The following is a 144,179-nucleotide window of genomic DNA, read 5'->3' as shown; positions in this document are numbered from 1 at the left end:
GAAACTCTGTGATATCATCTATAACACTATAATGGTTGAGATAATCGTCTGTATAACACTGTCACTGCAGGCCAGTTATACAGAGGGTTAAAAACACACAGTAGCGCTCGCTCTTTTAGAGGCAGGAATTCGTAAATTGCAATAAAGAGCTATAGAAACAGTTCAACACTTTCAGAAGGAAATATTTATTACTAAAAGGTCAAACGGGTGCAATAAAAATATTTACAGAAAAAAAAAGATGTAACCAATATATATATAAATATACAGAGAACAGCACAGCAAAGAGATAACAGAGAGAAGTTAGAGGGTTAAAGTACTTGCCAAAGTCCTGGGTTAGCAGATCAAGTTTCAGAGCAAAGGGTGCGGGTCTGCCCAGATGGTTCTGATGTTAAACTGGAGAATTCTTCAACTTAACTTTCTTAGGCCTGACAGCTCATTTTGTAGTTCCCCAGCAAGGGGTGTCTCTGAAGTCAAGGACCAATACCCCATTTAGGGTGGGAAGGTCTGGGCGTAGACCTAAACTAGAGCCAAAATCTCTTCTAGTTTATTATAGTCTAGTTTTTTAAAGGAAAGAAGTGGAATGTTATGAAATGGCCAAGTCAATCACCTGACCTGAATCCGATTGAGCATGAATTTCACTTGCTGAAGACAAAACTGAAGTGAAAATGCCCCAAAAACAAGCAGGAACTGAAGACAGTTGCAGTAGAGGCCTGGCAGAGCATCACCAGGGATGAAACCCAGCGTCTGGTGATGTCTATGCATTCCAGACTTCAGGCTGTAATTGACTGCAAAGGATTTGCATCCAAGTATTAAAAAGTGAACGTTTGATTTATGATTATTATTCTGTCCCATTACTTTTGGTCCCTTAACAAGTGGGAGGCACATATGCAAACTGCTGTAATTCCTACACCATTCACCTGATTTGGATGTAAATACCCTCAAATTAAATCTGACAGTCTGCAGTTAAAGCACATCTTGTTAGTTTCATTTCAAATCCATTGTGGTGGTGTATAGAGCCAAAAATGTTAGAATTGTGTCAATGTCCCAATATTTATGGACCTGACTGTATATATAAAAACACACACATGTACATACATACATACACAGTATATTTTATTATATTTTTTAATATATTTTTTCTTGTGCATTGACTTAGAGCTTTCTTTTTACAGCATAATGCCACCTGCAAATTTTAATACAGAAAGGTAAAATAATACACACAGTACAAATGATCTTATTCCATTATGTTTCTGAGCGCATTTGTAATACCCGCTGTGTCTAGTCAGAGAAATATTCTTATTTTGCTTGTTGCCATATGTGAACAAAAATATATATACCAAATACTCTGCACTAGATTCATTCTGCATTCTGCCTAAGCTGCTGCCTTATATCATACATGATAGAATACATTAAAAATGTGCAAAACACAAAACTATCTATAATAAGCAATTCTCCACCCTAAAAATGTGCCAGAAAATCCTTAAAAATACCACTTAAACAAATGTGTAAAAAACATTTACATCATACAGTATACTAACATCAGTAGCACACCAGTAAATATTACATCTTCCAAAGACAATGAGTGCAAAAAAAATTGTAATATAAACGTGATTCAAAATAACCTTTAGCCTCCTTAGCGGTCTGATCATGTCAATATTTCTGTGCTCAAAGCGGTACACTTTTTTGCATGGAAATATGTTGTTTTTTTATTGTAGGCATGTAATTCTTAGGAATAACTCACTGAAATCTGTCCAAACTTGAGTCTAGTAAACATCACAGGTATGATTAAATTTGAAACATGAAATCATACATTATAATATAATAAGTCATAAAAATAATAATAATACATTTAATTAAATAATATAATCAAACCAAAAACACTGACATTTTAAATAGTTCGCACATCACTGAGCTTAGTCGCAAAATCATTTTCAGTGTCTGATGACGAATTTCCCCACGAATCATTATCTAGAAGGACACTTTTTGGACGCCATGGACGTTTCTCAGTTTCCAGGCAGAAAGAACAGTAAAAATGCAGGCAGGGCACAGGACAAAGCACTAGGGACAAAATGTATGTGAAATGCTTTGATACAGTAATGTTATACTATGTTATTTTAGTGTATTTAGTGAATATCACTTTTTAACATTTTTTTTGAATTTCACGCCATTCTGTCCCCGTACGTCCCGCACCCTCGCAGGGAACGGAACCCGGAAGACGGATGCCGGCATTGGGTGGAGGAGATGGCCACGGACACTGCAAGGGGGACATCGCGGGAGCGAAGGACAAGGTAAGTGCAAGAGGGAATTCCTGCAGACCTATCAGTATATCTGCTTGCCATACAGCCACTAAGACTGTCGGGACTTGTAGTTCATTCAAAAGAAATTCTGAAGGACCCTCTGCACACTGGTATATACCCTTTCCAGCAGATTTTGTAATAAAGAATAGGGATATTTGGTTCACACATATTGCAATATATGTTTAAGCTGGCCAACTGCGGCAAAGTAATCCCTCCATGGTCAGTCCTACTCTGCTCTGCCTACTCAGAGGCTGCAGCATTGGGAACATGTTACATGTTCCACCCTAAAAACAGGTGGAACATGTATGTAACATCTTCTCAATGGTGAGCTTAGCATTTAATTATTGTAAAGTGCATAATGTCCATCCATAGTCACTGAAAGCAATAGGGTTGAAAGAATCCTCTGTTCCTCCTTCTTCCAGATCACAGCACTCTACAATGTTCCGCACAGGGGCGTACTGACAACTCATGGGGTCTCCGGGCAATAGGGGAACATGGCGCCCCTGTGTCCTTGCCCAAACTCAAAAAAGCCTATGAAAAAGGTACCAGGGGCATCTCATGGGGCCCCCTACTGACCCCGGACCCTCGGGCAGTGCCCGAGTTTCCAAATGGTCAGTCCACCCCTGGAAACTTCTGCAGTGACTATCATCCATGTGCGCAATGTGTGCAGTGCACATGGGGGCCCAAGAGATGTGGGACCCACTGTGCCCTCACACATTGAACAACAATTGTGAATTGTGGAGAAACAATATTCTGTTCCCTTCTTCTGTGTCTCCACTGCAGCTGTATTTGTCACTGGAGGAAACATGGTTTATGCAGGGCAGGGGGCGGGTACTAAAGGATGGCATGGGGAGTAGGGGGGGCGGGGCTATGATTGGCTGTGATTGCTAGTTCAATCATAGCACCCCCATTCCCTGAGTCAACATTTAGTATCTGCTCCCGTCCCGGCATAAACATACATCATAGCCAATTATAGCCTCGCCCCCTCTCCCCATGCAGGCTTTTAACCAGTTGCCTTCTGCTATATAGCAGAAGTACTACTACAGGGCGGCACGGCTTTTCAAAATCATATATATATATATATATATATATATATATATATATATATATATATATATATATATATATATATATATATATATACAGTCATGGCCGAAATTGTTGGCACCCTTGATATTTCTCCAGGAAATCATGTATTTCTCACGAAACGTATTGCATTAACACATGTTTTGCTATACACATGTTTATTCCCTTTGTGTGTATTGGGACAAAACAAAAAAAGGGAGGAAAGAAAGCAAATTCGACATAATGTCACACAAACCTCCAAAAATGGGCTGGACAAAAGTATTGGCACCCTTTCACAACTGCGGATAAATAAGAATGTTACAAGCATGTGATGCTCCTGTAAACTCACCTGGGGCAAGTAACAGGTGTGGGCAATATAGAAATCACACCTGAAAGCAGATAAAAAGGAGAGACGTTCACTTAACCTTTGCATTGTGTGTCTGTCTGTGCCACACTAAGCATGGACAACAGAAAGAGGAGACGAGAACTGTCTGAGGACCTGAGAACCAAAATTGTGGCAAAATATCAACAATCTCAAGGTTACAAGTCCATCTCCAGAGAACTAGATTTGCCTTTGTCCACAGTGCGCAACATTATCAAGAAGTTTGCAACCCATGGCACTGTAGCTAATCTCCCTGGTCGTGGACGGATGAGGAAAATTGATGAAAGATTGCAACGCAGAATAGTCCGGATGGTGGATAAGCAGCCCCAAACATGTTCCAAAGACATTCAAGCTGTCCTGCAGGCTCAGGGAGCATCAGTGTCAGCGCGAACTATCCGTCGACATTTAAATGAAATGAAACGCTATGGCAGGAGACCCAGGAGGACCCCACTGCTGACACAGAGACATAAAAAAGCAAGACTACAGTTTGCCAAAATGTACTTGAGTAAGCCAAAAGCCTTCTGGGAAAACGTCTTGTGGACAGATGAGACCAAGATAGAGCTTTTCGGTAAAGCACATCATTCTACTGTTTACCGAAAACGGAATGAGGCCTACAAAGAACAAAACACAGTACCTACGGTAAAATATGGTGGAGGTTCAATGATGTTTTGGGGTTGTTTTGCTGCCTCTGGCACTGGGTGCCTTGACTGTGTGCAAGGCATCATGAAATCTGAGGATTACCAAAGGATTTTGGGTCGCACTGTAGGGCCCAGTGTCAGAAAGCTGGGTTTGCGTCCAAGATCCTGGGTCTTCCAGCAGGACAATGACCCCAAACATACATCAAAAAGCACTCAGAAATGGATGGCAAAGAAGCGCTGGAGAGTTCTGAAGTGGCCAGCAATGAGCCCAGATCTAAATCCCATTGAACACCTGTGGAGAGATCTTAAAATTGCTGTTGGGAAAAGGTGTCCTTCCAATAAGAGAGACCTGGAGCTGTTTGCAAAGGAAGAGTGGTCCAAAATTCCGGGTGAGAGGTGTCAGAAGCTTATTGATGGTTATAGGAAGCGACTGATTTCAGTTATGTTTTCCAAAGGGTGTGCAACCAAATATTAAGTTAAGGGTGCCAATACTTTTGTCCAGCCCATTTTTGGGGTTTTGTGTGACATTATGTCATATTTGCTTTTCTGCCTCTGTTTTATATTTGTTCCAATACATACAAAGGGAATAAACATGTGTATAGCAAAACATGTGTTAATGCAATACCTTTTTTGTGTGAAATACTTGATTTTCAGGAAAAATATCAAGGGTGCCAACAATTTCGGCCATGACTGTATATATATATATAAGTGATTTGCCTTTCCGGGATCATCAGTGCCACCCAGCAGTGCCACTCACCAGTGCCCAGCAGTGCCACCCAGTGCTGCCCAGCGGTGCCACCCAGCAGTGCCACCTATCAGTGCCCATTATTGCTGCATATCAATCAGTGCCTCCTCATCAATGCCCACCAGTGCCACCTAATCAGTGCAGCCTATCAGTGCTGCCTATCCGTGCCACCTCATTAGTGCTGCCTATTAGTGCAGCCTCATCAGTGAAGGAGAAAAATTACCTGTTTGAAAATGTTTATATAAGAAACAAAAACTTTTTTTCACATTTTTTGCTCTTTTTTTGTTTATAGTGCAAAAAATAAAAACCCCAGTGGCGATTAAATACCACCAAAAGAACTATTTGTGTGAAAAAAGAATGATAAAAATGTGGGTACAATGTTGTCATTCAATGTGCAACAGCACTGAAAGCTGAAAATTGGCCTAGGCAGGAAGGGAGTAAAAGTGCCCGGTAGGCAAGTGGCTAAGCTATGCCCAATATTCAGTGCAATTAGAAACATGCCCGGTCTTGCAGCGGCGCACTGCACAAGCCACATTTCTTTCATTGCTGCCCAGTGGGCCCAACTTATATTCTTGCACGCAGGTCCACTGCTTTCAAAAAAATCCCCTGGATTCAAGTATTAGCACAAATGTTTTATAGTTTAAAACAAGCTTGCCTGTAAAATAATTTTATCAACATGTAGCTGACAGCACAGATCACCAGCACATACCTCAGCAGAATGGATTTGTGCAATTTTTTTTCTGTATTAAAAATTTTGTTTACTTTTATACGACTGCATGTGGCTCTATTTGACCCAAGTAATCGCCGAACATTCTTAACACAAAACATTTCCAAATAAATTCTACTATTGTTTGGCAAGTGGAATATTGTCTTATTGAAGGAAGCAAACCCACGCTTATTTTAGAAAGTAGCTATGCTCTAGGTCAGGGGTGCTCAACCTCTTGAAAAGCAAGGGCCACTTAAGTGATTTGGTAATAAAAGAAATTGAAAATAAAGTGGTTCAGAAATTCCAATTTTTTATTTTGAATAGCATAATGAACATTTTCCTCCTGCAGAGGAAGGGAGCAGAGGAGAAGCCGGCTTTCTGCGATTTCAGGAGGAAAATTAAGTATATATGTATATGCCACCCCTGCTGCCACTTCCGTCCAAGTGTAAAACAGAAAGTGACAGGGAGGCCACAGGGGCCTCCTGGAGCATGTGTCGGGTTTGCCATTGCACCAGTTGTTGGGTGGGTGTGGTAAAAACACCATTCAGCTATAAGGTTTTACAGCGCCACAAACCGCAAATGTAAACAAGTTCCTCCTGTCCTGAACCCCCTATAAGTTTGCTTTCATACCGATGCACTGCAGTTTACCTGCACTGTGGGTGCAGTGCAGTGCAGCTCCCATTTTCCTGCATGTTAGCTGTGCTTTGCCGTAGACCTGTATGATACCTTGTGGGTGTGGTGCACTTTCTGAAAGAGCACCAAAACTCCTACATTCAGTTTGAGGGCCACATTAGAGGGCTTTGAGGGGCACATATGGCCCAGGTGCCATGGGTTGAGCACACCTGTTCTAGGTAAACTGCATTTGCATATGCAACAGTACCTATGTACTTACATCTTACGTCACCTACTGCTGATGCTCTTTTGAAAACTTGGGATCCATTTATAAAAACTGGTGAAAGAAATGAGAAGAATGGAGTGACAAATCAAAAAATTCTCATCTCTTTTCCCAAGAATATAATAAATGTATCTGCTCACTATAAATAACAAATATTGTTTTGTTCCCATTTTTCTTTTTCCAGGTTGTATAAATGGGCCCCTTTCTTCCACCCACCCCTCCCACCTACCCCTTCCTTTCACTCACCCCTCCTTCCCACCAACCCCTCCCTTCCTCCCACCCACCCACCCACCCCTCCTTTCCATCCACCCCTTCCTCCCATCCACCCCTTCTTCCCTTCCATCCACCCCTTCCTTCATTCCTTCCTTCCAACCCTCCCTTCCTTATTTCCACCCACCCCTCACTCTCTTCCTTCCACCCCTCTCTTCTTTTCTTCCTTCCACCCACACTTCCTTCCACCAACCACTCCCTTTCTTCCATCCACCTACCCTTCCTTCCACTTACCCCTTCCTTCCTTCCTTCCACTCACCGCTCCCTTCCTTCCACCCACCCCTTCATTCCTTCCACCTACCCTTCTTTTCACCCCTCCCTTCCTTCCTTCCTTCCTTCCTTCAAGGGAGAGAAGTTGGATGGGGGAGCTGTAAAAATGCAGCTCAGCTGCGAGCTGAACTCTCCCCCCCCCCCCCCACCCAGAAAAAAAAAATTCTACAGCCCTGCCTTTCCCTTAAGTTCACTGAAGTAAAATTGTTAAATCATTTCAAACACTAGAAAAGTTTTCAAATAACTTTCCCATGATTCACACATTACATTTCAATGTAATCAAATTAGAAAAATGTATGAATCCTGGGTGATGATTGTAAATCTTTTGTGAACACATTTTATAGATAGATTTCTTGTGCAGTGCATCATCCCCAATGTGGAACACAAGCATGCATATCAAATTTGCTAATATTAGTGCTCATTTGATACTTCAGGCTTTTTATGCCACAATTCAAATTACGTCACCAGAATATTTTATGAGTAAAACGGCTGTCACCTTTGCTTTGCATAACAGTCATCAAATGCTACATTTGCATGATTCACATATCTTCATGGTGTTGATTTCTTAGAATTTGCCATTTAAAATGCTGTATGTGATTTCTGTGGAAACAGTAAATAGCTCTGACCTTTGTTCTCTGAAAAGGTTGTCATAATGTCTGTTGACTTTAACTATTTTAATAATGCAGTTAAGCAGATTTAAAGAATGATAACATGGAAACAAAAGGGAATGCTTATATTTGACAAGCAACATCCTTTTAATAGAGTACTTTATAATTTTTTAATTTTTCAAACCAAGTTTAAATATACTAAAGGAAGTCAAAAGGAAACATTTCTCTTCTACGCATAGATCTTCTAATATGTAAACACTAGGTTCCATTCACACTTGCAACTTGTCATATGATTTTGGACACTAAAGTCGCATGACAAGTTGCACCCCATGTTTTGCTCAAATATGTGCAACTAAGTTGTAGTGACTTTAAAAAGGTTCCTGCACTACTACTGCAATATAAACATGAAATGTCACATTCACCACTTTCTTGCCTTCCTATAGCAGAAATACTGCTACAGGGCAGCAGGGCTGTGCAAAATCACATATATATATATATATATATACACACACACACACACACACACACACACACACACACACACACACACACACACACACACATATACATACATACATACACACACACATGATTTTGTATTTCCGGGTAAGGGGCCACTCGTGCCCTACACTTGCTGCCATTGGTGGCAGTTGATCACTGGGTCCCGGCTGGTGATTCCCCGTTGGCACCCGGCGATCGCTGAGTATCACTGATGGGGGAGAGACCTGCACATTGCTTTGTATTGCTCTGCATAGCAGAGCAATACAAAGCAATGTGCAGACACAGTGAAAGACACACATAGCACACAGTAAAACAGCACACATTAACCCTTTGATCGCCGCAGATGTTAACCCCTTCCTGCCCAGTGTCATTAGTACAGTGTCAGTGCTTTTTATTAGCACTGATCACTGTATTAGTGTCACTGAGGATGTCAGTGACAGTTAGTCAGCTTCCTCCCAGTGTCAGAATGCCTGTCACAGTCCTGCAATAAGTCGCCGATTGCTGCCATTACTAGTATTAAAAACAAATTCCAGTATATAGATCGCCATTTGTAGACGCTATAACTTTCATGTAAACCAATTAATTTACACGTATTGGGATTTTTTTTCAACAAAGGCATGTAGCAGAATACATTTTGGCCTAAATTTATGCTGAAATTTGATTTTTAACATTTTTTTGCTGGACATGTTTAATGGCAAAAAGTCAAAAATATTGTTATTTCTCAAAATTGTCAGTCTTTTTTTTTTTATAGCGCAAAAAAAAATTAAAACCGCATAGCCGATTAAATACCACTGAAAAAAGCTCCATTTGTGGGAAAAAAGGCGATAAATTTTCATTTGGGTGCAATGTTGCATGACTGTGCAATTGTCAGTTAAAGTAACACAGTGCCGTATTGCAAAAAATAGCCTGGTCAGAAAGGGGGGTAAATCCTCTGGAGGACAAGTGGTTAAAGTCGCATCCTAACGTTATCAATTCAACAGCTGTGCAGCAGTCAAAGCCAAAGTCGCATCTAGGTCGCCCCCATCCAATGTTGCATCAAAGTTGCAATGGAAATCACACGGCTTTGGAGTTGCACAAGTGTGAATGGAACCTAAAGAGCAATGTGTACTGCAAGCATTTACAAAACTTTTAACAAGCTATGATTATCTTTTGGAAGCCCATTACTCCTTCCTGTTCACCATCTGTATATGAACATTCCCCAGCCTGATGCCCAGCGGGGGAGATACATTTATAAATGTTCACCTTTTTTAGAGTCATCAGCTGATACACAGTGTAGCTGGTGGCTCTAATGCTCCATGCACACTGGGCATTTTAAGAACACTGGTAACATTAGCTGTGTAAAGTCACGTTAAAAACATGAAATTTTCCATGTTTTTTAGCGTTTTTGCATTAGCTTTTAGCCACTTTTTTATGTTTGCGGTTTTTAGCATTTTTTAAACCAATAAAACATTTTTTTGCTAAAAAAAAGTCCAAAAACGCTGGTTTGCAACGATTTACCACGGTTTGCTATGTTTTTCAGTGTTGAAGCGTTTTTACAAATACAAAACTCCTCTAGAAACCCACTAGTTTTGGGTTTTTTCCCAGCCAAAAAATGCCCCTGCCAAAAAATGCTGATTACAGTCTATGTGTGCATGGACACATAGGATAACATGCTGGGGAGTTTACTGGCTGTAGAAAAAAACATCAAAAGCCAAAAACAGCAGCTGTAAAAACGTCCAGTGTGCATGAGGACTTAAAGTGGTTGTAAACCCTTACATATGCTCAGTGAAGTGACTGGCCTCAGGTGATACACAGAGATGAAACATTTAATTCTACATAACTTGTATCTGTCTATCTGCAGTCTTCTCTTCTCTACATCCAAAGTACTGAACTCTAAAAGTTTGCCTGAGAACTCACAAAAAAGGGGGCAGAGAGCTGAGGTTACACTCTGCAGAGCTTAGTGAAGGGAGCTCTGAAAGCTGATTGGAGGGAAGAGAGAGACATCCACCCCCCTCAACACAGCACACAGGAAATCTGCTGAAGGTTCCTTCCCTGTCACCATTTTTCTCTTGATGTCAGGAATACTTGTCATACCTCTATCATCTTAGATTGTAAGCTCCAAGGAGCAGGGCCCTCCTATCCCTCTTATATTGAACTGTATTGTTATGGTATTGTCTCCCGTTATATTTTAAAGTGCTGAGCAAACTGTTGGTGCTATATAAATCCTGTATAATAATAATAATAATACTTGATTCATGCTAATAGCAGAGAAACTAAGCAGCAGACAAAAATGACACTTAGTACTCTTAATTGAGACAAGTACGCACTTTAGAGGGATATGCTTTGTTCATATTTCATATCTTAGGTTTACAACCACTTAAACTCTAGCTGTAATGGACAGCTCAGGTCTCCAGTCATCTGATCACTATGCCAGCTATGATATAGTGATTGTATACAGGCCGTAGACTTCACTGATAAAAATGGAAGCCTTCAAACTGAAGATAGATACAGCTACCTACAAGATGTAGTGTTCATCTAGAGTGCTGTATGTTTAACCCTTTTGACGTACGACTATCTCTGAAATGTTTATACTATTCAAATGTCTTACTGCGGCCGAGCGTCTCATCAGTAGATATCTGTGGATTTTATGCCTTCGCGCACAAGAAACTTCATCACCACACACTGTTCCATGCATTTACGCTGTTGTCTGCCATCTTGGAGTAACGGTCTCTGGACTGGACATGTGTGCCTCCTATCATTAGTAGGACACACTTGGCAGTTACTACCACCACGCTAGCATCCCTTTTTATACCTGTAAAATTAAAAGTACCAGTTTGACTTGAATGTTCCTCGTGTTTACCACTAAATGAAAGCCCAATTTTTCAAGAAAAAATAGCACATATTTTTCAAATGTGAACAGCTCTGCCTGCTGTCCATATTTCCCATTGCAGGCTGCTTTACTAGGCAGTTCAAGTAGCAGAAAAAAATGGACCTCAAAACACCTGTTTCTAATGCCAGTGCAAACAGGTCCTAAGAAATTCTTTCTGCAAGAAATTCAAAGTGATTTTTTACATCAAGAAATGGAATTTATATAGCAATGTGTGCTTGCTTTTATAGTTTGTTGTTTTCCATATATATTATCTATACATACCGTATGTTTTGTATTTTCTTAACTTATTATTATTATTATACAGGATTTATATAGCGCCAACAGTTTGCGCAGCGCTTTACAACATGAAGGTAGACATTACAGTTACAATACAATTTGGCACAAGAGGAAACAGAGGGCCCTGCTCGTTAGAGCTTACAATCTAGGAGGAAGGGTTGAGTGATCCAAAAAGGTGATAGCTGTGGGGGGGTTGACCTGATGGAGGAAATAAACGGTGGTGGTTTACTAGGTAGAAGCAGGATAGGCTTCTTTAAAGAGAAAGGCTTTCAGGGATCGTCTAAAAGTGGATAGATTAGGAGACAGCTGGAGAGATTGGGGTAGGGAGTTCCATAGGATGGGAGGAGCTCAGGAGAAGTCTTGGAGGCGAGCATGGGAGGAGGTGACACGGGAACTACAGAGCAGAAGGTCTTGGGAAGATCAAAGAGAGTGGTTTGGTTGATATTCTGAGACCAGGTTGGTGGTGTAGCTGGGGGCAGAGTTGTGGATGGCTTTGTAAGTTGTTGTTAGTATTTTGAATTTTATTCGTTGAGCAAGTGGAAGCCAGTGGAGAGATTGGCAGAGAGGGGTAGCAGACACTGAACGGTTGGTAAGGTGGATGAGCCTGGCAGCAGTATTCATGATGGACTTCAGGGGGGATAGCCTATGTAAAGGTAAGCCAATGAGGAGGGAGTTACAGTAATCAAGTCGAGAGCTTACCAGGGAGTGAGTTAGGAGCTTTGTGGTATCATTGGTTAAAAAGGGGCGTATTCTGGAGATCTTCCGCAGGTTGAGGCGGCATGATTTGGACAAGGATTGGATGTGGACCTGAAAGGATAGGTCAGAATCCAGGGTTACACCTAGCACCCTGACATGCAGGGATGGGTTGATAGTGGTGCTATTGATCCTGACTGAGAAATCAGGGAAAGAGGCACATGGGGGAGGAAATATTATGAGCTCAGTTTTGGATAGATTGAGTTTTAGGAAGTGGAGTGACATCCAGTCTGATATGTCTGTTACTAAATCGGTGATACATGTGGAAATGGATGGGGTGAGCTGAAGAGTAGAGCGATATATTTGTGTGTCATCAGCATAGAAATGGTATTGAAAACCATGAGAAGCTATCAGCTGACCCAACGAAGAAGTGTAGATCGAGAATAGGAGAGGTCCAAGGACTTATTTTCGGTTGTTCCAAAGAGCATATATAAAGAACTGCACAAATATAACAAATACAAAACGAGAAGGACAATGATGAAACATGATTTTTTTTTCATATGCAATGCTTTATGTAAATGAGAAACAAAAAAGATATTCAAACTAAGTTGTCCACGTCAAAACACATCAATTGCTTTCAAATAAAAAGAACAATTTTTATTACACTTTGAATCCACAAAGGGCTTAAAGTGCCTGGGGCCATTTCAGCATTTTGTAAATTAATTATTTCTATGATTTTATTTAATAATGATAGGTTTTCATCTAATATAGATCTTAGAGGAAGACTGCTATAAAGCCAAATATACAAAGGATAAAGGAAACTCATCTGCAGTAGTTTCTGATATTCAAGCCAAGGCTTTGAAGTTCTCCATAAATATGTAACTGTATGTATTTTATGTATTAACAGTGAAACACCACAATAATGGCAATGTTTCTGTAGCTATCTAGACTATTCTGGATTTCTCATGTCTGTTTTGAGACACTGTAGCCAGTGTATAGACCAAATTCCACCTTTGAAAATGTTTTCAGCATCAGATGCAGAATAATTATTTCCAGCTACATATAGTAAATGCTGTAATTTCCTTCCTTCTCTCGACATTACAAAGCTTATCTTTGTCAATGGTAACACGCACATTTGAAAATTTAAAAGACAAGAGACCTAACGTGTCAACGTACCAACTGTGTGCCAAACTGAAAACTCCCTTAAAGCTCACTGGTTTATTATCCATGCTTATGGACTAATAATTACAGCAATGTAGCTGCCTACCACTCCTCTTATATCCTCAGATGGATAAAGATGACAAAAATTACAAACGTTTTAGTGTGATGCTACTAAATAGTGCTACAAAACACCTTCCTTCCTTATGTGCGCAAAACGTACATGTTATGTGTGCTTCCTCCTCAAATAAATACAATAACATGATATTAAAAATGCCAAAATTTTTTTGGTGAACTACAATACACCTCCCTCCACAGAAATACGCTTCTGTGTGGATTTATGCAACAGTGGTTATTGGTGACATCCTCAAATACAATATACAAAAAATACAAACAAGTGCTCTGATACTGCAAGCTGTGTACTGCCTACTACAAGACACCCCCCCTCACTGAAACACTGAATGTGTTCCTGCGTAGAGTCTGAACAATGTCAAAGATTTGTGACATACACAATATGCAATTCCTCCCACAAAGTGCTTTAGTGCAGTCCACTCATGCTCCCCACCCCCGTTGGGTCTGCACTCCCCAAAAATTTAGACTCCCTTTTTACAGGTGAGTCATATGTGTTTGGAATAGCTTCCACCTTCAATTTCTCTGCACCTCCTCTTATTGAACCTCTTGTATCTCCGAATTTCCTTCTCCTCCACTCCACCAATGACTGACAGAGAACCAAAAAGCAGAATTCCAATAGTGTAATACTGTTTATTACACGTCATCAGGAGCGGTTCTGAGCTTACAGCGCTCCTGATGACATCACGCTGACGAAACCGGTTGGGCGGAGCCTTTTGCGGCACTTCCAGTTGCCTACTTCCGGTCCGTGTGACTGTTGGAACACTGAATATCTAGACCTCTGCTTTGTGCTTGAGAACCGTGGTCTGACTCTCTTATGTGCTGGCACCACAGGATATTTTATCTCTTGCTGCAGTGTTAAAAAAAAAAAATAAAAATGGTCCAATATTTACTTTTTATTACTGCATATGTGACCAGGTTGTATGTAATAGTGAGGATTCAAATGGAATTTAAAAAAAGAAGAAAAAAATGCAAAATGCTAAAGACTGTTATTCATAGCCAAAAAGGCAGAGACAAGTGCAGTACCCATCACTATAAAAGAAAAGAGGGCTTTCATATGGTGTACAAATACCACACTGCATGCTTAGATATACTGTACATTTAACATAATTCTTCAAACGTATCCGCTAAATCAATATATAACAATCTCTGTGATATGCATGTATACAAATATACCTTCTTCAAAACATTCCAAGGACACCTGAAGTTATAGAAAAACTTGTGATGTTGACTCATATTCATATAAAGATCTTTCTTTTAACAAATACCACATAATGTAAAAAGTTTTAAAAAAATCTAGTAGTGTAACATCAACAAATCAGTTGGTTTCCTAGTGTATGTTTGGTTTGCTCTCTCCTAATAATCATCAAATGTCTTTACATTATACATAGTTACATGTCTTAATCCAAGATAAAAAAAAAACTGTCATATAAACAGTTTTTGCTGTCAAACATGAAATGTTCAGCATTGGCAGCTCCACATATAAAGAAAAGAAGAAATATTCTGACATGCTTCATGGACAATGTTTGTTTCATCAGAAGAGTTTATGTTTTCTGTACATCATAACGCGGTAACAGCACCATTTTAAAAAGACAAGGTTTCTTACTAGCCCATCCAAGGCCCACTTATATTGACCTTGCGTGCACTCCATGGGAGTGGCTATATAAAAACTCAGTGATTCTAGGTATATGGGAACATGTGGCCTTTCACAAGTTGCAGTACTTGGGCCTAGCGAATCATCCCCAGACCATCCCCAGTAAGGTTTGACACACAGCTTACATGGGATTTGGACAGTAGAGAAATGTGGTACAGGCCCCCTGAATGGGCAAAACAACAAAGTCTATTTTAAACGCTCCATAAAATAAACTTGTGCCAAGATAAATGCCTATTCCAAGAACACCCAGGCCCTGTTCACAGCTCTGCATTTTAGACGAGTTAAAAAAAGCCCCAACTGCAGCATCTTTGACGTGTTTTCATCAAAACACATATTATATAGGGTTCACTGTCATCGCCCCCCCCAAAACACATGTAAAGTGCACCTAACACACAACATACCTAAAATGCTCTGCACAGAAGTGAACTGGAACCAAGGTTGCAAAAATGTTAACTCATTGGATGTCATGCCAACCTTCTAACTTTTTATACTTTAAACTATTTAAGTGGAATAAGCATATAGATGAGAGGTTCTGACGACACTTGCTGCATAAATGTTCAAGGAAAGTAGTTCAGACAATATTTAAACCATTGGATCTACACGGCAGTCAAACAAATAGTATTGTAAGATGGAGATCAACAATGACATATTCGTATTTTTCTCACCATAGGTTTCCTTTAACTGCTCAGGAAATATATGAGCGGGTCACCCACTTGACATATCATAGTTTCAATCACTTTGAAGGTTGCAAAAACTAATATATATATATATATATATATATATATATATAAATAAAAAGACTATACTAAAAAAAAAAAAAACATTTTTAGAAATCAGGGAATCATTAAATTGGTTATATTTTTATATGAAAAGGCATATTGGTGGTTAGACAGATATTTCAAGTATGGGATCCTTCTGAGAAGCAGCAAAAACTATATCAGTCCAAACTAACAACCACATGGAGCTTCACTGATTGGTAATCATAGACAGAATAAATCAAATAATCATGTCTTATTGAATTCCCATTAAAACATTTGTGACAACATAGCTCTCAAAACTCAGCATAAAAAAATATAGAAAATGTACATGTGTTAAACCAGCATGCTATAACTATTTTTGCAGTGAGATTTTCTCAGGAAGTCGGCACTTTCTGCATTGCCATAACTGGCAAGCCAAGGCTTTAGTCTGAGGACTCTACTGTGAGAGCAGCTAGAAGGCAGTTCTGCATCGGTTGTTTTAGTAATTTAAAGAACCTTTTGCCACCATCATTTAAAACAAACCATTTCACCATGGTAAACAAATTGCACTGTAATCAATAAAACAATACTGCTATCAAGATAAGTAGAATTAATTCATTGTTAATTTTCACGGAGCTCTTCATTGGTATTCACCCTGATGCCTGGCTCAGTCTGTTCCACGGCTTACACTTGTTCAGTAATGATTCTATTATTTTTCTCAGAAAAGCTGGTCTTGAGCTGTGACTTGTTATTAAACATACTGAACAAAAAAAATAAAACTTGGTACTTCACTCCTGTGTATACAACCTTGATTAACATTCTTGGGTGAACCTGCCAGGCCAGCCGTTACTTCACAGGGCCAAGATATGGTTTTGTTTTGATGCAAGTACATTAGTATGCTGGATTCTACACCGGTCTACTCTGCCCCAGGACTAGCACTGCAGAAATTGGTTTGAAAAGAAACAAAATCTGAGGGTACAGGATTATAGACTTTGTTCTACGAGACAGAAGTACACAACTATTTCATATATTTCACAGACAAGTGTAAGCACAAGTTCACTAGTACTCCAAAAAGGGGCAATATCCTGTTTCTCCTACTAGAGAGCAGTCCACAAATATTGTACAGATTTCATAGATGAGTGAACGAACAAGATCATAAGTGCTCATCTCTAAAAATCCTGCTTTTTCTACTAGAGAGAGGTACACAGATATTATACATATTTCATACATGAGTGAAAGAACAATATCACTAGTGCTGCTCTCTAACAAGATGGGCAATAACCAAATCAAAAGGAGATATAGGAAATCAAGAGGACATCAATCTTTGTGGCAATCCAAAATTAAGTGATTTGTGGATCTGTGTAGCCTTCTTCAGAACGGATTAATGAACCATAGATTGTATAAGTTGCAAGAAAAAAATATTACCCATGGCCCATAATACAGTAAGTGCTTTAACCACTTCCGCGCCGCTCTATAGCAGAAATACTGCTACAGGGTAGCACAGGTGTGCAAAATCACGTATATATTGTCTGAGCTGATTTCCTTGAACATTTATGCAAAAATAAAAAATAAAAAAGTACAAATCCCGCCAAAAATTTAAAATTTTAAAAAACAAAAATAGTTATAGTTTTATTGTTGCTGTCATTGTTGTTACTGTTCTACTGTTACAATTTTGCTGTTTTATTGTTACTGTTTTATTGTTAACCATTGCCGTTTTCTGCCATTCAGCAGCAGCACCGACCTGTTTATTCTGACAGCAACAGGAACTCACTCTCAGAATATACATAAGTCTGTGTGGGCAGTGCTGTTGGATGAGATTTTTCATCCACAGTTTAAAAAAAAAAAAAAAAAAGAGCATATATGATGAAGCATGGGGACCTGGGGTAGCCAGTGGGTGGATGGCCCCTAAGCTTCGACATATATATTTTATAATATTTTGTGTGTGGATGTAGGGTGGTATATTCTAATGGTGGGCATACCACATACTTTTTCTGGCAGACATTTTTCGTTCAGCCCACAGGCTACATTAAAAAAAAAAAAACCCCAAAACATAGCATATACCATATTTTTTGCTCCATAAGACACACCTGACCATAAAAGACGCACCTAGGTTTTAGAGGAGAAAAACAAGAAAAAAAATATTCTGAACCAATGGACTGCAGACACACAGTACAGGAGATGACCAGAGACTGCGGACACAGTACAGGAGATGACCAGAGACTGCGGACACAGTACAGGAGATGACCAGAGACTGCGGACACATTACAGGAGATGACCAGAGACTGCGGACATAGTACAGGGGATGAACAGAGACTGCGGACACAGGACAGGGGATGACCAGAGACTGCGGACACAGGACAGGGGATGACCAGAGACTGCGGACACAGTACAGGAGATGACCAGAGACTGCGGACACAGGACAGGAGATGACCAGAGACTGCGGACACAGGACAGGAGATGACCAGAGACTGCGGACACAGGACAGGAGATGACCAGAGACTGCGGACACAGTACAGGAGATGACCAGAGACTGTGGACACAGTACAGGAGATGACCAGAGACTGTGGACACAGTACAGGAGATGACCAGAGACTGCGGACATAGGACAGGAGATGACCAGAGACTGCGGACATAGGACAGGAGATGACCAGAGACTGTGGACACAGGACAGGAGATGACCAGAGACTGTGGACACAGTACAGGAGATGACCAGAGACTGTGGACACAGTACAGGGGATGGCCAGAGACTGTGGACACAGTACAGGGGATGGCCAGAGACTGTGGACACAGTACAGGAGATGACCAGAGACTGTGGACACAGTACAGGAGATGACCAGAGACTGCGGACATAGGACAGGAGATGACCAGAGACTGCGGACATAGGACAGGAGATGACCAGAGACTGTGGACACAGTACAGGAGATGACCAGAGACTGTGGACACAGTACAGGGGATGACCAGAGACTGCGGACACGGTACAGGGGATGACCAGAGACTACGGACACGGTACAGGGGATGGCCAGAGACTACGGACACGGTACAGGGGATGGCCAGAGACTGTGGACACGGTACAGGAGATGGCCAGAGACTGCGGACACGGTACAGGAGATGGCCAGAGACTGCGGACACGGTACAGGAGATGGCCAGAGACTGCGGACACAGTACAGGGAATGACCAGAGACTGTGGACACGGTACAGGAGATGACTAGAGACTGCGGACACAGTACAGAAGACCAGAGACTGCAGACAGTGCAGGGGATGACCAGAGACTGCAGACAGTACAGGAAATGACCATAGATTGCAGACAGTAAAGGAGATTACCAGAGACTGCGGACCTTTGGGGAGGGAGGGGGAGCGGGTACCTGAATTTGACAGGTACCTGCTCCCACTTCCGCGGAGTTGTCCTTCCTTCTTCCCACGGCGGCTTCTATGTCAGCCGGGTGCCCACTGCGCATGCGCGAGTAGCGCTGCGCTTTGTGAATGGCCCAAAGCCTTCTGGGACCTGTCATGTGTCCCAGAAAACGCCGGACCATTCACAAAGCGCGGCGCTTCTCGCGCATGCGCAGTGGGCACCCGGCTGTCACAGAAGCCGCTGTGGGAAGACTGCAGCGCTGGAGCGAGGAATAGGTAAGGTCCTGCAGGAGAGAAGAGCTAAGCGGCCGGCCCGATATTCTGACATGGTGGCGGCAGAAATACCGGACCGGCCGCTTTACATTCGCTCCATAAGACGCACTGACATTTTCCCCCCTTTTTTTGGGGGGAAAAAAGTGCGTCTTATGGAGAGAAAAATACGGTATACCCAACAAGGACCAGCGACGTACTGGTACATCACTGGACTTTGAGTGGTTATACAGCTACAGGCATCTTCCTGGTATAAAATTTTTTCAGTTGGCGATCGGCTTTCATGTAAAAGCAATCATAGTGGCTAACTAGCTGCAGGATTGCTTTTACAAGCAGCGGGAGAAGATGACCCTCCTACCCCGCTGCCTTCCACGGCCTTCTTGGGCAGTCCCGTGCCATTGGGGGAACCTGAAAATGCAGCTGGTGTTTCTGCCAGCTGACAATAGAGCTGATTGGAGACTGGAATGGTGCCAACCATCTCTATAGTCTAAGAAATCGGAGGCTACGAGCATTTCATCACTTCAGTTTCGCAGGATATAAACAGCGCCATTTGTAAATTGGGAAAGCATCTGATCACACCGATCTTGGTGAAATTAGATAATGTAAGGGCAGAGGAGATATCTAGAGTCTGATAGATCACAGATTTCTCAAAAAAGAATATGCCCATTGAAGTTATAGGGGATATTTGCATTCCCTGTGATAGCATTAAAAGTGATTAAAAAAAAAAAATAAGGGACATTGTAAAAATAATTTAAAAAATCAAATAAACGTACAAAAAAAAAAAAAAGCACCCTCGCCCCCCCTGCATTCGCGAGCGTTGACCCCGTGCCAGTATGCTAACAGCGATTGCACAATGCATGTGAGGTATCTCCACGAACGTCAGATCAAGGGCAGTAATTTTAGCACTAAACCTTTGCTATAAATCTAAAATGGTAGCTTGTAGAGGCTTTTAAAGTGTTGCCTATGGATATTAAAAATGTATGCAGTTTGTCGATATTGCACGGGGCACATGCAGTTTTAAAGCATGTCATGTTTGATATCTATTTACACGGCATACCATCATCTTTTATATTTTACCAAATAATTGGCCAACATATTGTGTTTTTGTGCATGAAAAGTAAAAAAAAGTTTATTTTTATTTTCAAAATAATTGCGTTTGAAAAATCGCTGCGCGAGTACTAAGTGACATAAAAAATTGCAGCACCCACCATTTTATTCACTAGGGTGTCTACTTTAAAAAAAATATATAATGTTTTGGGGTTCAAAGTAATTTCCTAGCAAAAAATACAGATTTCTTTTTCATGTGAACAAAGTGTCAGAAAAGGCTTGGTCTTCAGGTGGTTAGAAGAGTGAGTGATGTGTGGCATAAACTTCTAATGCTGGGCATAAAATGCCCCCACCTCCCAAAATGACCTCTTTGTGGTAAGTAGACACCCCAAACTATTTGCTGAGAGGCATGTTGAGTCAATATAGAGAATTAATTTTTTTACCGTATTTTTTCGTTTGGGTACAGCATTGTATGAATGCGCAACTACCAGTTGAAATAGTGCAGTGCCGAATAGCAAAAAAAAGGCCTGGTCAGGAAGGGGGAAATCCTCAGGAGGGCAAGTGGTTAAAGGATAAGTTCACGTTTCATAACAACATGCTACACCCAAATTCAGGGTATAACATTAACATATTATGATCAGACTTGCCCCTGCTCCGACAGCTAGTGGAGGATCTTCTCCCCCCCCCCCCCCCGCTAGATGTCAAATTTTAAAAACCGTGGCTGTGCATGGCTCCGCCCACCTGACCGCATCACTCATTCACTGTGTTCTCTGAATGAGAAACGATAAGTTCCTACAGCCTTAGCAGCTGTTGGCTTGTAGTTCCCAACAAACTACCAAGGCACTGTGGAGTGCTGTGGTAGTTCATTGACTCTTCCTGTCAGTATATCGGCTTGCTCATACATCCTGTATGGGCAAGCAGATATACTGACATGTCTGCATAGCACCAGCGATCTGCTGATCACTGGTGCAATGCTTTACAGTCTCCTGCAACAAAAATAATACCTGCAAGAAAATGTGTATTTATTATTTTTTGTATAACGGTGAATGTTTCCTTTAATGTTTCCCCCAACCCATCTCAGTAAAGCCCAAATAGTTTAATGCTTACCTTACATCCCAGGGATGTTTACTTTGTGGCCCTGTCTGGTGGCAATCAGCTTGTACAACAAAGACCTGCATCTGTGTCCAGCTCCTGTTGCACAGAAGTGCCACTGTGCATTCAATCCTATGGCAAGTCTGTCATATTGGTGGCTCCTAGCCATGCCCTAGCCATCCAAAGGTGTATGTACTGAACCATAGGAATGAATGGGACAAATGTTGCACATGCCCAGTAAGAGCTGGACACAGCAGAGGATTTTATTGTAATGGCTGTGTGGTGCCAAACTGGACAGCACCCTAAAAAATTTCAGGACTGGGGATGAAGGCAAGGTATTTAACTAAGTTTGCTTCACTGAGAAGGTAGGGGGAGACTTTAAAGGATAAGTTCACCTTTTAACAAAAAATAATAAATGCACAATTTGTTTGCAGGGAAAAAAATGTGCTTTTATTATTTGTCCTTTGTGGAACTACTAAAGCATTGCACCAGCAATCAGCAGATTGCTGGTACCATGCAGGTCTCCCCCTGACCTGTCCGTATATCTACTTTCTTGTACATCTTGTACGAGCAAGCAGATACTACTGACAGGAAGGCTCAATGAACTACCACGTTGCTGTGGAGCGCCGTGATGGTTCACTTGAAACTACAAGACGCCAGCCGCAAAGGCTGCCGGGACATGTATTCCATTAATTCACAGAATACTGAATGAATCAAGCAGCTGCGGTATTGTTTAAAAAATGACTAGCATGGGGAACTTCTCCCCTTACTGCTATCATACGGTGGGGTGGGGGGGTAATAGGGTGGCTGCAGGATCGGGAACATGTTACATGTTCTACCCTAAAAACAGTTGTTTTCCCATTCACAGGATACTGTGAATGAGTGATACGGCCACGTAGGTGGAGTCCCGCTCCGCCGCGTCTTTTTTTAATTTGACAGCTAGTGAGGGGGGAGAAGATTCCCCAATAGCTGTCACAGCAGGGATCGGGGAGGGGTGGGAGCTAGTCTGATCGTAACATGTTACACCCTAAATATGGGTGTAACATGTAACAAAAGGTGAACTTATCCTTTAAAGAACACTTCGCTAGTAAGTTGTCAACAGAACAAATCTACCCAATGGAAAGTTTCCCCTGTTTATTTTTTATTTTTGCTCTGGTGAAAACTTACAATTCTGCATTTCATTCACTTTCTGTTCTGAAGATGATGGTCACCAGAACAAACAGAGTGAGGATATCTCTGGGGGCACAAATAGCAATAAAAAAAAAAAAAAAAAAAAACTCCCTTTATGCCTTCCCAGCTCTATCCACTCCACCAAATAAAAAATACTTCAGATGCACTTTAATACACAAACGAATAAACCAACCTTTATACAATGCTAGAGTATTCAATAGCATATTTTACTAGCAAATGCTCAATGGAAATCAAATTGTTTTTTCGAACTAAACAAAAACAGAATGAGTGAATTTGCCTGGCTTTAAAAGGATAAGTTCACCTCATTTTTTTGCAAGTAAAAAAATTTTTAATTTATAATTTATTATTTTTTGTAGTAGCAGCCTGTAAAGCATTGCACCAGCGATCAACAGATTGCTGGTGCCATACAGGCCTCCTTCACACTGTCAGTGTATCCGCTTGCTCGTATATCCCATACGGGCAAACCGATACTTCTGACAAGAAGACTTAAAACTACCATAGTGCGTACAGCATTGTGGTAGTCCATTGAGAAATACAAGCCGACAGCCACTAAGGCTGCTGGGACTTGTAGTCCATTCATTCACAAAATACTGAATGAATGATGCAGCTGTGTGGGCGGAGCCTCGCATGGCCACGCTGTTTTAAAAAAATGGCAGCTAGTACGGGGAACTTCTCCCCTTACTGCTGTCACAAGGTGGGGAAATCAAGCGGTGGCTGCAGGATCGAGAACATGTTACATGTTTCACCCTAAAAACAGGTGGAACATGTAACATGTTCCCACAGGTGAATTTATTCTTTAAATTTGCAGGGGTTTAGGGAATCCTGTTTGAAATTCTGTGAACCCAAAACTTAGCAGTGGGTCCTATAAAACCTGTTAGTAAATGATGGTCATTTTTAGGGCTGAAAATGTGTACAATGGCAACACCTATTCAGTGTGAAATTGATTCTTTCTTCTTTTACAATTAGCTTGGCTTATACACAACAGCAGCCCCCCCCCACCTGATTAATTTCGGTTTAAAAAAGTTTTTTTTCTCAGGTAGTTTTAGCAGCCACACACGCTTTCTTTAACGTGTTAAATGTTTTAGTGATGTTTATATAGTTAGTTGGGACCAAGCTATCCAAACAAGCTAATTACTTCAGAGGCAGCAGCTGTGTGCACTGTATAAACTGTATGTAGTCTCAGCTACAAACAGTTATGTGTTCTGGCAGTGCAATGGGAACAGAATCCCACATTTTATGGACAATTCCACTTCTTTGGCAGGAATGTCAAAGAATATTAATTTCTTCAACAAAATATAATTATATACAAAATAATATTCATAATTGAAAATAATACGCCAAACATCAATACATTATAGGGCTCTTGCATCATGGCATATATTGAAGTTTTCAATCAAAAACTGTAAGACCTGTGCCTTTCCAGCCAAGTGGGTAAATATAGTAGAAGGGGGACCCTAGGAGTTACCAGTGTGGGCATATAGGAACACTTACAGAGGTTAAAGAGCAAGCTTACCTAGAAGTCAATAGAAAAGGTTTGCAGAGGAATTTTTTAATATTTTCCTTGATTGGGAAGTTTTTGCAAAGTGAATTTCCACCACATTGACTAAGCTAAGGGAAAATCCCCTTGCAAAATGAACAGCTTTTTTTGCCTTTAGTAATTCAACCCCATAAAGAACAAGTGCTTTGCTCAGAAATTGGGAGATCCCAGATGACACAGCAGTATAAAATTGGCCAACAGCAGGCCAGCTTTAAATAGCAAGCCCAGGTCCACATTTACTAGAGACAAACAGCACAGACTAGGGCAACAGCAGTGTAAAATTAACAGCAGGACAGGTTTAATAGGGCTAAGACAGCCCATAGAGGAGTCCTTTTTTTTTTTTTCTTCCAACCAGCTAATTGAATAAAAAAACTGAATTCTCCCAACCACATCATATGCTCCCCACTGAGCTATTGTTTTTTTTACAGCATGGAGACATCCCCGCTGTTAGAATACATTGATCAGCATTGTAGACTATAGCCTGCAGAGTTGATCGAGCAGGGAAAATTAGACAAGGAGGTTTTACAGAAGCAGATTGGTAGATTGACTTCTGTACAACCTTCCTGCTAATACATGGATTGAAAGTTGGTTGTCCTGATGAGCTAGCTGAATTTTGATCAATGCATGGCCAGCTTAATCAGTGCATGCCTAGTTTTTATTTTATTAATGGGGATGGGGGGGGGGGAGAATGCAGTGTAATGTAATGTGAGGTGGTTTGGATATGCATGGTTGACAAAAAGCAGCCTTAAAAACAGATGGCCAGTAACAAGTGAATGCTACACTCCAAACTATAAAAAAAAGACTCTTTAAACATGCAAGATAAAAATGAAAATCACAAAAGACTGAAAAAGCTGTAAAAGGTCAGTCATAATAGGTTGATTTCTAATTATACCAGTATGTGTCACTTATAAAAGACATGCATCAATTATTTTGATATGCAAGTTTTCAAAGCAACAGAAGGCAAGTATTAAGGTTTCTAAAGGGGAAACAGCTAATGCCCAAATTGCATCTTTAAAAAAATACAAGAAAATGTTTTAATGTTTCAAAAGGGTACATTTAAAAATGATAGCAAGCAAAACAAAATGCATCAGAAAATAGGAATAGAGGACAGGTAACAAATGCCACAAGAGGATAGCCTCTACAGGACCAAATCAGCCCCTTTATGGCCTGACCTCAACAAAAGCTGAATTTCAGGAGCTCCACAAAGCTAGGATTTATGGCAGGGATTCTCTTTGGAAATTCAAGATCAAACCACAAACAAAATTTGATGCAATGATCATAATATCACAAGTAATATGATCTGATGGCTTATCTTTTACCCTATTTCCTACATCTAGCTTGATTTGCTTTTAGAGAAAGCCAAGGTATGCCTTAAAAAAAATATTGCAGACAATTAGAAAAACTGGTGGAGGATCCATAGTGGTATGGGCGGTCATCTTATGTGAGTCAATAGGACCATTGATTGCTTTGTATGATTATATAGCAGCCAAGAAATATGATACTATCTCACAATACTAGATATGCCATTGGTGAAAACAGTCTCTGGTAATATTCTCCTACACAAGATAATACTAAAGTTAGTGTGTGTTTACCTGAACATTGGGATGAAGGCACAATATTCTAAATTCTCCCCCGTCAATTTATATCTGTTTAGCCATTCCTATAAAAGCCAAAAAAAAGAAAAATCTATTTTTCAAATTAAAGAATGACACAAGATTCATAGAAGATTTTGGGCTTCCTAAAGAGGAATCCGTTTGCCTTTAGTCACTCTGGAAGGGATTCAAGAAGGCATTTCTAGTCGTAAGCTTTATGCAAAATTCATGAAACCTATGCAACATTTTCCTTGTTAGTACCAACATATGCAACAAAATCAAGTAGTTCTTATTTGGCACACTTTTACAGTCAGCCACTATTGCTCTGACAAATTCATAAAGAAATAGTATTGCAAGGTAATGAGGAAAGTTGCAGTAAATAAGGTCTCTTTCACATTGGGAGGAAATTGTGTCATACATGTAAGTACCGTGTAGCATCATTGAGACAATTTTGTAACAGATTCATATGTACCTTGCAGGAACATGAAATCTATTGAAAGTTGTGCTATTTGTTGCATTACTGCGAGACAGATTTCTAATGAGTGAATATTGACAACATTTTTTATTTCTCCAATTGAAATGTCCTATTGCTCATTAGTCATCTGACTTGTTTATCTCAGTATAAGTTGGAACTTGAGCTACTGAGCTCTGTAAACAATAGACTTGTTTTCAGAAAACCAAAGTTCCTGTCAAGGTCCTACCTTTTTTCAGAGCTTGTGCATCTCCATGTGCTGGCATCCATCTTGGATTTCTGCAAAGCATGGTGGGAACCTTTATGCCTTCAGGCTTCTGCGGCTCCTCCTCAGAAGGGTGTGGTTGAGCACATTTAAACCTGCTGTCTGCAAGTGCGCTCTGCATTCGTGTCCTGTATGTTTCCTTGTCGCAAGCTCTTGTGTTGTTCCCGTTGCTCCCCTGGTAACCAACTCGGCTTGGACAAGACTATTCTCTGCTTTAACCCTTTACCTGAACTCCCTTTGCTGAACCCGGCCCAAGACCTGAGAATTCTTTGCCTACCGTCTAGTACTGTTTGCTCCGTTGTTATTGACCCGGCCTGTCTGACTACTCTACACGTGTTCCCATCTAGCTTCCACCAGCTGTACGCCATTGGTGGCAGTCGTTACCGCAGCTGGGGTCACTCGGGGGCCGCGACCTGGTCTCAGGCTGCGTCAAGTCCATCCCCACCATCAGGGGCCCTGGTGAAGGGTAGCCTGGGGCTTAGACTCCGCGCCCTGAGGGACTCTGGTCTGTGGGTAGTGGCTGTCGTCAGTCGCGGCGTGACCGTACCATAGGCCTGCCTGCCCATTCCAGCGTTCCTGCCCTGACAGTTCCTTCTGCTGTTCTAAAGTACTATATATTCTAATCATTTAAAATATTTCAAAAACTGTTTTAGTGCATACCTTAATAAACACTGAATGAAAGCAAACGGGACCACTGCAAACCATTAAATATTTATGAAAGGTAATAGAACTGGAGGCATCATACCTGTACAAACAGTTGATGACTTGTATGACAGCATTCCAAGAATGACTGAAGCTGCTCTGAATGCCAAAAGGTACCCTCTCACCTTATTAGTTCAATAATATAATTTATGCATTTGCATGATTTTGGCCATCTATTTACATACTGCTTATACTGTATTTCAATGCGTGCACAAGGATAAACTTAACAACTAAATATAAAACAAACTGAAATAAAGTAACAGCGAGCTGAGCTTGTGAACTTAAAATAATAAATGCAATGCATCCGCTCTGTTTCTCAGTAACAATAAGTTGAATGCCTTTATTGGGAAGAAGGAATTTGCGAATGTTTTACTGCTGAGCTGCCAAGTTTTGTCAAGCTTGGCATTTAAACAATTTTTAAATCTGCAAATGCTTTTAAAGGCACTTTAAAATAAACAGTATGTACCCAATTAGATTACAACAAAAGCTGTGCTTGACAGATATAGCAGAATAACTTAACTGCGACATGATTACCTCCCATATTGTGAGACCACGCAATAATATAATTAATATTTGTATTGGAAGTAACTGTGACAGATATCAGTATGAACTACACAGGTTTTACTGGAAATTTGTGATTAAATTTGATAAGGCTTTTTTTAAACATAGTAGTTAATGCTGTATAAGCTGTATTATGTTACCTTACACAGTGAAGTACTAGAATAAAGAAAACCTCATAAAAGGAAGTTTGTAAGGTAATTTTTTCCCCTCTATCTCTGGCTCACAATTCACTAGCATATCTCCGTTCCCTTTGATCCTATTCTTAGCAAGAGGGGACTGGAAAGGGGTAGTAAATCCATAAAGACATTGTAGTTATGAATAAAACCTCAGGTTGATGGATATACTTCCTTATTGCACAGATTCATGGTCCCCTTACACATTAAGAAAGCTAATTCACTGATGACATTGTGTCATAGACACTGAATAAAGTGAAACTCCTCTTTTAGAGACAAAAATATTAAACAATCAAGGTTAGTTAATGGTTGCTTTCAATCAAGAGATGTGCAAAAAAAAATCTTGTCAAAAAGCTGAGCCTTAGCTATCAGGATTCCTTAACATATCCTCAGAAAGAATAAGGCCTGGAGCTAGACGGGCAGCATAGGCAGAAGGCCTGAAATGACTAGGTTTGCAGGACAGGCCAGAGCAACATAGGGTTAATAAAGGAGATTTTGTTTAAGATGGGAAAAAGTGTATTAGCTGATTGGAGGAAGTTTGGGTGTGGCTTAAGAGGGTCTGGGTGGCTTGTGTGGAGCAAGTTGGGTGGTGCCAAAGTGGTCGGAGTCAGTCAGAGCTGATACAGCATAGAACAAGCGTCTTCTCCCTTGCTGTCCTGCTGACGAGGCCCGTAATGGGTGACCTGGAGAGTATGACCTCGCAAATTTGTGCAGCTGCGGTGGCTAATAGCCCCCAATGATTGCAGGCTCAGCTTTCTGGTCTGCTGCAGGGGTCCGGGCAGGCACCTGCCTCGCTTGCCCCTGAGCGCCCATGTGCTAGGAGGTCTAGGCCTCCTGAGTGCCTTAGCCCTGATTCGGCCCCTAAGGTTTGCTGCTGCTCTGGGAGCCCCTCAAGGGACCCTTCAGCTCCAGCAGCAAAGAGGAAGCCTCCCTCTTCAGCTGTGAGTGTCGGGAGGAATTCCCATTGGAGGTGGGAGATTTTCAATTGCCTCCTGCTCCCATGTCCATCCTTCATCCCCTCCAAACCCCCCCACTGTAAATACGGCCCAGCGAGGGAATAATGCAGCTACTGGTGCTTGCCAGCAGTTTGGGATGGCTGGGACTACCCAGAGGACAAGCTGAGGTGCCAATGTGAACCCCGCCGTGCTTACCTTTCTATAGGACCAGCAGTCAGCGGCTGCTGCCGTATCCCCATGGTAGTGCGCTCTGCAGGATCAGAGGAAGGGGACTGTCAGAGGCTCCGGACCAGCTCCCAGTGGTGATGTGATCAGGCGGTGCCTGCTGGTCACAGCTCCGGTGGCAGGAGCTGCTTCTCCCCTCGTGCATGGCGCCAGAGATCTAGAGGAGGACCGCTCTGAGGGGGAACTGTCAGGCACAGAAGAGGGCAAAGTAACTCCTGAGGTGGCTCCAACGACAGTGGTATCCGGTGGCACGGCTGAGTGGAGTGAGCCCCCTGGCCAGCCTGGTAAGAATTGTCCTGTCATTTCTGTCGCTTTACCTTCTCCTGTCTGTGTGGGGTCTGTCCCTTCTCCTTTACTTTCTGGGGTTGTTTCTGGTGGGTCACATGCGGTTTACGTTGGTGTGGCTGTACCCGGTGGGGTGGAGGGTGCCAGGGAGGGGACTCAATGCGCACTAGTGGCTCTGCCTTCAGGTCAGGAGGGGTTGGTGTCGGTGATACAGACGTTGTCTGGTTTTAGAGAAGCATCACACTGTGAGCCTGGGGGTGTTGTGGCTGCTCTGGTGGGGTACCCAATGACTGTGTGTTCAGTTGTGCCGATTTAACCTGTTCCTGTGGTCCCTGCGTGGATTTCCAGTCCTGCCTCTGTTCAGTCTGAGACCTTGGGGAGCTCCCCTCTGTCCTCATTGGTGCCTCCAGCTGGGGACAGTGTAGTTCCTGATGCTGCTGCTGCGGCCATGACAATGGCTGTTTTAGTGGGTTTGCCACCGTCAGGGTCTGATGGCAAAACAGCAGACACGGATAAGGTGGGCATGCGGTTGTCTGATGCCGCAAAATGTGAGATTTAGGGCTGCTTTGAGGGTCCTCTTGGTGTGCACTTAAAACCTGATCTCAGAGAAAAAATATGGAGAGGTATGTGGAGATTTTCTTGTTATTGCCGTTAGAGAAGTTCAACGTCGATAGGGTTAAACCGGACGAGAGCAAGAGGGAGGAAGAAGAAAAGCGATGCTATTGGTTGATCCCTAGAACCTTCTCTAATTGGCTACAGGCTTTCAGCATCTTAGCCAGTGTGATTGAGGAAAAAAAAAACTCCATTAGCGAAGCCCAGCGGATATACAGAGGTTAGGCATGGCTGTGCTATGACAAACAATTCCGACAGTGCAAGGCGGTCAGACCTTCCCTGAGATGGGACCACAAGGATATTAGCCTGTGGATGAAATTTATGATTCAGGCGAAGGGTGCTAGTTCTTACTTTCAGGGTGGGTCCGGGGCACGTCCACCTCAACACCTTCAGCCACAAAATGAAAGGGGTACTGCTAGCAGTTTAACAAGGGGGCCTGTAGATTTGGATGATCCTGACACTTTTGGCATGAATGCTTGGGTTGTGGCAGAGCACACCCATTGTTCAGGTGTTTCAAACAGGGTAGGGGAAGCGGTGCGGACACTGGAAAAAGGGAAGATGCCGGTGACAGTGGAAAAATTGGCCCCGTTCCTAAGTTGGTATCCAAACTGTGAGGCTGCTAGGCTCTTGTTACTAGGTTTTTCCAAGGTTTTCCTGATTCCTTTTACCTTAACTGTCATCCCTCCTGTGGCTGATAATTTGCAGTTGGCCAAATCTCATCAGAGCGTGGTTTTGGCTAAATTGCTCAAGGAAGTTTAGTTGGGTAGGATGGCGGGCCCCTTTCCTTCTCCCCCTTGGCTTATTTAGTCGTGCCCCTTTAGTGGTGGTTCCAAAGATGGAACCCAATCAGTTTTGTCTTATACACCATCTTTCCTGCTGCTGGCTCAGTCAATGATGCCATTGACCCTGCATTGTGCGCTGTGTCATATGCTTCTTTCCATCAGGCAGGGGTCTGGGTGCACAGGTTTGGAAAGGGAGCCCTGATGGCTAAGACAGACATTAAGTCAGATTTTCATTTGCTGCTGGTGCCCCCGACGAGTCTCCGTTTGCTTGGCTGCCGATGGTGGGGTGAACACTTTGTGGACTGTTGCTTACCCATGGGTTGCACAATCTCTTGTTCATTGTTTTGAAACTTTTAGTTCTTTTCTGGAATGCGTGGTGAAGGATGTTTCAGGTTTGACCTCCATTCTACATTATCTGGATGATTTTTTGATGATCGGCCCACCTGTTGATCTGCACGATGTTGTTGGCTACGTTACAGCATGTTTTTTCCCATTTTGGGATCCCCCTGGCTCATAACAAAATGGAGGGCCCTTGCACTGAATTGCATTTTTTGGGCATTGTCATTGATACTGTGGCAATGGAATGTCATTTGGAAGTGGACAAGCTGGAGGATTTGCGTGCGACGGTGGCTGCGGCCATGCATTGAAAAAAACTCCCATGGGGAGGGTTTTTTGCCGCTGTTTGGCTGCTGCCACGACTGGCTATAAAGCTTCTCATCATTACATCAGGATGTCCAGGGCACATTTGACAGTGTGGAAGATGTTTCTGGCATCTTACAATGGACGCCCTTTGCGATTGGAAGCCCCAGTGTCTAATTTTGATTTGGAATTGTTTATGGACACGGCTAGTTCCACGGGTTATGCGGCATATTTTTGTGGGAAGTGGAGCGCTGGTAGTTTGCCGGATTCCTGGAGAGAGTCTGCTTTGCTGAGTAATCTGGTGTTGCTGTAATTATTCCCCATTGTGTTGTTCCTGATTGTGGGATCAGGAATTTAGGAGTAAGTGGGTTAGATTTAATTGTGACAATATGGGAGTGGTGCAGGCCATCAACAGCATCTCTGCTTCTTCCCCTCCAGTTATTAGATTGCTTCGGCATCTGGTGTTACGATGTTTGTAACTGAATTCTTTTTTCTATGCTGTTCACGTGCGGGGTTACTAACACTGTGGCTGACATTTTGTCTCGATTCCAGTGGGACAGGTTCCGTTGGCTGGCACGGGAAGCAGAGCAGCATGGGATTCCCTGCCCTGGGCATTTGCGGACCATCGCCTTGCCACCGTAGTTGGATTGATACACCAATTTGTGCGTTCTTCCACGTGGACTGCTTATGAAAACGTCTGGCGTAACTGGTATGGGTTGGTAGGGGGATGTTTTTGGGATGAAGACAGGTTGCGCATTTTGCTCTATTTTATAGGGAGGAACTTTGAGGAAGGGGGGGTCTGTCTCTTCAATGAATCGCCAGATGACGGGTTTGGCATTTTTGTTTCAGTTGTCTGGTTTTTATGATGTTACTAAACATTTCCTAGTTAAAAAGGCTATGCAGGGTTTCCGGAAGGGTTGACTGATTCCAGGTACCCGGTCTTGTTCGAGATGCTTAGGCGTATTTTGGAAAAATCGCCTGTAGTCTGTTCCTCCTCTTATGAGGTGGTGCTTTTTAAAATGGCGTTTATTTTGTCTTTCTTTGGTACTCTGCGAATAGGTGAGCTGGGTAGGGCCTCCAGGTGTGGTGTGGGGGGTTTGTCATTTCATGACTTGATGGTGTTGGGCGATAAGATTCGCTTGAGGATCCGGACATCCAAGACCGATCAGTTGGGGCATTGTTTTTTTTTTTATTGGGTGTGGTACTGTCATGTGGATCTGTATTTTTTCCTATTGTTCCCTGTCATTTTTGTGTTTGTTACTGGTTGTTGTAGTTTGGGGCAATCTCAGTTCTTTGGCAAGCTTTACTCCTTTTCTCTTGCAGGTACGTCAGAATGTTTGGTTTGGATCCTTGGCCACTCGTATGTCTTTTGGGGTGCCAAGAGAGCAGCTGTGAGGACTGAGGGCCAGCAGTCGGGTTTTAGGCATCAGGAGGTCAGAGTTCACTGGGTGGGGATCCTGGGCATGTTATGGTCTAGAGTGCTACCTGAGGTGCACTGGTATGCCAGGCTAGATAGACCCCCTGATATTTTATGGTTACACATTGGGGGGATAATGACTTGGGGCTGCACTCCATGCGTGAATTGATCAGGGATATAAAAAAGAGCAACTTTTTGAGACTGAGGTCGTTTTTTCCTGACACTGTTATAATGTGGTCGGACATTGTGGCCAGGACCTGTTGGCACCTAGCTTGTTCAGTGGTTGGCCTGAATAAGGCTAGGATAATGGTCAACAAGGAGGTGGCCATGTGACTTGCGGTTCGCCATTTGGAGCTGGAGAAGGACACTGCTTTGTATTTGCACAGTGATGGAGTTCACCTTAGTGCGGTCGGTATAGATATGTGGTTCTTGGGTCTGCAGAAGGGCATACAGCGAGCACTTAGGGTTTGAAGGGCCACCCAAGCAGTAGGTTTCATGCTTGGGCGCTCATGGCAGGGGTCTCAGGGTCTTGGAAGGCAGTGACGATTTAAATTTTGGAGAATTGTGGGTTGGGCCCATCACAGGTATGGGTGTACCTACCCTGGTAAATTTCTGGCAGTAATGGTTCAAGAGTAAGTTGGCTGTATCAAGGATATTTTTCAGTAAATCGTCCCTTGAAGTCTATGTTGGTGGTAGATACAGCTGGTTGGTCAATATACAAGTTGCCTTCTAAGACTCTTCAACTCCAAAGCAGGCCAGTGTCCTCTGTCGTTTGGGAAGGTCACAAGAGTAGGTTGCGGTTTAATAAGGAGAAGAGCAGCCGTAATATCTGCAATACCTTAGTCAAGGCACACTTGTCTTGTGGATCAACCTTCCATGACTCTCAGCTAAAAAGTCATCATCAGCTCCACACAGTCAGATTCAGCCAGATTCCGCTCACCCACAGCTGTCTTAATGTCCTTTCAACTTTATTTTTCAAGGAAAACGTATAAAATACAACACTGGTGGAGTAAATGAAGCAGAAAAATGCTTCTAGTGCATTAATTTTATAAAAACTAGAAATCTCAAAAAACATCTAAAATTTGTACGTCCTCTGTTAAAATCTGAAAGAAGAAACCAACCAAGCATACTTTTTAAATTACTGTGTAAATTAATAATTGTGTATTCATTACTTTATAGATTTTTCTTTTGTTAGACCTAATGTTTTACAGGAGAAGAAACAGCTCCAGAAATGAATAATAGAGTATGCACCACAAAAGAACCCCCCGCGCGCCAACAATTGTCGTACTAAATAAAATATATTAGGTGAATGTGTTGCCACTAGCAACTGTCATGTGTAAACCACATCAGAATGTGGGACAAGGTTTGGAGTAAGCAGTAGCAGCGAGAGGTGGTGGCGGTGAAACGCACGGGTGTTTTTAAGCTGAAGCATGCATGGTAAACACGCATGTTGATATTTATAATTATTTGAAGCAGGTTATGGAAGAAGATTTGTTTCAAGAGTGGGGCAGTTATTTATTAAGGAGTTTATATTAACTTTTATTTGAGTGGGTCACTTTTTTATTATTTATTTTCTTATTCCTTTTTATTCAATTATTATTGTCTGTATAATTATAACTACATATTTTGAACTACTTGTTTTTAGACACATTTATATTTCATTTTTGCACATTGACATACATTCATTTAATCTTGTTGCACAACACTGTTTTATATGTGAAATATTAGTGTAAGAGCAGCGCAAAAAAAAAAAAAAAAAAAAAAAAAAAAAAAAAAGCGGTCCATCGAGCCTGCTCCTTTTTTTAATTTCCTGAGATGTTTTTGTTTTTCAAACTTTTTGGCATAGTATAGAAATTATGTTTGTATTCACTAATTGTTCATATTGAAAATGCTGCCCCCCTGAACCTTATTCACACCTTAATGCATTTAAAAGGTTCAGTCATGCCCCCCCCTCCCTTTTCTCAAGGTTGTACTTAATAAATTCATGCAGTTTCTCCTGATATGTTTTATCCTCAGACCTTTCACCATTTCTGCTGTCCATCTCTGGACTTATTCTTTCTTATTAATAACTTTTTGTATCTCCAGACCTGGACACCATATTCTAAATGAGGTCTAACTAAAGATCTATATAGCTGATCAGAACCTCCAGCTGGTGACCCCTCTAGTGGTGCACTCCAGAATTCTAATTGTTTTTCCCATGTCCTGGCCACACTGTTTGCACTCATCTGAAATAAGCAACCCAGATCTTTTTACCCCTGTACTTCTGGTCAACACTATACAACCAAATATTATACTTTATCTGAGAAAATAAGAGAGGGGTGCCAGACTAAGTGCAGTATTAAAAGGTAATTTAATTGCACAAAATAACTGGGTAACTCACTAGATAGTAGTGGATAAAGGCATGCGTCTCAGAGTAGACGTTGTCCTGGTAGAGATCCCGGCTGATGGAGAGGATGGATGGACATCTAGGGGAGCCAGGTCTGCAGATTCACATTATTCACGTCCAGTGGCTGTGGTAGAAACCAAGCTGGAACGCAGATGGCTGCCTGGCGGATATGATGTCGCCACGTGAGCGTAGTGCCGCTATGACCCTCAATGATCAGGAAAAACTTACTTAAAGAGATTTGTGCTATTACAAAATCTTAGGGTGCCATAGCTGACCTCTTCTTGAAAATTCTAGTTGCAATAATTATTTCTGCTGTAATATCCTAGATCTGGACTATGCAGATCAATAAAGTCAGAACACCTTATCTCGGGCTGTAAGCCCTGGTTCACACTGATGCGGTGCGGAATTTACAGCGTTTTCAGTGCGAATTCCGCACCGCATCAGAATCGCACCCCGTTCATGTGAACCGTTGCGGGTGTGTATATTAACAACATCCCGAAAGCGGTCCGCAAAACGCAGTGCGATGTGAAGAATTGGATCGCATAAGTGTGAATACCTATGCGATCCGCTTCTAGTGCGGACCTAAAAAAGGGTCCTGTGCATTTTCGGTGCAGGTGCGGTGCGAATAGAGCCATACAAAATGTATGGCTCCAATCGCACCGCACACAAATAGCATGTGATTTGCACAGGAATGCAGTGTGGTTCCTGTGAATCACATGCGATATACCGAGCTGCATGTATGTGAACCCAGGCTAACAGTACAGAAGCTATTATTATATCAGACAGGGAACTAGCATTTTCAAAAGGAGAGGTCAGCAAAAGCATTTCACTTCCCTCTTGGTAGGATTCAGTATTTCAGATGGCAAGCTAAGATACTCTAGCTCTAAATAATGTATTTATCATTCTAAAATTCTATTATCTTACAATTGGTCAGCAACAAGTCTCAAACTAGGGCATTGCTTGCTCTGCTCACAGTAATTTGAAGGGAATAGATAAAATCCAAGTCTTCATAAAGTCAGCAACATTAAACTCTAATATTTCATTTATTTATCTAAAGATACTGAAAAGTTAAGAATGCTATTTAATGCAAGTACAGGTGACTAGTAATAGAATAATGCCCCAGGTGGAAACGTTTAATGAATTTAGAATTCATATCCTTTTATATTCAGATTTAATAAGAAGCAAAAGATAATTCCAAATACTTGATGTTATGTGATTAAATTGCACACTGCGTGATAGTGAAAGAACAGGGCCATCCATCGCTCATTAAATTAACACAAAGCAAAGAAAGTGGGCAATCACATAAAATTGTAGTTTAGTGCCTAAAGATGGCCCATATAGTCTTAACCCAAGTGTATTAAATGCATTTTTCATAACATGAAACTAACTGCAGTTCATTTCTTACCTTTCTGATGGATTGTGTGTGATGTTTCCAGCATAGTTTGTGTTCAGCAGCGAGACACAGGTGTGATGTAATGAATGTCAGGTGCTCACAGAATCTCAGGTGTTTCATAATTTAGAATTAATGGATTACTTCTCTGAAATGTTTGAGGGCCATATAACACTAATAATTCTGGCAACAAATCACTCATATGGCATCACTCCCTTGCTGGACCAGCAGGATAGAAATCTGCAGCTTTATGGCCACCAAGAGAATAATGTCCATTTGGTAAAGCGAAGTTGAAATTTTTCAATACTGCCACTGGTGAGCTGTCACAAGCAGCAGAAACACCAATGTGACATCAGTTTAAAGAACACTTTCCTTTTTAGGGAAAGTGCCATATACCTCTCCCCTAGCACACCTAGAGTATAAATTATAGCTATATATTAGCCATGGATTTATGTTACTTGGTGTGCTTCCTGATCTCTGCTGGCTGTGCATGTGCAGTAGTCCTCCATAGATTTGAATAGGACTACCTCCTGAGAGTGAAGATGTTCAGGAGACAGTGCCATTTTACTCCTTGGTGGACTACTACATCTATGAGACCAGTGGGATAAAGACAGGTTGTGTGTGCTCAGGAAATCTGGGAGGGGGATTGTTTACTTATCTTGTATGTTGTTTGACTATATTGTAAAAATACAGTATTAGTGATGAGTGAACAATCTACAAACAGCGAGCATACCACCTGAACCCTATTAACATCCTTGAGAGCCAAATCTTGTAATTTTTTTTCAGGCATTTTTCAAAGCTCATTTTCAAGCTTTTGATAAAAAAAGAGCATGGGTCTTTGGGCGCTACCATAGGAAACATGTTCCAAAGCATAAAAAAAATTAAAAAACATCATCCAGCAGCCAGAGGGTCTTTTAATGTGGCATAAAGGAGAACATTAAAAATACACAATTTAACCCCTTCCTGACGCTGCCTCCCAAACCTTTAACAGAATCTAAAGGCAGGAAAGTGGAGGCAGGCATTTCGATCATGTGACTGCTGTGATTAACAGCTAGTATGCATTGGGAGCTTTCCATTACCCGCTTGTTACTGTGCTGGGAGCATCAGGGAGTGCAGTCTCAGGACAGAAAAGTGTTTGCATATATACGACCAGTAGACATTAAAGCCCACCTGCTGAGAGGCCATATAAATGCGCCAGGTCGGCAGGAAGTGGTTAAATAACATATTTGGGAGATGGCTTTAACCTACACCTGAATTGATGAACTACAGCAAAATAGCAATATGAAAAAATAAATATATAAATGTATACTAAATTCCTTCCCTGATGGCTGTACAAGCAGATTCTGCATGGTTAAAGGATACGTTCACCTTTTGGGATAAAATAATAAATGTACATATTTTTGGAGGAAAAAAATGTGCATTTATTATTTTTTCCCTAAGGAGCCTGGAATACATTGCACCTGTGATCAGAAGATCAGGAGAGCAATGTCAGGCTCCTGCAGACAAGCTCCACAGTTTTCAGCCCATACTTCTGACACAGGCTGGATGTTTACAAGCTGTAGGGCTTGTGAATGAACTATGAGAGCGCTCATCAGCGACCCATTCAGAAATACAGGCTGTGAGTCACAAAGGCTGATGGCAGTTGTAGCTAATCCATTCACAGAAATCTGTGAATTAACATTTCAGTCATGTGGGTGGAGCCCTGCATGGCTGCGTTGTTTTTGAACTGTGACATCTGGTGCAGGGAGAAGGTCTCTTACCTGCTGTTACAATGAGAGGGGCAAACAGCGATAGGAGTTGTTACATGTTCCATCCTAAATACAGGTGGAATATGTGACATGTTCCAAAAGGTGAACTTTTCATTTACCAGTCCTCCCTATTCCCTCTCGTACTCAACTGAAGTGGGAGAGGCTTGGGAAAGCAACATAACGCCTCCCAGCTACCTGTCAAACACCTTCTGAAAAGCGGTCAACACTAATATAAATACGCTCTAAAGGAAACTTGTGCTAAGAGAATTCCAGGCACTGACTTATGCAGGCGATACATGAACTGAATTCTGAATACATTTTCATTAGGAAATCAGAAATTTTGAGCGTACTGTAATATGATGGTGCCACCATTAATTTAGAAATTTGACCAGCCAAGCCTTCAATTTTACCTCATGTTGCTACAGAAAAGAATTTTCGTGCCTGGGGATCTTCTTTTCTTTCCAGGTCATAGCTCATGCTCTTTTTTTTTATCATATTTCTTGCACGATTCTCCCATTATTGATTAGAAATTAATTTGTTTTTCAAAAATTGCCAACATGCTGATCACTTGAATTTGATGGCAGTATGAAAATCGGCCAAACCTGAAGCCCACTAATGGTACAAAATTTGAACTGAAATTCTTAGTTACGATTTTTGAAAGAAAATTCTTTTAGAATGTGTCCCATGTATGGCCTGCATTAGCTTACCTCTTCTGCAAATGCTGGTTCTCTGGCTGTCATGTTGATCCAATGGCTTCAAAAGTAACTGACCTGCAACAAGTATGAAGATCAGGAATTCTGCCATACTTGTTCTGGGTCAGTAAGCTAGAAAGCATTGTGGCTTTTGCGTCAACTTGCCTAAATTGTAAACTGCATTATCAAGAACAGACTCCATATTTCTATAGAACAAGTTTCCTTTATTATTTATCTAATAAATGTCTACAACTATCAACATATGTTTAAATTCAACCATAAGATTCTCTGTTTAAATCCATTTTTTTCAGTACCAGTCGATATTACCAGTTGATATTTGTTCTGTGTACAGTTGCGCTTTGACCAGATATTACTGGAATTTGCAATTAAATCCAGTGGTCTCAGATTGGACAAATAGAAAGGAAAGACGGTGAATTTGTATAAAAAATTAGAAATTGTATGTATACATGTTAATTGCTTTAAAAATGATTATAAACACAAAGTCAGTAAGAAACAACAGGTAGAAATAAAACAACACCAAGGGCTCTACTTGTAAAGCAGTACTATTACCTTACAGTGGCCAAAAAAAAGAAGCAAAACACAAACAGGACATTTATAAGGAGGAGAGCCCAATTACATGACCTGGGAACAGACATGCTTGGACAGAGAAGGGCCCATTGTGACATAAAGAATGTAGTAACAGCAGAGCAACCAATTGGCACAGAACCTAAAAGACAGTGGCAATCACTGTAATACCAGTGACTACTACCCTGGAAGAATGGCATATGCATGTTTTAATTGATTCACTCCAGACTAATACAGGCTGGAATTCAGCTTTAGGGCTCTCTCACCTTGATGTCATGGATTGCTTTTCAAAGGGCCGTATATCAGTTTATGGAAGGTGTTCAGAAGGAGATCCTGCTGCCTCCTGAATATCTGTTTTATTAAATTATTCTCAAGGGTGATTTTGATTTAAAATAACGCACTGAACATGTGAGCCAAGTGTTTAGCTCGCGGTTGCAGTGCTCCCATTGACCTCAATGAGTTTGCCAGGCAGTGCCATCTGTCAAACAGGCCAAATTAAATTTGCTGTGGCCACAAAGCAAAGCATGGAGGCCAGGCATGTGTACAACCTTATCTGACTGTAATGTAAGGATTTAGCTGAGCAGCTGAAGGAGGGGGCTAGGGTGTAAAAGTGCAGCTCTTTTGACTGGTTTTACTGTTCCCAGGTCACTCATGTGAAGGAGCCCTAAAAGCTTGTTGGAGGTCTATATTCAAGAATCCTGTAGCAGGCATGGCTGTGGTGGCATGCTGGAATTAGGTATATAGGTACTGTTTTATCTTAAGTGATGCAATGGAGCAATATGTAATTATCTACCAAGTTGTTAATGTATGGCAATATTTCATTTTTTTCAAAATTTCAAATACTTTATAAACCTAAACAATTCTCTGAAATGTGTTTCCAGTAGTGGTGATAAAATGTTAGAAGCTACATGACGCTTGCTGAGAAAGTCATGGCTTTTTCACATTTTCTGTTTTTGCAGTGAAGGCCACGTCAATTGTCATTTATCTCAGCCTGTGGAGAGAATGAAAAAAAGGTTTAGGGAAAGGCTGCCCTGTGCTGCACTTTGTCCAAGCATGTCTGACATATCCATCTAGCCTTTACACAAAGATTACACATCACGTGCCTTCCTGTTTTACAGACTGCACTCAATGCCAGCCTATACTTAGGAGATAACTTTTATCACATAGCACAAAGTGCGTCTGAAATATGCTTATTATGAATCATTTTTAAATTTTAATTTTATTTGGCCTATGGGAAGAAAGAAGGATTTTTTTTCAAATATATACAATGATATCATAAAGTATTTGCAGTTTCCTGATTGTTTATTGCATATCTATCACACCTAAATGATTGAGATCATCAAACAAATTTTAATATTACACAAAGATAACCCAAGTAAATACAACATGCAGTTTTTAAATGATTTCATTTATTAAGGGAAAAAAGCTGTCCAAACCTGCCTGGCCCTATGTGAAAAAGTAATTGCCTCCTAAACCCCCACTGCATAACCCAAGTGCACTTGAGCTTGATGTCACGAACTGATGGCCTGACATTCTTCTTCAGAATTTTCTGGTAGAGCGCAGAATTCATGGTTCCATCAATTATGGCAAGCAATTCAGGTCATGAAGCTGCAAAGCAGCCCTAGACCATCACACTACCACCATGTTTGACTGTTCTTGTTATGATGATCTTTTTATGAAATGCTGTGTTAGTTTTACGCCAGATGTAACGGGATGTACGCCTCTCAAAAAGTTAAACTTTTGTCTCCTCAGTCCACAGAATATTTGCCCAAAAGTCTAGGAGATAATTAAGATAGTTTTTTGCAAATGTGAAATGAACCTTTGCATTCCTTTAGGTCAGCAGTGGCTTTCACCTCGGAACCCTGCTTTGGATGCCATTTTTGCCCAGTCTCTTTCTTATTGTTGAATCATGAACACTGACCTTAACTGTGGTAAGTGAGGCCTGCAGTTCTTTAGATCCTGTTCTGGGTTATTTTATGACCTCCTGGATTGGAAATGCTGTGTTAGTTTTACGCCAGATGTAACGGGATGTACGCCTCTCAAAAAGTTAAACTTTTGTCTCCTCAGTCCACAGAATATTTGCCCAAAAGTCTAGGAGATAATTAAGATAGTTTTTTGCAAATGTGAAATGAACCTTTGCATTCCTTTAGGTCAGCAGTGGCTTTCACCTCGGAACCCTCCTTTGGATGCCATTTTTGCCCAGTCTCTTTCTTATTGTTGAATCATGAACACTGACCTTAACTGTGGTAAGTGAGGCCTGCAGTTCTTTAGATCCTGTTCTGGGTTATTTTATGACCTCCTGGATTGGAGTAATTTTGGTAGGTCAGCCACCTCTGGGAAGGTTCACCACTGTTTCAAGTCCTCTCCATTTGTGGATAATGGCTCTCACTGTAGGTCACTGGAGTTCCAAAGCCTTGAAAATGGCTCTGTAACATTTTCCAGACTGATACATGTCTATTACTTTGTTTCTCATCTGTTCTTGAATTTCCTTAGATCGTGGCATGATGTGTTGCTTTGTGGTATCTGTTACAGTGCTTCACTTTGTCAGACAGCTTCTGTTTAATGATTTCTTGAATCAATAGGTCTGACAGTAGTCAGGCCTGGGTGTGGCAAGAGAAATTAATCTCAGCTTTCCAAAAAATGTGGTTAATCACAATTCATTTGGGGGGGAGTAATTACTTTTTCACATTTTTCCCTTAATAAATTAAATCATCATTTAACCACTTGCCTACTGGGCACTTTCACCCCCTTCCTGCCCAGGCCAATTTTCAGCTTTCTACGCTGCTGCACTTTGAATGACTATTGCGGGGTCATGCAAAACTGTACCCAAGCAAATTTTTTTTCATTTTCTAGAGACATATAGAGCTTTATTTTGCTGGTATTTAATCACCGCTGGGTTTTTTATTTTTGCTAAACAAACGCAAAAAGGCCAAACATTTTTGGGAAAAAAAGTTTTTCTTTGTTTCTGTTATAAAAGTTTGTAAATAAGTAGTTTTTCTCCTTCACTGATGTGCGATGATGAGGCTGCACTGATAGGCAGCACTGATGGGCACTGATAGATGGCACTGATAGGCGGCACTGATGAGGAGGCAAAGATATGTGGCACTAATGGGCACTGACAGGCATCACTGATGTACACTGACAATCATCACTGATGGGCACTGATATGCGGCACTGATGGGCATTGATAGGTGAAAATGAGAGGTGGCACTGACAGGTGGCACTGTTGGGCGGCACTGATGCATACTAATAGACTCCACTGATGAAGCACTGATAGGTGGCACTGATGGGAATTGACAGGAATCACTGATGGGCACTGAAAAGCAGAATTAATGGACACTGAGAGGCATCACTGATAGGCACTGAAAAGTAGCATTGATGAACATTGATGGGACTGCACTGATAATCAGGGCACTGATTATCAGTGTAGATGTCCCCTCTAAGGATTACCGCTTACCGTCTCTCTTCTTCTCCCCAGCGCTGTCAGCGTGAGGAGAGAACTGCCGATAACCAGCATTTCCTGTTTACTATTGCAGGCTGACAAAGCTTTCACATGTTTTGTAAGTGTGCACTCTAGTTTACACTGGCATTGAAAGAAGGCATTTGAGGAGTGTTTTTAACACTTCTCAAACAACTATGCAGATAATACTATGGGCAGAACACAGTGCTGTTCACATTATCAAAACATGAAGCGTTAGCGTCGTGTCGCTTTAAAATTGAAGCCTCATGTCGAGTCAGAAGGAGTTTGAAGCCTTTCAGTGCCTCCCATTTAAGTCTATGATGACGCTCCTCAAACACAGCGGCAGGCGTTTGCGGCACATTTGCAGTGCGGTTGCGGAGGTTAATGAAATTACAGTTTATTTAGTTTGTGGTGTGGTTTTAAAGCTTGTCAAAGGCTTATAAAACACTTCAAATCTGCACATAGGGTGCTTTGGAAATGTTTTTAACGCTTGTAAAAAGCCAGTCTAGCGCCCATACTAAATCTCATTAACATCTGTCTAACGCCCATACCAAAGCTCATTAACGCCTGTCTAACGCCTATAGTAAAGCTATAGCAGCATTTGGTAAGAGTCAGAAATTTAGTCAAATGTGAACAAGCCCTTAAAGCACATTAGTGGATTTAGTTTTTGCTGTTTAATATAAAGGTTTTAGTATATATTTTAGCTATTACCTTGTATTGCCTTGGTTGGGTATTGGGTTCAACAGAGCAACTTACTTGTCCCCACTGCATATAAACCACCACCATCCCCCCTACTTACAATATTTTTGAGTGCTGCAATATTGAAACACCAAACCAATGGTAAAGGACATACAGGGCAACAATAACCTGAAAGGAGACCCACAATCCCATAGCCAACTTAATAAGGGAATACTAGCTTTCATGCCAAGGTGGTAAGGCATTCTGATTTTTTTCTTTAAGTAATACATGTTAAACTGGAGGTTCTTTAAAATCTCTTTAATTATAATTCTAGTTTTACATTCTATACATGTTTTTTTAGCTAGTGAATTGGCTAAAATTTGCAGATATCTAATATCCATCAAACAGGCTCTGACCTGAATCTCAAATCAGGTGAATCCATTCTGTCCTCATTATTTTTCTCTGTATCTCATTCTGTATACATAATAACACTTGACTTTGGTAAATTAGACTTTATCTGCAAGGATTTCATTTTCACTTGTGCATGTTATATTACATTTTTGACAGGCAAACAGTCTACACTAAAGAAAACAAGGCAACACCCATTACACTTCTATATCTAGAACAAACATTGACTAATCTCTTTTACCCTGACAAAATGTCACAGTCCATTTTGCACACTTCCTAACAATAACTCTATTAAGCTAGCTTATATATCAAAGTCAATGTTCAAGCAAGCCAACACATTATTCACAAGATAAAGTGTCTCTCTTTTTTTTTAATTGTAATAAAGTATGGTAAATAATTTCTACGAAATGGAAGCAGTAACATACAGAGTACATTTTGTGTAAATAAAATATATGGCATGGATGAATTATTGCTTTTAACTGTATAATTGCTAGATGTTGTTATAAATATTTAGTTTTTTAAAAAAAAAAATCTATAAAAAATTCAATATACTTAATCTGAACTAAAAGTTAAAAGTAAATACCTAGAGGTATCTGCACATTCTCTAGGATCCCCTAATACTTGGTATGTAAACATCAACTTACAAATCGTGATAGACAACAATACGTTTGTATAAATATCCTTTAACCACTTGACCTTCGGAAGGTTTTATACCCTTCATTACCTCAATTTTTTACACAAATGGAGCTTTCTTTTGATTTTTTTGATTTTTTAATATATGAATGAAAAAAGACAGAAAATCTAGTTTACAAAAATGTATTTCCTACTTTCTGCTATAAAACATATCCAATAAAAAAAAGTTATTGTGCATTTTGCTACATGTCTTTGGTAGAAAAAAAAAGCCCAATATGTGCATATTAATTGGTTTGTGTGGAAGGTTTAGCATCTACAAACTATGGTATATATACTGGAATTTATACAGTGGCTAAATGGTTAGCACTTCCACCTGGCAGCACTAGGGTCGTTGTTTCAAATCCCAACCACAGCACCACCTGCCTTGAGTTTGCATGTTCGCCTTGTGTATACGTGGGTTTCTTCTGGGTATTCCAATTTCCTCCTACATTCCAAAGACATGCTGGTAGATTCACTGGCTCCTGTCTAAACTGGCCCTAGCATGTGTATGTATGAATGTGATTAGGGGCCTTAGATTGTAAAAATGTGTAGCCATGAAAGGACAGGAAGAATGTAATTTGCAGAATTACTTGGGGAAAAAAAGAAAAAAAAGTGTGAAAAATGAAAACGTATGCAGCCACTACATTTGAGGACCAGGAAGCTGTGATACATTAAATTTTTGTTGTTGGGCTTAGATACACATTAACCTCCCTGGCGGTATGATTATTTCCGATTTTTGGTGCTGAAAGCGGTACCATTTTTTTGCATGGAAATGTGTAGTTTTTTATTGTAGGCTGTAATATTTAGGAATAACTCACTGAAATCTGTCCGAACAAGAGTCTAGTAAACATCCCGGGTATGATAAAATTTGAAACACGAAGTCATAAATTATAATTTAATAAATAATCATAAAAAATAATAATATAATAATAAATGTAATTCAATAATATAATCAAACCAAAAACACTGAAATTTGAAATATAGCGCCAAGTTCGCACATCGCTGAGCAAAGTCGCAAAATTGTTTTCAGTGTCTAATGACAAATTTCTCCACAAATCATTATCACTCAATTCTGCAAGTGGTTCTGATTTACTATCGCTGTTCTCTAGCTGGTCTAAAACCGATTTTGACCTAAAGGGACACTTTTTGGACGCCATGGACTTTTCTAAGTTTCCAGGCAGAAAGAACATTCAAAATGCAGGCAGGGCGCCGGACAAAGCACTCGGGACAAAATGTATGTGAAATGGGTTGAAACAGCAATGTTTTACTATGTAAAATCGTTTTGAAAAAAATTTCATTTTTTTTAAATTTTCAAATTTCCCACCGCCGGCGCCCGTACGTCCCGACATCACAGGGACCGGAACACAGGAGCCGGATGCCGGCATCAGCCGGAGGAGATGGTCGGGGACGCTGCAGGGGACACATCGCGGGAGCGAAGGACAAGGTAAGTGCTGCAGGGACTCCCTATGCAGTGCCGCATGGTAAGCCCGAGTGTAGCTCGGGGTTACCGCTTTTGGTACAGACATTTTACCCCGAGCTACACTCGGGAATACCGTTAGGGAGGTTAAAGGATACGTTCACCTTTAGGAGCATGGTACGGAACGTACAGGCAGACAGCTTACTGAGAGTCTGAAGGATCTTGGCATTGCACCCAAGACCTGCTGATCATGGGTGCAATGCTTTACAGTCTACAATGTAAAAAATAATAAATGTGCTTTTTTTTACCTGCAAAAAAATGTGCCTTTATTATTTTTTTAACAAACGGTGAACTTAACCTTTAAGCCACTTACTATCCTACCTCCCGGAAGCTCACTCAACGCCTTCTACTCACTTTTCCATGCTCCTGGGAGATCGCTGCTGAACATACCATGGGAAGCCAGTGCTGAAAACTCTCCAACCAATCTGTTTTTTTTCTGCAGAAGTGCAGAAAATTCTATTAATTCCAATGGAAAGGCTGTATAAGGTTTGGACACATAATAGACAGCATCGTAATAGGAATGAATGGTATTTCTTTCTGCACATGTGCAGAAGAAGAAAGGGACTAGTTAGGGCAGCAGTGCCTTTGCATAGGGTTGACTTCAAAGGAGGTGAATAGGTGAGTATAAAGTTTTGCAGCTGCTGGAAAGCGGATGAGGGATGGAGGGCTTTAAGTGATAAATTGTTGATTTAAAAAAAAAAAATAACAAACATGTTATACTTACCTGCTCTGTGCAGTGGTTTTGCACAGAGCAGCCCGAATCCTCCTCTTTTCCAATCCCCGCTGGCGGCCCTGGCTCATCCCTCCTGTTGAGTGAGTGCCCCAGAGGGCACCCGCGCAGGCACGCTCCCAAGCTTCTTTGTGGGTCCATTCACACACAGAGCTGAGGAATGGCCCTGCCCCTCCCTCTCCAGAGTGGCTCACTGGTTGTGATTGACAGCAGCGGGAGCCAATGGCTTCTGCTGTTGCCTCAGCCAATCAGGAGGCTCTCGTGGACAGCGCTGAATCAATAAGGGACTCAGGTAAGTGTTAGGTGGGGCTGGGGTGGCTGCTACACACAGAAGGTTTTTTAGCTTCATGCATACAATGCATGAAGGTAAAAAACCTTGAGGATTTAGAACCACTTTAAAGGATAACTATCCAAAAATATGGTTATCCTTGAGATCAGAGCTTGGGCAAATCCTCTAAAAAGTATTAAAATGATAAAATATAATAGTGGTGTAGCACTGATAACTAAATGTGCAAACTCCACAATAATAAGATAAAAAACATAAATCACATACTGTAAATGAATGAATATAAATATATAAGTGATAGATCTTTCAAGATCTAGAAAAACAGTGTCTCAAACTGTGATATTATCAGTACACAAAGTGCATATGATGAAGCTGGTCCTATGCCTGGACCCTCATACAGTGACAATACTCAGTTCCACTTGAGACCAAACCCCAAAAGACTAGGTGCTATATATAGTGGATGATATATAAAGTGTATCCCAAAATTGTGATATAAACCAAATAAAGTGACTAGTGAATAATGTTAAACACAATATATAAACATAAACTTCATATATGCATAAAACGATAAAAATTGTCCAACAAATTGCCAAGAATAGCAAAGATGGCAATGACTGACAAAATGTGCCTATATCTTCAAACCACGTGCTATAGTGCTAGTGCTGGGGCAGATAGTGAGCATATATCGTTAGATGGCAGGCATGCCCCCTCACCTCCTTGCTGCGACCCAAAAGGGTCAACACACTTTTTGGATCACTCTGGATGACGCTATCCTGAGGAAGTCACGTGTACGCAACACATAGATGCAATGTGGTGACGCACTTCCGGCAGAGCGCCATCTTGCTACACCAGGTTTACACAGTACGCCCATACTGAGTGGTGTGACAAGCCTTGTTTGATCTGCATTAATGTGAGTGCAATATTTGGCGATTTAACATGCTTTTAACATATTAAAAAGTGTCTCTATGGGAGACTTGTTTTTTTGTCCTTTCATGGCTGTAATGTGATACTCATTTATTGGTCTGCACTGCGTTTATCCCTGAATGGAAGAGTGATTTATATTGGAAGGAAGTTACCAGTGAGGTTCAGTGGAATCAGAGCGACCTGGAGAGTTGGTACCTGTAGGATCCAGAGTGATCCAAAAGGCGTGTTGACCCTTTTGGGTCGCAGCAAGGAGGTGAGGGGGCATGCTTGCCATCTAAGGATATATGCTTACCATCTGCACCAGCACTATAGCAACCTTACCGTACCAACCGATCAGCGACTGCTGCCCCTCTCTGCCAATCCCTCCACTGGCTTCCACTAACCCAACGTATAAAATTCAAAATACTAACCACAGCTTACAAAGCCACAACACTGCCCCTAGCTACATCACCAACCTCATCCACAGATACTGCCCAAATCGCAAATTCCGCTCCTTCCATGATATCCTCCTCTCTAGCTCCCTCATCCCCTCCTTCCACTCTCGCCTCCAGGACTTCTCCAGAGCCTCTCCCATCCTCTGGAACTCCCTACCACAGCATGTCCGGTCAGCCCCCACCCTGTCTGCCTTTAGGCGATCTTTGAAAACTCACTTCTTCAGGGAAGCCTACCCCACCTCCACCTAAGAACTGTACTTGAATCACCTCCCCCTGGTATGCGATAAATAGGCCCAACACCGTAGTATAAGAAACATCCCCATATCATGATGCTTGTGCAACCATGCTTCACTGTCTTCACAGTGTACTGTGGCTTGAATTTAGTGTTTGGAGGTCGTCTGACAAACTGTCTCCGGCCACTAGACCCAAAAAACACAATCTTACTTTCATCAGTCCACAAAGTGTTGCGCCATTTCTCTTTAGGCCAGTCAATGTGCTCTTTGGCAAATTGTAACCTCTTCAGCACATGTCTTTTTTTCAACAGTGGGACTTTGCGGGGGCTTCTTGCAGATAGCTTGGCTTCACATAGGCGTCTTCTAATTGTAACAGTACTCACAGGTAACTTTAGAACTTCTTTCATCTTCCTGGAGCTGACTGTTGGCTGAGTCATTGTTGGCTTGCCATTCTGGCTATTCTTCTATCCATTCGAATGGTAGTTTTTCGCTTTCTTCCATGTCTTTCAGGTTTTGGTTGTCATTTTAAAGCATTTGTGATCATTTTAGCTGAGAAGCCTATCATTTTCTGCACTTATTTATATGTTTTCCCCTCTCCAATCAACTTTTTAATCAAGGTACGCTGTTCTGAACAATACCTGGAACGACCCATTTTCCTCAGAATTTCAGAGAGAAATGCACTGTAACCAGCATGTACAACATTTGCTGCCTTCCTTCCTTAAATAAGGGCAATAATTGCCACCTGTTTTTCAAAGAATGAATGACCTCACTAGTAGAACTCCACACTGCTATTATTTTGAACATGCCCCTTTCAATCAGTGATTCAATTACACAGAATCAGCAGCATGCATGTCATGACTGTTGGGTCTGTTGGATTTCTATTACTCTACTACACCTGCTAGTAAATTATTTGCCATGTAGAAATATCATTTCTACCAAAAACAGTGATTGATCAGGTTAGTGATGTCTGACTGCTATTATTTTGAACACAACTGTATATATTTATATTCATTCTCTTATGTGATTTATGTTTTTTATCTTATTATTGTGGAGTTTGCACATTTAGTTATCAGCGCTACATCACTATTATATTTTATCACTTATATTTGTCCACTTATAGGTAGAGGATAGGGTGTTAGGAGCATATAGAAATTAGGTTCCATATTAGCGCAGGGGGATCTCTGTCACCTCTACAAAGTATGCCTCTGTTAATTACATTGATTTTAGTAGTGCACTGAGTGGGTGTTACTTTATCTGCTAATGTTCCTGCACAAATTAAATGTCAATTGAAGGTTAGTTGACTCTTTTACATTTTCTATACTATTCACAATAATTACTGGATTTCAGGTAAATGTCAGTATAGGGTGCAATTTGAGAGAAACTCCAATTTACTAAATGTTTGGCAGAAATCTGTGGACAATGAAGGTTCCAGAGCTGTCATCGTTCAGGGCTCATTCACACCATACGTGCAGAAGAACAGATGGAAACTGACGTGCAAATTTCACTTGCAGAGACCTCAGTTTTCATGCACGTTTCAGTGAGTTTTATACACTTTCAGGATTCCTGCGCAGAAAACAATACGCACATGATACTAGTGCTGTGGTGTGAACAGGGCACATAGAGAACAATTGTTTTTTTTCTGCTCTTGCAGAACACAAGCAGAAAAACTCTGCACATGGTGTGAATAATGCCTCAGGGTGTACTACTTCAAAGCTCCAGACAATCAGATAGTTACATTTCCTACAGTAGATAGGACCTGGTTTACCTGATTTGTAGTTTTGTCCAGCCATTTCTGACATTTACATTCCACCATGTGGCAAGATTGCCAGATTGGTGACCTCACTTTTCTTGACTATAGTTGAGCATTATGGTATAGTCACATTCCTGCCCCCCTCAGTCTGTGATTGGACAATGAAAGAGCAGCATAACATTGATTAGGTCATCTCTTTTCTCTCTCCTCCATTAGCATGTTCCTTGTCAGTACATGTGCATGCAACACAGCCTGATTGGCAGAACTTCCCCATCTTGATGTGGCCATAAAGAAGGTTGATATCAAGAAAGATTCAAGTGCTTACACTAGCTGTACTAAAAAGTCTAATTTATTTTAAAGTTCAGCTTTAAGTAGAACATGAGTCACAATCCATCCTCACTATTTCTCAATTTATTTTATTGTTGAAAATTGCCTTCCAAAGCTATTACAACCAAAGGAACATTTTGTCAAAGTAATTCTCTAAATGTTTAAATAAGTGGGGCCAGTATTTATTCATGAAATCAAACAGACAGCATAAAAACCAGTGTGACTGTACTGTAACTACATGTTATCAGGTTATCCATATCTTCTGAAGTAGCTTGATCTAAAAACGTGCTGTGCGAATATGCCATTAATTCACAAAGGCTGTACAAATCTTCACCAGTTTTCCTAATTGGTATACAAGCTCGTCAGCTCCATCTAGGGGCAATAATGTAATATCTTTCCTGATTAAGGGTGTTCAGGAAAGAAATGACCATATATTTGCCACTAGATGGCACTGATGAACCTAGGAAATAATCATTTTAGAAAAGTTATGGTGAAGATTCGTGGAGCCTGTGCCAAAGATTGACATATTCACACAGTTATTTTTTTTTTTATATACATATGCCCTATATTCTATGTTCAGTTGTATACCAGCTTAGAGGATCACCTATAACTTACACATTTTTATGAGGTTGTGTAGAATCATTATTTAAAATATAGTAAGCAAATTGTGTTAAACTGTAATATGATAACATATACAATTCAAAAACTGTCATTTGCAAAAACCTTATCCAGGAACCTGTAAATATTTAGAGAAAAGCTTATTTTCTTTCCCACGCAACTGCAGTCTTCATTCTGACTTAGACAACAGGTCAGCGCAACACAGGTACATTGAACCACTCATTGCAAAGAACAGGGAATGGTTGGCACTATTTCAAAATGATGATTCTAACAAAGTGAAAAATTTGTACATCCTAAACTATGAAAAGTATATATTATTCATTAATCTAAAAGCAAAACAACAAAAACATGGCTTTTTAATAAGTCAAAAAACAAGGTGCATAGTGCAAATAACCCTAAGCAACTATAAGAAATTATTCTGTCTCTGTTCTGACTGCTTTAACCATTTCCATACCGGGCACTTTTACCCCCTTCCCTCCCAGGCCATTTTTCAGGTTTCAGCACGGTCACACTTTGAATGACAATTGCGCGGTCATACAACACTGTACCCAAACTAAAATTTTATCATTTTCTTCACACAGCTAGAGCTTTCTTTTGGTGGTATATAATCACCGCTGGGGTTTTTATTTTTTGCTAAATTAACAAAAAAAGACCGTAAATTTTGAAAAAAAACCATGTTTTTCTTTGTTTCTGTTATAAAAGTTTGCAAATAAATAATTGTTCTTCATAAATTTAGGCCAAGATGTATTCTGCTACATGTCTTTGGTGAAAGTAACCCAAATTAGGATGTATTTTTTAGTTTGTAGGAAAGTTATAGAGTTCACAAACTATGGGATATATCTGAATATTGATCAATCCTGAAGTACTGACAGCCAATCTAATTTCTTGAGGTCCAAGAATGTCACAAAAGTACAGATATCCCCCAAATGACCCCTTTTTGCAAAGACAGTCCGACGTACTTCATAAGAGGCATGGTGAGTTTTTTGAAGTTGTATTTTTTTGTCATAATTTTTTGGAAAATGAAAAAATTATTTTCAGTATTTTTTTTTTACATACTATCACCAAACTTTAATTTAAAATTTAAAGTGTGACCTAATTTTTTTTGTTTTGTTTTGGATAGAGTAGAGAGGGATTATAGTCCCTGTCATGGTTTTTTACATTGAAGGAATATTGCTCCATTCTTGACGTCAGTGGCAGGAATTATACCTCATGGGCCAGGTAAAGGCAACCAAAAGGCCACATTCGGTCCTAGGGTCGCAGTTAGGAGACCACTGCTTTAGAATCTTGTATGTAAAAACACGCAGAACCAGAAATTTACATTTTTAAGTACTGTGAGACGTTAACATAACACTTTAAAATCTTCCTGTATGATAATTTTTCTGTGGTCTGGGCTTGAGGCAAAGATTGTTACCCCATGTATCCTAATATCTTCTAGAAAAACTTTCATTGCCTATGTATAACATCTACAGCAGTTTATCTCTGTGCCAAAAGCCCTCTCCCTGTTTCGATGATTCATGCAGGATTGAAAAAAAGGTACAAGCTCTCTTATTTCCTGCTATGGGGCATAATAACTTTACAAGCATTGTCTTGCTTGAACAATGTTTTCATTCCTCCACAGCGTCAGAAATTATGATATCAGAAATTGTTTTGTTATATGTTACTATTTTTATTGAGTTTAATATGCTCAATATAAAAACAGTGTATAAGAGAACACAGTGTGGTTTACACAGTAATGTGTTCACAATGTCCTTAACAGAGACAAATATAGAATTACTGGCTTGTGGATGAGGATCATCAAAGATAATAAAATATAATTTGGTAGAGGAGTATTGCCGGTCCAATATGAGTTCTCAAACAGCAACTGAGATAGACGTTTCATACGCATTATTTGCAAAAAAAGACATAGGAACCAAGCATATTTCCATATTATGAAGTGAGCACACTCATAACTCTCACACGCCAATTAAGCACAATAAACAACATGAAAATAGAGGGGTTTGAGATGATCAAAACTAGAGAAATTACAGAGCTGAATAAAGTTGTTTTCTATAAAGGAATGAAAGAAAGGGAACAGAAAAACCCATCAAGATACATAGACAATCTAGTGAATAAAAAAATGAGAAGAATAAAAAACGTGGGGGAGAAAAGAAGCAGGAGGTAAGAGGGGAGGGGGATCTCCACACAGACGTTACATGGGTGGAATTGTATTGACTTCACTGGTTCAATCTCCGTTCAAGTTTAGTTTGTGTATATGGAGAATGTGGTTACAATTTTTTTGTCACTGTGATCATTCCCTAGATCGGAGATACAAATAACGAAGAACAAGAAAAGATTTCTCTGTCACCATGAACAGGCCCAGGGTCAGAAAAGTGGACAGTGATGAATGTGAAAGAATTGTTTTGTTCCAGTTGGTAGGCCCAAGTCAAAGATAATAATGCTGTGAAATGTGAAAGGAATGGGCCATCATTCTAAATGGTCAATTCAATACATTCATATTCTAATATAATGTTGCTCCTTCCTTGTTTGACCACTGTGTCCATATTTTGGTCCCTATTTGGTTAAAACTCTGCACACTCATGTATTAGGCAGTTTAACAGTGAACAAACTAAAGCCTCAAAGAGATCATTACATATGCTAGCGCCCATTTACCTATACAAATGCGTAATTTCTTTGTCATAAAATTTTAATTCTGGGTTTTACTTATTACAGTTGTCTAATCTGGCAGCACTATGTGCAAAAACAATCACAGCCTACTTTATAAAAAGTGAACAATTGGATCAAACAGATGTTTGGCTGGGATCAGTGGGTTTACTGGCATTTTTGGAAAATACAGAACTCCATTGTTGCTGCAACCCCTACATATGCTCTTTGTGACTTGTTTTACCAAACTCCATCTTCAATTTGTTGAGGAGGAGATGTCATTGTTATACAATTTAGCATACCTTTGTACTATTTTTGAAGTAGTATTGGTAATCTGTAATTCACAGTGGTTGTGAACTCTTACATATACACAGTGAAGTGACTAGCCTCAAGTGATACACAGAGGTGAAACAAATTCATAAGTTGTACCTGTTTTTCTACAGTGTTTTCTACATCCATTCAAAGTGCTGAATGTATAAAGCTTGTCTGAGAGTTCAGAAAAAAGGGGGTGAAGAGCTGAAGTTGCCCTCTGCAGAGCTTAGTCAGAAGAGCTCTGAGAATTGATTGATGGGAAGAGACACAGCCCCTTCCACACAGCTCACAGGAACAAAGCTGAGGCTGATAATCTGCTGAAGGTTCCTCCCCGTCACCATTTTTCTCTTTGTGTCAAGAAAACGTGCCAGAAATGACTCCTGCTGTTAGCAGAGGAATTAAACAGCAAACAGAAATGACACTTAGTGTTCCTAATCAAGGCAAGTACATACTAAAGAGGGATATGCTTTGTCCATATTTCATGTCTAAGGTTTACAACCATCTTAAGTTTTAATGAGTCTAAGACACTACAGGAATGGTTATATTTTACAATCTGCACTATACATTGACTTTAAAATACAAAGTTTTGGTTAACTGATTCCCATCTGCCCTATAGCAGAAATACTGCTACAGGGTGGCATGGGTGCGCAATATCACATATATATATTTTGCATTTCTGGGTAGGGGGGTGTGCACAAGGCGCGCGCGCCCTACCCGTGCCGCTATTAGTGGCTGCGGCTGTCAATCACTGGGTCCCAACCGGTGATTACTTGCCGGTGCCCGGTGATTGCCGAGGATCTCTGACGGGTAGGAGAATTGTTTATAAACAAAAACAGTTCCTCCTCCCAGTCAGCTTGTGCACAGTGATTTGCATGGCTGTGCACAGCACAGCCATACAAAGCAGTGTAATTACAGTGAAGTACAAACACACGGCCCCATAGAAGAACACAACCAGTACACAGTTAACCCTTTGATCGCCCCTCATGTTAACCCCTTCCTGTCCAGTGCCATTAGTACAGTGTCAGTGTTTTTTTTAGCACTGATCTTTGTATTGGTGTCACTGGGGATGTCAATGACACCAAGTTAGTTCCCCCCCAGTGTCAGAATGCCCGCCGTATTCCAGCTATAAATCGCTGATCGCCGCCATTACTAGTAAAAGAAAAACATTCCAGTATATATACACCGTCATTTGTAAATGCTATAACTTTAATGTCAACCAATTAATTTACAATTTTAATTTTAAATTTTGTGCTGGACATGTTTAATAGCAAAAAGTCAAAAATATTGTTTTTTTTTCAAAATTGTTGGTCTTTTTTTGTTTATAGTGCAAAAAATTAAAACCGCACAGGCGATCAAATACCACTGAAAGAAAGCTCAATTTGTGGAAAAAAAAGGATGTAAATTTCATTTGGGTGCGTTTCATGACCATGCAATTGCCAGTTAAAGTAATGCAGAGCCGTAATGCAAAAAAATGGCCTGGTCAGGAAGGAGGGTAAATCCTCAGGAGGGCAAGTGGTTAAATAAAAACTTCTTGAAAAAAAAAAAACAACAAAAATAGTAAAGCACAAAAAACACATCATTGTTTTTACCCAGCAACAATGGGATACCAGTGTCATTGTATCTGTACCTTAAACTAGTACTGGAGAATTAAACATTGTATAGGACATGCCAGCATGTTTTATAATGCAGTACTAAAATTGAGTTGCTAAATTATAAGCCTTTTACTGTAAGCAGAAAATATTTTAGCAAACAACAGTAACAAAATTGGACATTATTTTTTGCTTCTTTCCTTCTTTGATATGGAATATTAATTGGTTTTGTACATATTTTACTTGTTTATTATGGTCAGGATTAAAAAATGTCTTCATTTATTTTTAAGTCAGCAGGTGGAGCTCTAGTCTCCTTTTCAAATGAACTTATTTAGCAGTGATTGGACACTGGCAAACAAAGCTGCAAGGACAGCCCTAGCCCTCCCACTCCCAGCAAACCTCAGTTTAGTAGTAAGCATTAAGGAGTAATCATAGGAGTAAAAGGGAGGGACAGGTGTCCTGTAATATCCTGTACAAGTAAAGGATTTTACAGGTAAATTAAAAATCCTAATTCTTAATCCTACATTACAGAGCATAAGATCTAAATTTGCATATACATTATTTGAAATATTACTACTATTTGAAAATGTACTACTTGGGTGGCCCTGTTGGCCATCTTCCTCCCAACATCCTTTGGATAAAAAATTGAAAGAACTGAAAGGAAAAGTGTCAGAAAAAAAGCACTTGCATCCATTCAGATGCAGCTGCTGTTCAGGTATTCTGACAGGTGATGGCTACAAATGTCTGAATACAATAGCCACAGTGGCACATTCCTTTATCCACACTGTGTAGTGTGGATGAGAGAATCTGATTATTTTTGCTCAAGGAAATCAGATGCCTAATGTTGGAAAGACTATGAAGCACAGACAGTTCTGTAGAGGTGATTTAACAGGAAAGGGAGGAACCTTATTTTTCAGATTGTAGGCTTGGGTGTGTTTCCAATTCACCTGGCAATGACGGAATGTGTGCTGTTATACTTATTGTGTGAAAATATAACATAATGCATAGATATGGTTAATCTTCATATTTCTGTGAATTGAGAATTTATATAGTTAATTTCCTTAAGCCATTGTTTATTAACCTCAGTATAGATGGCTAATATACTGTCATCTTGTAGTTATTTTGGTTATGGCACCATCTTTTTCTGTGTTCCCTCCCATTTTTTTACGATGTACTTCCTTCTTCTCCTTGCAGTGCTTTATGGGATGAAAATGGCCACTTGTCTCTAGGCCTCATGTTAATCTGCTTGCATCCAGGAACACATTACCATGTTTTGACCTGCAAATACCATCCTTTCAATTATCTGCCGCATCTCGTTGTTTGCTGATAACCTGCCGCAATAAAAGACCTTCATGGATGAAAATAGGTATTTGGTATACAGGCCAGGCATAAAGGTTTCAGCAAGGGATAAGTCACTAATACAACAGTTGCAGTCAGAATAGAATATGAGGCAGGCTGTCTCCTATGGGGAGCAAAAAGAATGATAAGGAGTGATTGTGAGGATGTAGCGGAGAGGTACCTCATCCAGACAGTGGATAGAAATCTTTGACAGTATGGAGTAGGGTTGAGGTAAGAACTGGAACTTTATCTGGTAATCCTGGGAAACCACGTTCTGCATCCAGATGTCCACAAGGCTGAACAAGTTTCTCCCCACTCTGACAACTAGGGGTGTTTTCTCATTGTGAGGAGGGCTTGTTCCTGAACTTGAAGGGCTTTGATGTACAGCTCTAATGTTGGAAGTGTGAGACTGGTTTGGACTTTGAACCAGAGGCTTCAGAGGAATGAATGGAACTTTCCTTAATTTCAGGAACTGAATGTTTGCTTGTAGGGGCTCTAACCTTCTCCTACTGGGGTAAGAGAGCACTCTTAACCCCCTGAAGACTTTATTTATGTAAGTGTCTAAGGAGTCATCAAATAGATGTGGTCAATAAAAGGAATTTGCATAAGACACTTCTTGCAGGGAAGGTCTGCAGACCAATACTGAGAAAGGATCCTTTTCTTATAAACTGAAATGAAGCTTATCCTGGAAATGTGGCAGAGTGGCAGAGAGTATCTGTTAACCCATCTACGCAGTATCCTGTGGACCAGGCAGCTAGGGCCTAACAGTCCAACATGGTAGTGATTGCAAGTTGTATAGCAACAGTTAATTTAAAGAGGTCTTCTAACCTCTTATTTACAGGGTCTTTGAATGTCAGCAAAACCTCAAGAGGGACTGTAAGGGTTTTGTTAAGGCAGAAGACACATGACAGGGACTGTTTCCTAGTAATGTGCTTGGGAGGGATGGAGATGTTCTCAGGATGCAGTCACCTTATAAGACACGCTCCAGGAGCAAGACAGCTAAGGGACCTTTAAAGATCTCAGACTGGTGACTTTTGGCTGGCTTGCTCCAGATCAAGATTTCTTCCAGAGTGAATACTGCTTCAATAAGTGTAGAAATATTCCTTCAGGTTGGGAGACATACTAGCACACTGGGTATCCTTCTGTGTGAAGTCTTCACTATCAGATGAGGAACTTTTCTACTTCTTCCCTTTCTTCAGGGAGCATAGAAGCCATAAGAGGAGACTCAGAGATAGACTCTGGAAGAAGAGGGAGTGTTCTTACACCACTTGTGATATTACACCTATAACACGGCAGACAGCTTTCCCATAAAATCAGACAGAGCAACCTCTGAAGTGGTGGTGATCAGAACAATCAAGACCATTACTGGAGATACTGCAGAGTTCTGAGATGTTAGCTGAGTGTGAGCTGGCAGGGCTTACACTCAGATATGTACAACTAAGAAAGATTCATTTTTAAACTAGTAGTGGAGGATTATGTGTTGGGATAATCAGTTTGAATTTAACCACTAGACCAATCAGGGAATATGGAAGAAGGAAAATAAAACTATTTCGTCTGAAGTTATCAAGGGTCAATTTACAAGAAAAAAGTACAAATATGATCTTCAGAGGTTAGGGTTTTGGTTGTTCTTTTAGGGCAAATCAGCAAACTAGTCCTACCACTTTTAGACTGACTATGGAAGAGGGCGTGAAGGACATAAAGGGTAAATGAGAAAAGTTTAAGGCATAATGAGAAAGCCTGACAATGTTACCACAAATTCAGGGGCCTTATGACTTCCTGTAAGCTGTACAGAAAGCAATACCAATCTTATTTAATCCTCCGTGTAATGGAAATAAATAAAATCAGGCATATTCATAACCAGACAACATTCTAAAAAACTGGACTTTAGTGGTACCGCATATAGTCATTATATATGTACATAGGTGGTAAAGTTGAACAAAAACACCAGTCCATCCAGGTCCACCTGAGTTTGCGTGTGTGCTTAAGTCACTACAATTTTTTATATCCTTGTACATTTTGGTTGCCAATTAACAGATATATGAGGTTTTTTTTATTTATCTACATTCACCACTAACATCAACAACTGTGGAAGGGAACTTGTGGAACAAACTGCATCTTGTCCAACTTCACTGTAGGTCCCTGTGTCTTTAGAGGCCTCTGGTTAAATTAAGTTTCCCCCCTATGCTAAAGTCAAGATTTAAAGATTTGTATATTTGTATATACCTCTATGTGCAAATAATGAAACCTACATAGCCATTATATAAAAAAAATGAGCACAAGGTTTTATTAGAAAACTGTTAAAACCTTGTTAAAAGGACATCAACACAAGCACATATACATACAGTATAACCACCCAATATTGGACACCTCCTGGATCCTGGTAAATTAATACCTCCCTTTCATGAGATCTAATGATAACCTACAACCGTATAGTAATTCAAATCAAGAAATCCATGAATGTCATACTGGAAGTGGGGCAAGGACAGGAACTCAGAGAAATAAACAAATAATTTTCCCTGTTTTCAGTGTAATATATTCTTCATGTATACACAATAGGTTTTAGAATGCATCATATAAAACACAGGTTTACATGAGATTAAAACTCATCCTATATCTCTGCCATTTCTGTAAAGGGCAGCATGACAAGAAAATACATATGATATTTTATCTGAATGTGTAATAAAGTTATGTTTAGAGTCTGCCATCTGTTTGATTTAAAATTTAAATATTTTAAAATGAAATTAGGGAATGGTTATTCATATTTTACAATATTGCTTCAAAAATAACTTGAGTAAGTACTGGCTCGGGAGAAAAAAAAAGCTTTATTTTAAATAACAGTCAGTTTTAATATTAACTACATATACTTATATAGCGCTGTCAATTTACACTTGTATTGAACATTCACATCAGCCCCTGCCCTCAAAGAACTTACAATCTAAGGTCCCTAACACACATTCATACACATACTAGGGTCAATTTTAGACAGGAGCCAATTAACCTGCCAATTAAATAAACACAATCAAAAACCATGCAAGTGCTTAAATTAGATAGTGAGCAAAGCAGCATACACACTAAGAGGATATCCTCTCTAAATACCAAATCTAAATAAATATCTGGTGTTACGCTAAAGTGCAATCAAAGTAATATACATATTATGCACAAACAATACATAAATATACCAATGTGAACAGTTAATAAAGCACTCAATACTGAACCAGTACCAAAAATTAAAGTGCAAAATAACTGACATGTGTGACAGTCCCTATGGGGGTATATATAGCAGTCCCCTTTTGTGATGAATAGTACTGACTCTTTGTTCCAACTTCTATAACCACCAACGTGAACACTGCACCACCATAATGACAAATTGGAGGATCACCAGACTACCAGAGTCTCCCTTGTGACGTCATCGCCTAAGAATTGCTGTTTATGCTGTTCCTTGCTCTTCGAGGATTTTAATGATTGATGGGAAGTTTATGATGTTTGTAAGTGCATTTCCCTGTTTTTAATAAATGGTATACAAACTATCTGCACTATGAGAGGCACGTCTATTATTTTTATATGAATATATGCCAACTTTGTGAAATCGGGACGTTCTGAAGAGCTTTTGGTGATACATGTGGTCTGGCTTGAGACACATGAGACTGGACTGGAAGTGCTGTAATAAGGCATATGTTGACCCCCTATAGTCAAGAGGTCAAAGGATCTGGTAAGACTCCAATTTGTCATCATGGTGGTGCAGTGTTCACGTTGGTGGTTATATAAGTGGTTATATACGCCCCCATAGGGACTGTCACATATATGTCAATTATTTTACAATTTAAATTTTGGTACTGGATTATTATTGAGCACCTTATTCACTGTTCACATTTGTATATTTATGTATTGTTTGTGCATAATATGTATATTACTTTGATTGCACTTAAGCGCAATCTGCACCAGATATTTATTTAAATTAACCTACCACCATGTCTTTGGAGTGTGGGAGGAAATCCACGCAGGCACAGGGAGAACATGCAAACTCCAGGGAGGTAGTGTCATGGTTGGATATAAACCAGTGGTCTCCAAACTGCGGCCTTGGGACCGGATGTGGCCCTTTGCTTACCTTTATCCAGCCCGTGGGACACTGTTTAATTCACTGACCCCAATGAAGGAGCACAATTCCTCCCAATGATACCAACAATGGTGTACAGTTCCTCCAAATGACACCAACAATGGAGCCCAATGATGGGGAAAAATTCCTACCTAATGGCACCAACAGTGGGACACAGTTCCTCCCAATGATATCAACAATGGGAACTAATGACACCAATTATTGGGCAAAATGCCTACCCATTGACACCAACAATGGGGCACAGTTCCTCCCAATGACACCAACAATGGGGACCAATGACAACAATGATAAGGCACAATTCTTTCCAATGACACCAGTGATGAGGCCAATGCCTCCCAATGACACCAATGATGGGGCACAATTCCTGCCAATGACACCAGTTATAGGGCACATTTCCAATGACACCAACAATGGGGCCCAATGACACCAATGATAGGGCACAATTCCTACCAATGACAACAACAACAACGATGGGGTACAGTTCCTCCTAATGACACCAACAATGGGTCCCAGTGAGACCAATGGTGGGGCACAATTCCTCTCACTGACACCAAAGATGGGGCATTGTTTACTGCAACTGATGCCCAAACATTTTCTACTTTCGATGGCCACAGTCCGGCCCCCCTAAAGTCTGAATGACAGGAAACTGGTTTGGCTACATCCTACTGGCATGTGCAGCGGTGATATAGCAGAAGGGCAGAAGTAGAGTTCAGAACGGCATCAAGAATTTTCCCATAAGATGGCGCCCGCTTCGGCAGTAGCATGAGAAATAAAACACAAGCTGCAATAAAAGTAAGGACACTCTAACGGCACTATAACATATCTGGTTAGTTTGTAATATGGATTGCAGTGCACATCTGTATTTAACAGAATTAGGCACTGAGTTTACTCCTGCTTTAAAGGCTAAGTCCACCTTTTTGGGGAAAAAATAATAAATGCACATATATTTGCAGCAAAAAAAAGTGATTTCTTTTTTTTTTTTTTTTGCATATGAGCCTGATAAAACATTGCAACTGTGATTAATGGGTTAAATTCCAGGCTCCTGCAGAGTCGTCCTCCAGCTCCAAAGTACCAAGGTAGGGTTTCCAGCTGGAGACCTGGAATTGTTAATGGACCATGAGTTGTAGTTCATTCATTCTGTGACACATGGCTGTGTGGGCTTTTTGATGGTAGGTATGGGGGATCCTCTTGGCATTATGTTATATGCTATACCAAAATATTAAAAATACGGGTGTAAAAGGTGGAGTTAGTCACCAAGAACTCATAGCAATGGGTAAACATTTGCATTTCAAGGATATGAGAAGAGTAAACTAAAACTTCATTATTTACATAGACCTTTATAAATTGCATATGTTTAAAACTAATTATATAGGACTACCCTTTATCAGAAAACAATTTATGACAAAAATATGGCAAAAAAAAAGTAAGGCATGTAAAATGAGGGCAAGAAAAGTTTCTACCATAACTGTGTCATTTGGCACAGTGCTATTTTGTGCAATATTATCCTAAAACTTAGAATAATTAGGATTCATTCTGTATATTATATGAGATTTGAGCTATATTTCATTTACTCAAATTCTATTTAAACCTATAAAAATCTAGACATTATATTAAACCTGGAAGATTGAAATACTTACCTATAAATTAATATCTGATTTTTGTACAAATTAGTTTAAATCTGATTTTCTTTTTTACATCTAGTACTTCACTTGAATCTACTATGATTTTTAAAGAAAATAGAAATCCGTGAGTCTTGATTCAGATTATCTGCAAAGGTGTATCCACCACACAATTTTTATACACGCATTTAACCCTGGCAATAAGGGTAAACCAAAAATGTAGCCTCAAAAGTAGATTTTGAGGCTCCTCTCACAGTCCGCCCTGAAGACCGGTATAGCATGAAAATCTGTCTCCTATGAGGATCTGTCCCCCTCGACGTATCTGCGCATGTGCCGGAGATCGCCGATCGGCTGCTAATGCCTGAAACTGGCACATGCGCAGATACGTCGAGGGGGACAGATCCTCATAGGAGACAGATTTTCATGCTACACCGGAACGGCGCGGGAACACGGCGAGAGGAACGCACGGAGCAAAGGTAAGTGAATTGACACAGGGGGGACTTGGGGACTTAATATGGGGGATGAATTAATATGGCGAATGAATTACTATAGGGGGGATGAATTACTATATGGGGGATGCATTACTATATGGGGGATGAATTACTATAGGGGGGATGAATTACTATATGGGGATGAATTACTATGGGGGATGAATTACTATATGGGGAATGAATTACTATATGGGGGATGAATTACTATGGGGGATGAATTACTATGGGGGATGAATTACTATACGGGGGATGAATTACTATGGGGGATGAATTACTATGGGGGATGAATTACTATGGGGGATGAATTACTATATGGGGGATGAATTACTATATGGGGGATGAATTACTATGGGGGAGGAATTACTATATGGGGGATTAATTACTATGCTTACTATGGGGGAATATTACTATACTTACTATGGATGACACATACACATCATTCATCTACTCTTGGTCCGGCCCCCGGGTCCAATATATGAACCCATTGCGGCCCTCAAGTCAAAAAGTTTGCCCACCCCTGCTCTAGTAGAAGCAAGAGTAGATCTAGTTGTAACAACAGATATAGACGCAGTAGCAAATCTTAGTCATTTGTAGATAAAGACTCTATGAATAGTTTCAATAACATATTTTTATTTAAAGCCCAACTATGGTATACAGGTTCCATGAGGCCTTCCAGGCAGTTTGTTATGCTTTGTTTTAATACCTGACATTTCCAGAAGACTTCAGGTCAATCATGTGGTGCCCCAGGGTCCTTGTCTCCTCACGTGATGGTCCACAGTGATGCAGTGTCACTTTTCTCTATAGATCCTTAGGTTCAGTTCACACTAGCTTTGTCAGCAGGCGTCAGACAGGCATTTGGGAAGCGTTTTTAACGCTTTTCAAATGCCTATGAAAATTCTGCACATGGCAGCACACAGTGCTGTTCACACTGAAGAGTTAGCATCGTGTTGCGTTGCATCACGGCAAAACTGACGCCTCTTGTCGAGTCAGGAGGTGTTGAAACCTCCCATTCAAGTCTATGGTACTGCTCCTCAAATGCCTGGCAGGCGTTTGCGACGCAGTTGCGAGGCAGTTGAGAGGCGTTTGCGGAGCGTTAATATCATTTAACTTCATTACAGGCATTTGTGGTGCGGTTTTACCGCTTGGCAAATGCCTATCAACCGCCTCAAAACAGCACATTGGGTGTTTAGGGAGCATTTGGGGAGTGTTAAAAATGCTTCCCAAATGCCTGTCTAAAGCCTGTCAAACACTATAGGGGCGTTTGGCAAGAGTTAGAAATAAAGTCAAGTGTGAACTGTGAGTTTATACTGTGAGTATAGGACATTGTGGGGACAACACCTTAGGTGGAGGGGTCCACAGAACCCTGAACTTCATGTATGCCCTCACAGCATCTTTTAACTCAGAAGACTTAGGACAAAGGAACTGAGGAAGAGTTAAATCTCTGTAAAGTAGGTGAGTATTGAGCCAGGGCTGCTCCTGAATCAACAGGACAAAGAGAAAAGTAAAATCTCTTCATTGCGATAAATATGGTAAGAAAAATAATGTTCAAGGGTTTTTGGCCATTAACCACTCCATTAAAAAAAATTGGGGTGCTTAACCTCCCTGGCGGTATTCCCGAGTGTAGCTCGGGGTAAAGTTTCAGTACCACAAGCGGTAACCCTGATCTACACTCGGGCTTACCATGCGGCGCTGCTCCGGGATCCCTTGATCACTTACCTTGTCCTGCGCTCCCGCGATGTCACTCCTGCGGTGTCCCCGGCAATGTCCTCCTGCTGATGCCGGCATCTGTCTTCTGGGTTCTGTTCCCTGCGACGTCAGGACGTACGGGGGATGGAACGGCGGGAAATTTAAAGATGTGAAAAAGTGACATTAACTAAATACACTAAAATCACATAGTAAAACATTACTGTATCAAACCATTTCACATACATTTTGTCCCTAGTGCTTTGTCCTGTGCCCTGCCTGCATTTTTACTGTTCTTTCTGCCTGGAAACTGAGAAATGTCCATGGCGTCCAAAAAGCATTCCTTTAGGTCAAAAGCGGTTTTAGACCAACTAGAGAACAGTGATAGTAAATTAGAACTACTTGCAGAATTGAGTGATAATGATTCGTGGAGAAATTAGTCATCAGACACTGAAAACGATTTTGCGACTTTGCTCAGTGATGTGCGAACTTGGTGCTTTATTTCAAATTTCAGTGTTTTTGGTTTGATTATATTATTGAATCAAATTTATTTATATTATTATTTTTTTATGATTATTTATTAAATTATAATTTATGATTTCGTGTAACATATCCGGGATGTTTACTAGACTCTTCTTCGGACAGATTTCAGTGAGTTATTCCTAAAAATTACAGGCCTACAATAAAAAAAAACATATTTCCATAACATATTTCCATGCAAAAAAAGTACCGCTTTGAGTACAGAAATACTGACATAATCAGACCGCTAGGGAGGTTAAGATGCACATTAGGGAATCTTTTGAATTGGGGCATATTTATCAAAGGTTGTCCTATGTTTGTAGTTTAAAGTTACAAATTCCACTTTTCAGCTGTAGATAAATTGTTGCTTTTACATGCTCAGCAATCCCTCAGTATAGATTTTTTTGTGCTATGTGAAAAAAACCTTACCTTTGTATTTTCTTCTTCTGGATCTGGGGGAGCTAAAAACTGTGTATACATTTCACAAGGTATTCCTTCTTCTAGTGGTGCTGGAAATGGTGTTTCTGCAGGTTTAGCAATCTCCACTTCTACCTGCAGAAATAAAAGAATATAGCTCTTGTTTGAAAACAACATTCTGTTTACAGTGCGGTGTGTCACAGTTGTGAATGTAGATTAAGCCAGGGAATCGGCGATGGAACAAAAAAGATGGGCGGCTGCTGAAAACCTACCACAAACCCAGTGAGAATGTGTGAACAATATGTAAATAAATGGTGCAGGGTTGCCTAACACAAAACCAATAGATACTGTATATATATATACGTGAGGTGCTACAACGCTCCTCCCCTGCTAATATGTGATTCTTATTATGAATCCACTAATGTAAAAAAATTGCAGGTGCTATAATACACCTCCCCCACTAAATGTAAACGCTTATAGAATTGTGCATGTTCACTGCAGCACCAAGATCACCAGAAACTGCACTGAATCTTTATCAAGGGGAAGGGGCATTGTAGCCCCAGTGGGTTGTCACTTTCAGTCGTTTCGAGGACTCACAGTCAGCATGCATTGTTAAGTTGTATATTATTTTGTGTATTTATAGGTTTATTGTATATATAGTGAATTGAAACACCCACTTGGTTATATTTATTTATTGTTTGCTATCAGATGAAATTGCTGGTTTATAATAATTGGTTCAAACAAAGCATCTGTGTATACGTGACAGACACAAGAATTCACACTTACAGTAGTGGGGGAGGTGCATTGTAGCGCTTGCCTTATTTTTGTACAGGTGGACCAGCATTTAATTAATTATCTTTTGCTATGCTTCACGCACTAGTAGGGGAGGAGCTTTGTAACACTATTTATCAATTTATTTATAATTTATGTAAAGGGATCCTTTTTAAGTGCACTATATAAGTTTATATTGTAAAGCGCTGAGCAAACTGTTGGCGCTATATAAATCCTATATAATAATAATAATAAGTAATGCATATATGAGATCTTACAGTTTACATTTAGTGGGGGAGGGATATTATAGAACCTACACTTTTTTAGTGCAGGCGGTACGTTGTGGCACCTAACGCGTATGTATCTATTGGTTTTGTGTTAGGCAGCACTGCACCATTTATATACATACAGTTGTACAAGTAACATCTGAAAATTAGTAATTATATATCATGTTTTACACAATTGAGTTGTAATAAAAAAAAAATATAGAGAAAGCACAGCTATATTATTGTCACATACAGCACACAGTTAGGCCCCTTCCAGATGGGGCCTTCTCTACCAGGAGTCTGCATGCTCAATAGAGGATCTGTCTGTTGATCCCCGCTGAGCAGGAGACACACAGACACAGCCCGCTGTCCTCTATGGGCAGTCGGATGTAAACAGATGCTGTTTACACCAGACTGCCATCCGATCTGATCAACTAGATGGAAGGGGAACGCCCCATCTGTCTGTTTTCAGCAGAGTGGATCTGATTATTATTATTATAAAGTGTTTATATAGCACCAAAAAGTTTGCTCAGTGCTGTACAATATAGTGGGGGACAGTACATGAGACAATACAGTAACAAAACAATATACGAGGGGTTCGAGGGCCTTGCTCTTTCGAGCTTACAATCTAGGAGGGAGGGGATAGTGGTACAGGAGGAATTGGCTGTGGGGGATGGAGTGGTGGGAGGAGTGGAGGAGATCGGCTGTTAGGTGAGGGTGGGGTAGGCTTCCCTGAAGAGATGGGTTTTCAGGGTGCGCCTAAAGGTGAGAAGGGTAGGTGACAGTCTGATGGATAGGGGTAATGAGTTCCAGAGGATGGGGGAAGTCCTGGAGAAGTCCTGCAGTCGGGTGTGGGGGGAGGAGACCAGGGAGCTAGAAAGTAGGAGGTCTTGTGAGGAGCACAAGATTGAATGTTGGATGTAGGCGGGTGTAAATTTACACATATGCATTTACACTGCCGCTCCATAGAGGACTATAGATCGGTCAATGCATGTGAAAGGGGCCTTTCATAAGGCAGATCATGTCTCTGTAGATTAAAATGAAAATAAAGAGCACATTAAAGCACACTGCATGGGTTAACTGCTCGTTTATGTATGAGGATATACTCAGTATACTCACCTAATCCACCGATCCTCCGAGCACAAGACCGGTCCCTGCCTCTCCTGCCCACCCATACACTAGACATGGACTGTTCCTGATGTCATCAAGCCCATAGACAGGTTCTGGAAGTGAGGACTGCAAGAACAGTCCACCACTGGATTTGGGGGAGCACTGTTTTCCAGAGGATCGAAGGAATGGGTAAGTATAGCTTTTCTGTTTGCCCCTGGACAAAATGTTAACCCGTGTAGTACAGACACAACCCCACTGCATGGAATTAAAAATAAAAAAAGTTTATTGTTTTTTGTTTTCTGTATTTATGCTGTAATGTAAGCTTGATGTTAAAAAAGCACTGTTTTGTTAAAAAAAAAAATATTTATGGAGTTATGCTTTTGCAGCTGTCTCTCTCCCAGCTGGGCAGATTGATAGCAGCAGGAGCCATTAGCTTGTACTGCTGTCATTTAAATGCTGTGATGAGGGGGCGGGGATGAGCCACCCGGTCTGTGTCAATGGATGCAAACAGGGCAGCTTGGGAGTGAGCCCACACGAGTGCCCCTATAGGAAGCAGCTTTCTATGGGGTACTCATTAAAAGGGAGGAGCCTGGAGCACCGGCGGGGAATCCAAGAAGAGGAGGATTGGGGCTGCTCTGTCCAAAACCATTGCACATTATGTAGGTAAGTATGATACGCTTATTATTTTAATAATTAAAAAAAACCCTGAAGCTTTAATGTTACTTTAAAATCTAAAACATAAAGGCAGCTATCACTACAGTATTCACTTTTATTCTGGAGCTGATCCCTACAGTACTTCTTTTATACCACTAGATACCCTCAGTCTTCTGGGTTGAATCCTGTCCAACATCACTGAACCCACTTCTTCTGAGCCTGGGATTTCATTGATATGATCCTAGCCTGTGACTGGACAGTAAAAAGAGGAGCATCAGAATGATGAGCTCATCTCTCATTGCCCTCGCCTCTCCTTTCTGCATGTTTCTTGTCAGCAAACAACCCGATTGGTTTATTGTGCTGCTTCTTCTTTCAGTCTGAGCTTTGCTGCACAGAGACTGCAAAAGACAGACACCAGACACAAATTCAGGTATTTAAATTGTTTATATTTAAAATGATTGTCATATTTACAGTACCTGCTCTGTGCAATTGTTTTGCACAGAGCAGCCCCAATCCTCCCCTTTTTGGATTCCCCGCTGGCACTCCTGGCCCTTCCCTCCTGCCAAGTGCCCCCATAGCAAGCAGTTTGCTATGGGGGCACCTGAGCGGACTTGCTCCCGAGCCATCGCTCTGTGTGTTCATTCACACACAAATTTTGCCCAACCCCCTGCTCTCTCCTCATTGGCTCACTGTGTCTGTGATTGACAGTAGTGGGAGCCATTCAGTGACGTGTATCACTCCTGTGAATATTTTCTCCTTTGATAATATTTAGTGTTCCGCCACCACACCAGATGAAAAACCTGCTTACCTCAAGAAAAACGAATAGCTCTGATTTTCATAAAGTTCCAATAATGATCTTGACTTCGTTCAGAAAATGGCATCTATCTTACCCTCTCTGCCCCCAGCAACTTCTTGTGCTCTTAATGTTTTCCTGAGATATGATTGCTAACCTAGATACTTCACCATTCATCAATTCCTATTGGTCATTGATGTCACTCTTCATACTGAAGGACCAATGTGAAGTGTGGCATCAGTGAGCAAGAGGGAAAAAGTTCAGAGCACATCGGGATTCAGGGCCCCCCTGATGCCTTGCACCTAAGGGTGCTTAGATTTGATTTAGAAGGCCAGTTTAACCACCAGTACATACCAAATATTATATATCAGGAGCATTGTAAATTGTTTATATATATATATATATATATATAAATAAAATGTTTTTTATGTTAATTTTTTCTAGACTGCATTTGCAAATAGAATTAGGTCTATTTTACTTCTACAAAATACTTTCAACAAATGTAAGCAAATTATAGGTAATTAAAATCAGATTCCATTAAATATGTTACATTATAGCTTGCATAAATATGCTCTGAATGTGGCAGTTGTATTGTTTAGTCATGCACGTCTTAATTTTGCTTTAAAGGAAAGCTGGTATCTAAGGTATCTAAGGCAAAAGAAAAGAACATTTTGTCTTACAAGCATAAAAAAACACAGTGCGAAGGAAACAAAGATTCAACTTGATTCTGTGATTTATTGCGTCTCTGCGGAGTTCTTTTGATCCTTGACTATGCCCTTTGTCCCTGTCTACAATGCAATATATACTTTAATAGCTACAATGTTGCTCTAAAGAAAAATACACTGAAAAGCTGGAATTTCACTTAAACTTCTAGGTGCAAGCTAGGTTACATTTTAGTTCTGTTTGGAAACATTCCATGTTTCAAAGGAAGGCACAAACAACAGTCACCTAATTATTCTGCATAACAGTTGTACAGTGCACATGTGCTTAAAGTATAACTAAAGGCAAAACTTTTTTTTAGTTCTGGATAGATTGGTGATGGATTAGAACTCTTGTTAGTATTTATTGCCGTCTGTGTCCCCATTAGGGAGATTCATTCTCTCTATTTGTCCTGTTTACCATTTTCATTGTAAGTGAAACTAAAACAAATCTCCAATTTTGGGTTGCCTTCAGAAAAGTAATAGACGGGAAATCTTCCAATGGGGATACTAGTTCTGTTGTCATGGGGGTCCCCAAGGTATTGCCTAATTTGCAGGGATTTTCTTTCACTTCCTGTTTGGCTATGGGACAGAAAGTAAAGGGAAAACTCCAAAATGGGACGCAAATGACTAAAAAAAATCTGGCAGGAATTATAACACTTCCTTGCTCTATTCAAAATAAAAAAAAACATTTTGTCTATAGTTTTACTTTAAATGTATGTGTGTTTCAGAGATCTGGGGGGGCACCAATATTAATATCTGCAGTGGAAGAGAGGGCAGGAGATGAAGACAACAGGTTTTTAGCAGACAAATTCTAATAGTGCAAACAGACTTTTTTTTTATTAATGATGGAAGCACAACTATGTAAAGATTGGTGTCCCTGCTATAAAGCAAGGTGAGAAATTTGTCTCAGTCAGCTCCCTCTATGGGCAGCATATAGTATATATGCTACATTTGTAAAAGAATGGGGTGCTCTCAGGAGCTCAGTGAATTCAAGCGTGGTACCGTGATAGGTTGCCACCTTTGCAATAAGTCCATCCATGAAATGTTCTTGCTACTAAATATTCCACGGTCAACTGTTAGTGGTATTATAACAAAGTGGAAGGAACTGGGAACAACAGCAACTGAGTCACGAAGTGGTAGGCCACATAAAAAGACAGAGCGGGGTCAGCGCATGCTGAAGTTCACAGTGCACAGAAGTCGCTAACTGTCTGCAGAGTCAATAGCTAAACACCTCCAAACTTCATGTGGCCTTCAGATTAGCACAACAGTGCATAGAGAGCTTCATGGAATGGGTTTCCATGGCCGAGCAACTGCATCCAAGCTTTACATTACCAAGTGCAATGCAAAGCGTCACATGCAGTGGTGTAAAGCACGCCACCACTGGACTCTAGAGACGTGGTGACGTTTTTTATGGAATGATGAATCACGCTTCTCTGTCTGGAAATCTGATGGATGTGTCTGGATTTGGTGGATGCCAGAAGAACGGTACATGCCTGACTGCATTGTGCCAAGTTTATGGTGTGGGGTTGTTTTTCCGGAGTTGGGCTTGGCCCCTTAGTTCCAGTGAAGGGAACTCTTAAGGTGTTAGCACACTAAGTCATTTTGGACAGTGTCATGCTCCCAACTTTGTGGGAACAGTTTGGGGATGGCCCCTTCCTGTTCCAACATGACTGCACACCAGTGCACAAAGCAAGGTCCATAAAGACATAGATGAGCGAGTTTGGGGTGGAGAAACTTGACTGGCCTGCACAGAGTCCTGACCTCAAACCGGTAGAACATCTTTGGGATGATATAGAGCGCAGAATGCAAGCCAGGCCTTCTCGCCCAACATCAGTGCCTAACCGCACAAATGCGCTTCTGGAAGAATGGTCCAACATTCCCATAGACACACTCCTAAACCTTGTGGACAGCCTCCCCAGAAGAGTTGAAGCTGTTATAGCTGCAAAGGGTGGGCCAACTCAATATTGAACCCTACGGACTAAGACTGGTATACCATTAAAGTTCATGGCAAGCGTCCCAATACTTCTGGCAATATACTTTACATATATAAATATATATTTTTTTAATTTTACATACTTCTTTTTTTTATTATTATGTGTTCACATGACCTCTGTTCTCAGCTGCATAAGGGACTTAGTGAGCTACGGGTGAGGACTGCAGAGGGTCATGACAACAGGTGGCAGACAAACAGCAGTATATTGATCTTCCCAGAAGAGCTGTGCAGGGGGGAGGGCTGTCAGCACAACTCTGGCCATTGGATTACAGGCAGGTTGTACTACCAAATAGGATGCAAAGAAGAAAACTGACCACACTGGGATGGATGTGCTTCCTTGCCTGGTATGGTCAGTTTGAAATAGGGAAGAAGGGGGGCTGGCAGGATCACTAGGCATTTCACATAAAGAAAACAATGCTAAAAGAACAGGTTGCGTTTTGATAAAGTACATGGTAACACAAACATATTTCTAGAATATGAAATGTTGAGGTAACATACACTTTAATATTGCTTTAGGTAGCAGCAGCCCATGGTGTGTGGTGTACTTGCTGTAACATAGTAACCCCATACTCTAATATTTGTGATCTTAAAGTGTTTCTAACCCCACAATGGTAAAATCAGTGTGTATATGAAGTAAAGCATGCTTGTTATGCTCACTGTGGAACCTAAGGGGTTAATCTTCTGCATTGTGTAAAAAAGGATGTTTGATCCAGTCTTCTCTGATCCTCCCCTTCTTCCACAGTCCCCAATCCATTTGCTGAAAGAACAGAGCCTTTGGGCAAGCTGTACATGCTCAGTTTGGTGTGTATTGCTAAAGAGGTTTTTTTTTTTTTCTTGGAAGAATGCATGTGATCAGCACAGGGCCAATCAGCACTGGCCAGACAGAGGGTCAGGGGTCCTGCAGCCTCATAGGACAATCAGGGGAGAATGTAAACTCAGGATGCAAAGAAAAACAAACAGAGAGCGCACAGGACTAGTGCATTACCTTATAAAAAACATTTATTGATAAAAAATGATAGGTAATATACTCACAGATGACAATAATGTCAAAGGCAAGTTGGCTCTGAGGAAGAGGCAAGTCCTCAAAACGCGTTAGCCTGTTGTAGGTCCAGGGTTCCAATAATGTCAAAGGCACATCATAAACAGCACTGTGCAGTCCACGCTAGGTGATGTCCGCAATAGGAACCCTGGACCTCCAACAGGCTAACGCGTTTTGAGGACTTTCTCTTCCTCAGAGCCAACTTGCCTTTGACATTATTGGAACCCTGGACCTCCAACAGGCTAATGCATTTTGAGGACTTGCCTCTTCCTCAGAGCCAACTTGCCTTTGACATTGTTGTCATCTGTGAGTATATTACCTATAATGTTTTATCAATAAATGTTTTTTTTAAGGTAATGCACTAGGCCTGTGCGCCCTCGGTGTGTTTTTCTTTGCATCCAGTGTATTTGGGCTTCCAAGGTCCTTCGAGGGCAGCAAGGAGTGCACTTTCCAAGGCATTCGATATGTGGTTGTAGCCTTTGTGGAGTCCACCCCAAGCGCAGGAGTATATGTGTTTACGATTTTCGAGAATGCAAACTCCTCCTACAAGCTTTAACAAGCTTTTACCAGTGCTCTGCTCTACACTGATAGAAGTCACAAGACTGCTCTAAATGCTAATGAGAAAAGGCATTTCGCAGTTTATATTTACTAAAATAATTGCATTTCCATGTTCTGTGTACTGTGGGAGACCAGATAAAGTGAATGTAGGGTCCTGGGTTTAGTAACGTTTTAAATTGCACCCATTGAACTATATATTTGCTTGCACAATGTGGCAAAGATTTTGCAAACTATCTACAGTTTAGCTGTTGCAACCAAATTAACAACGTTATAAAACAAAAAGTTTAGAATTGGTTGCACATATCTGTTAACATGCATGAGAATTTTGATTATTTGAGCAAACGATAATGACAATGCCTAACATAAAAACTGTTCAAAACAGAAAATAATTAGATATGCCTTCCAATTATATGCAATTTTAATTTTTGATCTGAAAAATTAAAAATTAAAAGCCATACTATATTCATTTTCAAACATTTGTCAGGCAATGCATACATTATCTCTGTTATTTAGGAGCAAAACACAAACCACAGGACACTTTTGTCAACCACTAGTAAATCTTAAACTATGTTATGACAAGAAATATCTTCACTAAAACTTTCTCTATCTACAGTGAACAAACTTTTGTTATTTATAATTATATGATTCCTTATAATTAAATGAAGAACTATTAATATGCATTTATCGGTATAGCACAAGCTGCTGTGCAATCTTAAAAATTGAGAATAATGCACTACATATTGGATATACTGTATAAAGAACAATTAGATTCTCTTTAAACATGACATATTTCTAAAATGCAATAAACTATTTCTTCTAAGCTAACCAGCAACACCCATTACTCTTTTTAAAGCAGAAAAATATACGTCCTTGCTGCTAATTTCCTAACTTCACTGAATGTGACATCTGTCTTCTGGTTCACTCGGTAGTTGCTCTGAAATAGCCTATTTATTTTCAAATCAAAATTCTTTTTGATTTCCTGTTTGTAAGACCAGTGGCTGCTATGCCTACTCTTTTCGCAGCCACTAGTCTTGGCACATCCCTTCTGTAGTTCTTTCGCCAGGAAGCAGTGATGTAATTCAGACCCACTTGCAGTAGTGAGCGGAATGAGACTCTCAGACACATTAAACATGTACAGGCCTAGTCTACCCACCCACATTCACTAAAATTCCTTGTGGTTGATGGGAACTGTAGTTTCCTTTTACTGCAGAGAGAGAGGAGAGTATATGACATAATCCCTGCTGTTACACCTTCTCCTTGACAGAGCAGAGTCTGTTATCTTTTGAATTACAGAGATAAGGTCATGAAAATTCAACTAAGTTTTTCTCCTAAATGGTTTTAGTCTCCTAAATTTTCAAAATTTTATTAACTGTTTAGTATTTGTGTAGGGGAGTGTACTAATGGGTGATTTTTTTGCCTATCTTCTTTAAAGGAAATTTGTTATAAAGCAAAAAAAAGGTTGATGGAAGAAGCAATTTCCATTTGCCACACACTAGCTCTGCAAGAGTGAAGATGAAAATTTACCCTGTCTTGGAAGTAAAATGTGGTCATAGAAATGAATAGAGGCTGTTATCATCAAAGTTATCTCACATGGCTGGTTTGTTTCACGACTGAGTCCCTTCAAAGGGAAAGCACCATAAACCACTTTCCCCAGCTTCCAGAGCCTCAAGAAATATTAAATGCATCCCAGTATGGGAATTTATTATTATGTGCCTGAGCTGCCAATTAGTGTCTCATGGGGGCAAGAGGATCTTGCTTAGCCCTAGAAAAGGATTTCATTTTCAAAAATCTAAATGTTGAATGGAACTTTTGCAGGGCCCATACTGCAAAGTCCCTGGCAGTGACAGTCCCTTTTTAAGGTCCCTGGCAATGAGGGAGGTCAGGGTAGTTCCCTCTTACTGGACTTTTCCCTTTGGTCCTTTAGTCCAGTATATACAGTAGTTTTGTTTAATGCTGCATTCACACTGAGCTGAGCGTTTATCAAGCATTGTTTCAAGCATTTTTTTAAGGTGTGTTTGAGCTTTTTTTTAGCATATTTGCAATATTATAGGTGTTTTTTCAGGCATTTTTCATTTAGGAGTTTTTGCTGTGGCCAATAGAAATACTGTAGCTGCTGTCTGAGCTGAAAACGCCTGAAAAAAATCTTGAAAAAAGGCTTATTCTCACTGTTCAGGCATTTTGCATTCAAGTTTATAGTGACAAAATGCTCAGATCTTTCTGAAAAGTAGCACAAGTACTTTTTTCAGCGACAGGCATTTTGCTACAGGCAACAAAACGCTAAAGTGTGAACAGGGGCCATTGGAAATTATGTGGTTTTACTTGAGCTTTTTTAAACGTTGAGCTTTGAGCTGAAAAATACTCAAGTGTGAATGGGGTTTAACCATATAAATACTAATCATGACTTGTTTGTTTTCTGCTAAAAAAATTAAGAAGTAATTTTTAAAAAGTAAGAAATTAAAATGTAACAATTTTTTAAAACATTTTTATCAGGACTACACCCTCAATTAAATCTTTGTGCTACTGGGAGACTTAGGTCCCTTTTGCACTCATGTGGTGCAGTCAAACTGCACCAAGGATGTAACGCAGTGCAAGTGGGCATTTGGTGCAGGTTAGCTGCGCATTCTCATAGAGTTCTATTATGCCCAGTGGTTTTTCATGCACTTTCATAAAGCACACCAAAACCACGGAACATAATAGAGCTCTATGTAAAAGCACAGCCAACCAGCACCAAACTGCGGGTACTCTGCATTACACCCGCAGTGCGGTCAAACCGCACCATGGATGTAATGAAGTGTACCTAAGGGTTTGGGGCGAGTTAGCTGTGCATTCTCATGCAGTTCTATTATGTCCAGTGGTTTTTCGTGCACTCTGAGAAAGCACAACAAAACAGCAGAACATAATAGAGCTCTATGTGAAACCACAGCTAAACAGCACCAAACTGCAGGTACTCTGCACTACACCCACAGTGCGGTCAAATCACAACACATCAGTGTGAAAGTGGCCTTAGGCTCAATTCACACAGACATTTAGCTATGCTGTGAATCCCAGTAGCAAAAATTGACTGATTTCTGTGGCTGGAATTGACAGCTGCATTCAGATAGCTGTGGCCACTGAACCCATACACAGCAATGATAGGCTGATGGTGGCCTAAGCTATTCGTGACTGTTCGCACAGCCAGCAATTACGCCACTGGATGCACTTAAGTCAAAAAGACAGCTACTTCATACAGCGCTATACACATACACAAAATACAAAATTACCCCCCCCCCCCCTTTGCATTTACTGGGCAATATCGCATCCGAACACAAACTATTCAAGTGAATGGGGCAGTACAGCTAGGCTCACAATAGCAGCATGTTATTGCCATTGAAAAAGCTGTAAAAAAAGACACTCATTCAGGTGGTGGTGGTGGTATCACCTTCTGAACGCTTGTTAGCTGTCTCCTTGCAGCTCAGTGAAAAGTGGTCTATGGCGGATCACAAGTGTAAATGAGCCTTAATGGATCTCATTAGTCGCTCACTGATTGGTGTGATGCTGATTGAGTTGCCCTTTTAAATACACTTAATTTGTGCAGCTATCTTTTGTTTTTGAGTTTAAATTTTACAGAGAAAAAAACAAGAACTGTGTGATGCCATAGATCAAATAACAAAGGAATGCAAACATCCATATTTTGCTATGTTTTATAGTACAGTAGCTTTAGCTTTGCTGCCTTTGCACCAAGCCACATAATAAATAATATAAGAGCATAACGAATAACTAGAAAAGATCAGAACAGGAAAATGGGCTGACTGATGACTGCATAATGAATGAACTCCACAGACGTGATGGCTGCAGGAAGAATTGACTTTGCATACGTTACTAATATACTGTAAAGATCTTATTTTCCCTTGGCAGAGCCTTATCAGAAATTTGCTTAGTGTAAATTGCCAACACTGTTCATTATATGTACATAGTGGAAAATGACTGTTATTTAAAGCACCATAAAATGCATTGTAGGTTATGTATACACCACACTGGGTTTTTCCATCAATTGTGATACTTAAAGATGGGATGAGGTATTATTCATTTGTTTGTTATTAACAATGATAACAGAAAGAAATAACAAAAAACATTTTGTCAAATGTGAATTTTGAAAAGAAAAGGAATGCTACTTTATACAAATAGGTCTTTTTAAAGATGATTGCTGGCAAACAGCTCAATACACAGATACTATATAGAAGCCCTCTTACCCGCCAAAGGATTCATAGTACTGTCCATTCAGTTCTAGGATATACACAGCTCTGCCTTACTGCTAAATACAGAGCTGCAATAATTTGTGTCTTTTGCCTTCAGTTCAGTGTTAATTAAACCTCAAAAACACTTGGGTTTGTCAGTACAGGTTTCAATAATGATTGAAAGTCATTACTGAATTCCAATTAACATAGCTGGCGTATTTGCTAAGTGGAACTCTGATCCAAATGATGTAGTAGCTTCTGGGAGCCTTTTGAAATAACATACGCATGTATTTTTTATATAGGTTGCACAGGGCATGGGATCCACACCGAAACTCCAGGTAAACAGATAAATACACAATTAAATTGCATATATACTGTGTGTACTGCTTACTTACAAAAAGATGTAGCCAATATATATATATATATATATATATATATATATATATATATATATATATATAAATACAGAGAGCAATAACACAGCAAAGAGATAACAGAAAGAAGTTTAGGGAGGTAGAGTACTTGCCAAAAGTCCTGGGTTAAGCAGATTCCATTGTCCTGAGCAAAAGGGTGCCTTGTCTCCCAAAGTTGGTTCCGATGTTAAAAAGGGAGAATTCTTCAACTTAACTGCTCCAAGCATAACAGCCTTTTTCTAGGAAATCAGCAGGGTGTCTCTTTACAGCAGAGAACCAATCGCCTCATTTGGGGAGGGGTGATGTAGGCGGGGGACTCAGACTAGAACCAAAATCCCTCCCAAGTTATACCATGGGCAATAACCTTCCCTAGGTACATGTAACATTCTATCCATGGGTAGATTAATATGCAGAATCATCTGCTGAACATCTAGATATTAAACATGGCATAGTTCACTATTTCAGCTAGAACTATATGGCTTTCTGCTCTCCTGTAGACTTCAACTAGGGGGTGTAAGATATCAGACGACTCACATTAAACTGAGCTATCCGAATATATGCTTGGTTTTTATGTAATTATTTCCTACCTTAAGATATAAAATTATATGGAAAAGTGGGTTTTAAATGTGAGGTCTGATTTATGGCTAGCTGGAATGTCTTTGAAGCACAGTGAAGGGCTGGTTTATGGTTTTATGGTTATCTCAGATTGAGAAGCTAACAGACACCCAAGCACCAGCTAATTTGGGTTTATAACCATGAAGCTCTCCAGCTGGGGCCTAAGGCCTTTTGAACTCAGCATACACACACAGACCACATTCCTAAGGAGGGGGATTGGAGGGAGAGAGAGATACAAGATGGAGGGTCTTGAGCAAGATGGATGACTGCGTCCATCTCTGTACGTACGATTGCTGCAGTTGGGCCATGGATTCACCACCTCCCCGATTGCCCACTAAGCATTTTGCGCGGGCACGAGAACCCATTCATTTGAATGGACTCCCGTGCCTCGTGACACGCAGAGAAGTCCCTGCACTTATTCCGAAAATGCAGCCCACACGGGAACCTTGGTTCCCTGTACGGTTGTGTTTTCAAGTGCAGGCGGCATGCCATTAGAATGAATGGCACCTGCCCGCGGGTCTGCATTTCTCTATGCAGGTGATGCGACAGCACGGATTTTCATGTGGATCTGCAACGGCACCACCTGCAAAGATGTGAATCTAGCATTAAAGCTTACTATACAACCAGACGGTGCTGTTCACATACTGCAGCTGCAAACTACAAATGTAACTAGATGTGTCAGTTTGACAGGTGGCACTGCCTGTCAAACTCTCCGATTCAAGTCAGAAAGGGATGCACCACAAACCGAGCCAAATGCTTGGTTCACAGTTGTGGCACATTAGTTATACTGAAAAATGACCAAAAATAGGCATTCAGAAGGTGGCAGGAACGCTTCCTGAATGCCTGACTGCAGCTGCTTAGCATCATTCTGAAAAGTGATGTAACGCGAATCCGTTTTAGCTTAAGAAAGACAAATGTGAAATATACCTAGGAACCACTGAGATCAAAAGGACTGGAGGAAAAACAATTTAAACTATTAAACTGGAGATTATTTCAAATGCTGAGATTTATTGACACATTTGTATTGCTCTTTGTTCCCATTTGGAGGATATCTTTTTACTTCCAATCTACTTAACAAAAACAGTGATGGTAAATTTCCGCATTTTATGGGTATCAGACAGAGCAGGAAGTTTGAGGTAATCATCACAAATGTGGACACAAACAATAAAAACAGAATAAACTGAAAAATGGTTTTGTACCATTACAGTTTTATATGTGGAGGAAAGTTAGAGCCCCTGATTTGCATAATACAAGTCAGCAACTTAGAAAAAGCTGAAGCCACTAGGTCAAAACAACAACCAAGAAACTAGTATTTTCAGCAATGGAAGCCTTCCTACTCTCTCAACACAGATCTCCTTAAAGTGATACTAAACCCAGGACCCTGAATTCACTATATCTGGTCTCCCCGGACCCTGCATTCACTATATCTGGTCTCCCACAGTACACACAACATGGAAATGCAATTATTTTAGTAAATATAAACTGCCAAATACCTTTTCTCATCAGCAGTATATAACAGTATTGTGACTTCAGCAGAGCACTGTTTAAAGCTTGAAGGAGGAGTTTTCTTTCTGCTCTAGAAGGAAACCTCTGAAACTCTGTCTGAAGAGTGCTGATTGGTCCTGTGCTGATCACATGCACCCTCACAAGCAAAAAAATAAAAACCTCTCTAGCAAAATACACCAAACTGAGCATGTGCATGTGACCACGGGTGCAGTCTGTATCAGGTGGTAATTTCAACAAGAGGAGGGGCAGAGAAGAAATAATCAAACAGCCTTTTTACACAATGCAGAGGATTAATGCCTTAGGTTCCAAAATGAGTATAACAAGCATGCTTTACTGCATGTAAAGACTGATTTCACTGTTGTGGGTTTAGTAACATTTTAAACTTAGAAAAAAGTACCAAAAGATACAGTAGATTATAGAGGCAGATTGAACTGCTTTAGATATGCTTACTCCAAATTTGACCATTGGAGCAAAACTATTCTCAGTGGACAATATCCAGACTGGATATTGGATAGCAGGGACTATGATACTCCTCTATCCCTGCAAGTGGTCAAAACAATTATTATTATTGCTGAACGTTAAAGCCTTCATTAATAGATGCAATTTTATGGCCAAAAATCACATTACCCTTTAATAGTTTAATAGTTGTCTAGTTTGGATATTAAATTAGGGTAGTATAATGTATAATGTACAGCCAATTAGATATTTTCTGTGTTATTCGGTCACATGGAAATGCATTGTGGGATGTGGCTAAAGGAGTGTCTATGCTGCCAGTATTATTAACAAGAAGTTAATTTTTATACATCAAGGGGCTACCGAAATATATTTAAACCTAAAATCAAAAATATAATATAGTGTTGCTTACTAGTCTTTAGATGTGGTGGCAGCATTCTTTTAAGACTTTTTTTCCTGGTGATCTTGCTAGTAACACACTCCCTGTCCTAGGGTGACAACGCTTACTCACTCTACTGTATCTATGGAGGATCAGCAGTGCAACCCTAGGACTTGAAGTATGTTAGGACTAAAGAACATCTTCCCTGCTCCTCATCCCAGGAGGTTTTCTGTAGCTCAGAAAAATGAACTGATAACTGATGGGACAGGTAAAAGTCAGTACAGGCAGAGATCACATAACGTTATCAGCTCACAAGATTTCTGGCTTGATCAAGAGGTATCAAACAGATATAACAAATTACTGTCAATGCTATATTTAACAGACTAAAGCCGGCCATAGACAGTTCAAATCTTCCTGTCCCTGCTGAACCGGCTGAGATTTGAACAATCTATAGACAGGCTGATTGTACCCAATTTGATTGTCGTACAACTTGGGAACAACCAACATGTCAGTTTTTTCATGCGATTATTTTTTCTTAACAATGGTTTCATGCGATTATTGCCATTGTCTATGATGCTAGAAATAATCACTGTGTTCTCCCTACAGGGGATGGCTTGCCCCCCCCCCCCCCCACCGGAAGAACACAATAGCTCTGCGAGGCGGATTCCCCCATCAACCCCAGTGTCAGAAATCGAGTGATTTTCTGTCCTGCAACTACAGACTGAAAATTGCACTGTCTATCACCTTCTTAAAAGGTAGTAAACAAGAGTAGTTTATTGTTAGGGTTTGCCTTAAAATGTCTTTCCTCCCTTAAAAGTTCTTTTTTTTAATGTCTTTTGTTACTACATATTCACTTTAAATATATTGATGGATTGTAGTATTGCATTTAACATTACATTTTAGTACACATATAGCATATTTTTTAAATACAAAAAAAGATAACTATATTTTAATATATATTAGGATACATGCTTTGTTATTTTTTTTTATAAAATCTAACATAGAAAAATATACATTTAATGACATCATTTGCTATTTAATTCATCTTGCATGCCGGCACATAAAGCATAAGACCATGTGTGGGAAACTAAACTTGTATTAATTCATATTCATTAATACTAGTTTAGAATTTAATGCTTTTTATTTGTTCTCACAATCTGTCTCTAGTACAGTTCATGTGCCAGCATGATTAAAACAGTATTTCACTGCAGGAAGTCTTATTTAAACAAAGAAAGTGCAGACAGGATCAGCATCATTTATATTCGTGTTGTTTGCTGCCAATGTACTGGGGTTTGGGAATAGCTTGGATAGCCAAATTAAATCAACCGTTTTTGTTACTTTTCCTGAGTTTTTGGGTTACAGCTTTCAATTACTTTAATGCAGGTCATCCATTACCAAAATAAAGTGCTGCTAAATATCTTAAAGGACTTAAATATTTTTAGCATGAGCTGGTTGTGCAAAGGAAATGTCTGTTTAATATAATACTGTATGAAATATAAATAAAACATGCATACAAAGTGTAGAACTATTATAGTACGGAAGCTTCTAGCTGGCTGTTTACCAAAAGTCAAGGACAAATGTTCAACTGTACTAGTAAGAAAAGTAAAAAAACACAATAACTATGGTTCACTCAACCATTTCATCTCTGAAAGTCAGGCAAAATCCTATGGTCTGATAAACACACTGGACTTGTATGTTGGTCTGATAAACACACTGGGTTTTGTACTTGTGCCAAGATTCATAAAACTGAAACAGAAAACATTCGGGTATTCAGTACCATCTTTGTAAAACATCAAAATGAGATCACAAGTCCAAAAGCAAAGGGTTCTAATCACAGATCACTGATATTGAGGCCTGGTAGGTTCAAAAAGACTCATACCCCCACCTGGAGATTTAGGAACATAGGTGATCCCTTATTTTAGGAGAACTGACTTCTTCATGTTAAAGTATAAGTTCACCTTTGGGAACATGTTACATGTTCCACCCATTTTTGGGGTTGAACATGTAACACGTTTCCACTGCTGCCCAATAACCCTCTCCCTGTGGTAGCAGTACATGGTCTTAAAGTGTTACTAAACCCAGGACCCTGCATTCACTATATCTGGTTTCCCACAGTACACAGAAAATGAAAATGCAATTATTTTAGTAAATATAAACTAAATACCTCCTCAGCAGTTAGAGTAGTCTTTTGATTTCTATCAATGTTTAGCAAAGCACTGGTTAAAGCTTGTAGGAGGAGTTTTCTTTCTGCTCTAGGAGGATGCAGAACCCCTGACCTCTGTCTGGACGGTGCTGATTGACCGTGTGCTGATCACATGCTCTCTCCGAAGAAGAAGAAGAAGAAAAAAAAACCTCTCTAGCAATACACAACAAACTGAGCATGTGCAGTGACTCCGCATGATATGTCTTCTCAGGAGATAAAAGGGGGTATTGGAAGAAGGGGAGGATAAGAGAAGTCAGGATCAAACAGCACTGTTACACAATGAAGAGGATTACCCCTTAGATTCCATAGTGAGTATATAAAAGCATGCTTTACTGCATATACAGACTGATTTTATTGTTGTGGGTTTAGTAACACTTTAATTGAACAGAAATACATACTATGGGAAAATACAAGCAATAAATGATTTGGGTTCTGTTGCTAGCAAAGGACATTTTTAGAAGTGAATGATAAGCTAACGTCAACCAGCAGATACTGTCACTAACATTATGAACCATCTGAAATCTAGACTTTTGGCTAAAGAATTCAAGGTTGTGCTCTATGAGACCCTGATCAAGCTGGTACTTAAATATGGAGCTGAGAACTTGCTATTTTTACAAGATGAAGTATGGCTCGGGAAATTTTGAAGAAAAGTCCTGTGAAAAATGTCTTCAGCCTTTTTTAAAAGATAAAGGTAGTAACTTTTTATACATGAATTTCATTAAGGAGGCAGGTTATGTCTATATACTAACATATCAAAAACGTAAATTGACCCAGCTAGCAGTACTCTTTTAAATGTGAGTGAGTTTGTTTACATGAATTTTTAATACATTTGTCACTTTGAACGCACTATGATGGTCTGTATGTTTTACCTCTGATTTTCCATCGGTGGATTTGTGGGAAATCCTTTGTGGTGTGAACGAATCTGGAGGAGAGTGTATTTTTTAGAAAAATAAATCACATATGCTGATAGCCATTACAAAAACAAGCGCATAAGACCTATTGCTCATAGGTCAAAGTGGGAGGTGAGCTGCTAATTATTATTATACAGGATTTATATAGTGCCAACAGTTTGCTCAGCGCTTTACAATATAAAGGGAGACAATACAGCAACAATACAGTTCAATACAAGAAGGTTAGGAGAGCCCTGCTCCTTGGAGCTTACAATCTAAGAGGGAGGGGCTGGTAGTACAAAAGGTAATAACTGTGGGGGATGAACTGATAGGAGGAGGTGATGGGATGTGTGACACATGGTGTAAACATTATAGGGAGGATTAGGTGATCAAGCACTGGAAGCGCAATTTTTAAGTGGAGCACAACATGTGTACTTTCTCATATATTTTTTATTGATTTATATATTTATTTTACATTGGTATTACAAGTGGTATATTCCTATGTGTGTGATACTGTATATGCTGTATACTTATTAAGGAGGAATTAAGGGATCAAGCACTTGGGGTGTAGTTTTTGGTGGAGCACGACACATGGACTTTCTTTCATATTTTATTTGCAACTACAAGTGGATTTTTCCTTATGTGTGTGATTTCTGTATTACTGAATGTTCATAATGAATTTTTGCATATACACAGTGAAACACACGTGCCGCGCTGGGTCAGTTTAAGTTTTCGATATTTTAGTACATTTTATAAAAGCTGTTTTTTTCTCTAAGGGCTCATTCACACAAGCAGTCGGGGTGCTAAAATAAGGAGGTCAAGCCTTGGTTTTACTGCCCCCTGACCACTCAACTGAACATGGGCATCTAGCGCCTCAGAAGTGTATACATGCACTGTGGCAAGCATGAAACAGCATGCCGGTTTTTGGTGCTGGTACAAATATGACCAATTCAAATGAATAGGGGCCATGCAACAACCGTATGGTGGTGTGCAGGGGCGGACTGACAACTCATGGGGCCCCCGGGCAATAGGGGATCATGGGGCCCCTGTGTCCTTGCCCAAACTCAAAAAACCCTATGAAAAAGGTACTGCCCGAGTCTCCAAATGGTCAGTCCGCCCCTGGTGGTGTGGTATTTTAAGGTTTAAAATAGATGGTGGGGAGGTGACACATATGCATATATGAACAAACCTTTAGAAAGCCGCAACAGAGTGCTGGTACAGCCATGTTTTCCCTGTCCCTGTCATTAAAGCGGAACTCCTGAAATTAGACAAAAGACCTGGGATGGGTGTAACACTTACTTTATTGCTGAGGTGCTGGATTAGGTGTAATACTTTATTCCTGGTTCAGGCAGTCTCCCTCTATCCATTTGACCATCCCAACGATGCTGCCTCTCTAGGGTATTTTGGGTCTCAGTCACAAGCTTGCCTCCTCATGCACAATGCAAGAGCAAAAGTTTTGCATTGTACGTGATGACGCCAAGGGCTTGTCTGCAGCTTGGAACTTCATGCAGAAGAAAAGAGCACTGGTACATGGGGTAAAACAAATGTTTTTCCTGCACCCCTAGACTAACCAAAATGTTAATTCTTGCAATGGAGGCTAACTTCAAGGGTAGAGTTTGTCTAATTCCCAAAGTTCAGCTTTAATATTTGAGCATTACCTAGGCAGTACTGTTGTTCATAATCTTTCAATATCCTGCATCATGTGATCCCCAACTTTAAAAAGGCATTTAAACCTCTAAAGCACAATTTGAATAATATATTTAAACACATTATTCAATTGCTGGTTATCACTGAGCATGGTTTTATATTATATTATTTGATATTATGTTTGCAAACAGTTCGTAAAACTATTGAAATGCTTTAAGGAACCTTCTATGGCTGGGGGACCGGTGTGAGCTGTCTCCATAATACACTATGGTGAGCCTCTTTAGCACCTTTGTTTTCTATGTTAGACAGTCAATGTATACATTACGGGTGGATCTGGGACTCTATAGGGTTCCCTGCTATTTAAAAAGTATTTACACTTCTTTTGATGTCTGCAACTTATGATTACTTGTTATGCACTTAAGCTTTTTACAAAAGCCCCCACCAGGCTCTATCTACAGTATATATGTACATCTGCGCTACAAGACTTGTAAAATGTTATGTTCTTGACCGAATCATTTCTTTGTTTGTAAAATTGGAAAAATTCCACTAAAAGCTAAACTTTAAAAAATGGATATTTAAACTTGGCATCTGACTCCTGTCTTGTAATCCATGATACCGCTCAAAGCCTATAAGCTGATTTTGTAAGGGGGCTTCTACAAATGTGAGGCAATTCTGAGTTCCATTATAGAACATAAATGATTTACCCAGTTTATGGGAGACATCATAACTCTTCAAACATAAACTATTCCCCAAACATAAACAGTTTTCAATATTTTACGCTATGGCATTCTTAAAAACATATAATTAATGATTATATGATTTACTGTTGTGTTTTATCTTTCACCATTTGGTAGACTGAAACATCTGCTGGACTATTTATCTCATTTCCATCTAACAAGACCAGGTGTGGTTTTCTGCTATTCTGCTTTCCTTCACAAATTTTTACAATTTAATTCAACATGAGAAATGTGAATGTTTGATTTACATTAACTTCTTCAAATAAGCCACTCAGGAGAATTTGTTTTTATAGGCATTCATTACGACCCAACAACAAAGACTGATGCAGTAAACAACTAAGTGCTGCATAACTTTATGGACTTGCAAGCACATGTTTTTTTGCTTCTTTGCCTGATCAAAGAGGGATCAGTTGTAGTTCTCCGGTTTCATAAGCAAGGACTGTCATAATAATTCATAAGTCTACAACCTCATAAAGATAAAGGGCTCTTTACAAAATTGCCTAATGAATATGTCCCATTTTTCACAAGCAAATCAACTCCGTCATGCATCAAATTCATGAATTCCACCAATAGATCTTAATTTAGAAACTGTGCAATCGCTATTCCAAGAACAAATTTCCCTATACAAAAAGAGTAAGGCTAAATGCAATTAATGTCCTGTTTTAAAGCATTAGTTATGGTTGTGCCTCTCTCATAATAAATGCTCTATTATTATGCATTACATAAAGTGAACATGGGTACATCAAAAATCCACATTTATTTGCCATAATGGATAATGTAATCATCCAAACAGAAGGAATGCATAGTGTTTTGCATATATTTTCTTGATTTATTTTGTTCAGGGTTGTAAAATAACTATTTATAACTATTTTTATTTCCGTAGTCAGACCCATATAAAATATTGCAAATTAATTGTAGTTTTCAAGGAAATGCTAAGTACAAGTCAGCAAGCATGAGGCTTTCAGTAATGCTGTAAATATCCTGTCTAGCAGTATATCAGATTACACATTTTCACAGTTGAAAGAGTTATAGTAACTTTTTTTTTCAATAAAATAAAAAAGAAACTTATACTCACCTGCACTGTGCCCCTTGCCTCTTCTCGGGTGGTCCCCCACTGGTAGTGTCCACTCCTCCTCTTCTCTGAGTGCCCCCATAGCAAATTGTGTGATATGGGGGTACTTCTGCAGGTGCTTGTGTGTTCCTGAGCTGGACTGTGTGCATTCATAGACACACACGATGTGGCTTGGCCCTGATCCCTCCTCAGGATTTGACTGACAGCAGCAGGAGACAATGGCTCCAGCTGCCATAAGTGAAGCCTGTAAATGCAAGAAGAGAGGAGGCTGCTGGCGGGGTCAGGGCTGGATCAAGAGTGGTGTCAGGTAGATGTTTAGGGGCAGGGTGGGGGGATGAAATGTTATAGGAATATTTTTTATCTTAATACAGAGAATGCATTAAGGTAAAAAATGTGTTTTCTTTATAACCACTTTAAAGGAAGGATCCTCTCCCTTCCCTTCCTACTAACAGTGACACCAACAGGAGGAATTCCTCTGCTCTCCATTTTTTTAAGGGTATTACTTTGGGGATTTCATGCTAGCAGTGGCACCATTGTATGTTTTTTATGTCAGAACAGTCGCTAAATGGTTAGCACTTCTGCCTGGCAGTACTAGGGTTGTTGGTTTGAATTACAACCATGGCACCACCTGCCGGGAGTTTGCATGTTCTCCCTGTGCCTGCATGGGTTTTCTCCGGGTACTCCGGTTTACTCCCACACTCCAAAGACATGCTGGTAGGTTAATTGGATCCTGTCTAAATTGGCCCTAGTAATTGTATGCATGAATGTGAGTTAGGGACCTTAGTAAATTGACGGCGCTATAAAAGTACCTGAAACAAATAAGCAGAAAGAGGTTAACAGTGTGAGCTAGTGCTAGGCTTACCTATTAGAAAGCCTAGAATGCCCTCCAAACTTTGTATCACTGAAGGACCCAGTATTAAAATTCATAACACAAAGATTTTATACACATTACAAACTAGAAAACTTTAAAATACATTTGAAATACAATTGACCAGACAACATTTCAATATCACTTACGTTAGAGCAACTCTATTAGCATTTATATTAATTTGAGTTTTATAAAGTAAAAAATCATAATAAAAAAACTTCTCATATGGATTTTGGATGAGACAGCAACCTCTTCCTAATCTCTTCTGTGCAGTCCCTTCTAATGTCACACATACTTGGGCAGCCATATTTTCTTATTATATATGCAGACTGCACTGAAGTAAACAGGTTCACCTACTAACAGCAAGGTGACAACTACACAAGCACACTGTATCACAGATTTACCTATCTGGTATAGTGTATGAAGTCAATAGATACATATAGCTATAGATATGCTTAATAGTTTAAAAACACTTGCCTAGTAATGCCTGCTATTGTTCCTGCTGACCCAGCTAGCAGGAAGTACCGTATATACTCGAGTATAAGCCGACCCGAATATAAGCCGAGGTACCTAATTTTACCACAAAAAACTGGGAAAAACTATTGACTCGAGTATAAGCCGAGGGTGGGAAATGAGGCACCTACTAGTCAATGTAAAAAATAAGGGGAGGAATAGTGCCCCATCATTGGTATCAGTGGGAGGAATAGTGCCCCATCATTGGTGTCAGTGGGAGGAATAGTGCACCATCATTGGTATCAGTGGGAGGAATAGTGCCCCATCATTGGTGTCAGTGGGAGGAATAGTGCCCCATCATTGGTGTCAGTGGGAGGAATAGTGCCCCATCATTGGTATCACTGGGAGGAATAGTGCCCCATCATTGGTGTCAGTGGGAGGAATAGTGCCCCATCATTGGTATCAGTGGGAGGAATAGTGCCCCATCATTGGTGTCAGTGGGAGGAATAGTGCCCCATCATTGGTATCACTGGGAGGAATAGTGCCCCATCGTTGGTGTCAGTGGGAGGAATAATGCCCCATCATTAGTATCAGTGGGAGGAATAGTGCCCCATCATTGGTGTCAGTGGGAGGAATAGTGCCCCATCGTTGGTGTCAGTGGGAGGAAAAATGCCCCATCATTAGTATCAGTGACACCAATGATGCGGCACTATTCCTCCCACTGACACCAATCACACTTGCTGACCCCTGTTGCAGTATGGTGCTGCTGCAGCCAGCATATGTGGTTGCAGCAGCACCTCTGCACTGCACACTTACCGGCTTTTCCCTCACTCGATTTTCGCCGGTCCGCTCGGCTCCGCCTCCTCGCCCGTGATTGGCCGCCTGTGTACCTTTCCTGAGCTACAGTTCTGGCGGCCAATCACCGGTGAGGAGGCGGAGCCGAGCGGCAGGAGTGAGGGAGTGGCCGGAGTGACGGAAGGAGCAGCGCTTCCTGGATGGATCATCGTGGGAGCCAGGTAAGAGACAGCAGCCCTCTGCCCACCCCTGTACGCGCCCCCCTTGAGAAGCAGACGTTGACTCGAGTATAAGCCGAGGGGGCCGTTTTTCAGCACAAAAATGTGCTGAAAAACTCAGCTTATACTCGAGTATATACGGTACCTGTCTATAGCCAACTAACTTTGTGGCAATATACAATCAACTGCTGTTTATAAATACAGACAGTTGAGGGCAGCAGATTCCTACCCATAAATATGTAAGATCAAGCATGTAAAAATGAGAAGGCTACATCATAAAATACTTTCTAGTGAACCTGTGGCCAGGCTATGGACATTACATATTTTCCTAATCCTAAGAAGTAGTAAATGAGCTTCAAATCTCATCATTACTGACCACTGTAGCTGCAGGCACATTGGAGCAATTCATCCTCAAAATTCACACCAAAAGCACAAAAGTTGTCCAGGTCAGCTGATTCACTATTCTCATCTTCCAGATGTTGTGTATTTCATTGGAGATTAGAAGCTGGAAGTGTAGAGATTAGAAACTGGAAACCTGCCAAGCCACTGCTGGGATGAGAGAGCAGAGTGAGCGGAGCTGCTGAGAGAATGACTAGAATGATTTCAGTGTTCCTGCTGTGAAAATGGCAATACAATTCTCCACAATGCCTGCAGATAAAATAGTAAGTGACAGCTTGTTTTAAAGTGTATCCAAAGCATTTTTTCTTTTTTTTGGATAAAGTAAGGAAGGTTTAGCAGCTCTGTCAGTTCTGTCCCTGCTGGGAGGATTCATCCTATTTGTCCTAAAGACTATTGTCACCAGGACTGAAAGTTATCAAAGGAAGAGGAGAAAAAGCATTTTTTTAAGTAGTGTTCCAGTGGCAACTGCCAAGAAATATTTTCCCTTCCTTTGGAGTGATTGCCACTCACACTGTTGTGTCTTGATACAGGAAGTAAAAGAAAATCACCCAAAGGAGCACAGACAGACAAAAACCCCTAAACCTATGTGTAAAAAATAAATAAATATTAGAATGTCCATAGCCTTCATAGGCACATTGTTGCTTTTTGTCTACTTCTTACACCTATTCTAGCTCCAGGTGAAATCGAAGTTAGGGTGAAAGAAAGAAAAATGTAAAGAGCCAGGAAGAGAGGGAAGCTGTAAAAACTTGGGGCAAAACTAATACTACATAATATGGGTTATCTTGATCTTATAGAGTCCACTGGGTTTTACATTTTTTGCTATAGAAACAACAAAAATACTGAGAATTTTGAAAAAAAAACATATTTTTCTTAATTTCTGTAATAAAATTTTGCAAATAAATAATCTTTCTTCATAAATCTAGGCCAAAATGTTTTCTGCCACATTTGTTTGGTAAAAATAACTCAAATCAGTGTATATTGTTTAGCCTGTGTGAAAGTTATAGAGTCCACAAACTATGCTTTATATATTTGAAAATTGACTTATCCTGATGTACTGGCGGTCTTCCTCATTTTGTGAGGCCCTAAAATGCCAAAAACAGTAAAAATACCCCCCCAAATACCTCCCAAATGTCCGCCTTTAGGAAAGTAGACTCCCCAAGTATTTAGTAAGAGGCATGCTGAGTTTTTTGAATTAGTAATTTTTTGGAAAATGAAGAAATTAAATACATTTTTTTCACAATTATGTTTATTACATACTGTCACCAGAGCAGTACAGTGCCATCATATGACTGGTGTGGCAGTGATCAGGGATACTGACTGGTGACATATATACAGTATATATGTGTATATATTTTCTTTTTCTACATACTGTGACCAGAGCAGTACAGTGTCAACATAGTGACACTGTACTACTCTGGGGAGGTGATTAGGATTTTTTTTACACCATGACTGCTTATAAAAGTGATGATCACTGTTATAAGCAACAATTTTATGAATGGCATCCATTCATGTGCCATTGTGTACAACTGTGAAAGCTGTGATTGGCCACAGTTATCACATGGTACAGGTGTGCTGTGATTGGCCCTGTCTGTATCATGTGATCACTATGTCCAATCACAGAGATTACAATAGTACCCAATGAATGGCTATGAATGAAAGCCAAATTTGACAGATGAGGGTGGAGAAACAGCTGCACACTGATTTTCCCAGCAAATGGTTGTGTCAGCAGACGTTTGATCATTGGAGGAAAGCAGGCTGAGTTCTCAGCACAGCTAGAGAACTGATCACATTGTGCTCTCATGCCTAGTGTGGTCAGTATTTAAGGAAAGCAGAGGTATTGACAGGAACACCAGGGATTTCACACAAAGGAAGCAATACAAAGAGAACAAGATACTTTTTCCTACAAGTACATGGACCAGCAGGTACACATCAGGAATATGAAATGTTGGGTTTACATATTCTTTAAGTTTCACCTGCACGGCAAGCAGATATTCTGACAGGTCTGCAAGAGACCTGCATGGCATCAGCGATCTACTGATAGCTGGTGCAATGCTTCCCAGACTCCTGCAGACAAAAAGGACACATGCACATTTTTTACCAGCAAAAAAATGTGCATTTAATATTTTTTTCTAAAAGGTGAACTTATCCTTTAACATATGTGATGCATTGGGGCTGATTTGCTGCATGTGCAAAGAGCATAGTCTATTTGTCTTTAGTAAGTCAACCTTAATGTATTCCTTGTCAACTTTTTTTATATAGTGACAGGAAGCCAGGAAAAACTATGGGTTGTGTCCAGAATGGAAGATATATTTGTTATCCCTAACTAAAATCTAGTGTAACCAATTGCCTTCAGAAGTCATTCTAATTAGCAAATGGAGTCCACTAGTGTGTAATTTAATCTCAGTATAAATACAGCTGTTGTGTGAAACCCTCAGAGGTTTTTTAGAGAACATTAGTGAACAAACAGCATCATGAAGGCCAAAGAACACACCAGACAGGTCAGGGATAAATTTGTGGAGAAGTTTAAAGCAGGGTTAGGTTATAAAAAAATATCCCAAGCTTTAAACATCTCACGGAGCACTGTGCAATCCATCGTCCGAAAATGGAAAGAGTATGGCACAACTGCAAACCTACCATGACATGGCCTTTCACCTAAACTGACAGGCTGGGCAAGGAGAACATTAATCAGAGTAAGCAGCAAAGAGGCCTATGGTAACTCTGGAGGAGCATCAGAGATCCACAGCTCAGGTGGGAGAATATGTCCACAGGACAACTATTAGTTATGCACTCCACAAATATGGCCTTTATGGAAGAGTGACAAGAAGAATGCCACTGAGAAGCCCAGCTTGCGAGAAGCTACAGTGAAGGAAATAAGTATTTGATCCCCTGCTGATTTTGAATGTTTGCCCACTCACAAAGAAATGATCAGTCTAAAAATTGAATGGTAGGTGTATTGTAACACTGAGAGACAGAATAGCAACAAAAAATTCAAAAGCAATGCATGTGTAACAAATTATGCACTGATTCGCATGTTCATGAGGGAAATAAGTACTTGATTCCCTTCACAAAACATGACTTAGTACTTGGTGGCAAATCCTTTGTTGGCAATCAAAGAGGTCAGACATTTCCAGTAGTTGGTCACCAGGCAGTCCAACTCCTCCAGGATGGCACATCAATATGAGCCATTGCCAGAAGGTTTGCTGTGTCTCCCAGCACAGTCTCAAGAGCATGGAGGAGATTCCAGGAGACAGGCAGTTACTCTAGGAGAGCTGGACAGGGCTGTAGAAGGTCCTTAACCCATCAGCAGGATCGGTATCTGCTCCTTTGTGCAAGGAGGAATAGGATGAGCACTGTCAGAACCTTACAAAATTACCTCCAGCAGGCCACTGGTGTGAATGTCTCTGACCAAACAATCAGAAACAGACTTCATGAGGGTGGCCTGAGGGCCAGACATCCTCTAGTGGGCCCTGTGCTCACTGCCCAGAACCATAGAGCTTGATTGGCATTTGCTTTTGAACACCAGAATTAGCAGATCCACCACTGGCGCCCTGTGCTTTTCACAGATGAGAGCAGGTTCACCCTGAGCACATGTGACAGAAGTGAAAGGGTCTGGAGAAGCCATGGAGAATGTTATCCTGTCTTGAACATCGTTCACCATGACCGTTTTGGTGGTGGGTCAGTGATGGTCTGGGGAGGAATATCCACGGAGGGACACACAAACCTCTACAGGCTAGGCAATGGCACCCTGACTACCATTAGGTATTGGCATGAAATCCTTGGACCCATTGTCAGACCCTATGCTGGTGCAGTGGGTCCTGGGTTTCTTCTGGTGCATGACAATGCCCGGCCTCATGTGGTGAGAGTATGCAGGCAGTTCCTGGAGGATGAAGGAATTGAAACCACTGAATGGCCTCCACGCTCGCCTGACCTAAATTCAATAGAACACCTCTGGGTTATCATGTTTCGGTCCATCTGATGCCGCCAGGTTGCACCATCCGTCATCTCATTTGGAGCATGCATACAAGCATGTGGGGGCCATACAAACTACTCAGTACCATTTTGAGTTGCTGCAATGAAATTTCAGCAAAATGCACTAGCCTGCTGCATCATTTTTTTAACTTTGATTTTCGGTGTGTCTTTGAATTCAGTCCTCTGTAGGTTGATAATTTTAATTTCCATCAAACAATGGGGCATCCTTACGTCCCTAACACATTACCCAGTCCATATCAGTGTAGATATCCAGCATGATATTTTTTCCCATTGAGTCCTGATGTGTTTTCAAAGTGTTCCTTTAATGTTTTTGAACAGTATATATATATATATATATATATATATATTTCTTTTACATTTTTTTCTTTTATTTTTTTTCAGAATTAGTTGAATTCATAACGTACACTGGTTTTATTCATTCTGAAAACATAGCTGGCACCACTCTAGCAAGGCAGTGCCAAAGATCAGGTTTAGACATATCTCTTATCTTGGCTACTAAAAGAATAGATAAATAAAATCTATTCTCCATATAAAAGTGTTTTGGTTTAAAAGCTGCTTCGTGTTTGAACCAGGAATGTACATATATCCAGTAATCTCTTGAACTATGACAACCTGTGCTTGAATCTTCCAGCTGCAACCTCATGCCAGGCTGAAGCTATGCAATCAAAAGCTATTTCAGGGCAGACCAAAAGAAATGAAATATTTTCAACTCAAAACCCAAGCTTAAAAATAAACACAATTCATTATAAATCCTGGAACTACTTCAAAATATGTCCTGTTTGTTGTGCTTAAAATATTTCCCCTAAATAAAAACATATTAATCCTTGTGAATGTGCTCATATGACAGCTTTGTGTTGCCAGAAGTTGGAATTCTGTAGATATTTACAGGAAAAGCATGGGAGGGCTCACTACCATTGCCACCTGGTGGACCATGGCATGTAGTGCAATGAACATACATTTAAAGTGTATTTCCACTTTTGCAGCCAGTTTGGCATAACATCTACTTTATATTTGTTACATGTTCCCAATAACAGCATAACTTGAAAGAAAAAATAGCTTGTTACATTTAAGTGCTTTTTACTTGCTTAAAAATCCTTACGTGCTCTCCTGGCTTTGCAATGCTTAGGAGGGGTCTGTGGACTAATGATTGACATAATTAACCCCACATGTACTGTGTTCACAGTTCTTCATGATCAACTTTAAATTAGAATTAAATGCTCTCTGCCCTCCTGCATTTTATGTAATGAGGAAAAGCTAGAGTCTGTGTGAGTACAAAGGTGTGTTCATAAATTCGGAACATGCAAAGCATTCTCTGAATGATGCCCATTCTAAGCACCCAACCTGCTACATTCAGAATGCAGCAGGACAGCTGCTCAGCACAGACCTGCAATCAAGTGGAGATCACTGGAGTAGCAGTGTCTACGCAAGTGATTTCCAGCTTCCAGGGCATCAGCCAGGTATGGTATACTGTATGTATAGTCAGGCATAGTTACAATGGTCCAAGTGAGACCAATGTAACTATGTAAAAAATATCCAACCATCTTTAAAGTAAACCTGTCATTCTAAAAATGTGAAAGCTCCTACTGTGACTGCCTTCAATGCTAATTGTTTGGCTGTTATACTTATATCTGTGTCACTGAACTGGAGTCAGTATGGCGACCAGGAACATCAAAGGAAAACCTTTATGCGCACACTTTTTCAGGTCAGCATAACAGTTGGGAAGGTTCCCTTTTAGGAGCAATACATTATTTTTTGTTAACCACTTTAGTACTAGCTTTTAAATACCTTTTCATGACCAGGACATTGTTCAATTCTCAGAGTTTTGAACGTTAGACTAACAATTACTCAGTTATGCAACACTGCATCCAAATCAGTTTCATGTAAGTTTTTCTTTTGTTGATAGTTGATAAACACTTAATTTTTTTCTATGCAAAGAAAAAAAAACAAACATTTTTAAAAAAACTGATGTTGTGGTTGCTTAGTGTATTTTTTTGAGGCCAGGACAGTACAAACACCTCCAAAATTGTTTAGTTCAGAGATCAGGACTATGTAATGCACAAGGCGTGTGGATTTCAGGAGTTAGTGCCCCTGTATAGTGGTTGTCAGTGTGTATGCCTTTTTAAATGACTTCCCCATAGTTACAGGTCAGTAGTGATCTTCCCTCACCCTATAACACTGGTAGTCAGTGTGTTTACTTTATGGTCCATATCCCCTCTTGCTATCAGTGTACCCCCTTGCTTACACAGTGCAGTTAGTTTGCCCCCTTTAGTTGGTGGTCAGTGCAAGCAGCATTAAATATGGAGAAGTGATCGATAGAGAAGCGGTTGGTGGCAAAGGCGGAAGGCGTGGGCTGTTCTTACATTTTTCTTTACAGAATGGGAGTGGGAGATGCAGCACAACAAGCCAATAATTTCGTGCATGTATGCTAACAAGTAGCATGTTGATAGGAGGAGAGAGCAAATATGAACTCATGAGTGTACTGCTTCTCCTTTCACTGTCCAATCAAAGGCTGGGAAAGAGAAAAGACATGAGAGTATTGATCAACTGCTGCAGAGATAAATCATGTCACCTGGCCTGCCAGACAGTGCTGCAATGTGTGACAGAGCTGTGTCATCCTCAGAACTGGATAGGCAAAAATACAAATCCTTTTGTGCGTGAAACAGCTCCCTTTTATGTATATCAACCATTTGCATAGAATTTAACTTAAGCACGCATATGTATTTTATGTATTTATTTTTTAAAGGTGCTGTATTTTCCATGGGAGCTACGTTACTTTCCAAAATTATACATTTCACTATATCAGCTACATTGTGCTGTATTGTGCCCCATACACGAAGCTAGGGCCTCTGAAGAGAAAGAGAGAACAGAATAGCTCCCCTGATGTGTAGACTAATACAGCTCACAGTTATCAGCAGACACTATTCAGCTCTTGATGCTGCACTAAAAGTAGACCTTCTCCAGTGACTGTGGATAATATAAAGCTAGTCACTGAAAGACAGATCTTCCATCAACTTTTAGAAAAAATATCAGACCCGCACATTCCTTACAACCATCATACAGGCTGCACTTTAAATCCTGGATTGAACTCTTTTTAAACAAATGCTCAGAGATAAGAGTCAGCTCAACACTTGATCATTGATAACCTTCAATGTGCTGAAAAAAGCTCAAAGCTACAGACCTCACCATTCACAGCTGTTCGTTGCACAATTTATATATTACTTAAAAAGTCCTGTTATGTTTATTAGAACAAAAAAATAAAACTTCAATATTTATAAAGTGAAGCTGATCTGATGGCTGTTGTTCGGAAAAAAAAAAAAAAACAGAACAAAAAAAACCCAACAATAACATCCTACGTATATTTTTTAAAACTTGTTTTTCTTTTGAATTACTTGAATAGATATAATTCAAGTATAAACAACAGGTACAGAACAGGTTAAGGTATCATACAAGATTAAATAATTTAAAGTTGTAGTAAACCCAAAAGCAGACATTTATTATAGTGCTATTGATAAATATATAAATAAATATATATATATGAAAATTGGATTGCTGCACATAAACGTTTATTGTTGAAAAATCACCCTACAAAAGGGTGATCCAAAAAAATGGACAAAGCCATACATCATAGTGTTCAACAATTGAACACTATGATGTATGGCTTTGTCCATTTTTTTGGATCACCCTTTTGTAGGGTGATTTTTCAACAATAAAAGTTTATGTGCAGCAATCCAATTTTCTTTTTTCTATATATGGGAGGGCCTGATTGCTATGTACTGTGATTGATCATCGTTGTGCACTCAACCCATATTACTGTTATATATATAATATTATAATATATTATTATTATTATATATTATATTAATTTATTATCAGCTTACCAATTCTTAAATTTGATGTCTGCAATTTGTTAGTGTATTTAAATCTGCTAGTACATCTAATACTACCTTCCCCCAGACTAACAATGCTATCCAAAGTTGCCCCTCTGCAACTTCATCCTGAGCGGGGGTACTCTAATACAGGAGGTGTGATACTGGCCAGATCAGTGGACGAAAACAAGGGGAAAAGCCTAAAGAAAACTAATGCAGCCACAACATCTAATGACTGTTATTTGTAATATATATGATTTTTGATTTTGGGTTTAATACTGTTGTAAAATCCCATCTTCAGTCTTTTCAGAACTAACTTCTTTAAAATAAAAACATTTTGCTGTTAGTTGTCAATAGTGGTAAAGTACAGACACAAGCACCTTGTTAAGCTCACTATACACTAGTAGAATTCTGTCATATGAAGATTCATACAAAAATTATTTACAGTATACATTCGATGACTAGAAAAATGTTCTAAAACATCACTTTTAAAAATGTTTGCGTTTAACATTCAATTTTGGAATTCATGTAATTCCCTAAAGGAAAACCACATGCACTGTTAGGGCTCATTCAGACAGGTGATTAAGTCCATCCTCTTTGCAGAGCCATGGGGAGATGTGCGTGTATCCACTTGAGAGCTTTGTGCAGGCAGCCCATAGAAGTGGAGTGCAGTACCGGCAAGGACACAATTGTATGTCAAAGTTTGACATGCAGGCAGGAGTGGGTGTATGGATCTGAACACAGAGCCTTCTACTAGGGTTGCCACCTCATCCCTTTAAAATAGAACACATGCTATTTACACAGGTTCTGTGGCTGATTAAGGTGGTAATTAAACTCACTTATTTGCTTTATCTTCATTAAATTAGCCTCGGAACCTGTATAATTGATATGTGTTCCGTTTTAAAGGGATGAGGTGGCAACCCTAGCTCCTACCCACTTGTTAAACTTTGACATGATTGTGTCCGTACTGGTGCTGTGTGTGTATCCTCTTCTATGGCCTGCCTGCACACAGCTCCAAGGCCGATACATACACCTCTGCTAGCAGCTCTGCTTGGAAGGTGGGCCTAATCACCCATCTGAATGAACCCTCACAAAATGTGTTCATTCAAGAAAAATCTTCCATACTGTTCCTTCAAATCTTCTCATCACTGTGGTTGAAAACGAATGTTGATTTGACTCTACTAATGATTAGAAAATCTAATGAATGTTCTTAAAATAATAAATTTTGTATAAAATCCTACTAGTATATTGCCAAATTTAGTCTTCAAACCAATATCTGAGTGTTTCCTTGGATCCTTGGCACAGTTGTATACAGGGTCTTGACTTCTATAATAGCTGACAGATGGGGTGGGGATTAGCACTAGAAGGTGGCAGGGTTGGGTTGAAGAAACTGACAATCCTGTGTACAGTCTGTGTCTAGGATCCAAGAAGCCCCATAGGAATCATTTTGAAGACAAAAAGGTACTTTCAGGCACAAGGTGTCTGCATTTTAGCATTTCCTTAGCCAAGTTTTAGACCAGCATTCGTGCACCCTATAAATGTGTATATAGATCACGCTGCCAAAAATCTGAATCAAGATTACTAAACAATTTGCCACATGTAAAAGTGTAATAAATAAATTTGCAACGCCAGGAAATACAACTAATGTCCAATGTATCAATAAGTCCCATTCAAATAATAGTTGCCTAGAAAAACAAAAGGTACATGAACAGTTGCTGGTGCCATAAGTAACAGATACACACGTGGTCACTTCCAGGTGCTCCAGGTGACCCCACATGGAGTTATACTCACTACAATGGATGGACCTTTTATTAATAGATACAGTAGGTCTCATTGAACTTTTTTGGTTGGACCCACTGTGTATCTTGTCACCAACTTGACCATTCACATGTGTACTAGTATGCGATCCCTTCCAATGCAATACACCACAACTCAAAAACAGTATCAGGGAAAAGGTTTGTTGCTCATTCTGTCACATGTAAATGGTCAAGTTGGTGACAAGATACACAGTGTGTCCAACCAAAAAAGAGCAGTGAGACCTATCTAGTAATAGAAGGTCCATCCATTGTGGTGAGTGCAAATCCATGTGGTGTCATCTGGAGCACCTGAAAGTGGTCACATGTTTATCGGTTACTAACGGCACCAGCACCTGTTTACCTACCTTTTGTTTTTTAAGCACCTATTATTTGAATGGCATTGTGGTCAATGTACACATTTATAAGTTTTAGGCCAGATCAAATTTATTTTAAAAATATTTAACATAAGTACCAATATCTTTTATTATATTACCTTCCTGTGATGCTCTAGACCAGTGTTTTTCAACCTTTTTTGTGCAAAGGCACACTTTTTTCATGAAAAAAATCACGAGGCACACCACCATTAGAAAATGTTAAAAAAATTTACCTCTGTGCCTATATTGACTATATATAAAGTAATTCTCTTGAATAGGAATCAAACACAAAGAAATTATTTTATAATTACTTTATTATGAAATAATAAAGTATTTTATAATTGGACCCGGGGGCCGGACCAAGAGTAGATGAATGATGTGTAAGTGTCATCCATAGTAAGTATAGTAATATTCCCCCATAGTAAGCATAGTAATTAATCCCCCATATAATAATTCATCCCCCATAGTAATTCATCCCCCATATAGTAATTCATCCCCCATAGTAATTAATCCCCCATATAGTAATTCATCCCCCATAGTAATTCATCCCCCATAGTAATTAATCCCCCATATAGTAATTCATCCCCCATATAGTAATTCATCCCCCATAGTAATTCATCCCCCATAGTAATTAATCCCCCATATAGTAATTCATCCCCCATAGTAATTAATCCCCCATATAGTAATTCATCCCCCATATAGTAATTCATCCCCCATAATAATTCATCCCCCATATAGTAATTCATCCCCCATAGTAATTCATCCCCCATATAGTAATTCACCCCCCATAGTAATTCATCCCCCATAGTAATTCACCCCCCATAGTAATTCACCCCCCATATAGTAATTCATTCCCCCTATAGTAATTCATCCCCCATATAGTAATTCATCCCCCATATAGTAATTCATCCCCCCTATAGTAATTAATCCCCCATATAGTAATTCATCCCCCATAGTAATTCATCCCCCAAATAGTAATTCATCCCCCATAGTAATTCATCCCCCCTATAGTAATTCATCCCCCATATAGTAATTCATCCCCCATAGTAATTCATCCCCCATAGTAATTCATCCCCCATAGTAATTCATCCCCCATATTAAGTCCCCAAGCCCCCCCTGTGTCAATTCACTTACCTTTGCTCCACGCGTTCCTCTCGCCGTTCCGGTGTAGCATGAAAATCTGTCTCCTATGAGGATCTGTCCCCCTCGACGTATCTGCGCATGTGCCAGTTTCAGGCATTAGCAGCCGATCGGCGATCTCCGGCACATGCGCAGATACGTCGAGGGGGACAGATCATCCTGACAGTATCACGCTCCGCGGGCCGGATTAAAAGGTCCGCCGGGCCGTAGTTTGCCCATTGCTGTTCTAATGATTGGTCTATTTGTGAGCCGAGGCCACATGTTACGGATGAAATTGCAATTTTTCCCACGGCACACCAGACAATATCTCACGGCACACTAGTGTGCTGCGGCACAGTGGTTGAAAAACGCTGCTCTAGACCAGAGGTGTCAAACTCAATTTCATCACGGGACACATCAGCAGTATGGTTGCCCTCAAAGGGCTGGTTGTATCAGTAAGACTATATCAGTGTATCTACTATTGATCAAAATAAATAATTGCCTCTGCATTTGATTATTACCGGTTTTAGTAATAACTTAGGGCTCAAGCTAGCTGCCAGAGTCTGTTGAATGCTGAGACTAGGGGAGGCGGAAGTGAGTAGATGCTGTAGCTGCACAAAGATGCGCAGGATCTGTAGGAGTTCTGTCCTCCTTTCTGCTGCTGACTGCTGAGACAAGGTGTGGGTGAAGATGAGGGGGGTGCCACAGCTGCAATAGAGGTGCGAGGGCAACATGATATGCCCTGGTGGGCCGGATTCGGCATGCGGGCCTTGTGCTTGACACATGTGCTCTAGACAGAAGAACTCACTGTGGAGGGCCAACAGTTTAAGCCAATCAAGCTTAACTGCATTATGCAGATCTATTACTCCAGCACTGGGAACTTGCTGACAGAAGACAATAGAGGGATGTCCTAGCTCATCGCTATAATAATGCTCCCTCATTGTCCAATCAACAAGTATGCAGGAAAGGAGGGAAGAGTACCTAGCCAAACAGTACTGATTAAATGCAGTGCAGAAAAATTAGGTCATCCATATAAACTGGTAAAGGTGCTTGGTTGACTAGACTGGCAGATTGGAATTGGAAGCTTGCGGAAACAGTAGCTTCCTTCTTCAGGCATGCCTGAAGGGAAGCCGTATTTTAACACAGTATAGCACTTTACTTCTAAGAACTGCCAGGTCTATGGCAAAATTGTATAAAAACTGTAGATCACTGTAGACAGGATGACAAAAATATAACTTAGTTTGTGATTGATTTTTTAAATGTGTACAGGCAAACAATGTCTCAAGTGGAAATCTCACCACTAAATTCCTAGAAACGTATACTTTTCAAATTGTAGCAAAAATATATCAGTTCTGCACTGACTGACCATAAACAGTGCTGAGAGCTAAAACATGTTTATTCTCATAGAAAACTGCATATCAGCTGAACATCACTGTAAAGCTTATCTCGGCTTTATGTGAAAGAACGGAATAAAATGAAAATACAATTTTACTGATCACAGCAATTAAAGAGTGTGTGTGTATATATATATATATATATATAAATATATATATATATATTAGTTATGGATAGCCCAGAAAAGGGTTTAAATGGTAATTGAATGTTATTAAAAATGCCTTTCCCTTTTCAATCTGCAGCTTTGTAATTTTCTGTAAAATAAATGCAATCTGTAATCTGGAGGCCTTCTGTATACAGCTGGTGTACGGAACAACCCCCGGAAATGTAGTTTTCTGTTTGTGTTAGCTCATTGATTTTCCCAGAAATCTGCACTACGATACAAGTCCGATTTTAGACATCCTCCGCAACAAAAATTTCATTGTTGGTAAGATACTCCCAAAGGGTTAATCAATGCTAACCCTGGGTTCACACAAGCCCCCAAGCTGTGGGCTGGTTGCAGGTGCAGGAATCACACTTGTTCCTTTGTGCTGCTCTTGTAAGATGTGTAGGGCTGCCATTCATTCTGAATGGCACCCCCACGCATCTCAGCCTGCAGAGCATACGTATGTGCAGGAACCGAAGGGAAACCTCATGGTCAAAAAGACCATGAGGTTTCCCTGCGGATGCGTTTTTGAAAAGGTCCATGCACCTTTTTTGAATGGGCTTCTGTGCCAGAGAAAATGCAAACAACATGGCCTGCAATAGTGTGAACTGGGCCTTAAAGAATGCAGATCCTATAAATTTCCTAATTAGAACACTGCATGGCATCAGCTGATTAATAATGAAAAAGTAATTCCATTCAGATTCACTTTGGACACTAATATAACCAAGTTTTTCTTCAGAGCAGAAACAGGTTTTAATCTGCAACAAAGTTTGTTCAATTTCTTGCATGTACATTATTCACTCAGACGGGGACTGAGTTACTTTTTAAGCCTCCATTTTCTAATCCCTACTGCAATGTTGACCAATGGATAATGCTTGAATTGTATGGGAAACACAGTTTTCATCCTTCTCAATTTTTATCTGACTCACACTAAATTGCTTTCATGGGAATATTTTCTATTTTTTTATTCAAAGAACAAATTGACATATTCCAGTTATAACACGGTGTAGTCTTTTTTTGGTACATTAGATTAGGTGTTTTAAACCATTTTAATTGCAGTTTAGCCATCTGATTTCCAATATAGTATTCCCATTGCCATCAAGATTTTAATCTATTTTTATAGTAGTCCAGAGTTTGTAAATGAAATAATCAGATTATTTTCAGTGTAAAATCCCAGCATGCAGCTAGAGTGTATTTTTTCCTCACTGAAGCAGAACATCAATAAATCCTCTTTTCTAAGTGGAGAGGTGCCCAATGCATTTCACAGCTTGCCTAAATGTTTCCAAAGCAGCAAGCCAAGGTAATAAAGTGCTAGCAGCCAACTACAGGCCGGCAGAATTGTTGCCATGTTTACAAATAGAATCCAGTCACAGGTAACAATGTTCATTTGCCGGTATGACACACATAATAAACCCAGCATAGTAATTATCGGTATAGCGACTCATAGCACATTGTAGTGTAGCTTATTTTAAAGAGAGAATTCTGTTTAAAAAAAAAAAAATTGCTTTCGGGAACAAACCTCAATCTACAATTGTGAAAAAAAAAAGTCAAGCTTAACATATGCACTTTCATATGGAGTGTATGTAGGGCAAATTAGTAATTATTATGAAGTCACCTATACCCAATCAATAAAATCTATTTTAAATTGTAATGTGTTAATGTTAGTCTGTTTTATTCTGCAGCTTTCATTAAAATATTACAACATATCTGGTAATCCTGCTATGAAGATCTAAGTGTGGGTTCTTCCTGACAACATTCTGTCCTTGTCTCCCAAGTGTACTTTTGCACTTTCACCCTGTTACACAAGCTTCTGATGGAGACTACAAGTGGAAAAACCAACACAAATTAGGTAGGTATGATCCATTGTTGTCACCATCAAGAAAAATGTGCTACATGTCTTTGGAAATTTTTTTTTAAAAATCCCAATAATTGTATATGAATTGGTTTGTGTTAAAATTATAGTTTCTACAAAGTATGGTATACAGTATATACTGCAATTTATGTAGCTATGACTCTATACTGGCAATGGCTGTGATCAGTGACTTAAAGTGGGACTGTGATAGTGTGGTGGACAATCTGGCGCTAGCAGACCTTCGCTGGGAGGTACATTAACTGATTAACTGATATGGACATCAATAATAACACTAATACAGTGATCAGATATAATACTTTACACTGTCACAGTACTAATGACACTGGCTGGGAAGGGGTTAACATCGAGGGGCAATAAAGGGGTTAACTGTGTGCCTAACAAGTTTAATGTGTGTACTTTGTGCTGCTTTTACGACGATATCCTGGTTTTTCTCCTTGATTTGCTGGGAGAAGAAACAGCCAGATCACTGATCTGTGAACAGAGCCCTGTGTGTTTGTAAAAACAGGAGTTTGTGCTGTGATTGGCTATAGCCAATCAGCAGGTCTCAGCCATAAATCATTGGCCAGCACCTACTGAGAAAATTTGCGCTGTAACCAGTGACAGTGCAGGTCAGCGGGGGGGGGGCATATGTGTACGCCACAAACCCGTAAGAAGATGGATGACGTACATGTGCTGTGCCGCCCGTCCACAGTAAATATACTGTGGGCAGGCGGCAAGCAGTTAAAGCTGAACTGTGCATGTTCAAAAAATATTTATTTCAATGTCCACCCATCTGTGCCATTGCCATTTTTTTGTGTCAAAATACTTTTGAAGCTAAGTCCCTTTATTTTACATAGTATATCCTGAGCACATGGTCTCTTGCATCAGGCATTGTATTGCCGATATTGTGTAGTGCTTAAAGTTGTAAGGGTTGAATTTTTTTTTTTCTAAAATAATCAACATGTTATATTTACCCCCAAACCTCCTCTTCTGGAGTCCCCCGCTAGTGCTCTGGGCTCCTCCTCTTCTGTGTCTGCCACCAACAAGCCTGTTGCTATGGGGGCAGATGTGCAGACTCGCTCCCGAGCAGCATGGCTGTGTAAAAACGCACAGTGTGGCTCAGGGGCGAACTGACAACTCATGGGGCCCCCGGGCAATAGGGGATCATGGGGCCCCTGTGTCCTTGCCCAAACTCAAAAAGCCTATGAAAAAAGTACCAGGGGCATCACATGGGGCCCCCTACTGACTCTGGGCCCTCGGGCAGTGCCCGAGTTTCCAAATGGTCAGTCCGCCCCTGGTGTGGCTCAGCCCCCACTCTCTGCTCATAGGATTTGATTGAAAGCGAGAGCAGCCAATGGCTCCTGTTGTTGACTCTCTGTCCTGTGGAGTGAGAAAGTTTTAAGGAGGGGGGCATTATTGTTACTGGGACATTTTTTACCTTAATGCATTAATAAATGTCTAGCCTTTAGAACCACTCCAAAGTTGCTTTAAACTCTTAATAAGAGGCATCCTACGAATAGACTTCTATACCCTTATTTTATTACTTTGGAAAGGATAGCTTGGATGTAATTGTAGCATATGAACACATTATACTTACCTCCTGCTGTCCTTTTCATAGCTATTTCCTGGAGCTCTGCTTTAAATATTTGAGTTTGTGCACTGCCATTGCTTTTCCTTTCATTTCCCTATGTTTACAATGGACACATAAAAGCTCATACAGAAATAACACAATATGATATGTAATAAACAAAGATATAAAGATAATGGTTTTAGTCTCATGCCTACAGCATTAAATATATTACATTTCAAGTTACACTTTAAGCATGTTCCATATGGCGAAAGGATGGAATGACATGTGGCTGCTCATCAGTGACATTAGTGAAATTATCAACAGCAAAACATGGAGAGTGAATGGGAAGGTCGAAGCAGAATGTTCACCTAACACAAAAATCATTACACTGCAAAGGGAGACAAAATACTATTAGGATATAAAAGGAGCACATTATTGAATGCTTAATAAAGATAGATGTGTTCAAATTATTTCAGCTGTATATAACTCCCCAGAGAGCATTAAAGTAATTGACTGAATTCATTTCTAAACCAATAAAGAAGAAATCTCTTGAACAAGACAGATACAAAAGATTAAAGAAGGCCAAATATTGTACCTCCTGTAAATTAATAAGAAAGGTACTTTAACCAATTAAAATCTACAGTTATTACAATTCCTGTCATGTTCTAAAGAGATTTAGGTGGCAAAATTTCTGCATATTTTATATAAAGATGATTTCATGAAAGGGAAATGTATTAACAGCTAAAATTCTCCTTCCTGTCAGTAGGACTGTTTTATATGGTGGAAAGTAAAATGTCTGTGTTGCCAAAAGCAACCAAAAACAGGTTTCATGGTTTAAGACCAGCTTAGTAAATTAAAGTCAACCCCTTAACTATGGCTAAAAATCAATAAATACTATATGATTGGTTGTAATACACACAATAATAATTATAATATTGTTTGTAACAATGCAAGTGTAAGTATACTAAAAAGGTAAAATATATTGTAAAGACACAGCATGAGATATAATTAGTGCAGAGCCACATAGAACCAAGTGATTTCTAACTAGGTATTATTCTTGACTTTCAGTGCTTTAATTTTGGATTCAGTTACTGTCTCAGATTGGGGCATTGAAGAAAAAGTTTACATTTTTGCAAAATTTACCAGCATACAGGCCAACAAACCGATAACACAAACATTCTGATACAGACACACAATGATGCTCATTAATTATGTGTTTGCAAGAGGCCCACATTCTTCACACTTCGAGTCGGAAAACTCTGCTCTCCAGAAAATGGCTAGTACATACATTTTTTTCGAACACACACATTGCTTTCTATAGCTGTTAAATCATTAACTCGCTTCCACTCTGCTACATCTGTGTTCACTGTTGTAGGATAATAGGCTTTTGGTGTATAAATAGCCCAAAATGCAAGATGTAAATGTGCAATATAGGGAAATATTAACCTGTGTAGAGTCCTAAAGAAGAGCTCCAGACAGGCAAAAAAATCACCCATTAGTACACTCCCCTACACAAAACACTAAACAGTTCATAATTTTTTGAAAATCCCTACCATTTAGGATAAATTTTTAATTGAATTTTCATGACCTTATCTCTGTAATTCAAAATATAATGACATCTTCTCTGCCAAAGAGGTGTAACAGCAGGGATTACATCATATCCTCTCCTCTCTCTCTGCAATAAAAGGAAACTACAGCTCCCATCAACCACAGGAATGTTCAATGTGTCTGAGAGTCTTGGTCCACCCACCACTGCAAGTGGGGCTTAATTACATCACTGCTTCCTGGAGAAAAACTACAGAAGGGATGTGCCAAGATCAATGGCTTGGGGAATAGGAGGCATAGCAGCCACTGGTCTTACAAACAGGAAACCAAAGAGAATTAACAGTTTGGTTTGAAAATTAATCGGCTATTTCAGAGAAACTACTGAATGAATCAGAAAATGGATGACATATTCAGTGAAGGTAGGAAATCAGCAACAAGGACATGTAAAGACATTTTTGCCTGTAGTTCTGCTGTAAAGCATGTCTGCCTAGGCTCATTGTGTGCATGCACCCCCACAAAATGAATCCTCCTAACAAGCCCACATAAAACAGTTATTAATATGCCGATCACTTGCAAGCAAAGCTTGTATACAGGTGACATCAGTTATTAATCAAGAATGATTTTGGAAATTTTGAACATGCAGTGGGTGACCAAATCCCTAAATGCATTATTTATTTACATATGTTTATGTATTTTTTCTGAATAACAAGTTGATTACAATTCCCAGCAATGATTTCATCAACATATCTGCTAAAGTCAATGTGGTTTTAATGAACCATAAATCTGATTCTAGGTACATGCTCAATTGACTGGGTTTTTGCAGCTGTGAAACATCGACAAATAAACCCAAAGTGACTCTACAAAGGTTACAGGCAAAGCTAAATTTGAACTCCCTCAAAACATAAGAGTATCGTTTTCAAGGAACTGTTCCAGAATCAGTTCTTTGTTAGCTTTAACAGAGAATGTGTTTGTTACCCACTACAGAAGGGTAATTTATTTTACTTTAGATTGACTCAAGATAAAAGATTGTTGAACAAAAGCACGATAATGTATCAGACAACTGCTTTAAAATTCAGTTTTTTTGTGTACCATAAAAGGCAAAGCTACATGACTCATTTTTAAACACATTGCTGCACAAAGAAAACCACACTCATCTGATGCAATCACCCCTACTACGGACTAAACTAAAGAGGATCTTTTTAATTTTAGGGACACGCAGTCATTGGCTTAAGATCACACCGTGCTACACTCATATATGATAAATTGCAGGATGTGGCTTTAAAGCAGTAGTAAACTCTACCACATTTTTCTTTAAATGAGTCTCCTGCTGTGTTATGCCATAATGTGCTACCATGCATCGCATACTAAGACATTATGGCATACTTATCTTTAAAATAGATCCCTCTAGCACTACACTGTCACAGCTGCGGAACTCCCATTTTCACCTGGCTTCCGGGTTTGCGTTCTCCAGTCATTTGATTGGTCAAGTCGGGATGACTTCACTCCCACGCATTTGCAAGGAAGTCATCATCATGACATGGAGTTTTGCATTCAAGGCAGACTTAATGTGCCATGAATGCAGACATACGTATTTGGTTAAAGCTGTAGGGAATATCTCCTAAATGCCACAAGTTTAGGAGATAATCACTGCACCTAAAGACTTACTACGTATAAGCTGACCCGTAGGCACACATTTTACATTTTTATTTAAAATTTAAAATCTGAGTTTACTATCACTTTAAGGGTCAGTTCACACTGAAAAAACGCACCCTGGATGTGTTCCATATGCATTTTTGTTTACAGTTCGACCACACTGCATTCCTGTGTGTTTTTGATGCTTGTTACTGTGTTCCAGTACAGTTCTGTGCAGAAATAATGCAGCATTTTCTACTTTTTTTTCCTGCCCTGGAAACTACTGGAATTGACTGCACTGGTGTGAAACAGGGCCATTGGAATACTTGGAAAACACTGTGTATGTATTTTTGATGCAGAAAGAAACCGCAATGGACTGCATCTGGTGTGAACTAGCCCTTAAGATAAACTTCAGGCAAGCAGCTAAATACACAGCTGAAGCACTCTTGTGGAAAAGTTATGGCCTGCTTAAAGCTGGCCATACATTATACAGTTTTCTTGTTCAATTTCCTTTAGATTTACTGTCAACTATGTAAGACAAGGGTTTGTCTGATTGCATACAAATTGAAAGCTTTTAGCTTTAACCTCATGATTTTGGTAGAGCTAAAGGAAAATTGTACAAGAAAATGGTATATTGTATGGCCAGCCTTAGAATTAGCAATTCAGTGCAGACAGTCTTTTCATCCAGATACCAGATAGCATTGCCAGGTCATTTTTCTCCAATGCACTTTAAGTAATATAGTTTGGTGGTTGACCGGTCCACAGCCTGCTGATTGGAAAACAATGGAGCATTGCCATTGGTTCAGCCATCACTCTGCTCATTATGCTGTCTTTTACTGTCAAAAAGCTAAATCAACAAGCTTATCATAAATGTGCAGACTTAACTCTAAAAAGGTGAAAATGCTGGTATATGTTTGGCATAGTTCTAGTTACTTGGGACCTGAAAGGCGGTATTTGTTATCTGCATGAGTTCAGGCAGTTAACAGGGTAACCAATGTCAGACCTCAGGGTTCTCTCACTACTGACCCTTTCTCATCCTCAGGCTACTAAGTCAAACGTAGGTGTAAATTAAATATTTAACAGGTAAGCCTGAAGAATTATAATACTTTCAAGTATACTCAAACCCAATCATTAATGTTTCATATAAGTTCAACATGTTAATGTAATTTCAAAAGTTGATTAAAATCTATTTATATGTGCACTTTTCATTAAGAGAATAATGATCCTGCCATGGAGGTCCTTTGTTCAAACACTTCCCATTATCAGGTGACAAATGTCTCCCGCATTATCACCCTGCCTCGTGTGCCCTTTGTGAAGACTGCAAGTGAAACACATTACAAAGTTATATCAAGAAGCCAGGCCTCAGCATTGATGTGCAGTCGACAAAGCAAATGAATGCTAAACACTCATATTCTTGCAAAAGCCCAATTGTGACTTGCTCCTTTCAGTGTGACTTAGTCTACACACTTTCATTGTACTTGAAATAGCTTATGGACAATTATAGTCCATAATGGGGTTGGGTTTGAGTTAGTTTAGATGACAACTACACGATGCAGCTGTTCTAAGCCAGCATGGACATTAGTCATATGACTATGGCTTAGTTTCCAAAGACTTTCACACAGCAAATGTGAATTATTGGAATTTTTATATGAAGATTATATTTTCCAAAGAGAAAAAATATTAAAGGTAAACATGTCATATGATAAAAATCATCTTTCTTACCTCGGCTCCTATAACCTTCTGATCTCTTTGAAGTTTAAACATGCATTCGTACAGCTTGTAATGCTGAAATAAACTAAAGGAAAAAAAGAAGAAACACCATAAATGTTGACATATACTGTATGCCAGTCCAAATATATTAGTGACCATTGAGCAATACTTAGGTAGATATGAAGAAACTTTTACAGTTCGAGGTCTCAGTTAATATAACATTTTTTAATTTTAAGAAAATGATGGCACTGGCTGTCTGTAGGATTCATAGAAATAAATCCAACATCACTGCCTCTCCTCACCACCTCCTCCATTTACAGAACGCTTTGCATTAATTCAGAAAAAGCAAAACAGCTGACCCCCTGTGTTCAGGATGGACCAATCCAAACTGGACCAACGTAACTCTGTATAAAATATCCATACCTGGAATTAATTTTTAAGAAATACGCATCAGGAAAATTCACCTTTGATTGTTTGGTGAATGTGAGATTAACTCCTTTATAAATAGGCACCTAGGATAAGGATCATTATTTTCAACAAAGTAACAGTTATTTTGAAATTGAGTCCAATGAGATTTGGAACTTTCATGTAGCTGAAAATAAAGATACTTGTCCTTTTGTAAAGCTTCATGAACTGGAGCCTATATCACACAAATTTTGAGTGTTTCTGCAGAATTTTACATGTGTGGTGTTTGTACATGGAAACACATGAATATTAGTCAAAGTAAACCACATGAGCATCAAAATGCATGCAAAAAAGGATTTAGTAGCAAACAAAATAATATGTGAAAAACTCCCCTCTTGTGCCTATGTCTAGCTGAGATCTTTCAGGGTCTATGGAAGGCAGACAGTGTATTTTTCCAGTGTAATTGGCAGACAAGAGCTTATGCTGAGGTAAGGCACTGTGTCTGTGAATTTTAAAAAACAGTTGCACAGGCGATGATGTGTACGTTAATCCTAAGAAGATTACTATGTCCTAATGGATCCAGTGAGTTTTTACTAGAAACTGCAGGTCTTTCACTGCTATGGACTATTAAGGACTGGCAGGACTTATAGTTCTGTATGATTCTTGGCTGCTGTCGGGACAATTGGACTTATACTGCTCCAGAAACTGTGTGGAACTTAGAATAGTCTTTTTACACACAAAGTGGAATTCTTGCTTACTTCAAAATGCTATATGGTGCCCCCGGACCTTTCTTGTTTTAATTTCTGGACTTTGACCTCCGCTTGTTATTGCCACCTTCACTATCCTGATCCCTCCATCCCTTATTTTGTGCAAAAAAGAACTCAATAAACACTCTGCACATTGGCAGAGATTTACTAAAACTGGAGCACACAGAATCTGGAGCAAGTCTGCATAGTAACCAGTAAATCAGCTTTTAGGTTTTATTGTCAAAGCTTAATTGAACAACTAAAGTTGGAAGCTGACTGGTTACTACGCACAGCTCCACCTGCAAACTGCACCAGTTTTAGTAAATGCCCCCCATTGAGTCTTGTGTTCTTAGCATTTGTGCAATTTCTATTTGCGATCTTTGTCACAATCTGCAAAAATATTTAACCAGGGAAAAATTTGATGGCCTTAAACAGACCTCATAAACTGTCAGTTTATATTTATTTGCCATTTTATTGTTTATGTTTGGAGTTGTATTCAAATATTCTATTAACAGGGCTGTGATAGTATATATAACAGTATATGATAGCCGTAGGGACTTTGCCTTAAATTCGAGTGTCCCTGGTATTTTTTGCTTATGCACCTAGGCTGTATTCAGCCTGAGCAATTTTTACTTTTTCTGTGCTCTGCGGGTTTTTCTTATACTCAGAATGTTGATTGCATCTGCTTGCTACTGTTGAGGTTCCTTAAGTCAGAGTGAGAAGAAACAATAACTGAGTTATGAATATGTATCCTCTCCAGAAAATCATTGAAGATTGTGTTCTGTGGTGGATGCTGGTAGAAGGTGTTTAGAGAAATCATTCAAAGCATCCTTTTCCTTTCTGGGCTCTACCACAGTATAATACACTACTGGACTTCAGTTACCCTGTTGGGGGTCTGTCCGGAAGAAAAAGTGCATGAAGATGTCTGTCTGGAGGGAGCACACTTAGTGTAATAACACAGTTTAAATCACGTTGCCTTACTTTTCTTGTAATCCAACATTTTCAGTTGCCATGACCTCATGAGATCCTCCTTGGAAAAGATTTCCCTAAAGCCGGGAGGTGGTCTTTCTCTCTTGCAGCTCCTCACACTCAAGCAGGGAAAAATATTACATTTCCCATAATGCAAAGGGAAATGCAGGAAATGAGAGGAAGCATGTGCAGTGAACCTGTGGAAAGATGGGGGAGCGGAGGGTAGTGTTGGTGACGAGGACTTTATCTCAGAGACACCCACATAGCCAGCCACTATCCTGATATACACAGTGGGTGGCTCAGACCGGACTCGGACTCCCAAGCCCTCCCACTACAGCGAGCAGGGATGCAATTGCATCCCTGCTTGCTGTAAAGAACTAGAGTGGAGACAAGACTTGCAGAGACAAGACCGGTGGCCAGGTTTATACACTTCATAGCGGCCACCGCTCTTGCAATCTGGGAATCTTCTCTGCTGGAGATTGTCCAGGGAGAGATAGGCTTAAGCTGTTGTTAACAGACATACAGTGAGGAACAGAAGTATTTGAACACCTGCGATTTTGCAAGTTCTCCCAATTAGAAATCATGGAGGGGTCTGAAATTCACATTCTAGGTGCATTCCCACTCTGAGAGACAGAATTTAAAAAAAAATTCAGGAAATCACATTGTATGATTTTTAAAGAATTGATTTGTCTTGCACTGCTGAACATAAGTATTTGAAGCCTTTGTTTGCAATTACAGAGGTCAAACGTTTCCTGTAGTTCTTGACCAGGTTTGCACACACTGCAACAGGGATTTTGGCCCACTACTCCACACAGATCTCCTCTAGATCTGTCAGGTTTCGGGGCTGTCACTGAGCAACACGGAGTTTCAGCTCCCTCCAAAGATGTTCTATTGGATTTAGGTCTGGAGACTAGCTAGGCCACTCCAGAACCTTGATATGCTTCTTACGGAGCCACTCCTTGGTTATCCTGGCTGTGTGCTTGGGGTCGTTGACATGTTGGAAGACCCAGCCACGACCCATCTTTAATGCTCTGACTGAGGAAAGGAGGTTGTTGCTCAAAATCTCACAATAAATGGCCCCATTAATCCTGTCCTTAATACAGTGCAGTTGTCCTGTCCCCTTCGCAGAAAAGCACCCCCAAAGCATGATGTTACCACCCCCATGCTTCACAGTAAGGATGGTGTTCTTGGGATGCAACTCATCCTTCTTTTTCCTCCAAACACGACGATTGAAGTTTAGACCAAAAAGTTCTACTTTGGTCTCATCTGACCACATGACTTTCTCCCATGCCTCCTCTGGATCATCCAGATGGTCATTGGCAAACTTCAGACGGGCCTGGACATGTGATGACTTGAGCAGGGGAACCTTCCGTGCAATGCATGATTTGAAACCATGACGGCGTAGTGTTCTACCGACAGTGACCTTTGAAACTGTGGTCCCAGCTCTCTTCATGTCATTGACTGTGGGGTGGACATGTGTCTTTAAAGAGCTCAGACAGGTGCTACTAAGTTAGATTAATTATTGGAGTAGAGGTGGACGTTTTAAAGGCACAGTAACAGGTCTTTGAGAACCAGAATTCTTGCTGTTTCTTAGGTGTTCAAATACTTATGTTCAGCAGTGCAAGACAAATAAATTCTTTAAAAATCGTACAACGTGATTTCCTGAATTTTTTTTTTAATTCTGTCTCTCAGAGTGGGAATGTACCTACAATGTGAATTTCAGACCCCTCCATGATTTCTAAGTGGGAGAACTTGCAAAATCTCAGGGTGTTCAAATACTTCTGTTTCTCACTGTACAGTAGCAAGATTTACTGCTTACAGGAAATGGTACCTGTGGCTGTTCTAAAAAGGTCAAAATTGTACAAAGAGTGAAAGATCCATTTCAACTTAAGAAAGAAACTGTTGACTGTTCTTACAGAGTCATAGATCAGAATTGTGACTGCTCTTAAAAAGCCAATGATTACCATGAAACTAAAGAAAGACAAACATAGGTTACACTAAATTAGGGTTTGGATATTGAGATTTATGCTGCTACCTGGGTAGGCCAGATTGCTGCCATCTTTATAGGGTATCCTGTATCCCTAACCTTTTCTTCCAAAGTTGAATTCAGCATCAAAATTACCAAAAGATTAAAGTGACATTGTTATCACACCAAACACCAAGGATTCCACCCTGAGAGTGGATGAGCCCAGATGAGTAAGTAATGGGGAATTTGGAGATGTCATCCTGCTATACTGCTTTGGGGGTCATTCCATGTATCTCCAGAGGAGTAGAGCTACAGCTGAAATAAGAATAGTAAGGGTATGATTTTCAAAAAGAATTGGCAGCTGATTACAGGTCTCCTTTTTGTCCCTGCACCCGCATAGATTGGGAAGGTCTAAGCAGGGATTATACTTGAATATCAGAGGACTGCAGTTTGATGGCAGAAAGAAGTGGTACAATCACTACATTTATGCAAACTGCTTTTATAAAGATTTCTTTTTTGTTTGTTTATTATTATTACATCGAGTTTATATAGCGCCAAAGGGTTTGCTCAGCGCTGTACAATAGGGGGGACAATACATGGCACAGTACAACAAAAACAGACAGCGTACGAGGGGTAAGAGGGCCCTACTCTTTCAAGCTTACAATCTAGGAGGGAGGGGGTAGTGGAACAATAGGAAGTGGCTGAGGGGAATGAAGTGGCTGAGGGGGATGAAGTGGCTGAGGGGGATGAAGTGGTGGGAGGAATGAGGGAGAATGGCCGTTAGGTGAGGGTGGGGTAGGCTTCCCTGAAGAGATGGGTTTTGAGGGAGCGCCTGAATGTGGGGAGGGAAGGCGACAGTCGGATGGATTGGGGCAGTGAGTTCCAGAGGATAGGGGAGGACCTGGAGAAGTCCTGCAGTCGTGCATGGGAGGAGGAGACCAGGGAGCAGGATAGAAGGAGGTCCTGTGAGGAGCGAAGGGTACGGGTAGGGTGGTAGTTGGGGATCAGGTTGGTGAGGTAGTCAGGGGCAGTGTTATGAACGGCTTTGTAGGTCAGTTTGTTTACTGAATAATCTAAATAGCTACAATTCACAGATTTCATAAAGGCAGTTTTTCTTTTCATTTCAAATAAAACCTTACTGTTTAACAATTTCAAAACTTGGTTATTTGTAGAATGAATTTGAGTACTGTATGTCATGGGTCTTATCAAGGTTTCATAAAGATAGCTGTTTTTTTGCAAAGAAAATAAAAAAACTTTATCTTTAAATGTTTTTTTTTTCCCTTCAAATAATCTGAATAGATGTAATTCAAATTTAAATGAACTGGTAAATAACAGGTTGAGGTTTCATACAAGATTAAATAATTTCAAATCCCATCTTCTGTCTTTTCAGAACTCTCTTCTTTCAAATTAATACATTTCACTATCATTTTTACAGCTGCATTGTTAAGAAATGACATGTTTAATACTTTAAACTGCTCTTTCAAACTTTCCTTAGTGATGATAAGAAAATATCTCTATCTCTGCGACACGCAATACATCACTGCTAGATACAGTCTCAAAGCAAACTTATTTTTTCCAATACCATGCTGTCAGATGTATCTTCCAAAGTGAGCCATAAAAGAAAAGCAAAGAGATTTATTTAACAAGGTGATTTTCCTGCCACATTTTTAAGTGTTCAAAGCCGATTACATCATATGAACTTTCTGCTATGCAAGGTACATAAGCAAAAAAAAAAACATGGTAAGCTACTATGAATCAGTGTACTTGGGGCATACAGACAAATCGTTATGGCAACTAACCGTTTGAATGGGTGAAATATCACCATTCGCTATTTGCCTAGTGGAGAAATCATGGGGGTCAAAAGGGGTGTAAAAGCATTCAGAGCCAAGTTTTGAGTCAGCCTTCCTCACTGCCTATAAATATGAAAATATATGGTGGGATAAAATAACTTTTGCAGTTTAAATAGCTTACGTGGCTTAGTGAATTGCTCCTTATAAGCAAGGATCCATATACATGATCATGCAACTACATTGACAACTTAGCTGTCCCAGGGCCTGTGGGAGCTAAAGTGTGTACCTGCCAATGACAATTATACACACCTAGTCTGTAAGGTAAAGAACAATGTGCACTGTGCAGTAACTCAATTCAACCAATTATAATGCATAAAATACTGATTGACTAATGTGTATAAAGGTTAATGTGATATAAGTGATCTCAGCAGATGTCTGTTTAATATAATCTAAGTCCTGAGCAGGCATGGATCAAACATGGTTCAGCAGGGACCGGACAAGATTCTATCCATGTATGGGCAGGCTGATAGTACCCAAGTCGATCCATCGATCGACTTAGGTACAACCAGACTGTCAGATTTTTACATAAATTGCTACTGGTGACTATAGCTGCTAGCCATAATCATTGTGCTCTGCCCACTGGGAAGGTGGGTGTATTGGTTATCCTGAATTATTTTGGTCAACAGACTTTTATTTTCTCCAGATTGCTGAAGCGATGGTGGGTCTCTGTTTATCCTATAGGTAAGCATGTATAATTATGTATGTCTGTGTGCTTCAAAGCTAGTGAGATCATGTGCTGCTGGATTTTTTATAAACATGTGATCATCCTAATAAATTGATAACTTACTATGGTGGAAAGGTGTACCTTTTAGTGGCAGGATATACCTTTATATACCTTGATATACTGTATCTTTGTATGCCTTTAAAATAACTACTGATGGTTTTAAAAGATAGTTACTGAAAGTAACCTCTGCTTTTACTTCTCCTTATGTTTAAGATACATACGCATCTGAATGTCACAACCCATGACCACAAAGGATCAGTTTTAAATCTTGAGATATTTAGTCATGAACATAAAAATAAAATATATCTGGATAGAGGGAAAGCCCTGCTTAAAAAAACAGAAGTGGTCTAAAGTTACCAATGATCGGCAGCAACACCTCATTATTGTCACCCATGCCTGTGTCACAAACATCTGACCAATGACCATAATGACTATTTAGAACATCTTACAGCTCATGTCAATCATGTAATAAATTGAGAGAGCTCCAGTATACATTTGTGTGTGTCTGATCTCCCATACTCTAGTATGTGTCTTTTAATTAGGCCTCACTTACTAACTAGGGAAAGGTAACTGTACCCAGTGCTGGGAAAAGGTCATCCAGCACACAGGGCAAAAATGCCAAACTGTGCCCCTCCCTAGTTCATGCTGTGCAAGCTTAGGGGATCCTATACCCAGCATTCTCTCACTTGTCAAAATAATTGCCACTGTCACTACTCCTGTCAGCCTTGAACAGAAGGAATGCGCCCCATCCCTACAGCAAACCATTGCGCCCAGGGCAGCCGCCCCTTCTGCCCACCCTTTGTCCCGGCCCAGGCTGTACCTTTTATTCTCCAAAGAAAATACACAACATAATCAGTCTACCATAAATCCAATCCCTTCTACCACTACCCCTTCTAGGATTCTTAACAGTGTGCAGCACTCCTGCTGGTACAGGAGAAGGGGAACTGAAAAGCAAAGGGGCAATGTGCCATTTGAATAGTTCTTTCTTGCTGTTCTAAAAGGTCAAATTAAATCAGTATTAAACTCAAACATTTATTATATTGTATGTTACCATTTCTTAGATGTGATGGCTGCATTCATTTTCTTCTTTCTTCTATTCTTTATCTGGTGATCTGGCCAGTGTTTGCTTGAGCTGCAATTTGTTAGTGTATTTAAATCTGCTAGCATATCTAACACTCCCCTCCCCCAAACTGTCAATACTGCTGTCCAAAGGTGCCCCTGTGCTTCTTCATCCAGAGTGATGGTCAGATCACTAGATGAAAACAGAGGGCCAAAAAGCCTAAAAAATACGGATGCAACCATCATATTTAAAGATTGGTAAGCTGCAATATATTCCAATTTTGGTGTTGAGTTTAATACAACTTTTTTATTGAAAGTATTTTATCATACCTAGTTGATACATCCAAAAATACTTGTTGATCCTGCTGGAAATATAGTGAGCCCTTAACTTTTTGTAGTGAGTAGACAATGCTGCAGTGAAACCTCAAACACTGTCATTAACCCTACTTCAGTTGTCTTCGTGGACTTACGGAGATAAGTAAAAGTGGAAGTGTTTGGCAGCCCTCACACATACCTGTGATTTACCAAAACTATACAATATGAGGTCAAACCTAAACACTTTAAAATTTGTATGCAATCAGACAGGCCCTTACACTACATATTTGAATGTAAATCTAAAGGAAATTGAATGAAAAAATTGTAAAATGTATGGTCAGCCTAAGACGGGATGTGTTACTGGCAGAATCACCATGCTGATATAAAGGAATAAGACCTTGTGCATACAAATGTAACAATCTACTGATGTTAAAATGCACAATCTTGCTGACAGAGTCTGGAAGAAAGATTCTGAAAAACAACTACAAGCCGTGTTTAATAAAGACCTTTCGTATATATGCGCACAGGTACAGTATATAAACGTGTGTACGTGTATAGATGAGTATAGCAGAGTAAATTTCTTCTTCATCCTCTTCTAGCTGCTGGATTTCAATTTACCCATACAGTATATGCCTTTATCTACTTCTTTATAAACACATATATGCATAAATAACTGTGCTCAAATGTAACATTTCCAAATTTTTTTTACGGCTCTTAATGCATTGCAGCAATTCAGATCTTTACAGAGCTGTGTGAGCTTGTTCTATAGGCAATAATACATCTGTTTTCAGAGCTGTAAAAAAAAAATAAGCTACACAATTACAAGCGCAGTGTTTTTTAGAGGCCTAAAAAAAATGAATGCAGCCACACATCCAAGGACTGATATATTAATTTTGGGTTTAGATATGCTTTATTCAAAACTTCCACCTTGCCTCAAGGCAACAATGGCACTGCATAAAATGACTGAATTTTAATGGAATAATAATAGCTTATTGTAGATTAGAAATGAAATACATTTACACATACCTAATTTTAAGGTAGTCAATTATATCTTTAGCTTGCTCGACACTAAAAAAAGAGAGCTTCTCCTTGGTTTTCAGTAGGCTGTGTACTATTCCAGTCATGGCTCTTGCCAGCTCAGTTATATTCTCATCAAGGGATAAGTGTTTGGCTGAAAAGTAAAACAAGTCATATAGTAGCTCTTAAACCTTTTCTTTAAAGTGACTCTGGGTTAAAAAAATATACAATATTTAATTTCAACTCCAATAAGTATCTTCTATTGCTCTCGCTCAGCCTCCTCCAAATTTCTTCTTTTTTTTTTTTTTTGCTGATGTGATCCAACTTCCTGTTAGAGGGTGGCTACCTTTGCTCTCTATTGTCCCACTGTATGTAGGACTGTAGCCACCCACTCTGACTTGCTCCTAAGATGGACAAAGGATTATGGGAAATGTAGTGTGCATAGAGCATTGCACATGACCACAACTAATGTGCAGTGCTTATTCCACACAAACACTAGTGAGGAGGAAAAGAAGACATATTTGGGAGCTCATAGTGGATCATTTTAATAAAACAGACTACAGGACCTATCCTGTTCTGTGTCACTTTAATGCATACCTGTCAAACATTTACCTGGCATTTAACTTTAAAAGCCTCTCATGTTTTCTAGCTGGATAACAGCCCTCACAGTGGAGGCTATATTTATTTATTATAGGTACTTGTACAGCGCCGTCAATATACATAGAACTTTACATATATATATTGTACATTCACATCAGTCCCTAACCTTCAAGGAGCATACAATCTAAGGTCCCTAACTCACATTCATACATACATATACTAGGGCCAATTCTTTGGAGTGTAGGAGGAAACCGGAGTACCCGGAGGAAACCCACACAAGGAGAACATGCAAACTCCAGGCAGGTGGTGCCATGGTTGGGATTCGAACCAATGACCCTAGTCCAAGTGCTAACCATGTAGCCACTGTGCTGCCCAACATTCAACATACATTAACATTCAAAAAAAAATATAGCATTGTAGTATGACTATATAGAGATGCCAATTAAACAAACACCTTAAATATGGGGTTAAGATCTGGGCTGGATAATCTTTTTGTTTACACCTTATGCTCATGAACACATTTTGGCTGAAGAAGTAGCTAAACCAGATGACCTGAAATGCTGTCACGAAGGATTCTAGCAGACATGAGATACGTGCTGATTGTACGGCAGGTTCTGCAATTTCACCTACTATAGCTGTGCATGTGTGCAAAGGGCTGCAATAAATCAAGATCATAGCTCAGAGTTTTTGTTACTATTAGTAATAATATATTTTATGTATAATGTAGCCCTGTTCTATTGTATTTTGTAGAGGAGAATCCAGTAATGCTTTGATTTCAGCAACAAAGAAAATAACAGTAAATAAGAAGTATTAGGGCCCCTACCAAGCTCACAAACTAAATTTCTCTGAACACTTGTGAACTAAATGAACATACACAACACACAGCATCTTTCTGTAACTAATATACACACATGCCTTATTCCAAATTACAACCCGTGAGCATATAAATAGCTTCTAGCTGATAGATGTATTATAATGATGCAAAGAGTTAAAGTGGAGCTACATCTGTGGAGACCACAATTCAAAAATGCTCTTTTATTCATTTTTAATATTCAAAGCAAACTTCCCCTTCCATCCATGTCTCCATGCTTAATTTTGTGGAGAAATCACTTTGAAAAACACCCCCTAGCATTTTGGCCACGGCCATCTTGAGTACGGACAGATGATTCATGTAGCATTTACTTCTTGGAATCCATCTGCCCTTAGCTTAGTCTTGCAGACAGAAGGGTGTGCTTAGCTGAAAGCCCCTCCTTCCCTCCTAAAGACCTGGGATGTATGACATCATTTGCCTAGGAATGAAGCCAGGAAGTAACTGAAGAAATGTAAAAAAAAAACAAGTACACATAATATAAATTCCTATCTATTTACTAACGATAGCCGCATAAGGATTAAAAATAGTCAATGTTGATTGAGGGAGTGAAGTTACATATTTTTGCATCAGGGCAAAACATGGGTCCCCAAAGGTCCTGGGTTCTGGGGTGGTTTCTGTCAATGCTACCATCACTATACAATGGACAGAACAGATATACTATGCGGAGGAGATTATGGTGGCAGACATGTGATCTTGCGCTTGTCTTTATAATTGACAGACTGGGGGGAATTCACTAAAGCAATAACAACTTTTTTCTGAGGATATGGTGCACCTAATTCTTGAAAATTTTGCACCAGTTCCCGTACCATCACTCGCTCATGTGTCAGGTTCAGGTAGTTCATAGGCAAAGAACTTGGAGCACTGCTCAAAGCACTACAAAGCCTCCCTCTGCAGTCCAAAACAAACCTTGGTGTTCAAGCAAGCTCATCCAGGCTAGTTAGTTAGTTCAAGCCAGTCAAGCCATCAAATAGCTGGTGTCATAACTGATCACATCGGCAGAACCATGGCAACTGTAGATCAATCAGAGTCTAAGACTGCAGCTTCCTTGACTGTAAAGGATATAAGGGCTTAGTTCCAGTTTAAGATCAATTCTGTGCTGGTGTACATAAACCGGCCAGTGTAACGATTGTGCGCAATAAGGATATGGAACCTGTACGCGACAGTCATTTTTGTTTTTCATGAGCAATAATCTTCCTCCCCTCCTACCTCCTCCTGAAAACTGGAATTTGTAGCTGTAATCTCTAACAAACTTCAAAAGAACCTCTTATCTTATTAAAACAAAATAGACCCAGCGTGCTGACCTGTCCAGGGCTGTAAACAGCTAATTAGTCTTGGCAGGATGTCTGTTTCCACAAACCATGGAAAACACTTTCCTCTGCCCTATTGTAAAACAATAATAATGCAGTCAAGCCTCACACATGACCTGTAAGGCCATTAGAGCTCTGGGAATGCATAGCATGCCATAAAACGTCTATTTCCACATGTAACAATTCCACATACAATTCATGGAATTCATATTAATATTAGGTATATATTTGAATAGGGAATATCATACCGAACAAATCAACTTCATACATGAAAAGGAAAGGGGAGAAAGCAGTACCCTCCCTCCTGGGTGACAAAGGTACACTGTGTTTGGTATCCCTGGGTTCGAAATATAATTTTGAATAATAATTTGCTAGAATACCACCTGCACGTATTTAAGTTGTTAATATTAGTATGAAACTGGAGTTGGGACTTGGTCATAAATTTGGTGACCTCCTAGCACCCATCCTGTAAAACCAAATGATTGGTCAGTTGTTCTCGAGCAACACCCCTTTGATATCATAGAAAAGAGACTGACAGGATCTAGTAAATAAGCTCTCATTTTACCATCACCCAGGGAACATCTTAACAGACTTGAGAGCCTAGGCAACATTTTTGCTTGGACAACTGGACTCTGCTAAAATCAGGACTTTGCAAATATTCTGCCTTCTTAACTGCTTTCTTTTATTTCTCTGTTGTATTATTGTTCTCTTTATTTCTTTGTTACATCCCTTTCTGTAAATATTTTAATTACACCAGTTTGACTTTTTTAGTAATAAACCCTTTATTTTGAAAAGTGTTGAAACTGTCTCTAAAGCTTTTAATGCAAACGAAAGAATCCCTGTCTCTTGATGAGTGTTACTGTATATAATAATCCTCTGAATATACCTGTCTGTAGTGACAGTGTGTGTTACAGTGTGTTTATTGTTCACATTTGTTCTTGCTAACATTGTGAAGGGTTGATAGGCCCAAAGCTATCTGGTGGCAGTTTGGAGTTTGATGGGTTAATTGTGTAATTAACTATCCCAGTGACAATCACTCTCAGGCTGCTGGCACATAGATTGTGGTCCCACGAGCTGGAAATACTTTCTGCAGGGTACAGCTGAGAGTGGCATTGTTACACAAGTGACCTTTGTCACGAGTTGAGAAGGGCAGGGGTCAGGCACCGCCATTGTCACAGCCAGTGCTCATTATGTGCTGGAAAACTGTCATTATTGTGAGATTGTTGCTTTCTGCAAAGGGCTCATGGGTTTCTAGGGTACCAGAGGTTGCCATCCTCCTAGTAACTAATGACTCATGCTGCCCTTTTTCAGCTGCCAGATGGGAGATTTCCCTGCCAGCAGCTGAAAGTAAACAAAAAGCAGGGAATGCTAGATGATATCTTTGGATAATGGGATCAGCCGGTATCTCTGCCTCTTTGCTTACTTTCAGTTGTTGCACAGGGAATCTCCCATCTAGCTGCTGAATGAGGCCAGGGAGGAGTCATTGGCTTTTAGAATGCCATCAACTGCAGAGCCAACAGTTCCTAGCCAACAAGGGTCTAAACATACACTGAAGACAGTTTCGGCTTTATGGACACTCCAGCCTCAGTGACACCTCATTCATGTGACAGAATCATGAACCTGTTCCTGATAAGTACAGGGATCTGTTGCATGCACCAGCATTTGTTGTGCAGGGGAGCAAGGAAATTCAAAAGAGTGTGAATTCCCCAGATTCTGTCGTAAAATATACAGTATGTAAACTCTAAGGCTTCATGTACACAAGCCTACTCTGACCGCCTGCCACAGGGAAACGCAAATTGTGGCAAAAACGTGGTACCGCGGTTCCTATTCTGAACGCGATTCTTTCACGTTCGGGAGAGGGAGATTTAACCTCAACTAAACACAGCAGCTCTTAAACTCTGCTAAAAGCCTACATGTACATGAACACATGGGCTTTTATGCAGTTGAGTTTAGGAGCTTTGGGAAAAAAATGCCAAAAGCTCGTAAACTCGAGTTTAGTAGCTGCTCGTGTAGATGAAGCCTAAAAACAAACTTCTCCTATTTGTTCCACCATATTACGTTTTTGTTATTGGGTTTAGACACTAAATATGAACATGACCCACAAACTACAAATGAAATGCTTTGTTGCAAGCTAATGTAAACTTTCACTGGCTATTAGAACATATGCATAAAAAAACATAAAACATACTATGGTATTTATACTGTACAGTATGTGTCCTCTCAAGGTACAGGTTGTTACACACTTACTTTCAATATTGTCCATGAGGAAATGTAACAGCCCAATTAATCCGGTCAACTGCAGTGAGCTCAAATTTTTCTCTTTTCCCCAACAGAGTCCAGATACATAGTAATCCACCAGTATGGCTTCCTTTAAGTTTGTTTGAGTGTCTTTAAAACCGAGAATCTCTTCCATTATCCTGAAAATAAAAGTCACTGAAATTATGAACTACATATTGCACAAGAAAATCTTTACTATACAAAAAAAGGGCTTAAAGCGGAACAATACTCACCTCCAATCCCGCGATGTGCTGTCCCAGGGGCTGCTATGATTGGCCAGACAGGGATGACGGCATTGCCACAGTTATTACCTTTTGTACCACCAACTCCTCCCTCTTAGATTGTAAACTCCAAGGAACAGGGCCCTCCTAACCCTCTTGTATTGAACTGTATCATTTCTGTATTATCTCCCTTGATACAGTATTGTAAAGTGCTGAGCAAACTGTTGGCCCTATATAAATCCTGTATAAATCCTTTAAGAGCTTAGGAGCAGCATGTTGTATTCATCATAATAATAAAAACTAAAATGTTTTTTAGTAATGTTCAGATAGGACCTGTTGATGTTAAGTGTGGATTTTAATAATAGGTCCACTGTAGAAGTGGACTTCTTGATACGTAATGCACCCCTGTCTCCTTATGTGTACATAATCATCGTATATGAAGGTTCGTGAATCAAAATATATTAAAGCGGAGTTCCACTCATCCTGTCAAAAAATAAAAGTCAGCATCTACAAAAACTGTAGCTGCTGACTTCACCGGCCGTCCTGGATTCCAGGAGGCCGGCATCTTCACTGTGGGCACCCGGCTGTAACTGCTTGCGGCTTCACAGCCGGGTACCCACTGTGCATGCGCGAGTTGCGCTGCACTTCATGAATGGTCCAGTAGTCTTCTGGGACCTGTCACGTGTCCCAGAAGACTACGGGGAGGGAAGGAGGGAGGACACCTTCCATTTTCGATCGCCTAGGCGATCCGACTGCAACTGGGAGCTGGTACCTGTCAAATTCGGGTACCTGCCCCCCAAAGGTGCCAATCCTTAATGGGGAGCAGTCCTTAAAGCGGAACTTCCCCTTTTGGGTGGAGCTCCGCTTTCATCAACTTTTTGGCAGTTTAGTGGTGAGGGGTTAGAAACCCTGTCAAGTTTTTATTGCTCTATGTTATCCAGTTGGATAGTTTTAGCCACTTTATTTGTTCTGTTGACCAAAGTCACTGAGTCCAAAAAGTAATGGGAAATCCAAAATATAACAGTTGGCACCAGAACAGGAGGTAAGAGTAATTCTTCCAGCTGGGACAATTGGTTTTGTGACTAAGAGGGAATTTTTCTCTAGTGTCCTGTTGTGTCCCTGAAAAAGAAGTAATGGGAAATCTCTCTGGCTATAGACAGAATAAAATAAACTGACAGGAGTTTACCCCTTCCATTCTATCTATATATTTTTTTGCATGCTAGTCTCATATCGAAAATGAAGAGGTTACTAAAGTTATAGAAATTCTTGTGTGACAGAATACAACTTCAGAAGTGATGTAATATATTGTTTTGTACTGTAATGTATTCTTTTGTTTCTGATAATGGGTGATCTTGATCTCTTGATTTTTTTCAGGAGAATACTGTGCTGATTAAACGAAAATCGTTTGCTCTGTTATCGTGCTTGTCCTTTTGGATAACGTTGCATGAACTGTCGTGATCAGCTGCTGAAAGCTGTGTACCAATGTTCAGAATATCGTACGATCCTCCAAAAGCGATTTTTGTCACCTTATTTTCTGTGTACTAGGAAATAACCACTTGCCCTCCAGAGGTTTTAACCCCCTTCCTGACCAGGATATTTTTTGAGATACGGCGATGTGTTACTTTAACTGACAATAAGTGTATATTATTTGGTTTATGCGGAAGTTATAATGTCTGCAAATGGCAGTATATATATATATATATATATATATTTATATATATATATACATATATATATATATATGTATATGATTTTTTTTTTATACCAGTAATGGCGGCAATCAATGACTTATAGCAGGACTGCAGCCGGCATTCTGACACTGGTGGGAACTGACTAACGGCCACTGACATCCCCAGTAACACTAAATACAGTGATCAGTGCTAATAAAAAGCACTGACATTGTAGTAATGACACTGGGCAGGAAGGGGTTAACATCTGGAGCAATCAAAGGGTTAACTGTGTGCTGTGTGTGTTTCACATTGTGTGCTGTGTTGTGTTTTACTAGGGAGACATGCTGCTTTGTATCTCTCTGCTGTGTAGAGAGATACAAAGCAGCATGTCCACGCTGACAGGAGAGAGATCTGTGTTGTTTACACACAGATCTCTCCCCTCTCAGCCCTGCCAAAGATCACCGAGTCCCGAATGGGAATTGCTGGCTTGGATCTGGTGATTGACATCCCTAGCATCCAATAGTGGCGCTGGTAGGGCGCACGGACCCTACCCGGAAATGCAAATCACGTATATATACGTAATTTTGCGCAGCCCTGCAGCCTTGTAGCAGTACTTCTGCTATAGGGCGGAAAGCAACTGGTTAAACAGCACTTCTTCGCCAACAGGATCCACTTTTAGAATGTGTATTGGAGCTTTTTTCCCAATTAATAATTATGACGCAGTCCACATTCCTGTGATATTCAGTGTGGTACAATATTCAGCGTATTCATTTGAATACCAAAAGAAGCGCATGCACTACTTTTAAAAAACGCACTGCATCAGATTGCATGGTACTATGATACCATGCAATTTGAGGCAGGAAAAAGCACTGCATGTGTGATCTGTGTTTGAGGTGTTGTTAGGAATACCACATGCAGCAAATCGCACACTCTGTGCATTTTGAATGTGGTGCACGAAATGCACACAGAATGTGGGTTTCCTGCACTGCGTTCTGGCGTGAATGAGCCCAAGAAGCAGTACTTAGCCTGCAGGGATAGCCACACAGTGATAAAAGTGTGGCCAGTCTTTGCTGAACCAGCTGAAATACCGGATGAATTTCGATCGATCTATTGCTATTGTTACTAAACCCACAACAGTAAAATTAGTCTGTACATGCAGTAAAGCATGCTTGTTATACTCACCGTGGAACCTAAGGGGTTAATCCTCTGTATTGTGTATAAAGGCTGTTTGATCCTTTCTTCTCTACCCATCCTCTTGTTGAAATAACCACCTGACACAGACTGAATCTGTAGTCACATGCACATGCTCAGTTTGGTGTGTATTGCTAGAGAGGTTTTTTATTTCTTGGGAGAGTACGTGTGATCAGCACAGGGCCAATCAGCACTGTCCAGACAGAGGATCAAGGGTTTCACATCCTCCTAGAGAAAAAAGAAAACTTCTCCTACAGGCTTTAATAAGTGCTCTGCTGAAGTCACAAGACTGCTATATACTGCTGCTGAGAAAAAGTATTTAGCAGTTTATATTTACTAAAATAATTACATTTCCATGTTGTGTATACTGTGGGAGACCAGATATAGTGAATACAGGGTCCTGGGTTTAGTAACACTTTAAGCTGAACTTGTAAAAAATAAAAAGGCATACCTCTGTATGTCTTCTGTGTCCTCTTGTTCTAAAAGTGTATTTATTTGTGATTCTGAAAGAAAATCCAGCTTTACAACATCCTCCATTTCTTCATGAAGATTATGTTCCTGCTCATAAAAAAAAACCAATCAAAATATACAGATATATAAAAAATTATATATTTACAAACACATGGACTGTATCTCTAGCCAAATCTTTCTCTTTTTTTATTATTATTATTATTATTATTTTTGAGAGCGGTTAGAATCCCTGTCAGTTTTTGTTCTTTATGTTGCTTCCTGGCTCCGGATGGGGAGATTTCTCTTTATTTCCTGTTCTGGAGATAAAACAGGAAGTGATAGGATATCTCTCCTTAGTAGTCATCAGAACAGGTATGCACATAGCAAACGTTCCCCTTAATTCCTGTAGGAACTGAAAATTTGTGGTTTTCTGATGACTTTCTGTCTTGGTAAGAATGGTCACCAGGATAACTAGAGACGGTAAATCTCCTGCACAATGAGACAGATTAGTAAAAATAAGAGATCCTAAGTGTAGCAATTGTAGGTACAAATATGGATACGAACATCCATTTTGCTAAAGATCCTCCATCTCGTGTCATTCTCACTCCAAATCAGCTCCCCCCTCCCTTTCTGTTGAATGACATGTGGTGTGTGTGTGTGCTCAGTTCAGGAGTGTACAGGGCACAGCTGGATATCCTTCATGGTTGTAAACCCAATTAGCTGATTCCAGTGTGTCTGGCAGACTCTTGCTCTGAAGCTGATCGTAAAGCTATAAACCCGTCAGTCACTGGACTTCAAAAGCATTCCAAAATAGCAGTAACACCTGCATCCCATGTGAAACCACTTTTTCATACAATTTCATAATTTCTCATAGGAAATACATACAATAAAACAAGACATATATTCAGAGAGGTCATTTTAATAAAAGTCACCTGATACCTTACACCCCTAGATTACATCTACCCGAGAGCAGAAAGCGATATCTCCTTAACCGTCACAGCCAGATATGTCATATGTGATGTCTGGACGTTTAGAATATCGTTCTGCATATTATCCTGCCAGTGGATAAGTTGCTACATGTACCTATGGAAGATTATTGACCCTGGTATAACTTGGGAGGGATTTTGGTTCTAGCTTGGGTCTCCGCCTAAACCCCCCTCCCCAAATGAGGCGATTGGCCCTTGGCTTCAGTAGACACCCCCTGCTGGAGGACTAGAAAAGAGACTGTCAGGCCTGAGAGAGAGAGATTCTCTCTTTTTAACATCAGGAACCGACTTGGGAGAACGGTACCCTTTTGTTCAGGACACTTGATCTGCTTAAACCAAGGCTGACGGCAAGTATTCTACCTCTCTAAACTTCTTTCTGGTATCTCTCTGTTGTGGTATTGCTCTCTGTATTTATATATATATATATATATATTGGCTACATCTTTTTCTGTAAATATTTTTATTGCACCATTTTGACCTTTTTAGCAGTAAATCCTATTTTCTGAAAAGTGTTGAACTGTTTCTAAAGCTCTTTAATGCAAACTAAGAATCCCTGTCTCTGTATAGTGCTACGGTGTGTTTTAAACTTCTGCATACATCTGCCTGAGGTGACAGTGTGTATACAGACGCTTATTCAAACATCATAGTGTTACTGCTAAGATTGGTGAGTTTCCTCCTTCTCTGCACAAAAAGGAGGTGGTGGCAGTGTGATGAGTTAATTACGTAAATAACCTGACCCAGTAAGAATCGCTCTCAGGCTGCGGCACATAGGTTGTGGTCCAGCGAGCTGGAATATCTTTGTGCGGGGTGCAGCTGAGCGTGGCATTGTTACGCATGTGACAGCTCGGTTTTAGATTGGCTAGTCCTTCGGTCACAAGTTGGTGAGAAGGGCTGGGGTCTAACGCCGCACCCGTCACACTAAGCCTTCCCTGCTTTATCTAAAACTGGCGTTGGAGGCCCTGTGCATTCATGGATGAAGGTCCATCACCAGAACAGGAAGAGAGGGGAACTCACCTAATAGGAACACTAGTTCTGGTGATTTCCTCACTGTGGAGGGATTTCCTCTAACTTCCTGTTTTGGCTATGGGACAGGAAGTGAAGGAAATCTCCCTCTCTTATTATCCGATCAATATGTGATTCAGCCAAAATGATTAAACCATAAACTGATCGAATAGCCATACCTCCCCTTTTGATCGATTTAGACTCAGTGTAGATTGTATTGGATTAAACTGAGGCCACGGTGGAACATCATTGATCGTTTTACATCATTTGGCAGCAACAAGCAGATTCTGGCAAAAATGTGATTGTATTCCGATCAATCAAATTTTAAGGTTGCATATTGAAAACAGAAATACGATCGATAACCTACAATCGTATCTTACAACTTTCAATTGAATTCCACTTCCTCGTATGTGGCATACCGATTGATTGTGTTGTTGGCATGTATGACCACCGTTACCCCATCAAAAAAAGAAAGAAAAGGTTGCCTTTAGTTCTTCTTAAATAAATATGAAGGGAAATGCCCCAGAAACATGAATATGTGTACAGAGCTGCACCTCAAGATCAAGATGATTTGGTGTATTTGGTCCTTTTGGACATTTCCGGAGAGGCGCTGTCCAACTTCCACCGCTGTCCTATCTGCTTACTAAAGGGATTTTTAAATCGGTATTAAACCCCAAAACAAACATGTATTAAATTGCTGCTTACTAATCATTAGATGTGGGGGCTGCATTTGTTTTCTATTTTTTTAGGATTTTCCCCTCTGTTCTCTCCTGGTGACCTGCTATTTTTTACCTTCCTCTAGCATCCCTGCATCCATATCACTTGTGTTGATGTGGGGATCTGTAAGCAAAGTCAATGTGTATACCCAGATTGTACAATCAGATTGTATAGTGTATGGTCAGGATAGGCCAAAGGTGTCTCCGTTGCTCTTCCATCCAGAGTGGAGGCAACCCAAGGCAGGAAGGGTGTCACTAGCTAGATCACCAGGTAAAAATAAAGGGAAGAAAACCTAAAAAAGAAAATGAATACACTGATCACATGTAATGATTGGTACACTGCAATACATTTGCCGCCTCCCGCCCGCTATATAAGGAAATGGCGGACTGGCGGTGGCTCTCTCGTTCTGGGAGGACATCTTTTGATGTCCTCCCACTGTAGCTGCAGAATTCGTGCCCCTCGGGGCGTGCAGCAACTGGTGGTGCGCTGGGTCCCTGGATCACCGATCACAGTAAAGAGCCAATGACACAGGCTCTATCATGTGATCAGTTGTGTCCAATCACAGCTGATCGCATGTAAATAGGAAACACCAGTTATTGGCAGTCCTCTACTCACAGCGCGGGAGGAGAGGAGAGCCAGTAAGTGGCATTCCTCAGAGGGGACATCTACACTGATCATCAGTGCCCTGATGATCAGTGTAGCCCATCAGTGCCACCTGTCAGTGCCCATTAATTCCACATACCAGTGCCCATCAGTGCAGATCAATGCCACATATCAGTGCCAATCAATGCACATCAATGCCACATAGTGCCCATCAGAGCTGCCTTTCAGTGCTGCCTATCAGTGCCAGTCAGTGCTGCCTATCAGTGCCAGTCAATGGCGTCTATCAGTGCCCATCTGTGCAACCTATCAGTGCCAGTCAGTGCTGCTTATCAGTGCCAGTCATTGCTGCCTATCAGTGCCCTTCAGTTCCGCATAACAGTTCCAATCAGTGCCAGTCAGTGCCGCCTCTCAGTGCCCATCATTGCCACCTACCAGTGCTATACTGTATATGAGTGCTGCCTTTCAGTGCCCATCAGGGATGCCTGTCAATGCCCGTCAGTGCCGCCTATCAGTTCCTCCTATCAGTGCCCATCACTGCAGCCTCATTAGCGCACATCAGTGAAGGAGAAAGATTGCTTATTTACAAAATTGTATAACAGAAACAAAGAAAAAACTTTTTTTTCCAAAATTTTCAGTCTTTGTTAGTTTGTTTAGCAAAAAATAAAAACCCCAGTGGTGCTTAAATACCACCAAAAGAAAGCTCTATCTGTATCAAAAACATTATATACATTTAGTTTGGGTGTAGTGTTGCATGACCGCACAATTGTCATTCAAATTTCAACAGAAATCTGAAAATTGGCCTGGACAGGAAGGGGGTGAAAGTGCTCTGTACTAAAGTGGTTAAATCCTCAATCCAGGGCAGATCTACACACACTAGTATCATCACTTAAAGTGCACGTTCACAAATAACAAAGCTATGGTGGTCTGATTCCTGTGGAACTACAAGTCTCAGCATGTTCTGACCACAGCTATCTCAATGGGTCCTCTATTTATATAGAAACAGCACAAAGAACAATGCTGGGAAATCATCACATGGTGCAAATATATATATATATATACACCCTATTCCTAGATTGTAACCTCCTATCCCTCTTGTATTGAACTGTATTGTTGCTGTATTGTCTCCTGTTATATTGTAAAGTGCTGAGCAAACTGTTGGCGCTATATAAATCCTGTGTAATAATAATAACAGGAACCTCCAGCCAGCCCTGAGCTCTGTCCTACCTGCTCTGTGCCTCTCCTCTCCAGAGACTCCATACTGCTAGAGTTTAGCTTTGTGTTGCCATAGTGACTTGGCAGCCCACTGCACATGCTCAGTAGGACTCTGAGAGCAGCTAGCACAGTGAACCTGATGGCAGATTAGCCCAGTGTCAGGTTTCCTGGAGAAATCTGCTGACTCAGCTGTATGGTGGATTGTGTGCTGTGACCGAATGGCTGTGACAGGGCTGTGCTCAGTAGTATTCTCAGATCTCCTCTACATGCTGCTATGTTAGCTGTGCTCAGCTGATGGCTTCATGCATACAGTAGATATGCTTGCTCATGTCTGATGTCTTATTAAAGTGACATTAACTTTTGGTTTAACCACTTGCCAACCGCGCTATAGGCCGAATGATGGCTACAGCACGGTTGTCCAGTTCTCCCAGAAAGCGCCCTCCCGACCACCCCCATTGCTCTCCATGACTGTGATCCTACAGATGCAATTGATCACATCATGAGGTAAAAGGCCAATCACAGTGGCCTTTTGCTACGTGATCTGCTGTGTCCAATGAAAAAAGTAAAAGTGTCCGGTAGGCAAGAGGTTAAAAAAACAAACAAAAGTACATATTTTTTATTTTAAAAAAGTCCCTTTCATTGCTCTTAGGGCCCGTTCACACCAGAACAGAAGTGCGGGAAACCTACCCTGTGCACATTTCCCACACCACATTCAAAACACACTGCCCTGTGCGTTTGTCTGCACCAGATCGCATGAGACAGAAGTACCCTGATACCTGGTTGCAGTGCATTTCTTTAACGTAGCGCATGCACTACTTCTGGTGTGGTTCAGTGTGATTTCAGCCCATTCAAATGCATGGCCTGAAAACACAATGCACGCAAATTTTGTGAATGCAAAATGTGGGTTTTTGGTTCTATAGACTTTAATGGGGATGCTACAGAAAGCATGTATTGTGTTTTTGCTGTGTTTTGAGTAGCAACAAGAAAAATAATAAAAAAAAGTGGCAAAAACGCAATGCAAAACGCAATGCAGAAACGCCTCAAACGCAACCTGCACAGGTGCGAACCTAGACTTAAGATGGGAATACACGATTAGAAAATCGACCGATCGGTCATCCGATGACCGAGAGGCGTTCGTTTGTTGGTGGAAATCGTGGCCCACATTAACCAATCTAAAAAAATCGTTCGTCAGACAATACGTAGTGTTGACGTCTTCCGTACAAGTGGAAGTGATGCAGTTGACGTGTGACCTTGTAGCCACGCCCTTCCGGCCAGAACGAGCGATATACACAATTAACCTCCCTGGTGGTATTCCCGAGTGTAGCTCGGGGTAAAGTTTCAGCACCACAAGCGGTAACCCCGAGCTACACTCGGGCTTACCATGCGGCGCTGCTCCCCGATCCCTCGATCTCTTACCTTGTCCTGCGCTCCCACGATGTCCCTCCTGCAGTGTCCCCAGCAATGTAATCCGGCGGATGCCGGCATCTGTCATCTGGGTTCCGTCCCCTGCGACGTCGGGACGTACAGGGGACGGAACGGCGGGAAATTTGAAAATGACAAAAAGTGACATTCACTAAAATCACATAGTAAAACATTACTGTATCAAACCATTTCACATACATTTTGTCCCTAGTGCTTTGTCCTGTGCCCTGACTGCATTTTTACTGTTCTTTCTACCTGGAAACTGAGAAACGTCCATTGCGTCCAAAAAGCGTCCCTTTAGGTCAAAAGCGGTTTTAGACCAGCTAGAGAACAGCGATAGTAAATCAGAACCACTTGCAGAATTGAGTGATAATGATTCGTGGGGAAATTCGTCATCAGACACTGAAAACGATTTTGCGACTTTGCTCAGTGATGTGTGAACTTGGCGCTATATTTCAAATTTCAGTGTTTTTGGTTTGATTATATTATTGAATTAAATTTATTATTATATTATTTTTTTTTTATGATTATTTATTAAATTAGAATTTATGATTTCATGTTTCAAGTGTTATCCTACCCGGGATGTTTACTAGACTCTTGTTCGGACAGATTTCAGAGAGTTATTCCTAAGAATTACAGGCCTACAATATAAAACGCCACACTTCCATGCAAAATAATGGTACCGCTTTCAGCACCAAAAATCTGAAATAATCATACCGCCAGGGAGGTTAACAGCAATGAGTATAATATAGTTTATTACATTATTAGTTATTATTATTTAATTTATTATTTAAGTTACTATTATTATAATATAGTTTATTACATTATCTATATACATAAATAGTGTATAAATCAGTGTTTTTGGTTTGATTATATTATTGAATTAAATTTATTATTAGATTATTATTTTTTATGATTTTTTATTAAATTATAATTTCAGTGTTTTTGGTTTGATTATATTATTGAATTAAATTTATTATTATATTATTATTTTTTATGATTATTTATTAAATTATAATTTAAGATTTCGTGTTTCAAGTTTTATCATACCCGGGATGTTTACTAGACTCTTGTGCGGACAGATTTCAGTGAGTTATTCCTAAGAATTACAGGCCTACAATATAAAACGCCACATTTCCATGCAAAATAATGGTACTGCTTTCAGCACCAAAAATCTGAAATAATCATACCGCCAGGGAGGTTAACAGCAATGAGTATAATATAGTTTATTACATTACCTATATGCATAAATAGTGATACATAAAATATAATATGCAGAATTCTGGTTTCATTATCTCATTGGGCCAATCTACTTTTAACATTTGGAGTTTTCGTTCGTGTTTATGAAGATTCCTTGGACATAAACATCTGGGTCATCTTCTGTTTCCGCTCATGCGTGATAGCGCTTGATAGATTTTTTTCGTACGATCGTCATACCACTGCATAGAAAATAGGTTGTTCGTATGCGAAACGACAAAACTTTTCACTTTTGTTCAACCGGAATTTTGCGTTCACAATAGCGTTATCAGTTAAAACATCCTGCTCATCAGCGAAGAGAAAATCGTTCGATCAGTGGTTCCACTAAATTTTTCATATGATTTTCTTATCGTGTGTACAGGGAATAAGTCTCCTCCAAATGCCCAGATTTCTGCAGCTGTGATCCAACTTCCTGTTAGAAGGATGGCTACATTTGTTTACCCTGATTCCACTGTATGTAGAAACTTAGTCACCCTTTCTTGCTTGCTCCCATGATGGACTTTGGACTATGGGATTTGTAGTGTGTATAGAGCAGTGTGCATGACCGCAACTAACATGCACTGCTCCTTCCAAACAAAGAAACGTGAGGGGGAAAAGGAGAGCTTTGGGAGCTTGTGCAGGATGTTGCAAGCACAAAAGCACAGTGAGAAACAATTTCATGAAAAATAGATTATAGGACTATGCATAAGCATGCGCCGCCTATTACATTAGTGTGTGCATCCCAAAGCTCAAACACACATGCATATCTTTCTGATCTCCCTGCAGGCACATTATCTCGCTGCTTGCAGTTTCAGAGTGAAAGAGAAGTGCTTCCACAATTTTCTTAAAAGCAGAGCTGCTCAGTGGGAGATCTTTCCCATCTCCTCATTGGCACACAGAGCAATAATAGTAATGCACACAGGGTGATTAGGGTGTGCCCAGGCACATCTGGCACACCCTGTGCGCACGCCTATGAGACTATGGAGGTGTATTGATTATTTTTAGAGAAAAAAATTGTTGTTTAGGCTCACATTAAACTTTTAGCTGCCAGCAACATTTTTGCACATATGTTTTAGGCTTAAAGTTCAGTTGAAACCCTCAAAGATGGTATAATTTCTGAAAGGAGACACTCTAGAAAATAAAATAGTGGTGGTTCCAATGTTTATGTCACATAGTGTTTGCGTAATGGTTTATCAAGAGCAAATTTTCAGTAGAAAACACCAAAATTTGTTTTAAAACAATATATTACCCGATTTTTGGTAACATCTAAAAATTGAGGTTGCACCAACTAAAAAGATACTCAACATGTCAAGCCTTAAAATTGTGCACACCCGTAAAACAAGATGGACGACAGTATCCTAATTCTCTATAGATTACACTTTAAAAGCCCCTGTATATCATCATTTTGTAAATGATGGCCCTACAATCATTGTTCTCACTTTGTCATGCATGACGATGTGCAATATGTGTATTGTAAGCGGCATTTTCAAACATAGGCGCCCCTATATACACAGGTGTGCGTGTACATGGAGGCAGGGTGAGCTCAAAATTGTTATGAAGAGGGTTTAAGTGATTGGCTGTAAGTTTACTTTCTTATAATCACTGAAACATTATTTATATCACATTGGGGTTGATTTATTAAAAGCAAATAAATAGACTGTGCAGTTGCTCCAGAGCTTAGTAAATTGCTTAATTCCATCATCCAATCACATGCATGCAAAAATGCTGTTTTTTAAAAATTTTCCTTGCCCATGACTGGGTATTTTTTTGCAAAGTGAAGCTTTACCTCATTTACTAAGCTCTAGAGAAAATGCCCTTTTACCTTTAGTAAATCAACCCCATAGGGGACAAAAAGCCTGGTGGGTGATATAACTTCATTGTAAGGTTCTCTTTAACAAATAAATATAAACAAAAACACTTATGCAGGCCATACGTGCATCCAATCCCGAATAATTTGTTGATCAAAAATCCAAAATGTGTGTTTTGTAATCCCATGGTGCCACCATTCATTTTGAAATTTGACCAACCAAGCCTTCAATTTCAACTCATGTTATGGAAAAGAAATTTTGTGGCCAGGAATCTTCTTTTCTTTCCAGGTCACAGCTCATGCTCATTTCTTTTTCAATTATATTTCTTGCACGATTCTCCCATCATTGATTATAAATTTGTTAATTTTTCAAAATATTTCCAACATGCCGCATCACTCAAATCCATTGCTGTGGCCCCACTAATGATCAAAATTCGGACAATAATTCAAAATGACAATTTTCAACAGAAAAATTGTTTGTAATGGGACCCATGTATGGCTGGCCTTATGCACTATCACTACATAAATGTGATACACTGAATTACCACTCCTTGGATGCTGCAATCACCTAAGTGTGTGTTCCCCACCAACCTCAATGAATAATCAAATTGTACTGTGTTGCCCTGCTGAAAATAATGAATAAACCTTGAATATACACTTAATGGCTGTGTCTTGTGAGTTATTCTTAAAACATGCAACCAAAATATATTTTTTAAAAAATGGATATATCATTCTCCAATGTCTATACAGTCCCACATATAGTATATTGTCTTCATGCACTTCCACTACACTCTTCACATTGTTTATAAATTGTGACTCCAAGTGCAATCCTCACATAGCATGTAATCCCAAAAACCCAGTGCTGCAAGCACTCTTCAAAAATGTGTGCACCACCTCACAGTGAGGAGAGATATGCCTTCACCTTAGTAAATTGACCTACAGAAAAAATAAGTCTGGATGCGTTAACCCCTCTCTGGGGATTATGTGGAATGCTTTTTGGTGGTTACAGATACTCCGCTTGCCCACTTTAATTTCAAATATACATATTTGTATGACATTTTAAAAACACAAGAGGACAAGGTAGATCAACAGCACTGAGATGAAAAAAGGTGAAAACTGTATTTTATGAAACAGTATAGCAATTGTTTATTTTGGATTAGCGTCCCAAAATGGAATTCCAAAGGCAAAGCACCAGGAATTAATCATTTTTATCATATGCAAAAGACAAAACAGCAGTAAATAGTTATACGTCTATTTATTATTATTATTATTATTATCCCTGTTTCCTCCCTTCAAATTGTATTGTAACTGTAATGTCTACCTTCATTTTGTAAAGTGCTGCGGAATCTGTTGGTGCTATATAAATCCTGTATAGTAATTATAAGATATACATTTGTATAGATAGATAGATTTTGATAAGAACAATTCATACTGTATATTTGAAGGTCAATGGTTTCATTTTCATCCATACTGCCATCTAGAGGATATTTTGTACAATGCAATGCAGGCTTGAAACATACTCTTATGGACACATTATTTTTATGTATTTTATATAAATAACTAATGTTTATGTAAACATTGCTTTGTTCTGGACATTATATGTCAGCTTAATATTTATATTTATTTATGAAAAAAAATGTTTTTACAGTCTTTAACAATTGCATTAAAAACAGAGATGGCGAGGAAACTATTATTTTCAGAAGGAGGTGAATAGTTGTGGACCACATTTTTTTTCAGAGCATAAAAATTGTTGGCAGTGAGTTTGCTAATTGGCCCTTTCAGAAATAGTTCATGAAGAGCTTTTATTAAAATAGCATTTAAATGTTTTTTGGGGTTTTTTCTGCAGAGAGCTGAAAACATCATATTGTTTATCTCTGCTAGCTGGCTAATAAACAACACTTTTCTTCTTATTTGCACACACAGCAGAAGATTTACTAAAACTGGTGCACTCAATCTGGTGCAGCTGTGCATGGTGGTAAGCTTCTAAATTCAGCTTGTTCAGTTAAGCTAAATGTAGTGAAAAAAAATGTGTCAGGCATACTCTGTTTTACCCTAGGTTCACACCTAAGCATTTTCTGCAGCATTTTGAATAAATGCAGTACAGTCCATTTAACATGATTTCCTATGGGACATGTTCACATCTCTGCGTTTTCACCCAATGCTTTTTTGGAAAGGGTCAGGGACTTTTTTGAATGCAAAAAGTTGCATTTTTGGTTCTATAGACTTCAGTGTAAACGCTGCAGAAAAGCATGTATTGCATTTTTGCTGTGTTTTGCCTCATTTTTGATGCAATTTAAATTTGCCTAGCAACAAGAAAAATAAAAAAATTAAACATGCAAAACGCATCAAAAATTCATCAAAATCACAAGTGCAAAACACAATGCAAAATGCAATGCGGAAAAAGACCAAACACAACCTGCATAGGTGTGAACCTAGGGTTACAAAGAACCGTATATACCAGCCCTTGTCCCTGGAATAGTACCAGGGGCGGACTAACCATTTGGAAACTCGGGCACTGCCCGAGGGCCCGGGGTCAGTAGGGGGCCCCATAAGATGACCCTGGTACCTTTTTCATAGGCTTTTTTGAGTTTGGGCAAGGACACAGGGGCTGCATGATCCTCTATTGCACGGGGGCCCCATGAGTTGTCAGTCCGCCCCTGAACAGTACTGTATGTATCATGTTATTAAACTGTGGGAAGAGCTCAGAACACGCAGAAACATGCAGACTACACGCAGTATCAAGCAACAAAAATAAAATTTCCACACCAAATTTCAGTGTATATAAATAGTATTCAGTGTATATAAACAGTGTACATACAGACCACATGCAGATGGTGTATCAAGAAACAAAAATAAAAATTCCACACAATATTTCAGTGTGTATAAATAGTGTACAATGTGGTCCAATAACAAAATCTCAAACCTAAAGCTACAAAAAAAAAATAATGTGAAGAAATGATATAAGGAAATGGTTTAAACATGTTTTATTAAGACACATGATGCCATGCTGCAAATGACTGAATGCAATCCCCCAACATTTATTTATGTATTACAGGTATTTATTAATTTCTGTCATGTTATGCAGAATTTCCCTGTATATTGTACATTCACCTCAGCCCCTGTCTACAGTCATGTATTTTAATAAAGGATTTTTAGATCATGCAGATGATGTCCTAGGCAGAATGGCAACACAGGATTCAGAGCTTCATGGACTTCAACCTCTTCACTACTATGCTACCTGTTTATTGCAGCCAACATTTATGGCTCAGATAGATTCAGTACATTACTGTCTTTTTTTGCCTGGATTGCATTTACTAATAAACTGCATCTAAATTGTATCACTTTACACAACCTAGTATTTACAATTAACGTAATATTGGTTTGCTTCGCTTATCACCACTTTTTGCTTTGCACATATACCATTTGATTATTACAGTGTCGAGCTTAGAATCATAACCATCATAAGAATAACCTGCTTCATTCACTGTAATCTAAGGCCTTGCTTTCTAAAAGAAAATTACCTTTAGCCATAATTGCACATTTTATAACAAAATAATTTAATGTGTAACGAAACGTTTGCATTCGATTGCGTAAACTGAACTGGCCCTCACTTAATTTTTTATGTCAATTATATACATTTAATTGGACTTTAGAGCAATGCACACATTATCCAAATTATCGACTTTGGTAAAAGAAATTAACTCATTTGCATTTCACTGCCTTTAATTGTATGTTTAAGTAATTAGGAAATATTACCATAATGCAGTTCAGTACACTTTGTCAGAATAAAATAAATACTAGATTTCAACAGATGCCTATGGGATTTGAGGCTAAAAGGATTTAATATTTTAGATGCTGTTTTTTTTTCTATTTACATTTTTGAATTGGATCTATGTACTAACTGAATTTAATAACCATTTAGTATTACCTATTACAGTATTATGTTTATTCAGATCATATATTGTTTGCTTTAAAATGCTCATTTTCAATTTTTGTAGTAGCACATTGATAATCTTGTAGTGTATGGCTTGTGTTATTAAGATTGTAAAATGAACCTGTTTTATCTACAATTACCTTTAATGTCCAGGTAATCTTATGTATTGCTTTCAAGAAAAGTAATGAGAAAAGAGGCACTTAAATTAATTACAAATAACGTGTATAAAGGACTGGCTTTCACTTATACATTTTTATGTCCATTGTATACAGTTAATTGGACTTTAGACCACATTGTATAAAATATCAGCTATTATAATTTTACTTCTTTTAATTGTATGTTAAAGCAATTAGGAAATATTACCCTAATGCAGTTCACTGAATTATATGCACTATAGTAAATAAAGATTATAAAAAACACAATTTTTTAACAGTCAGAATTATATGCTGTTTGTATAATGCAGGTGTATGCAGCACTTGTTTAAAATTAACTAGCAAAGCCTAACTAAATAGTAAGGAAAACTTAGAAAAATATAATAAAAGAAATGTCACTGTAAAAATATAAACTTAGGCTGGCCATTCACTATACAATTTTCTGTCCAATTTCTGCCCAATTTCCTTTAGATTTGCCTTCAACTGTGTAGTGCAAGAGCCTGCCTAATTGGATACAATTGAAAGTTTTATTAGTTTTGACCTCCTATTATATGGTTTTTGGTAAATCTAAACCAAAAATCTCAAAACAAATTGTATAATGTATGGCCAGCCTTAGCCTACCTTAAAAGTGGACAGTGTCAGTAGAGCAGAGGGTAATGCCAGTAGAGTAGTGGATGGTGTCCATAGAGCTGTGAACAGCGGATGTGTCAGTAGGACAGGTTGGTGTCAGTAGACCAGTGGACAGTGTCATTAGGGCAGAGGTTGGTGTCAGTAGGGCAGCGGGCAATGTCAGTAGTTTTTTATTTTTACTATTTTATTTTTTATTATATTTAAAAAATTTTTAACAGTCCTATTAGGGGGCTTTGGTAAAATATCAGGGGTCTAAACCCCTGATGTCTCACTTTTTGAGACAGAGAAAGGGACTGAGGACATAGACATCAGTCCCCATCTCTGCAGCCTCAGCTGCACAGAATGAATGAATGGGAAGAGTTCTGCACAGTCTCTATTTATTCACAAACTGAAGCATACTCAACACAGTTCACTATGCTTCAGTTATGATGCACACAGTGAGTAATTGATAGACACTGTGACTACCAAGTGTTCAATGGGAGACAGAGAGACTCTTCTGCTACATCTAACCAGAGGT

The 144,179-nt window shown here is 39.9% G+C and overlaps 1 protein-coding gene across 1 annotated transcript; it reads right to left on the bottom strand.

The window, feature by feature from the left end:
• Positions 1-39,481: 39,481 nt before the first annotated feature.
• On the bottom strand, positions 39,482-134,542 carry CABCOCO1 (ciliary associated calcium binding coiled-coil 1). The gene is made up of 7 exons (XM_089683202.1): positions 134,494-134,542; positions 129,963-130,069; positions 126,400-126,569; positions 121,384-121,528; positions 112,336-112,408; positions 66,595-66,717; positions 39,482-40,854 (listed from the first exon to the last, which is right to left on the bottom strand). Exons 1-7 carry the CDS (start codon positions 134,524-134,526, stop codon positions 40,834-40,836), a joined length of 672 nt encoding a protein of 223 aa, XP_089539328.1. The 5' UTR covers positions 134,527-134,542; the 3' UTR covers positions 39,482-40,833.
• Between the last annotated feature and the right edge of the window lie 9,637 nt (positions 134,543-144,179).

This window comes from Staurois parvus, unplaced genomic scaffold (genome assembly GCF_062004578.1).
Source record: "Staurois parvus isolate SC_StPar_1 unplaced genomic scaffold, SC_StPar_1.0 ptg000303l, whole genome shotgun sequence".
NCBI classification, from domain to species: domain Eukaryota; kingdom Metazoa; phylum Chordata; class Amphibia; order Anura; family Ranidae; genus Staurois; species Staurois parvus.
Note: the sequence above shows the minus strand (reverse complement) of the source record. Positions and strands in the feature narration are given on the sequence as shown.

Coding starts and splice junctions, on each gene's coding strand:
- CABCOCO1 (XM_089683202.1), bottom strand. CDS start 134,526: ATGGAGTCTCTGGAGAGGAGAGGCACAGAGCAG. Junction 130,070..134,493: donor AGAGGAGAGGCACAGAGCAG/GTAGGACAGAGC, acceptor TTTTATGAGCAG/GAACATAATCTTCATGAAGA. Junction 121,529..126,399: donor CCTCATGGACAATATTGAAA/GTAAGTGTGTAA, acceptor TTTACTTTTCAG/CCAAACACTTATCCCTTGAT.